The following is a 144,179-nucleotide window of genomic DNA, read 5'->3' as shown; positions in this document are numbered from 1 at the left end:
TACCTGAGCGATGCTTTCCAAGATCATCTTAGAAGTTGTGGGATTATCTCGCAACTTACTCCGCCCGGGACACCACAGCTTAATGGTGTGTCCGAAAGGAGGAACCGAACCCTAATGGATATGGTTCAATCTATGATGGCTAGAAGCTCGTTACCTCTATCATTCTGGGGTTATTGTCTATGCTCCGCGGCTCGTATTCTAAATATGGCCCCAACCAAGAAAGTGGAACGAACTCCTCATGAGATGTGGTTTGGAAAACCTCCATCTTTATCATACTTAAAGGTATGGGGATGTGAAGCTTATCCTAAGCGTTACGTCCCTAATAAGTTGAATGCTCGATCCACGAAGTGTATCTTCATAGGATATCCCAAGGATGATATAGGATACTATTTCTATGATCCAACCGAGCAAAATGTATTTGTTGCTCGAAAGGCTAAATTCCTTGAAACTAAGTTCCTAATGGAAGGAAATAGTGAAAGGAAGATAGATCTTGAAGAGGTTCAAGATCAAATAGATGATACACAATTGGTTGACACTAGCACTCAACATGAAAATGTTGAGAATGATCGAATGGATGATCAAAATACACAAGACGTTCGCAGATCTGGTAGGATTAGTAATCCTCCTGAGAGATATGGGTTTCTCATGGATGGTTGCTATGTGATTGATTTGGATGAACCCACAAACTACCAAGATGCTTTATCAAGGATTGATAAAGATAAATGGCAGGAAGCCATGAACGTTGAGATGCAATCCATGTATGACAACCAAGTTTGGGAACTGGTTGTACAACCTACTGGCTCAAGGCTAGTTGATTGTAAATGGCTTTTCAAAATGAAAACCAACATACATGGAAACTTGGATACATATAAAGCTAGACTTGTAGCAAAAGGTTTCACTCAAACTCAAGGGGTTGACTATGATGAAACTTTTTCGCCTGTGGCAATGCTAAAGTCTATTAGGATATTATTTGCCATTGCTGCTCATTATGATTATGAAATATGGCAAATGGATGTCAAGACCGCTTTCCTAAATGGATATCTTCTGGAAGATGTCTATATGGTTCAGCCTGAAGGTTTTGTTAATCCGAAATATCCTAAAAGGGTATGCAAGTTAAAAAAGTCAATCTACGGATTGAAACAAACATCTGGAATGTGGAATCATCATTTTAATGAGGAAGCCAAGAAATTTGGCTTCATTAAAAATAGTGATGAAGCTTGTGTATATAAGAAAGCTAGTGGGAGCACTATCATGTTCCTTGTACTATATGTGGATGATATATTGTTATTTGGAAATGATATTCCGGCAATGCAAGGAGTTAAAACTTGGCTAAGTAAATGATTCTCCATTAAGGATCTTGGAGAAGCACGATACATTTTGGGGATTGGGATCTACAGGAATAGATCCAAGAAACTGATAGGTTTGAAAAAAAGTGCATACATTGAAAAGATCTTGAAAAGGTTCAAGATGGACAACTCTAAGAAAGGTTTGGTACCTATTCAAAGAGGAACGCCTCTCAATTCATCTCAGTGTCCTACCACGAAAGATGAACAAGAGAGAATGAAGAAATTCCCGTACGCATCTACTATTAGGTCAATCATGTATGCAATGATATGCACTAGACCGGATGTGTCATGCACTCTTAGCCTGACAAGTAGATACCAGAATAACCCAGGTAACAGTCATTGGATTGCTGTTAAAAGTATATTGAAATACCTTAGGAGGACTAAGGATATGTTTCTTATATACGGGTCTGGTGAGGAGGAACTCGCTGTAAAAGGTTACGTGGACGCGAGTTTCCAAACTGATCGAGATGATTCTCGATCACAATCCGGTTATGTATTCACATTAAATGGAGGTGCAGTCTCTTGGAAGAGTTTAAAACAGGATGTTGTTGCTTTATCCACTACAGAGTCGGAGTACATTGCCGCATCATTGGCAGCTCAGGAAGCTGCATGGATGAAGAAATTCATCGATGACTTAGGAGTAGTCCCTTCCATTCAGGACCCTCTTGAGATCTTTTGTGACAACGAGGGTGAGATTGCTCAAATCAAGGAACCTCGTGCTCACCAAAAGACCCGTCACATTGAGCGGAGATTCAACTACATAAGGGATGAAGTTGAAAAAGGAAAGATATGTATTCGCAAAGTTCACACAGATCTTAATATAGCGGATCCTCTCACGAAGCTCTTACATGGATCAAAACATGCAGGACATGTTTGTGCATTAGGACTTCGATATTCTAGTGATTGGTCATGATCTGTTTTAAGTGTTGTAACTGAATGAAATTGTTCAAACTCATTAATATAATTATGGTATTAATTTATTTTGAGTCATGTTCCTATTTTGCATATTTTATCCATGAATAAGCTATTATTCTAAATTCCGTAGTCGATCACATTTGTGGGAGCAAGTGTGAGGTTTAGACTGTTATGAACTTGGATTGGTATACGTTCACGGGATGAATGTGGCGCAAGGTTGCAACCAAGGTTCATAGATATTTGTGGGATACAAATATTGGAAGACCCGCCCTCAAGATTTACTAAATGGAGGCTTTGTGGTTGATCACATGTAATCTTGAGTAAAGGCGAATAGCATTGTATCCTCTGACCTGAGATACATATTGGGTCCAGATATTTACCAAGTATTGTACCTTGATTCTTTCCTTCGCTATTCTGAAATATGGTAGTTCATAAGGAAGAGCTCAGGTATAATGCAAGGTATATATTTAGGACGTATGTAGTCAAGATGGAATTTGTCCCACTTATTCGTTGAGAGTCTGATGTTTAAGGCCTGATAAAGTTAAATCTAGAAGAGAGTGATCACTCTATGTCTCTTAGATTTAACATGACATCTAGGACAAAAGGATGTGATGTAAGATTCACCTATTCATATTCGAGATGGGAACTCGAAAGGTATGATGTTATTGAATGGCACAAAGTCATAACATATTAGGGGTGATGGACGGTCGTTAGGTGGTATCCATCACTTGCATTAATTTCTTATGTTTCTCGTGCAAGTGGGAGATTGAAGGTTTTTCGTATGCCCGAGAGACATATTTAATTAATGTGGCTAACATGTTATGATCCAAGTCGGGTCATACCCAATAACAAGCTTACCGACACCTTATATGCATTTATCTTAACAATTGGATCGTTAAATAAATACGCGACACTTAAACTTTAGAAAATCGGTTTTCTAAAATATTATCACTTGAGATAAATTATTTGGATAATTTATATTTAATTATTTATAGGCTTAAATAATTATGTTGTGTTATATTTTATAAATGGGTTTATAAAATGTAAGTAACTTAACAAATGCATGTGTTTTATTACATGTTTATTAATAACATGTTATTTAATAAAATTGATTAAATTTTTTTTAAAAAACCATGGTGGTGGATGTTTTTGTGAGTCCCCATGGCTACTCACATGCTAGCTTTTTGTTATTTTAAGATTACACAACAAACCATGAGCATGCTTGTCCATTTAACCATGCATTGACTCAAAAATTGATAAGTTAACTTGGAAAAACTCTCTACTTCTCCTCCTACATTCTGCTGGCCGAATTTTTGGTGTGAGAAGAGAGGTTTTTTTAGCTTACTAATTAAGTTCATAAGTGTCAAAATAAATCCTAACTAAACTTCAAGGTGTTGGTGATAAGTTTGGGGTATTATCTCTTGAGGTTTCATAGTTTTGGAGCTTGCTTTCATCATCATCTTATCAACTTGCAGCTGTCCAAATTCAGCACTAAATCCATCATTGAGGAGGTATAAACGCTCTTCTAATCTTGTTATATTTGTAAGTATATGATTCATGACTTGATATTAATGTGGAATTTAACAAAATGGCTTTACAATTACACTTGTTCTATTAATGCTTCCACTTGTATTAACTATCTTAAAATTGGTTTTATGATTGTGTAAACTATATGAACATGTTGTTTTGAAACTTGTTAAATTCCATCACCAGCTGGGGAAGTTCACATGTCTTTGTTTTTTAGTTTGCCGACGGTTTATTAAATAAATATAATATATAAATAATTTTAGTAATTATTTAAATATTATATTATATTATATTTATGTGCATAGTTGACTTGTAATTTTTAGTCCGTTGCGTCGAGCGTTGAGAGTTGACTTTGGTCCCTGTTCCGGATTTTCGAACGTCATTGCGTACAATTTAATATCTTGTATTTTGCGTTTCGGGTCTTGCGCTCTTGTAATTTTGAGACGTTTCTTATCAATAATTGGAACCACTTTGATTGTATTTCGTACTTTTGAGCTTTTTGGTCGTTTGCGTCTTCAATTCGTCGAATCTGTCTTTTGTCTTCACCTTTTATTATTTTAAACGAATATTACTTGTAAATAGAACAATTGCAACTAAAAGCTTGTCTTTCTTGAGGGATAATGCTATGAAATATATGTTCGTTTTTAGCATTATCACAGGCCATAAAAGCTTTGTAGGAACATCCTACCCGGTTGCCATTGTTTCCTCCACTGCTGGAACCCGATTGGTTATTGTTGTTCATTGCATTCACCACTGCATCCATATTTTCAGCGAAAGCTCGAAGTTCTTCTGTGTTCAATTGTTGTTGTCTAGTAGCTGGAGGAGCCATTTCCTTCAAAAATAGCCGACTGAGTTAATCATATAGAATTTTAGAAGTAGCCAAAAAGTATTTTGTAGCTTAATATGAACTTATTATTATAAAAGCCTTTTCTTCATATTAGCGTTTTATAACTATAATAATGTTCGTACTTAGCAGCTAACACACAAATTAACTACTAAAATTATAATATGAAAAACTATGGTAAGTTATTACGTTACTACGTAATAATAAGTTGTAATAATAATAATAAACCTTCCATGCTTATTCTTATTATTATACAATCATAAGGAAAATTACATTGCGGATTTTCTTACAAACTTAAACACACAATATAATACATATTATACAATGCATGGAATACAGGATAGCTGCTGATGGTTCAAGAACGGCGAGATTTCTTAGATGTTGACGTTGTTTCTTTCTCGGCCAAACGTTTGGATTTTCAATTGGATAGTTCTTTTTCATATTCCTCCCAATTGGTTCTTTCGGCTAATTGTTTGGGAGCAAAACCAACAGTCGTTATACGAGCGGTCATTTTATAAACTGGTCTCTTTGGTGGTTCAGGTGGATGATCACAAACATTTGGGTCATAATAGGTTCATCGGGTTTGGGATTGGGTATAACAGCCAAAGATTTTCCCAAATCACGTTGTGGTTCGGTAATTTCCACAACTTCTTCAGGATCCTCTTCTTTGGGTTCCTCTTCGGGATCTTCTTCTGGATCCTCTTCTGGAACCTCTACTGGCAATTGTGAATCTTCCCAATTTTCACAACAATTTTCCACTTTAATGGTAGCACCAAAAGTTAACTTTTCTGTTGGTTCATAAGTCGTATGCTTTGACTCAGCCTCCGAATCACTTGATAAGTAAATGAAATCTGAATCACTAGAGATGCTTATATGATCGGATGAAGTCATCTATCAAATAATAGCAGGCACGTTAAGAGAATGATATATCTTATAATATTTATATGTTAATAATCTTATGTTTCCAACAATTATATTAAGCAATCATTTTTAAAATAATTATGGTCGAAGTCCAGACTCACTGATGCATCAAAAATCAGTTAGACACACTAATGAAAAATTTCCTGATTCTCTAAGACTAACGCTCGGATACCAACTGAAATGCCCCGTTCATATTAATTATAAACGTTTCATATTAATTGGTTTCTTTGCGAGGTTTTGACCTCTATATGAGACATTTTTCAAATCTTGCATTCATTTTTAAAAACAACCATAACCTTTATTACTGAATAAAGGTCTTAATGACATAATTTAGATTGTCTAACAAAGACAATCTCCTCAAATAAATAAGTTTTTACACAACCCGTTACAATATGATTAAATATATTACAACAAATACTCCGAATGCAAGTTTAAACAATATAAACAATTATGCCGACTCCAAATCTTGACCTTGGGTTGGCATACGACAGCGGAAGCGTTTTTAATATTCACCTGAGAATAAAATGCTTAAAACGTCAACAAAAAAAATGTTGTTGAGTCATAGGTTTAATTTCTACATAATAATCATAACATTTAATAAGCCACAAGATTTCATTTAATTAAATGCGCAGGATCATTGCAACTGCAAAAATCATTCACATGATGAGTCACCTGGTAACCGACCTTAACATACAGCGCTTAAGATATCTGGCATCATACATTCCACTATTCAAATGTATGACAAGAACCCTTCGAAGTACTAAAGCATTTCCACTATTCGAAAATGGGGGTGGTTGGTGCCCGTAGATCTACCTTTAGGATTCGCGTTAATTAGTGTTTTTCACTAATTCTTAGGTTACCAAGCATAATAATAATAAGTACAGATATCTGGTATAACAAATCAATCGTAGAATGTAGTTCCATGAACTTGTGCTTATTTTGTAAAACATTTATAAATTTTGCATGTATTACATCCCAAAATAATTTAAATAGTAAAAATGGGACTATAACTCACTTGTGATGATTTTCGAATAGATGGTGATAAGACTTGGCCTTTTGACAAATTCACGAACCTAATAATAATATTCTTGTGTCAATATATATATATATATATATATATATATATATATATATATATATATATATATATATATATATATATATATATATATATATATATAAATATATATATATATATATAATTAATATTCCATACTTATGATACTTGTGATAATTTTAATTGTCCATTATTAGTAGTCCAACTTTCGTAGTCCAATAGTCCAATAGCCCAATAGTCCAACAGTATAAATATATATATAAGTTGTCATAACCCGACCTTAACCATAAGGACGAATACAATAACATATGATTTCATCGCGAGGTATTGACCTCTATATGCGACATTTTTCAAAAACTGCATTCGTTTTTACAATACAAACCATAGCTTTTATTACAAATACAAGGTTTAAACAACTTAATAATGATTATCGTTTAGCGATAATCTTAGACTTACAAACTTTACATGTGATAATAACAATACGAGCTCCAACATATTTTACATTACAAATCCTCCGATATGCAGTTTTATTTTTGACACAAATATGCATACTGAAGATCTTGCTTAAATTCAACATGTTGCAGCAGAAGCTTTTAGTTATCACCTGAGAATAAACATGCTTAAAACGTCAACATAAAGTTGGTGAGATATAGGTTTAATGCCGGCAGCGTTATAAATATAGACCACAAGATTTCATATATAAACGTTTTAATAAAAATATTCTAAGTTGTTGAGCACTTGATAACCATACTTAACATTTAATCAACGTCGCATATTCCCTTTATTATGAAATCTTACAACACCGTACCATGTGTAGTCACTGAAACGAAGTACTGTGCAACCGTTGAATACTGGTCGTCCAGTCCGGTTGGGGTTGTCAGGCCCGATAGATCTATCAACAGGATTCGCATTTACAATACCTCATGTAAATAATAGTTACCAAGTTACAGGGAAGTATGCCAGTGGTACAACTCAACGTAGAATATATATTTTTAATCACTTGTGTCCATAACGTAAATCATAAAATGCATGTATTCTCATCCCGAAATAGTTAGAGTTTAAACGTGGGACTATATACTCACTTTTGCCTTGAAGGTAATAAACACGACTTGGTCTCCAATTGATATCACAAACCTAACCATATATATAATATATCAACATATTTTCTTTTCAAGTAATCGTTACATATATATATATATATATATATATATATATATATATATATATATATATATATATATATATATATATATATATATATATATATATATATATATATATATATATATATATATATATATATATATATATATATATACTTTTAATATTTTCTTAGTCCGTAGTTAGCAGTCCGATGTTAGTGGTCCACAATTAGTTGCTTAAATAAAATAAATAAAGACCCCATCGTATTCGTATTGATCAGAATTAATCTCGACCCATGGTACCATGTTGTCAAGTGATGTGTTGCGTACATAAAGTACCGTGTTGTCAAATGACGTGTTGCGTACAATCATGAGGTCTTATGATTAATCTTCTCGTGTTGTTTACGAGTGGTCCTGAAATATATAAAATCAAATCATAAGTAAATATATATTAAATATTATGTTAATTAGCCAAGATATGATTAATCCGATTTTGTCATAATATGATATATTACAGGTCTTGAAATGTTTTTAAAAATCAAATTAGAAGGATCTATTTAGTTTGCGAACAAGTTTGAAATCACTCAAACTATGTTCTTGTTGTTAAAATTTTACAACACAAAATAAGATAGCTATATAAATATGAATCGAATAAGGTTATGAATAAGGTTACTACCTAAAGTTACTTGGACAAAGCTACTGGAAAAGGTAAGAAAAATCTTGGAATCAAAAGAGTGGTGGAGTGGGATTGAAAGATTGGAAGTAATCTCCTTGAAATCGGATGACTATATTGATACGTTCTTGAGTAGGTAAATGAAGAGAGATTAGGGAGTGAATTAACTTGAAAGAAAATTGGAAATGAAATTGTATGTGTGTGTGTGTGCAAAATAGCATGATTATGGGATGGATATATAGGAGATTTAGTTTGTTTTCTTGCACAAAAGTCACACATGAGGTTAAATGGCTGGTTCCCACATGTAACATCATGTCTAGTGGCTGATCATTGAAGTTTATTGTTGGTATATACCAATAGTAAATACGTATAGAAGCTGGGTATGATATGGTTACATATACCCTAGATATACTTGTAGAAATTTTGAGGAATCGGAACGAGAATTCAAATATGGACGGGTTTATAACTGTAAAAGAGGCTCAAAACTGGGCTTTTATTTTTTGGGTCAAACCGGGCCAAAATAAAATTTTAAGACATTTTTAATAAAGCAATGTTAGCCCAAAAAAAAAATTTGAGACATTTTTAGGTCAGCTCGACCCCAGCCAGGGGCTCTGCCCCTTGGACCCCGCCAGGGGTTACCACCCCTTGGACCCCGCTTATCGGGGGCGCTGCCCCCGAACCCCCGTCATAATCAAGATAAGTTCAAACAAGTGTGCACTCCACACTTCCCCAAACTTGTTCGATATTTATCAAGATTATTTTGGTTACAAATAAATCCCATTACACTTAAATCATAGATCACCAACACATTATAGATTGTAAGTATATATGTCAAAGAACGTTACATATAGTTATCGTTTTGAAAACTTAAGTTAGTGATCTCAAAGTATACTTATAACTCATTATTGTTAGTTCACAATGAAATGTTAAACCATCCTTAAATCATGTTAAATATGTATAGATATGTACATATACATAATTGTATAATTATCGTGTGTTATATAGTTCGTGATATCATCGGTCAAATTGGACGGTCAAACGTTGTGTGAAACTCTTTTCAAAAACATAAGTCTTAACAGTTTGGATTGCTTATCATGTTGGTAAGGTTTATTTTATGTTAATATTAATCTCATAAGTATAAAACGATCGGAAAAATCCGGGTCGTTACATTACCTACCCGTTAAATAAATTTCGTCCCGAAATTTTAAAGTTGTACCTATTTTGTGTTGTAGGGAAACAAATGTGGATACTTTTGTTTCATCTGATCCTCTCGTTCCCAAGTAAACTCGGGACCCCTTCGAGCAATCCAACGAACCTTGACGATTGGTATGTTGCTCTGCTTGAGTTGTTAACTTCACGGTCCATGATTTCGACTGGTTCTTCTATGAATTGTAGTTTCTCGTCGACTTGGATTTCTTCAAGAGGAATGGTGAGATCTTCCTTTACAAGACATTTCTTGAGGTTTGAGACGTGAAATGAATTATGTACCCCGGCGAGTTGTTGTGGTAACTCGAGTTGATAAGCTACCGGTCCGATGCGTTCGATGATCTTGAACGGGCCTACATACCTTGGGTTCAGTTTACCCCTTTTTCCAAAACGTATTACACCTTTCCAAGGTGACACCTTTAGCATAACCATGTCACCGATCTGAAACTCTAATGGTTTCCTTCGGACATCGGCGTAGCTCTTTTGGCGACTACGGGCTGTTTTCAATCTCTCCTTAATTTGCACTATCTTCTCAGTAGTTTCATGGATGATCTCGGGACCAGTTAATTGTCGATCTCCTTCTTTATTCCAACAGATAGGGGATCTACACTTCCTTCCATACAGTGCTTCGAATGGTGCAGCTTTAATGCTCGCATGATAACTATTATTATACGAGAATTCTGCTAATGGTAGATATTTATCCCATCCGTTTCCAAAATTGATCACACATGCCCTGAGCATGTCTTCAAGAGTCTGAATTATTCTTTCACTCTGCCCGTCAGTTTGCGGATGATATGCGGTGCTCATATCCAAACGGGTTCCCAGGGCCTCCTGTAGTGATTGCCAAAACTTTGATGTAAATCTACTATCACGATCGGATAAAATGGAAATAGGTATTCCATGCATTGAAACAATTTCCTTTATGTATAATCATAATAGTTTCTCCATTCTATCCGTTTCCTTTATAGGCAAGAAATGTGCAGATTTGGTGAGATGATCAACTATTACCCAAATGGTGTCATAACCCCAGGCAGTCTTAGGTAACTTTGTGATGAAATCCATGGTAATACCATCCCATTTCCATTCTGGGATTTTTGGTTGTTGAAGTAACCCTGACGGCTTCTGGTGTTCTGCTTTGACTTTGAAACAAGTTAAACATTCCCCAACATATGTTGCAACATCTGTCTTTAAATTAGGCCACCAATAATGCGTCTTAAGATCTTGATACATCTTTCCAACTCCAGGATGTATCGAGTATCTTGTCTTATGTGCCTCGTTCAATATCAACTTCCTTAATCCACCCAACTTCGGTACCCAAATACGGTTTGCGAAATATCGAATTCCGTCTTCCCGTATAATGAGTTGCTTCTCATACTTCTTCATTATTTCATTTCCTATGTTTTCTTTAGTAAGAGCTTCTCGTTGAGCCTCTTTGATTTGTGAGTTAAGATTCATGCGAATTTTTATGTTCATTGCTCGTACTCGAATTGGTTCCCGTTCCTTTCTGCTTAGAGCGTCGGCCACTACATTCGCTTTCCCGGGATGATAGCGAATCTCACAATCATAGTCGTTTATCAGCTCGACCCACCTACGTTGCCTCATGTTCAGCTATTTCTGATCAAAAATATGTTGAAGGCTTTTATGATCAGTAAACACAGTGCATTTAACCCCATATAAATAGTGTCTCCATATCTTCAATGCAAACACTACTGCTCCCAATTCTAAATCATGCGTCGTATAATTCCGCTCGTGAATCTTCAATTGTCGGGATGCGTATGCTATAACTTTCTTCTGTTGCATAAGGACGCAACCAAAACCTTGTCGCGAAGCGTCACAATATATCTTAAAATCATCGTTCCCTTCAGGTAACGATAAAATAGGTGTTGTAGTCAACTTCTTCTTCAGTAATTGAAATGCACTCTCTTGCTCAGAAGTCCATTCGTAATTCTTCCCTTTTTGCGTTAACGCTGTTAATGGTTTAGCTATTCGGGAAAAATCTTGAATAAACCTTCTATAATAACCAGCTAAACCCAAAAATTGGCGTATTTGCGTTGGTGTCTTAGGAGTCTCCCATTTTTCAATGGCCTCAATTTTAGCTTGATCAACCTGAATTCCTTTGCTACTAACAACGTGGCCAAGAAATTGCACTTCTTTCAACCAAAATGCACACTTAGAAAATTTGGTGTATAACTGTTCTTTTCTTAACAATTCTAATACCAACCTTAAATGCTGCTCATGCTCTTGCTCACTCTTGGAATAGATAAGAATATCGTCAATGAAAACGATAACAAACTTATCTAAATACGGACTACAAACTCGATTCATGAGGTCCATGAATACAGCTGGCGCATTAGTCAACCCAAACGGCATGACCAAAAATTCATAATGACCGTAGCATGTCCGAAAAGCAGTTTTTGGAATATCTTCTTCTTTGACGCGTAGTTGATGATAGCCCGACCTTAGGTCGATTTTAGAGTAAACACATGATCCTTGCAATTGATCAAATAAGTCATCAATTCTCAGTAGTGGATACCGATTCTTGATAGTTAACTTATTTAATTCACGATAATCTATACACATTCGGAAAGATCCATCTTTCTTCTTGATGAATAAAATCGGAGCTCCCCACGGTGAAGTGCTCGGTCGAATGAAACCACGGTCCAGTAATTCTTGTAACTGGCTTTGTAACTCTTTCATCTCAGATGGTGCAAGTCTATATGGAGCACGAGCCACTGGTGCAGCTCCTGGTACTAGATCTATTTGAAATTCTACAGATCTAAATGGAGGTAATCCCGGTAACTCTTCCGGAAATACTTCAGGAAAATCTCTTGCCACAGGCACGTCGTTGATGCTCTTCACTTTTTCCTTCATTTCGACTTTATTAACATGTGCTAGGATAGCATAGCACCCTTTATTCATGCACTTTTGAGCTTTCAAACAACTAATGAGTTTTAGCTTTGAGTTACCCTTCTCTCCATAAATCATTAATGGCGTTCTATCCTTACGAGGAATGCGAATTGCCTTCTTGGCGCACACAACTTCAGCTCCTATTTTGGACATCCAGTCCATGCCGACTATTACATCAAAACTTCCTAATTCTACGGGTATCAAATCAATCTTAAATGTTTCTCCGGCTAAATTTATTTTACAATCACGGCAAATTTTATCGGACTTAATTAGTTTACCATTAGCTAACTCAATCATGTACTTAGCATCTAGAGGTAATGATGAACAATTCAATTTAGCGTGAAAGTCTCTACACACGTAACTTCTATCGGCACCAGTATCAAATATAATAGATGCGAATAAGTTATTAATGGTAAACGTACCCGTAACAAGCTCTGGGTCTTCATACGCCTCTCTAGCATTAATAACAAATGCTCTTCCACGTGCAGATCCGTTATTCTTCTCTGGATTCGGGCACTGACTCTTATAATGACCCTGTTTCCCACACCCATAACAAGTAACAGTGGCCAAGGCAGTTCTATTTGCATTGGTGGCAGGAGTCTTGGTACCGTTTGTATTTGTAGCGGGAACCCTACAATCCTCAGCAAGATGACCTTTTCGATTACAATTGTTGCACACCACATTACAATAACCAGAGTGATGTTTGTGGCATCTGTTACATAAAGGATTTCATCCTTTGTAACCTGAGTTTGAACCGCTACCCGCACCTTGCGTGGTTTCTTGTTTCTTGTTGGATTGTTGATGATTACCTTCCCACTTTCTTTTATTTCCTGATGTCTTGACATCGGTGTTCTTCTCCAGAATAATCTGGTCCATCAACTCGTTCGCCATGGTGATAGCTTCATGAATAGTCTTGGGTTTGGATGCTGTAACATTTGCCTTGACCTTTTTAGGCAAACCGTCTTTGTACAGTTCAATCTTCCGTTCTTCGGTTGGTACCAATTCGGGACATAGCAAAGCTAATTCCATGAATTGCTGATTGTAGTTGGTGAGTTCAGTACCAACAACTTTTAGGCTTCGTAATTCAGCTTCCAACTTCCTAACCTCGTTCCTTGGACAATATTCGTTGATTAGCATTGTTTTGAATTCTTCCCAAGGAGTATCATAAGCTACATCTCCTCATACGGCCTTCACATAGTTTTTCCACCACGTGAGTGCACTATCTTGTAGGGTGCACGATGCATACTTGGTCATGTCCTTCTCAATACAACCACTGATTTTAAACACAGACTCAATCTTTTCGATCCACCGGGTTAAACCAACCGGTCCTTCTGTTCCACTGAATGATGAGGGCTTGCAACCTTGAAAAGTTTTGTAAGTGCACCCCACGCGAGGATTTGGGTTAACTGCAGCACCTCTTGCAGCCTCGACCCATAACATTCTGTCGTTCACTCGTTGATTGATGAGTTCCTGGATTTCTTGTTCCGTCATTCGGTTCAATCGCGCCATAATCTTCAACAAGAATGGAAAAATAATAATTATTCACATGGAATATTATAGATGTAGTATGTATTTACAGTACATCGTAGCTTATTAATAATATGAACCAGTTATTATTATAAAAGCATTTTCTTCTTATTAGCATTTTATAATTATATCTAGGGTAGTACCTACCCGTTAAAGTTCATACTTAATAGCTTAGTACGAAAATCAATTACTACCACCCAAATAATACTTAACCATGGAAAATTATTGCATTTCACACTTCACTATTTTACATATGCTTATCTTACATCAAACATTAAGCAAACCACACTAGTAATATTATACAAAACATTATATGATCCCATGGTTTAAAACAATAGCGCATCATTTAACCCAAAGCGTTTGTGTTCAAAGAAATCGCTTAAAGGTTATCCTGGTTGTCTCCCTGCATTTTGGCTGAGGAACCGAAGAACTGGATGTCGGGATAGAACTAATAGGAATAGCAGGAATAGGTGTGGAAGTATCTGGTGGAGTTGGTGCGACAACATTCTCTCTAGACTCGGGATTTGGATTTTCCATTTCAGTAGCCTTTCGTTTCTTTCCTCGTACGAACTTGTCTTTCGTAATTTCCTGTATTTCTTCCTCCTCAGGATCACTTTCTAGTTCCTCTTCAATTGATTCATCTGGAACTTGTGAGTCTTCCCCAAAGGTGTCGTTTTCATCATCGGATAGGTTAATGACTGGAACACCATCTGAAGATTCTGGTTCGGAGTCGCTGAATGTGATAATAAGTTCTAAGCCAGACATCTATCACATAACAACTAGCACGTTAATACCACATAATATTTACATATTAATTTTTAACCAACAAGGATAAGCAATAGTTTTCGAAATTAAACACGGTCAAAGTCCAGACTCACTAATGCATCCTAACAAACTCGATAAGACACACTAATGCAAATTTTCTGGTTCTCTAAGACCAACGCTCTGATACCACATGTCATAACCCGACCTTAACCATAAGGACGAATACAATAACATATGATTTCATCGCGAGGTATTGACCTCTATATGCGACATTTTTCAAAAACTGCATTCGTTTTTACAATACAAACCATAGCTTTTATTACAAATACAAGGTTTAAACAACTTAATAATGATTATCGTTTAGCGATAATCTTAGACTTACAAACTTTACATATGATAATAACAATACGACCTCCAACATATTTTACATTACAAATCCTCCGATATGCAGTTTTATTTTTGACACAAATATGCATACTGAAGATCTTGCTTAAATTCAACATGTTGCAGCGGAAGCTTTTAGTTATCACCTGAGAATAAACATGCTTAAAACATCAACATAAAGTTGGTGAGATATAGGTTTAATGCCGGCAGCGTTATAAATATAGACCACAAGATTTCATATATAAACGTTTTAATAAAAATATTCTAAGTTGTTGAGCACTTGATAACCATACTTAACATTTAAGCAACGTCGCATATTCCCTTTATTATGAAATCTTACTACACCGTACCAAGTGTAGTCACCGAAACGAAGTACTGTGCAACCGTTGAATACTGGTCGTCCAGTCCGGTTTGGGTTGTCATGCCCGATAGATCTATCAACAGGATTCGCGTTTACAATACCTCATGTAAATAATAGTTACCAAGTTACAGGGAAGTATGCCAGTGGTACAACTCAACGTAGAATATATATTTTTAATCACTTGTGTCCATAACGTAAATCATAAAATGCATGTATTCTCATCCCGAAATAGTTAGAGTTTAAAAGTGGGACTATATACTCACTTTTGCCTAGAAGGTAATAAACACGACTTGGTCTCCGATTGATATCACAAACCTAACCATATATATAATATATCAACATATTTTCTTTTCAAGTAATCGTTACATATATATATATGCTCCCATGGTTTAAAACAATAGCGCATCATTTAACCCAAAGCATTTGTGTTCAAAGAAATCGCTTAAAGGTTATCCTGGTTGTCTCCCTGCATTTTGGCTGAGGAACCGAAGAACTGGATGTCGGGATAGAACTAATAGGAATAGCGGGAATAGGTGTGGAAGTATCTGGTGGAGTTGGTGCGACAACATTCTCTCTAGACTCGGGATTTGGATTTTCCATTTCAGTAGCCTTTCGTTTCTTTCCTCGTTCGAACTTGTCTTTCGTAATTTCTTGTATTTCTTTCTCCTCAGGATCACTTTCTGGTTCCTCTTCAATTGATTCATCTGGAACTTGTGAGTCTTCCCCAAAGGTGTCATTTTCATCATCGGATAGGTTAATGACTGGAACACCATCTGAAGATTCTGGTTCGGAGTCGCTGAATGTGATAATAAGTTCTAAGCCAGACATCTATCACATAACAACTAGCACGTTAATACCACATAATATTTACATATTAATTTTTAACCAACAAGGATAAGCAATAGTTTTCGAAATTAAACACGGTCAAAGTCCAGACTCACTAATGCATCCTAACAAACTCGATAAGACACACTAATGCAAATTTTCTGGTTCTCTAAGACCAACGCTCTGATACCACATGTCATAACCAGACCTTAACCATAAGGACGAATACAATAACATATGATTTCATCGCGAGGTATTGACCTCTATATGCGACATTTTTAAAAAACTGCATTCATTTTTACAATACAAACCATAGCTTTTATTACAAATACAAGGTTTAAACAACTTAATAATGATTATCGTTTAGCGATAATCTTAGAGTTACAAACTTTACATATGATAATAACAATACGACCTCCAACATATTTTACATTACAAATCCTCCGATATGCAGTTTTATTTTTGACACAAATATGCATACTGAAGATCTTGCTTAAATTCAACATGTTGCAGCGGAAGCTTTTAGTTATCACCTGAGAATAAACATGCTTAAAACGTCAACATAAAGTTGGCGAGATATAGGTTTAATGCCGGCAGCGTTATAAATATAGACCACAAGATTGCATATATAAACGTTTTAATAAAAAATATTCTAAGTTGTTGAGCACTTGATAACCATACTTAACATTTAATCAACGTCGCATATTCCCTTTATTATGAAATCTTACTACACCGTACCAAGTGTAGTCACCGAAACGAAGTACTGTGCAACCGTTGAATACTGGTCGTCCAGTCCGGTTTGGGTTGTCATGCCCGATAGATCTATCAACAGGATTCGCGTTTACAATACCTCATGTAAATAATAGTTACCAAGTTACAGGGAAGTATGCCAGTGGTACAACTCAACGTAGAATATATATTTTTAATCACTTGTGTCCATAACGTAAATCATAAAATGCATGTATTCTCATCCCGAAATAGTTAGAGTTTAAAAGTGGGACTATATACTCACTTTTGCCTTGAAGGTAATAAACACGACTTGGTCTCTGATTGATATCACAAACCTAACCATATATATAATATATCAACATATTTTCTTTTCAAGTAATCGTTACATATATATATATATATATATATATATACTTTTAATACTTTTAATATTTTCTTAGTCCGTAGTTAGCAGTCCGATGTTAGTGGTCCACAATTAGTTGCTTAAATAAAATAAATAAAGACCCCATCGTATTCGTATTGATCAGAATTAATCTCAACCCATGGTACCATGTTGTCAAGTGACGTGTTGCGTACATAAAGTACCGTGTTGTCAAATGATATGTTGCGTACAATCATGAGGTCTTATGATTAATCTTCTCGTGTTGTTTACGGGTGGTCCTGAAATATATAAAATCAAATCATAAGTAAATATATATTAAATATTATGTTAATTAGCCAAGATATGATTAATCCGATTTTGTCATAATATGATATATTACAGGTCTTGAAGTGTTTTTAAAAATCAAATTAGAAGGATCTATTTAGTTTGCGAACAAGTTTGAAATCACTCAAACTATGTTCTTGTTGTTAAAATTTTACAACACAAAATAAGATAGCTATATAAATATGAATCGAATAAGGTTATGAATAAGGTTACTACCTAAAGTTACTTGGACAAAGCTACTGGAAAAGGTAAGAAAAATCTTGGAATCAAAAGAGTGGTGGAGTGGGATTGAAAGATTGGAAGTAATCTCCTTGAAATCGGATGACTATATTGATACGTTCTTGAGTAGGTAAATGAAGAGAGATTAGGGAGTGAATTAACTTGAAAGAAATTTGGAAATGAAATTGTATGTGTGTGTGTGCAAAATAGTATGATTATGGGATGGATATATAGGAGATTTAGTTTGTTTTCTTGCACAAAAGTCACACATGAGGTTAAATGGCTGGTTCCCACATGTAACATCATGTCTAGTGGCTGATCATTGAAGTTTATTGTTGGTATATACCAATAGTAAATACGTATAGAAGCTGGGTATGATACGGTTACATATACCCTAGATATACTTGTAGAAATTTTGAGGAATCGGAACGAGAATTCAAATATGGACGGGTTTATAACTGTAAAAGAGGCTCAAAACTGGGCTTTTATTTTTTGGGTCAAACCGGGCCAAAATAAAATTTTAAGACATTTTTAATAAAGCAATGTTAGCCCAAAAAAAAATTTTAAGACATTTTTGGGTCAGCTCGACCCCAGCCAGGGGCTCCGCCCCTTGGACCCCGCCAAGGGTTGCCACCCCTTGGACCCCGCTTATCGGGGGCGCTGCCCCCGAACCCCCGTCATAATCAAGATAAGTTCAAACAAGTGTGCACTCCACACTTCCCCAAACTTGTTCGATATTTATCAAGATTATTTTGGTTACAAATAAATCCCATTACACTTAAATCATAGATCACCAACACATTATAGATTGTAAGTATATATGTCAAAGAACGTTACATATAGTTATCGTTTTGAAAACTTAAGTTAGTGATCTCAAAGTATACTTATAACTCATTATTGTTAGTTCACAATGAAATGTTAAACCATCCTTAAATCATGTTAAATATGTATCGATATGTACATATACATAATCGTATAATTATCGTGTGTTATATAGTTCGTGATATCATCGGTCAAATTGGACGGTCAAACGTTGTGTGAAACTCTTTTCAAAAACATAAGTCTCAACAGTTTGGATTGCTTATCATGTTGGTAAGGTTTATTTTATGTAAATATTAATCTCATAAGTATAAAACGATCGGAAAAATCTGGGTCGTTACATAAGTATAAATGCGTATATTGTGTTAGAATTCACTAACACTATAATATATTGTCTTAATATAATAAGACACATAATATGTATATTGTCTGAAGCAATCCGCGACCCATTGTATACATGTCTCAGGCTCGATCACAACTCAAAGTATATAATATTTTGGAATCCACTTTGACCCACAGCTAACTCGAGATTACTGCCAATGGTGTCTAATAGTTTATTCCAATAATATATATAGAAGAAGTCAAAATGATATGTCAAAACTTTGTATACGAGTCCACAGTGATCAAGTCATATATATATATGGAGCCTTACGATCTTTATTAAGACTATAATATATTGTCGTAGAACTTAATCACGACTATTATAAATTGTATTTCCATAAGTTCGGGAACAAGACATGTATAAATACATGTAGGATACAAGGTAAGTTAGCTAGGATAAGGTTAACATCCATTTTTATAAATCATGTCCGTAGCTAAAAATTAAGAAAAATATCCAATTTTGTTTTACCCATAATTTCTTCGTTACAAATCCGTTTTGAGTGATTCGAGTTGCTATGGTTTCGTATCGAACTCAACATTATTAATCTTAATAGAAAAATTATAGGTTTATAGTCAAAAATACAGCTTAGGTGTTAAATAAGAGAAGATAGTCATATCCGTCGTAAGAACGACATCTTGATGACCCTTTTGAAAAACATACTTCCACTTTGAGTTTAACCATGGATTTTGGATATATTTCATATCCATATAAAATAAGATTTTTCACCAAAGTAAATCTTTTAATTCAAAGTTTAAGATAGGTTTTTAAAATTAAACCCAAAACTGCCCCCGTTCGACTAAGACGGCGTATATTCGATTTTAAGGTGTTCTTCGTGTTTACAAGTTTTATATCCTTATGTTAGCTTGACATACTGTCATAATACATGTGTTGAAGTGTTTTAAAATTCAAGTTAGAAGGATTAAGTTTATTTGCAAACAAGTTTAGAAATAATCTAAACTATGTTCTTGTTGTTATTAGTTATAACTCAAAATAAGATAGCTATATGAATACGAATCGAATAAGATTATGAATAAGGTTACTACCTCAAATCAAATGAGTAAAGTTGCTGGAGAAATAAGGAGAATATCTTGAGTTCAAAGATACCCTTGATGGCTTGGAATTCTTGAAGTGTTCTTGATCAAGCTTTGTTATGATGATTATAACTTGGATTATGAGACCAACACTTGCTGAATTGAATGGAGGTTTAAGAGAGTGTTTGAGTATGTGTTTAGAGAGTAAAATGATGTAGTTAATTGGAATGAAATGGATGGTTATTTATCCTACATGTTGGCATCAAAATGGGGACAACAACATGGCTCCATGGTTTGTAATTTTATGCATTTAGTCATACTAGTTTCCAAGCCATGGTTCCCACAAGTCTATATCATGTTTATACATGTCTCACAACTGATTGAGGGCTGCTAAGATCAATGATTTAGTGTGTATATACCCATAGTAAATACGTATAGAAGCTGGGTATTATACGGGTATAAATACCATATGAATACGAATAGGATACTTGATAAAATTGAATGAGAAAATGAGTATAGCTATCTTTATTAAGTATAAATATATTGATATATATTATTAAGTCTTTTAAAAGTGTATTAATACATTTTAATACAATAAATATACATACATTTTAATTTAGAAGTTATTACAACGTTAATCGTTATATATATGTATATAGTCTTGAAGTCTTTAAGTTAGTAATCTCATTTTATGTATATAACCAATTGTTATTATATATAATGAGATACTTAAATATCATTTTAACAAATCATAAGTATATATATATATATATATATATATATATATATATATATATATATATATATATATATATATATATATATATATATATATCCATATATATATATCCATATATACATCATTATATAATTCTTTTCAAATTATGATGTTCGTGAATCGTCAGATAGACTGGGTGGTCAAACATTTGCATAAAATCCATTCCAAATATATATATCTTGACAAGTTTGATTGCTTAACATGTTGGAAACATTTAATTATGTAAATATTAATCTTCAATATATTAGCGAAAAAATCCGGGTCGTTACACAAAGGGTATCACCAAATCCAGATGGCAAAGGAGGACGAAGAGAAGACCTCTTTCTATACCAGCAAAGGTATATTCTGCTACCAGAAAATGCCATTCGGGCTAAAAAATGCCGGAGCAACCTATCAAAGGTTAGTGGATAAAGCCTTCCATAAGCAGTTAGGCAGAAACCTAGAGGCTTATGTCGACAATATGGTGATCAAAAGCATCGTGGAAACTGACCTCTTAACCGACATAGTGGAGACATTTCAAACCCTAAGGTCAATTAACATGAAGCTAAAACCGAAGAAATGCTCTTTCGGGGTTAAAGAAGGAAGGTTACTTAGTTACTACATAACGAAGAAAGGAATCCAAGCCAATCTAGACAAAGTCAACCGAATCAAAGAGCTCAAAGTTCCAAGTACTCTGAAAGGAAATCCAAAGCTTGAACGGAAAATTGGCCTCGCTTAGCCATTCTATATCATGGGGAGCTGACAAATAACTACCATTTTTCAAAATCCTAAAGGATTGCTTGGGCAAAAAGAAGATTACTTGGACCACCGAAGCAGATCAGGCTTTTAAAGAAATGAAGGCATGCATCTCAGATCTCCCAGTGTTAACCTCTCCAGACAAATGGGAAACCCTGTATGTCTACTTAGCAACATCCAATGAAAGTACAGTGCTGTACTAATTACAGAAAGGGCACGAAGCCAAATTCCAATATACTGTGATGACCCGGAAATTTTGGATCAAATTTAAACCTAATCTTGATATGTTTCCGACACGATAAGCAAAGTCTGTAATGTTGAGTCTCGAAAATTTTGAAATTTATATTCATGTAATCAATTACCCTTTGACTGTGCTCAACGATTCACGAACATTTATGTGTATATAAATATGTATATATATATATATATATATATATATATATATATATATATATATATATATATATATAATATATATACTTATTAATTGAAAATATTAACAAAGTATTAGATATATAATACTTTACTTGAACATAAGTGTTTCAGTATATATTTAATATATTTATCGACGGAGTTGAAAGATAATATCATATGATTGATATATCAGATACATTGAATTATGATTACGAGTCTCTGTTATGAGGTCCACTTTGATTTGAGAAATCTGTCCTTTTTAATAGTATTCGCAATAAATGGTAAAGTGATTACAAGTAAGAACAAATGTGTCAATTAACGAAAATTAAACAAAAGTTAGTGGAGTTCCTGTTCGTTTTCCTATATAGGCGATTAACTAGTTAACTTTCATATTATTTAGAGAAGTTTAATTCGAACTTATATGATTTTAAAATAAACGGTGATCCGAAAATTAGTTCTATAAATTTTAGGCTTACTAAAAATGTATTTAGGATTTAGTAATTAAATTTTAACACTTTTTATATTTTACCCAGAATCGAGCGGGACAGTTGATGTAATTTTTATTTAATAAATTAGTGATTGAATTTTATACCATAATGACTGAAATAAATAAAGGAATTTGTGACGCCCCGTACTAAATCAACATGTACGGACCATCAATGACATGATCATTACAAGGTCAAACACTATATGCGTTTTCAAAACAAGTTTGCATTCATGATAAAAGGTGACGTCATAACTAACGTCAAATGTTTTATAACTAAAAGTATGCTTCTATGAATAGAATCAAGGGTAATAGTATGTGACCCTTAGGTCGTTACAAGTCATTGTTCAAAAGTATTAAATTTTGAATGCAAGATAATGTATTTCATGCGGTGACATCTCTAGAAAGCACAGCGGAAGTCTACAAGGCATGACTAGTACAACAGCGGAAGCAAGCAACCTTAAGCACCTGAGAAAAACATGCTTAAAAACGTCAACACAAAGGTTGGTGAGCTATAGTTTAAGTATAACAGTAATGTTAGGTAGGCCACGAGATTTCAGTGCTACAAATAGCGTATCAAAATAGTATGAAAAATATATGTTTAACCGTGGAAACTTGGTAACTAACTTAACATTTATAACCCCCTGAAAGTACACTTGGCGAGTGCGTATGTATTACAAAGTATTAAGCACTCGTTATATGCTAGCACGACTAGCCCGAATGGGGATGTCAAACCCTATGGATCCATATCTAAGATTCGCGTTCACCGGTTCAAAAACCAATGACTAAACGTTACCGAGCTAAAGGGAATGTTTATGCCATTGTATAACCCACACATATATAAAGTTTAAGAACTCGTGCCTAGTATGTAAAACATAAAATGCGCATGTATTCTCAGTTCCCAAAATAAGTTAAAGTAAAGAGGGAATGCTATAACTCACAGTGGTAAAGTAGTAGTAAAGTTGACACGGGAAAGGTAAGCAAGTATGTAGGTTCGAAAAGTCCTCAACCTAAGTCAAAAGTTAATAAGTCAGTAAATCGTCCCAATAGGTTTATAAGTATGTAAATTAGGTCTTAAGTATCATCATCATTCATCATTAAACAAAAAGTGTAAAGTAAGTCTCATTCAAAGAACAAGGTTTAAAATAAAGGCTGACTTCGATCAGTCGCCACGGCTTCTATACAAACTGAAATAAGGTGAGACCAGTGGCCATGGCTCTGTATGTGAGTCCCCTAGAGGCTGACCAATTTCCATAACCAAACTCGTCTTTGTTTGACCGTGGTGATGGTCTAAGTGCGAGTAGGTCAGAATTTTCAGCACAACGTTAAAAGGACATAGTGACATTCGGAGGGCCATAGATCCTAAACCGTAACTCGGATTAAGACGAGTCTTAAACGAAAAATTATCTAATCAAACAGAGCTAACTTAAAATCAACTTTGAAGTAGCCCAGGTGGTCGTGTCAGACCCAGAAAACAGTAAGATAAGTGTTCTGGTGGGTTCTTGGTGCTTGATGTTCATCACGGTTCTCATCCTTGATGCTTGTAGCTTCAAGTGTACAACTCGTTGATGGGTTCACATCATCTTTACCAAGTTTTGACCATCACAACACTAGTGAAAGTCTAAGATATGTAGCACAACTCAATTAAGTGTTGTAAGTAGTTTGATGAACCAAAGTTACATCAAGATCTTAGATCCGACACTTACAAGTGTTCTACTAGTAATATTAAACTACAAACTTGAATGTAAACTAAATAATCAAGATCTTAAGTTGTAGAACATAGTTATTAGTTAGATCTTGAAGATCATAGACCCAAAAGTCTAGATCTAAAGTTCTTAAGTTAGATCCCAACTTATAACACTTGAATCTTTACTTTAATGAAACCATAAGTTATGAAACTTAGATTTCCATCTTGTATCATGTATATAAGCTCATAAGCCTTTGTTTATAACAAAATAAGAAGACCATAAGCTATAGAAGCTTAGATCCGACATAAGTATATGAAGTTATAACTAGTAAGTTATACTTCCATGTTCTTGAACTTACAAAGTTTCAAGAATAATAAGATCACGATTAACTAGTAAATACTTGACCAAGAACATCCAATCACGAATTCAAAGTAAGTAAAAATGAAGAAAATAAACTAGATCTACAAGTATTATGTTTATATTTGTTTCATTCTTGAGAAGATTCAAACCAAAGTTTAGATCTTAAGAGTTCAAGTCTACAAAACATAAACATAAAGAAGATTATAAAACTTATGAACTTTTAGTCTTGAAAACACTTAAATGTAGAACTACAAACTAACAAGTTTAAGTTCTTGTTCTTGGTTCTTCATCAAACAAGAGAAGTAACCAAGATCCATGAAGATTCAAGCTAAGAAACTTGATCTTTACAACAAACAAGTAACAAACTACAAACTAACAAGTAAGTAAATGATGAAGATGATGTGTTAGAATTCGGTTTTCACAAGAAAAAAAAAGAAGAGAATTCATGTTGTTACTTACTAAGTTTTGAGAGAGAAATGAGAGAAAATGAAATGGAGTTTTGTGTGTGTGTGAAATGGAAATGAAATACTAGTAAGTAAGTAGCAAAGTTTGAAAAAAAAAAAAGAGCTCTCCTCCCATTCAATACAAGCCGACGGTTTGGGGTACCAAAGAAGGAAGTCAATGAGCAACTTTCTAGTGTTGGAGCGTGGTGTATGCTAGGCTAAGTAATAAGGTTAAATTCATGGAGAAAGATGCTAGCATGCTTGTAGTACTTTGTCTCTTAATTAGCTTAATAAATCCACACTTAACCTTAATGAATTACTAGTTAATATGTTGGGCTCACAAGTCTAATAAGAGTGTAGGGTGGGCTTAATAGTCCAAGAAATATAAGTCCAAGCCCATGTAACAAATAAATAAATAAATAACCCAAGTAATTAACCACTAACCTTAGTTAATTAAAAATGATTAATAATAAATAATCATGAATGTAAATAATATTCAAAAATATTATTCGTGAAAAGTACGCGTGTCACAAAGACTAGTCGGGCCAAGTAAAGTTAAATACGATAACAAGTAAATGTATAAAAATACATTTATTAAAGCACAAGTATTAATAATAATTATTATTAATTAAACGTTGGAAAATCCAGGGTCGTTACATTACCCACCTGTTAAAGAAAATTTCGTCCCAAAATTTTAAGCTGAGGGAGATGGAAGAGCTGGGAAAAGGTGAGGATACTTCTGCATCATTTGATCCTCTCGCTCCCACGTAAACTCGGGTCCTTGTTTGGCATTCCATCAGACTCGGATGATCGAAATCCTGTTGTGTTTCAAAACCTTGACCTCACGGTCCATAATTTCGACAGGCTCTTCCACAAAGTGGAGTTTGTCATGAATTGTAAGTTCTTCTAGTGGTATGATAAGTTCCGGTGGAGCAAGGCACTTCTTCAAATTTGATACATGAAAATTAGGATGAACTGAGCTCAATTGAGTTGGAAGATCCAGACGGTAAGCAACGGGTCCAACACGTTCCAAGATTTTGAAAGGACCAATGTATCGAGGGTTTAACTTTCTGCGCTTTCCAAAACGAATTACACCCTTCCAAGGTGCGAATTTCAACATAACACGGTCTCCCATGTTGAATTCAAAGTCCTTACATTTACGGTCTGCATAACTCTTTTGACGATCACGGGCCGTCTTAAGTCTCGCTTGAATTTGGGAAATCTTCTCTGATGTTTCGTGGACTATCTCGGGTTCGGTGATTTGCACTTCAACTAACTCGGCCCAACAAATTGGAGAACAGCACTTGCGGCCATACAACGCTTCAAAAGGTGCGGCATTAATACTCGAGTGATAACTGTTGTTGCACGAGAATTCGGCTAACAGCAAATGCCTTTCCCAAGCCTTTCCAAAATCAATGACATATGCACGCAACATGTCCTCCAAGGTCTGAATTGTTCGTTCACTCTGACCATCAGTCAGTGAGTGATACGCAGTACTCATGTCGAGACGAGTTCCCATAGCTTCTTGTAAAGAACACCAAAATCTGGAAGTAAAACAGGGATCGCGATCTGAGATGATCGATATAGGCACACCATGACGAGATATAACCTCTTTAATGTAAAGTTGAGCGAGTCTCTCCATTGTATCCATTTCCTTCATCGCTAAGAAGTGTGCAGATTTAGTAAGGCGATCAACAATAACCCAGATGGTATCATATCCGCCCACCGTCTTTGGCAGCTTCGTAATGAAGTCCATTGTTATCATTTCCCACTTCCATTGCAGGATTTCCGGTTGTTGAAGTAACCCAGAAGGCCTCTGATGTTCGGCCTTAACTTTCGAACAAGTCAAACACTTACAACATACATTGCTACGTCCTTCTTAAGATTCGGCCACCAGTACTGTTCCTTAAGATCGTGGTACATTTTACCTGCTCTGGGATGAATCGAATATCTTGACTTGTGGGCTTCATCGAGTAATAGACTCCGTAGATCTCCATAACGAGGCACCCAAATTCTTCCAACATAGCATTGGAGTCCAGACTCCCTAACCTTGAATTTAGAGATGAGAATGTTCAAGTATTCATAACGTAAGTTCTTCTCTTTGAGAGCCTCATCTTGGGCTGCTCGAATTTGGCTGTGAAGATTTGAATGAATGGTGATGTTCAGAGTCCGAACATGAAGAGGTGCCGATCTCTCCTTTATGCTTAATGCGTCAGCTACAACGTTGGCCTTACCCGGATGATAGCGAAGTTCACAATTATAGTCGTTTAGCGTCTCAATCCATCGTCGCTGTCTCATGTTCAGGTGTTTCTGATCGAATATGTGTTGGAGACTTTTATGATCGGTGAACATAGTGCTCTTTGTTCCATAAAGGTAGTGTCTCCATAGCTTTAATGCGAAGACAATGGCTCTGAGTTCGAGATCGTGAGTAGTGTAGTTTCGCTCGTAGATCTTCAGTTGACGGGAGGCATAAGCGATAACCTTTGTGCGTTGCATCAGTAGACAACCAAAGCCACTTTTCGAAGCATCACAATAAACGAAAAAATCGTCACTGCCTTCAGGAAGTGATAAGATAGGTGCGGTGGTTAACTTCTTTTTCAAGATTTGAAATGCAGATTCCTGTTCGGTTTCCCAAACGAACTTCTTTCCTTTGTGAGTCAGTGCGGTTAATGGACGTGAAATCAGAGAGAAACCTTCAATAAACCTTCGGTAGTAACCGGCGAGACCTAAAAATTGGCGAATGTGAGTTGGAGTAGTGGGAGTCTCCCACTTGCTGATAGCTTCAATCTTGGCGGGATCAACCTTGATACCCTGGTCGCTCACAACATGACCCAGGAATTGGACTTCCTTTAACCAAAATTCACACTTGGAGAATTTTGCATAAAGTTGCTCTCGTCTCAAAAGTTCAAGCACTAATCGAAGGTGTTGCTCATGTTCTTCTTCGCTCTTAGAGTAGATGAGGATATCATCTATGAAGACGATAACAAACTTATCCAGGTATGGCTTGCAAACACGATTCATGAGGTCCATGAACACGGCAGGTGTGTTGGTCAAACCGAATGGCATCACAAGAAACTCATAATGCCCATAGCGGGTTCTGAATGCGGTCTTCATCACATCACTTTCTTTCACCCTCAACTGGTGATAACCGGATCGCAAATCAATCTTTGAGTAAACGCTCGATCCCTGTAGCTGATCAAAAGGATCGTCAATTCGGGAAAGAGGATACCGATTCTTGATCGTCAATTTGTTGAGTTCACGGTAGTCGATACACATACAGAAGGATCCATCCTTCTTCTTTACAAATAAAATAGGTGCGCCCCAAGGCGAGAAACTCGGTTGGATAAATCCACGGTTAAGCAGTTCTTGTAGTTGGCTTTGTACTTCTTGCATCTCGGAAGGTGCGAGTCGGTAAGGTGCGTGAGCTACAGGTACAGCTTCTGGCACTAAATAGATTTGAAACTCGACTGCCCTCGAGGGCGGTAATCCAGGAAATTCCTCGGGGAAGACATCGGAAAACTCGTTCACAACGTACGTCGTTCACACTCTTCACTTCGGTTTCTACCACTTTCACGTGTGCTAGAATAATAAAACGTCCCTTCTTCATGATCTTCTGTGCTTTCATGAAACTAATGAGATTCAGCTGCGAGCTACATTTCTCTCCGTAAATAATCAGTGGCTCACCATCTCCTTTTTAACGCCCCGTCCTAATCCATCCGGACTAAGTCCATATTGATTATAAATGATTCATAATAGTTGATTACATCGCGAGGTACTTGACCTCTAAATGATACATTTTACAAACATTGCATTCGTTCTTAAAAGACAATCTTTCATTTCATCGAAAGTTGACAGGTATGCATACCATTTCATAATATCCAACTATAAATGACCTAATCCGTCATTTACTTAATAATAATCTCTAATGAACTTCAACGACTCGAATGCAACGTCTTTTGAAATATGTCATGAATGACTCCAAGTAATATCTATAAAATGAGCAAATGCACAGCGGAAGGTTTCTTCCATACCTGAGAATAAACATGCTTTAAAGTGTCAACCAAAAGGTTGGTGAGTTCATTAGTTTAACATAAATAATCATTTCATAATTTTAATAGACCACAAGATTTCATACTTCCATTTCTCATAATCATACGTCCAATGCATAGAGACAAAAATATCATTCATATGAATTGGACACCTGGTAACCGACATTCACAATATGTATATAAGAATATCCCCATCATTCCGGGATCCTCCTTCGGACATGATATAAATTTCGAAGCACTAAAGCATCCGGTACTTTGGATGGAGCTTGTTGGACCCGATAGATCTATCTTTAATATTCGCGTCAATTAGGGTGTCTGTTCCCTAATTCTTAGATTACCAGACTTAATAAAAAAAAGGCATATTCGATTAGATAATCCAACCATAGAATGTAGTTTCAATTACTTGTGTCTATTTCGTAAAACAGTTATAAAAACAGCGCATGTATTCTCAGTCCCAAAAATATATATTGCAAAAGCATTTAAAAAGGGATTAATGAAACTCACCATACTGTATTTTGTAGTAAAAATACATATAACAGCACTGAACAAGTATAGGGTTGGCCTCAGATTCACAAACCTATATCAATTGTATATCTATTAAAACATATAATGGAAATCACATAATTTCCTTTATTAATTATATATTATTTATGTGTTTGTAGTTTATATAATGTATATTAAATTCCATTTAAAAATATATACTTATATTATATCTTAAAGTATATGTTATATATATTTATTGTATATATATTTAAAATGATTAGAATCTATACATTTAGTTATATTAATATATCCATGTATATATTTAGTATTATATTAAAAATATCAAATTTGTTGTATGTCGGTATTTATATAAGAAATGTTAATATGTCTTGTATATAGTTATATAGATTATTAATATAGTTGTAGTATATATAATAAGTAGGTTTTATGTACCAAATATCTATTTGTTAAAAATGATAGTTTTGATATTAATGATTTTACTAATAATAGTCTACTAATAATAACTTTATTAATGATGATAATACTAATAATAAGAATGATAATGATAATAATGATAGTACATATGTTAATAATGATTCTAATAATACTAATAAGTACCTAATGATACTAATACTAATATTAATAACAATAATAATAGTTTGTGTTATTTTGATAATAATAACAATCCTAATCATTACAATAGTAATAATACATATATTAGTAATAATAATAATAATGATAAAAATTATAATTTTAGTAACAATAACATTAATAATAATAAAAATAATTTTGGTAATGAAATATACCTTCCAAAGCTTTTCAAAAAAAATATGTCCCGAACAGGGTTCTAACCCGAGACCTCTCGCTCACCCGCAAACACACTTAACCATTCTAATATTCTTGTTTTTCTGATTATACTACAACCCAAATATATATATCTAGTACTTGTTTCAACTAGTTCATCATCTTCTTCACCATAATTAAAATCAAACAGAGGCAATTTAACAACAACAAACGAAAGGGTTTTGAACTTAGGATTTATAAACAATCATGAAAAAAAAAAAGTGTTCTTGTAATTAAGAAAATTCAAAAAAAAACTGAAAACGAGCCTACTGCTGAAGCTGGTAGCTTCCAAAAAAAAAATGTTTTCAGTTTTGAGTTCGTTTTGGACAATCTTTACAACATGAAATATGTTTCAAATCATTCCTAAAAACTATTGGAATCGTCAATTGAACTTAAAACATCAAAATAAGCTCTAATTTCTCAATGAACAAATTAGTTGACTTTTGACAAAATAACTTTGACTCGCAAATTCGAATTCGTTATTAAGAATTGGAACTTGAGATTTTACAGAAAGTTTAAGTAAATGATTCCTAATAACTCTGCATTTTTAGTTTTTGAAATTTGTTTCGAGTTCAAGTTTTTGTATATCACTGTCAAGAACCCATGAACTCAAAAGTTGATTTTTAGATTAAGACTGTTATAGATTATGATTACAACATAAATTGTGTTGCAAATCATCCCTATAATCTTTATGGATCATCAAATTAACTGAAAACATCAAAACAAATTCGAATTTGATTCAAGAACACTCAGTTGACTTTTAAAACCAAAACTTTGACTCCAAAACTAGAATTCGATAGAAAAAATTGAGGATTGAAAACTTACAGATAGTTTAGATAGACGATTCCTAACAAGACTGTATTATTACATTTTGGAAATTTGTTCAAATTTGAAATATGGTAAAAATTACCAAGAACAGAGGTGTCGAGCTTATTTTGTGATTTTTGGTTTGTAATTCAATCCTTAACTTCAGTAGTTCATTTATAATGTAAAAATCTTTGTTTTTGAAGTTGACAGATAACAAAATGCAAACATAAAACAAAAATTTTAAAGCTTGATCGTGATATGTAACAAACTGGGAATCTATTTGTACTTATTATTTTTTTTATGTAATTATTATAAATATAATAATAATGGTACTTTAAATATAAAAATAATAATAATATAAATAACAAAAATAATGTTTTTTTATTAATCATAATAACCTTAATGATAATTATAACAAGTTTGTATCTTGAAAAATAACAATACTTATAATTATTTTAGTAATTTTAATAATAATAATAATAATGATATTAATAATATTAATATTGTTAGAAATACTAATATTAATATAACATATTATGCGTATTAAATTTAATATTACTGTTACTAATATTATTATTAGTATTAATATTAATAATGAAATTAATGATCATAATATAGCACTTATATTCAAATTTGTAATTACCTTTACTATACTAATATTACAATTTATTATTAATTAGGTAATTTTTAACATATCTTCTATATTTAATAATTATACATTTTTATATAGTACAATATACATAAACACGTTTTAAATACACGTTGCAAGTTATTTATATATATCTAACAACCACTATTCCAACTTAAGTTATTTAAACAAAGACATTTTAATAACAAGTTCTATTATAACGAAAAACGTTTTTGCACTTTTGAAAATAGATCAATCAAGTATTATGAAATTCAATTCTCCATTAACTTCTGTCTGACACTAGATAAGTGATTCTTTGTTCTCATTTGAAAATCACTTTACCATTTATTCCGAATACCGTTAAAAAGAAACAATTTCTCAAATTAACGTGGGCCTCGTAACAGAGACTCGTAATCATAATTCAATGTATCTGATAATTCAATCATATGATATTATCTTTTAATTCCATCAATAACTATATTGAACAAATATCGTAACAAACACATTTATGTAAAGTATTATACATCTAATACCTTAACGTTTTCAATTAATAAGTATATATTATATATACATATCTATATACACATAAATGTTCGTGAATCGTCAGACATGGTCAAAGGGTAATTGATTACATGAATATAGATTTCAAAACTTTCGAGACTCAACAATACAGATTTTGCTTATCGTGTCGGAAACATATAAAGATTAAAGTTTAAATTTGATCGGAAATTCCCGGGTCATCACAGTACCTACCCGTTAAAGAAATTTTGTCCCGAAATTTGATCGAGGTCGTCATGGCTAATTATAAAAAAATTTTCATGACGAATATGAGTCGATGGATCGAGTTTTATCATCATTGAGTAATATAGATAAAAAAAATTTGATTACGCGAAGAGTATAAATGAAACTATCATGAGAGAGGTCCTAACGGGCATCGTCCACCTTCGCCCAAAAACTTGCCCAAATTTTTAGCCGTTAGTAAAATAAAAAAAAATTCCAACGGCTATCTCAACGGTCACTTTTACACTATATAAACACCAACCATATACTTCATTTTATACACTCAAACGTATATTTCTTTTATATTTCCACCTTTCTCAAAATCAAAATCAAACACTCCCAAACTGCAAAATGTTACACTTCCCCCAATGATTGTTTCATTCGATGTTCATTACGGAGGCGATTTCTGTAATCAATTGAAGAAGTATAAGTGGGGCAACAGTATTTCGTTTGAAGATATCGACATTCGTGATGTTGGTTTACAAGACTTGCTATCCTTTCTGAAGGAAAAATTTCCGTGTGAATTCACGTATGTGTTCTTTTATAAAGACGATTATGATGCGGATTGTAGGGCAAGTTCTCTGTGTACCGATGATCAATGGTACTTTATAAAAGATACCATTGAAGATCGCGGTAAACGGATTTCTTTGTATGCGGTTCTTGAAGATGAAGAGACATTGGGTTATCGTTACCTCGATGAATCAGTTGAAACAGCAGTTGAAGCATCAAGAGAAATACCGATGTCTCCAGAGTACCTCACGGATGGTGAAATGACTGGTGAATGCTACTTTGCAGATGACAATTGACGACGGTGAGTAGTTTGATTGAAATCTTTTAAATTTTTAATTGACGTGATGTTTTAATTTTTAATTATTGTAATTACAGTGTTGTTGTCGAGTTTTATATCTTCCTTTATGTTTCGGAGCTCTTCGTCTTTTTAATCTCCTCTCGATCTTTAATAAAACGAGTAATGGACTAGAATTGGTAAGTATGGAGTTTCGAATGAATTTAATGTTATAATCAAGAAAGGACGTAATAGCACGATTTGATTCGTCAAATTACCAGAATCATTGAGAATAGAGATATCAAGAATATACTTTCTTGATATGTTCAGAAGTTAATTAGAATGAAAAAGTTATGTAACATGACACATGATGGTGGTATGATCTACTGTGAACCATCATGTCCCATTAGAAACTAAGCATGACTTACTGTAATATAATCACGTTGATCAAGTGTCATTATATTATACTAACTCATGCTTCAGTTCCCAACACTACTTCAAAACATTCATATTTTAAACTCGAAGGTTTCAAAATTTAGAAACTAAAATAGTTTCTTTTATGATGTAACACAGATAGCGCGAAGAGGTAATGATTTTAGATAAGAATGGTTATGGAATATCTTCAGCCATATGGAGGATATTTATAATGGAAGATATGATGATATCTTAGAATATTTAAGATAAGATGATGATGAAGAATATTGTCCGCAAAGGTTTTAGAGTAAGGAGTAAGGTATTCGTTAAAGACTTCATCAGAAACAGAATCATCAGGATTCTTTAAATACAGAGTTTGGTCCTTGTATTTGTCCTTGGTCTCCTTCATACTTTGCCCAATCCGTTTTCCAGTTCCAAACCTTCACTTTTTCTCAGCTTTACCACCATACCATTCTTTATCATCAAACTTTTGACTGTTAAAGTCGTTTACAGTTTTTGCTGCTTCATCAGCATTTTTTTTTTCTTTCCAATTTCAGAGAACTAGTTCATAGTTTGGGATGTTTTTCAGAGACTTCACATTCGAAGTATGTAAGTCTTGGAGGTAGACGTTATATGTATACATATAACTGTTGGTGTAGAATCGCTGCGAAATTCAAAATACTGATTGCTGATTCCCAGTAGTTGGTATGACAATTACCGTTATGGGATATAGGTAAGTACATGATGGGTTTTAATGAATAAGTATAGTGACTTTTCGGAGAGGCTTAAGTTGAAGGTTAATGAAGTTGTTGATAAGTTTACTGCTAATGTGGCGAGATCTAAAAGGGTCCCCAGTAATGATGGTGAAAGGGCAACGTATCTATCGTGATTATAATAAAATTAGTTTTACTAAAAAGTCAATGTTGACTTGCTGGAGCTGTGACAAAACTGGCTACTTTGAAAAGGATTCGTAAGGTTCTTTTTGCTAATAAATGATAAAGGATTCAACACGGTTATGTGTTAAACTATAACTTTGGGTTCGAGAGTTTTTCAGGTACAAGACTTCGGGTAATGTGTGGTTGGATCATCATCTCGATTGTTCACTATTTGAAGTGTCTTCCGAAATTTTGAAGTGTTTTAAATGCAGCTTGTCATTGTCAATATCCAAAGGATGAAATCGTCATGAATCTCGATTGATTCTCATATCCTTCTGAGTGTTATAAATAAAAGTGATGTTCTATCACAGTTATGAAGTCAAAGTATAGCTTTGAAAAATGTAAAGATCTAAGAGTGATGGGTTTGCTTATATCTCGAGTTGCATTCTGAGATTTGAAAATCAGAATATGTAATTGAATTTGAATGAGTATGGTTGCTTTGATTTCTTATAAAAGAAGGTATACTTTTGTGAAAATAAGGAGTATAGTTGATGATTTACTGAATTAGAATCGAAGAATGTAATATATTAATTGTGAATTTATATATTTCTCTGGTATTACCTACCCGTAAAAAAAAATTTCACAAATAATATTTTGAACAAGAATTTTTCATTACAGTCTTTATGAAAATATATGTATGTATATTTTCTTCAGATGTAATACAGATTTAATGAGTTAATATCATATTAATCTCATAGAACTCTTGCTAACTTTGCAAGATACGAATGTTGTTTTCCGGTAAGTTTCGAGTACATCGAAGATGAGAGTGTAAAATCAAACATGTTATTGAATGATACACTTGATTTATTATGAAACTCAATTCATTTAATTGAAACAGATATTGTAGTTAACGATGATTAGGTTGTTAACGAATGATGTACATCATAGCATATTAATAATATGAATTTAACCGAGTAGTATCTACTCTTTTTCAATTCATACTCAATAGCTTAGTACGAAAGATTCATTATAGTTTCAGAATTCATATATATAAAATATATATATAAATTCTTCCGAAAGAATGAGTTATTACTTCATAACTCGTTAATACAATATATTCGTTGTTGATCAGTGATGATGTCCACGACGATTCTTGAACTGGCAGAGCTTATGATGCTATAGGTGCTGCTAGTGCTGATGATACTGACAACACTAACGGTGCTGGTGATGCTGACGATATTGTTGGCACCGGTGATATTGCCGGTGACTGCTGATGATGCTTGTATAACAAGTCTAGCTTATAAATCGTGCACCATTCTTGTCAGGATTTCGATTCTTCTCTTTATCATCTATGTCCACTTATCTGATTTATGGTTAAGGCGGAAATTGATAATCTCTGAGACTTTAGAGATTACATAATCACCGCAGAATGTTTCTCCGATGAAGTTATGAATCAATACTTCATCGTTTGTTGTTGTTGGTACTCCTTGGTATCTATGATGCGTGCGATGTTGATATCCGAGGTACAGATTGTGATGATGAGGCGTGTGATGCGGATGTGATTATTGATGGTGGTAATGATACTGTTGGTGTTGATGATGGTGATACCGTTGATACCGGTGATGCTTCTGGTGCTTAGGATATTGAGGCTTGCGATGTTGATGTTACTGGCGGTACTGGTTATGCTGCTGGTGCTGCTGATGGTGTTTGTAATCCTTGCACCAGGTGTTCCAAAGCCACTACTCGAGCACGAAGCTCGTTAATTTCTGCTAGTACACCGGGATGATTGGCGGTTGGAATGAGTGGATGAATAAGATTCGTAATATGGGATAGTATATAATCGTGACGAGATACTCTAGCAATGAGTGAGAAAATGGTGTCTCAAACAGGTTCACCTGTAAGTGCTTCAGGTTCATCACTAAGAGGGCAATGTGGTGGATGGAAGGGATCGCCTTCTTCTTGTCTCCAATGATTGAGTAGACTACGAACCCATCCCCAATTCATCCATAATAGATGATGGGAAATTGGTTGATCCATTCCGGTCACGCTGCTTTCGGAGCTCGAGTGGAAATCCATATCGGCATAGCTGTCGAAATCTGAGGAATTCGAACTGGTTGAGGGATCCATCTCGTATGATCAGGGAGAGAATTTTTTTGGTATGAAATAGATTATAAGAGTTAGATTTGGTATTCTTTAATACATAATTTACATATGTATATATAATACCAAAATCCCATAAATTACGGAGAATCTTTGAAAAGATGTCAGTCAAAGTTCCCAGTAATAGATGTGCTAAGATAAGAATTCGTCTATACACTATTATGCAATAAATGCAGGAAAACGCGTCTAGACTTAAGTAATTTCCTAAGGATGGTAAGTAGATGATTTTCGACTAGAAATGATAAGCAAAACTTTTAACATGCAGATACGGTCGAAGTCCAGACTCACTAATGCATCTTAACAACTATCAGTTAGACACACTAATGCAAGACCTGGTTCGCTAAGACCACCGCTCTGATACCAACTTTAACGCCCCGTCCTAATCCATCCGGACGAAGTCCATATTGATTATAAATGATTCATAATAGTTGATTACATCGCGAGGTGCTTGACCTCTAAATGATACATTTTACAAACATTGCATTCGTTCTTAAAAGACAATCTTTCATTTCATCGAAAGTTGACAGGTATGCATACCATTTCATAATATCCAACTATAAATGACCTAATCCGTCATTTACTTAATAATAATCTCTAATGAACTTCAACGACTCGAATGCAATGTCTTTTGAAATATGTCATGAATGACTCCAAGTAATATCTATAAAATGAGCAAATGCACAGCGGAAGGTTTCTTCCATACCTGAGAATAAACATGCTTTAAAGTGTCAACCAAAAGGTTGGTGAGTTCATTAGTTTAACATAAATAATCATTTCATAATTTTAATAGACCACAAGATTTCATACTTCCATTTCTCATAATCATACGTCCCATGCATAGAGACAAAAATATCATTCATATGGATTGAACACCTGGTAACCGACATTCACAATATGTATATAAGAATATCCCCATCATTCCGGGATCCTCCTTCGGACATGATATAAATTTCGAAGCACTAAAGCATCTGGTACTTTGGATGGGGCTTGTTGGGCCCGATAGATCTATCTTTAGGATTCGCGTCAATTAGGGTGTCTGTTCCCTAATTCTTAGATTACCAGACTTAATAAAAAAGGGCATATTCGATTAGATAATCCAACCATAGAATGTAGTTTCAATTACTTGTGTCTATTTCGTAAAACAGTTATAAAAACAGCGCATGTATTCTCAGTCCCAAAAATATATATTGCAAAAGCATTTAAAAAGGGATTAATGAAACTCACCATACTGTATTTTGTAGTAAAAATACATATAACAGCACTGAACAAGTATAGGGTTGGCCTCAGATTCACAAACCTATATCAATTGTATATCTATTAAAACATATAATGGAAATCACATAATTTCCTTTATTAATTATATATTATTTATGTGTTTGTAGTTTATATAATGTATATTAAATTCCATTTAAAAATATATACTTATATTATATCTTAAAGTATATGTTATATATATTTATTGTATATATATTTAAAATGATTAGAATCTATACATTTAGTTATATTAATATATCCATGTATATATTTAGTATTATATTAAAAATATCAAATTTGTTGTATGTCGGTATTTATATAAGAAATGTTAATATGTCTTATATATAGTTATATAGATTATTAATATAGTTGTAGTATATATAATAAGTAGGTTTTATGTACCAAATATCTATTTGTTAAAAATGATAGTTTTGATATTAATGATTTTACTAATTATAGTCTACTAATAATAACTTTATTAATGATGATAATACTAATAATAAGAATGATAATGATAATAATGATAGTACATATGTTAATAATGATTCTAATAATACTAATAAGTACCTAATGATACTAATACTAATATTAATAACAATAATAATAGTTTGTGTTATTTTGATAATAATAACAATCCTAATCATTACAATAGTAATAATACATATATTAGTAATAATAATAATAATGATAAAAATTATAATTTTAGTAACAATAACATTAATAATAATAACAATAATTTTGGTAATGAAATATACCTTCCAAAGCTTTTCAAAAAAAATATGTCCCGAACAGGGTTCTAACCCGAGACCTCTCGCTCACCCGCAAACACACTTAACCATTCTACCATTCTTGTTTTTCTAATTATACTACAACCCAAATATATATATCTAGTACTTGTTTCAACTAGTTCATCATCTTCTTCACCATAATTAAAATCAAACAGAGGCAATTTAACAACAACAAACGAAAGGATTTTGAACTTAGGATTTATAAACAATCATGAAACAAAAAATAAAAGTGTTCTTGTAATTAAGAAAATTAAAAAAAAACTGAAAACGAGCCTACTGCTGAAGCTGGTAGCTTCCAAAAAAAAAAAATGTTTTCAGTTTTGAGTTCTTTTTGGACAATCTTTACAACATGAAATATGTTTCAAATCATTCCTAAAAACTATTGGAATCGTCAATTGAACTTAAAACATCAAAATAAGCTCTAATTTCTCGATGAACAAATTAGTTGACTTTTGACAAAATAACTTTGACTCGCAAATTCGAATTCGTTATTAAGAATTGGAACTTGAGATTTTATAGAAAGTTTAAGTAAATGATTCCTAATAACTCTGCATTTTTAGTTTTTGAAATTTGTTTCGAGTTCAAGTTTTTGTATATCACTGTCAAGAACCCATGAACTCAAAAGTTCATTTTTAGATTAAGACTGTTATAGATTATGATTACAACATAAATTGTGTTGCAAATCATCCCTATAATCTTTATGGATCATCAAATTAACTGAAAACATCAAAACAAATTCGAATTTGATTCAAGAACACTCAGTTGACTTTTAAAACCAAAACTTTGACTCCAAAATTAGAATTCGATAGAAAAAATTGAGGATTGAAAACTTACAGATAGTTTAGATAGACGATTCCTAACAAGACTGTATTATTACATTTTGGAAATTTGTTCAAATTTGAAATATGGTAAAAATTACCAAGAACAGAGGTGTCGAGCTTATTTTGTGATTTTTGGTTTGTAATTCAATCCTTAACTTCAGTAGTTCATTTATAATGTAAAAATCTTTGTTTTTGAAGTTGACAGATAACAAAATGCAAACATAAAACAAAAATTTTAAAGCTTGATCGTGATATGTAACAAACTGGGAATCTATTTGTACTTATTATTTTTTTTATATAATTATTATAAATATAATAATAATGGTACTTTAAATATAAAAATAATAATAATATAAATAACAAAAATAATGTTTTTTATTAATCATAATAACCTTAATGATAATTATAACAAGTTTGTATCTTGAAAAATAACAATACTTATAATTACTTTAGTAATTTTAATAATAATAATAATGATATTAATAATATTAATATTGTTAGAAATACTAATATTAATATAACATATTATGCGTATTAAATTTAATATTACTGTTACTAATATTATTATTAGTATTAATATTAATAATGAAATTAATGATCTTAATATAGCACTTATATTCAAATTTGTAATTACCTTTACTATACTAATATTACAATTTATTATTAATTAGGTAATTTTTAACATATCTTCTATATTTAATTATTATACATTTTTATATAGTACAATATACATAAACACGTTTTAAATACACGTTGCAAGTTATTTATATATCTAACAACCACTATTCCAACTTAAGTTATTTAAACAAAGACATTTTAATAACAAGTTCTATTATAACGAAAAACGTTTTTGCACTTTTGAAAATAGATCAATCAAGTATTATGAAATTCAATTCTCCATTAACTTCTGTCTGACACTAGATAAGTGATTCTTTGTTCTCATTTGAAAATCACTTTACCATTTATTCCAAATACCGTTAAAAAGAAACGATTTCTCAAATTAACGTGGGCCTCGTAACAGAGACTCGTAATCATAATTCAATGTATCTGATAATTCAATCATATGATATTATCTTTTAATTCCATCAATAACTATATTGAACAAAAATCGTAACAAACACATTTATGTAAAGTATTATACATCTAATACCTTAACGTTTTCAATTAATAAGTATATATTATATATACATATCTATATACACATAAATGTTCGTGAATCGTCAGACATGGTCAAAGGGTAATTGATTACATGAATATAGATTTCAAAACTTTCGAGACTCAACATTACAGATTTTGCTTATCGTGTCGGAAACATATAAAGATTAAAGTTTAAATTTGATCGAAAATTCCCGGGTCATCACATCCTTGTGGTATACGAAGAGCTTTATCTCCATAGATAATGTCGGCTCTTACTTTGGTCAACCAATCCATGCCGATAATCACGTCAAAGCTTCCCAACTTAATGGGTATCAAGTCTATCTCGAAATCCACACCGGCTATGTTGATAATAGCCCCTCGGCCTATACAGTCAACTTTTTCAAGTTTACCATTGGCTACTTCGACAAGCATACTCTCTTTTAAAGGAACTAACGACCAATTTATCTTGGAGAAAAAATTTCTACACACATAACTTCTATCGGCACCCGTATCAAACAGGATAGAAGCTAAAAGTTTGTTGATTGTGAATATACCTGTCACCAAGTCGGGGTTCTCACGTGCATCCCTTGCATTAACGTTAAATCTTGTCCACGCGGTGGCCCGCCGTCCTTTCTTTTGTTGGGACACGCATTTCTGAAGTGGCCCGTCTGTCCGCATTCATAACACTTCCTCGGCCCATTGGGGTTTGCCTTCACATTCAAAGTGGTGACCTTGCAGTCCTTACCAACATGTCCAGCCCGTTGGCACTTTTCACAAACAACATTACAATACCCAGTATGGTGCTTGTAGCACCTCTTGCATTGCGGTAGGGTACCCTTGTAGTTTGTGTTTGAGTTGGTGTTCGGATTGGGGTTCCCACCATTGTTGTTTCCTTTGAAACCCTCATGTCACTTTGCCGGGTTTTGGTCATAGGCTCTTCCCCTGTTGTTGTTGTTGTCCCACTTGCGCTTGTCACTACTACCCGCTTCAGACTTAGCCTTTTCTGGTTCATCGATGATAATTTGGTTCATTAAGGTATGCGGCATTCGCATAGCCTCCGGGACACTTGATGGCTTAGACAAGGTGACATTTCCCTTAATGGACTTAGGTAGTCCCCACAAGTACCTTTCCATACGCTTGAACTCCGGGTTAACCATGGTAGGACATATCAGGGCTAGTTCCAAATACCTACGATTGTAACCATCGAGATCATTACCCACAACCTTCAACTGCATAAACTCAATCTCCATCTTCTGGATCTCTATTCTCGGGCAATATTCCTCAATTAGGGCCCCTTTGAATTCCTCTCATGGAGTATCAAATGCCTCATCAATACCCTTTGCTTGAGCCATTGTGTTCCACCAAGTGAGGGCGCCATCCGCCAGTGTACAAGAGGCATACTTTCTTTTATTCGCCTCGGAGCAGTTACTAACTCAGAACACAGATTCTAGTTTTTCAAACCACCTAGTGAGACCAACTGGCCCCTCGGTTCTGCTAAAGTTATGGGGTTTGCAGCTTTGAAACTCTTTGTATGAGCACCCATTACGAACGGGCTGGATAACCGGTGGCGGTGGAGCTTGAGGGTTCATTTCCGCTAAGGCTACGGCAACACATTCATTGATCATTTCTTCAATTTGAGCAGTGGTGGGTGTTACTCTTCCGTTGGCCATGATGTTCTAAACAAAAATTTTGACTCAAGTCAAAATCCATCATTCAATATATATAATAATACATTATATAACAACCAACATGGAAACAGCACAACACATGTTAATTAAGTAGGGCAACTTGATACAGGTACCACAAAACCATCATACAGTAACGTAAATAGAATACTTGTGCCAAAAAGTAAACAACACAAAATTCCATTCATTAATAATAAGTTGCATACATCCGCATAGGTTCGTACAATACATAAGTAATACAAGAAACTACAAAAGAGATTACATAATGAAATCTACTACAAATGTCCTACGGTGATGGTGGGTGTAGGATGTCCAATACATGAGACATCTGGTCCTCGAGCTCAGCTACTCGAGCACGGAGGATCTCCACCTTCCTCGTCAATTCCTCGATAGTGGGAGATGGTGGGGCAGGCGGTGCAGGCAGTGCTAATGGTGCAGGTGGTGCCGGTGGAGCAGACGGTCCGGCTCCAGAAGTAGAGGCTGCAAAGCAGTAAGGCTTACGCACAAAAGGATCAGCAGGGTACGGCACAGGCCGCTTACGGGCGGTAACCCTACGATGCCGACCATATGCTTCAGTGAATGCTCGACCTCCGTTGATCCCCGGAATAATGGTGCCATCGAAACGGTACCACTTCTTCGACGGGGTGGAGGGTGGCTGTACAGGTGCATCATCAGGGTCCTCCTCGTCGGAGTCATCGTCACTAGAGTCGTCTGTGGATGAGTCATTGGATGAAGAATCAGCGGATGATGGGTCATCCGAATCATGTGGAGGTGGCAGCATGGGTAGCCCTCCTCGGGTGGCCATCATCTGTCGGTATCTAGCGGGTCCGATCGGCACGAGACGTCCATCAGGAGTGCGTCGGCACCAATGGCGATACTAATTACGGAATGGACCTTCCTCAAATTCCGCGGGAATCACAACACCACCGGAGCGAGGTTGTGGCTCTGAGGGTCCGGGGGCAAGTGGAGCTGGAATCTTCGGTGGGTCCTGGGCTCCGTCAGAGGTAACCACTGGGGTAGGTACATGACTACTAGCTCCGGAAGACGAAGCGCCTGAGTCACTAGAGGATGTCGCCGACGGGATTGGGGGATCGGCAACAGTGGCAGGTGAAGTGGCTGAAGAGTCTGAATCGATGCCGAAAATGATGACAGGTGGAGTATCCGACATCTGAACAAGGAAAAATAAATTTTGCCATGTCAGTAAGTCATAAAGTAAGCACGTATTAGGCAAATTAACTACAACAGTCTAAATCATGTATAACAGTAATTAGCATGGCAACAATAACGAATCGTACAGAAGTAGCATGCAATCGAAAGCAAATAGTAGCATGCAGTAGTGAAATCATGTAGTAGTATACGGCATATAACAGTAAAAGTAAGCAGCAGCATGCAGTAAGTTCCGCAGTAACAATTAAACTAGCAAGTTGTAGATTAGTCCTATTAGCGAATCCTACTCGGGTGGGTCTTAGACTCACTAATGCAAAGAAATTCCCTACAACCAATGCTCTGATACCAAATGTGACGCCCCGCACTAAATCAACATGTACGGACCATCAACGACAGGATCATTACAAGGTCAAACACTATATGCGTTTTCAAAACAAGTTTGCATTCATGATAAAAGGTGACGTCATAACTAATGTCAAATGTTTTACAACCAAAAGTATGCTTCTATGAATAGAAGCAGAGGTAATAGTGAAATGTCCTGTTCATATTAATTAGAAACGTTCCATATTAATTGATTTCGTCGCGAGGTTTTGACCTCTATATGAGACGTTTTTCAAAGACTGCATTCATTTTTAAAACAACCATAACCTTTATTTTATCTATAAAGGTTTAAAAAGCATTACGTAGATTATCAAATAATGGTAATCTAAAATATACCATGGTTTACAATAATAATATATTACATCAAAAATAAGTTTCTTGAATGCGGTTTTTACTTAATATCATACAAGCATGGACTCCAAATCTTGTCCTTATTTTAGTATGCAACAGCGGAAGCTCTTAATAATCACCTGAGAATAAACATGCTTAAAACGTCAACAAAAATGTTGGTGAGTTATAGGTTTAACCTATATATTATCAAATCATAATAATAGACCACAAGATTTCATATGTCAATATACATCCCATACATAGAGATAAAAATCATTCATATGGTGAACACCTGGTAACCGACATTAACAAGATGCATATAAAAATATCCCCTATCATTCCGGGAAATCCATCGGACATGATAAAAACAACATCGAAGTACTAAAGCATCCGGTACTTTGGATGGGGTTCGTTAGGCCCAATAGATCTATCTTTAGGATTCGCATCAATTAGTAGATCGGTTTACTAATTCTTAGGTTACCAAGAAAAAGGGGCATATTCGGCTTCGATCATTCACCCATATAATGTAGTTTCAATTACTTGTGTCTATTTCGTAAAACATTTATAAAACTGCATGTATTCTTATCCCAAAATATTAGATTTTAAAAGTGGGACTATAACTCACTTTCACATATTTTTACTTCGTCGGGAAGTAAGACTTGGCCACTGGTCGATTCACGAACCTATAACAAATATGTACATATATATCAAAGTATGTTCAAAATATATTTACAACATTTTTAATACGTTTTAATGTTTTAAGTTTATTAAGTCAGCTGTCCTCGTTAGTAACCTACAACTAGTTGTCCACAATTAGATGTACAGAAATAAATCGATATATTATCTTGAATCAATCCACAACCCAGTGTATACATGTCTCAGGCCAGATCACAACTCAAAGTATATATATTTTTAGAATCAACCTCAACCCTGTATAGCTAACTCCAACATTACTGCATATAGAGTATCTATGGTTGTTCCAAATAATATATATATACATGGGTCGATATGATATGTCAAAACATTTGCATACGTGTCTATGGTATCCCAAGATTACATAATATATTAGAATACATGTATAATATAATATAAGTTAGCTAGAATATGATTAATATAGATTTGTTACCAATTTTCACGTAGCTACAACAAGCAAAAATATACAATCTTATTTTACCCATAACTTATTCGTTTTAAATCCGTTTTGAGTGTTTCAAGTTGCTATGGTTTCATATTGAACTTAAGTTTATGAATATAAATAGAAAAAGTATAAGTTTATAGTCAGAAATACAGGTTACAGTTGTTTTTTTAAAGGTAGTCATTTCACTCGAAAGAACGACGTCTAGATGACCATTTTGGAAAACATACTTCCACTTTGAGTTTAACCATAATTTTTGGATATAGTTTCATGTTCATAAGAAAAATCATCATTTTCCCAGAAGAGCAACTTTTAAATCAAAGTTTATCATAGTTTTTAATTAACTAACCCAAAACAGCCCGCGGTGTTACTACGACGGCGTATATCCGGTTTTACGGTGTTTTTCGTGTTTTCCAGTTTTAAATCATTAAGTTAGCATATAATATAGATTTTGGACATGTGTTTAGTTGATTTTAAAATTCAAGTTAGAAAGATTAACTTTTGTTTGCGAACAAGTTTAGAATTAACTAAACTATGTTCTAGTGATTACATGTTCAAATCTTCGAATAAGATAGTTTTATATGTATGAATCGAATGATGTTATGAACATCATTACTATCTCAAGTTTAGTAGGTAAACCTACTAGAAGTAATAAGAAATGATCTAGCTTCAAAGGATCTTGGATAGCTTGAAAGTTCTTGAAGTAGAATCATGACACAAAACAAGTTCAAGTAAGATTATCACTGGAATTAAGATAGTTATAGTTATAGGAATTGAATCAAAGTTTGTATATGAGTATTACCTTGTATTAGAAATATATCTTACTGTAAATAAGAAAGATTTCTTAAGGTTAGATGATCACTTTACAAGATTGGAAGTAAGCTAGCAAACTTTGAAGTATTCTTGATTTTATGAAACTAGAACTTATAGAATTTATGAAGAACACTTAGAACTTGAAGATAGAACTTGAGAGAGATCAATTAGATGAAGAAAATTGAAGAATTAAAGTGTTTGTAGGTGTTTTTGGTCGTTGGTATATGGATTAGATATAAAGGATGTGTAATTTTGTTTACATGTAAATAAGTCATGAATGATTACTCATATTTTTGTAATTTTATGAGATATTTCATGCTAGTTGCCAAATGATGGTTCCCACATGTGTTAGGTGAATCACATGGGCTATTAAGAGCTGATCATTAGAGTGTATATACCAATAGTACATACATCTAAAAGCTATGTATTGTACGAGTATGAATACGGGTGCATACGAGTAGAATTGTTGATGAAACTGAACGAGGATGTAATTATAAGCATTTTTGTTAAGTAGAAGTATTTTGATAAGTGTTATGAAGTTTTTCAAAAGTGTATGAATACATATTAAAACACTACATGTAAATACATTTTAACTGAGTCGTTAAGTCATCGTTAGTCGTTACATGTATATGTTGTTTTGAAACCTTTAGATTAACGGTCTTGGTAAATGTTATTATCCCATTGTTTATTATATCTAAAGAGATGTTAAACTTTTACATTATCATGATATTATGATATATAATATATCTTAGTATGATATATATACAGTTAAATGTCGTTACAACGATAATCGTTACATATATGTCTCATTTCGAAATCATTAAGTTAGTAGTCTTATTTTTACATATGTTGTTCATTGTTTATACACTTAATGATATATTTACTTATCATTTAACATAATTAACCAAGTGTATCAATATCTTAATATGATTCATATGTATTTAGTAAGATGTTGTTATAACGATAATCGTTATATATATATCGTTTCGAGTGTCTTAATTCAATAGTCTCATTTTTATGTATATAACTCATTGTTAAAATACCTAATGAGATACTTACTTATCATAAAATCATGTTAACTATATATATAACCATATATATGTCATCATATAGTTTTTACAAGTTTTAACGTTCGTGAATCACCGGTCAACTTGGGTGGTCAAATGTCTACATAAAACCTATTTCAATTAATCAAGTCTTAACAAGTTTGATTGCTTAACATGTTGGAAACACTTAATCATGTAAATAACAATTTCATTTAATATATATAAACATGGAAAAGTTCAGGTCACTACAGTACCTACCCGTTAAATAAATTTCGTCCCGAAATTTTAAGCAGTTGGAGGTGTTGACGTATCTTCTGGAAATAAGTGCGGGTATTTCTTCTTCATCTGATCTTCTAGTTCCCAGGTGAACTCGGGTCTTCTACGAGCATTCCATCGAACCTTTACAATTGGTATCTTGTTTTGCTTAAGTCTTTTAACCTCACGATCCATTATTTTGACGGGTTCTTCAATGAATTGAAGTTTTTCGTTGATTTGAATTTTGTCTAATGGAATAGTGAGATCTTCTTTAGCAAAACATTTCTTCAAATTTGAGACGTGAAAAGTGTTATGTACAGCTGCTAGTTGTTGGGGTAACTCAAGTCGGTAAGCTACTGGTCCGACACGATCAATAATCTTGAATGGTCCAATATACCTTGGATTTAATTTCCCTCGTTTACCAAATCGAACAACACCTTTCCAAGGTGCAACTTTAAGCATGACCATCTCTCCAATTTCAAATTCTATATCTTTTCTTTTAATGTCAGCGTAGCTTATTTGTCGACTTTGGGCGGTTTTCAACCGTTGTTGAATTTGGATGAACTTCTAGGTAGTTTCTTGTATTATCTCCGGACCCGTAATCTGTCTATCCCCCACTTCACTCCAACAGAGCGAAGACCTGCACTTTCTACCATAAAGTGCTTCAAACGGTGCCATCTCAATGCTTGAATGGTAGCTGTTGTTGTAGGAAAATTCTGCTAACGGTAGATGTCGATCCCAACTGTTTCCGAAATCAATAACACATACTCGTAGCATGTCTTCAAGCGTTTGTATCATCCTTTCACTCTGCCTATCAGTTTGTGGATGATAGGCAGTACTCATGTCTAGACGAGTTCGTAATGCTTGCTGTAATGTCTGCCAGAATCTTGAAATAAATCTGCCATCCCTATCAGAGATAATAGAGATTGGTATTCCATGTCTGGAGACGACTTCCTTTAAATACAGTCGTGCTAACTTCTCCATCTTGTCATCTTCTCTTATTGCCAGGAAGTGTGCTGATTTGGTGAGACGATCAACTATTACCCAAATAGTATCAAAACCACTTGCAGTCCTTGGCAATTTAGTGATGAAATCCATGGTAATGTTTTTCCATTTCCATTCCAGGATTTCGGGTTATTGAAGTAGACCTAATGGTTTCTGATGCTCAGCTTTGACCTTAGAACACGTCAAACATGAAATGTCCCGTTCTTATTGATTAAAAACGTTCCATATTAATTGATTTCGTTGCGAGGTTTTGACCTCTATATGAGACGTTTTTCAAAGACTGCATTTATTTTAAAATAAACCATAACCTTTATTTCATCAATAAAGGTTTAAAAAGCTTTACTTAGATTATCAAATAATGATAATCTAAAATATCCTGTTTACACACGACCATTACATAATGTTTTACAATACAAATATGTTACAACAAAATAAGTTTCTTGGATGCAGTTTTTACACAATATCATACAAGCATGGACTCCAAATCTCGTCCTTATTTAAGTATGCGACAGCGGAAGCTCTTAATAATCACCTGAGAATAAACATGCTTAAAACGTCAACAAAAAATGTTGGTGAGTTATAGGTTTAACCTATATATATCAAATCATAGTAATAGACCACAAGATTTCATATTTCAATACACATCCCATACATAGAGATAAAAATCATTCATATGGTGAACACCTGGTAACCGACATTAACAAGATGCATATATAACAATATCCCCATCATTCCGGGACACCCTTCGGATATGATATAAATTTCGAAGTACTAAAGCATCCGGTACTTTGGATGGGGTTTGTTAGGCCCAATAGATCTATCTTTAGGATTCGCGTCAATTAGGGTGTCTGTTCCCTAATTCTTAGATTACCAGACTTAATAAAAAGGGGCATATTCGATTTCAATAATTCAACCATAGAATGTAGTTTCACGTACTTGTGTCTATTTTGTAAATCATTTATAAAACCTGCATGTATTCTCATCCCAAAAATATTAGATTTTAAAAGTGGGACTATAACTCACTTTCACAGATTTTTACTTCGTCGGGAAGTAAGACTTGGCCACTGGTTGATTCACGAACCTATAACAATATATACATATATATCAAAGTATGTTCAAAATATATTTACAACACTTTTAATATATTTTGATGTTTTAAGTTTATTAAGTCAGCTGTCCTCGTTAGTAACCTACAACTAGTTGTCCACAGTTAGATGTACAGAAATAAATTGATAAATATTATCTTGAATCAATCCACGACCCAGTGTATACGTATCTCAGTATTGATCACAACTCAAACTATATATATTTTGGAATCAACCTCAACCCTGTATAGCTAACTCCAACATTCACATATAGAGTGTCTATGGTTGTTCCGAAATATATATAGATGTGTCGACATGATAGGTCGAAACATTGTATACGTGTCTATGGTATCTCAAGATTACATAATATACAATACAAGTTGATTAAGTTATGGTTGGAATAGATTTGTTACCAATTTTCACGTAGCTAAAATGAGAAAAATTATCCAATCTTGTTTTACCCATAACTTCTTCATTTTAAATCCGTTTTGAGTGAATCAAATTGCTATGGTTTCATATTGAACTCTATTTTATGAATCTAAACAGAAAAAGTATAGGTTTATAGTCAGAAAAATAAGTTACAAGTCGTTTTTGTAAAGGTAGTCATTTCAGTCGAAAGAACGACGTCTAGATGACCATTTTAGAAAACATACTTCCACTTTGAGTTTAACCATAATTTTTGGATATAGTTTCATGTTCATAATAAAAATCATTTTCTCAGAATAACAACTTTTAAATCAAAGTTTATCATAGTTTTTAATTAACTAACCCAAAACAGCCCGCGGTGTTACTACGACGGCGTAAATCCGGTTTTACGGTGTTTTTCGTGTTTCCAGGTTTTAAATAATTAAGTTAGCATATCATATAGATATATAACATGTGTTTAGTTGATTTTAAAAGTCAAGTTAGAAGGATTAACTTTTGTTTGCGAACAAGTTTAGAATTAACTAAACTATGTTCTAGTGATTACAAGTTTAAACCTTCGAATAAGATAGCTTTATATGTATGAATCGAATGATGTTATGAACATCATTACTACCTTAAGTTCCTTGGATAAACCTACTAGAAAATAGAAAAATGGATCTAGCTTCAACGGATCCTTGGATGGCTCGAAGTTCTTGAAGCAGAATCATGACACGAAAACAAGTTCAAGTAAGATCATCACTTGAAATAAGATTGTTATAGTTATAGAAATTGAACCAAAGTTTGAATATGATTATTACCTTATATTAGAATGATAACCTACTGTAAGAAACAAAGATTTCTTGAGGTTGGATGATCACCTTACAAGATTGGAAGTGAGCTAGCAAACTTGAAAGTATTCTTGATTTTATGAAACTAGAACTTTTGGAATTTATGAAGAACACTTAGAACTTGAAGATAGAACTTGAGAGAGATCAATTAGATGAAGAAAATTGAAGAATGAAAGTGTTTTTAGGTGTTTTTGGTCGTTGGTGTATGGATTAGATATAAAGGATATGTAATTTTGTTTTCATGTAAAAAAGTCATGAATGATTACTCATATTTTTGTAATTTTATGAGATATTTCATGCTAGTTGCCAAATGATGGTTCCCACATGTGTTAGGTGACTCACATGGGCTGCTAAGAGCTGATCATTGGAGTGTATATACCAATAGTACATACATCTAAAAGCTATGTATTGTACGAGTACGAATACGGGTGCATACGAGTAGAATTGTTGATGAAACTGAACGAGGATGTAATTGTAAGCATTTTTGTTAAGTAGAAGTATTTTGATAAGTGTATTGAAGTCTTTCAAAAGTGTATAAATACATATTAAAACACTACATGTATATACATTTTAACTGAGTCGTTAAGTCATCGTTAGTCGTTACATGTAAGTGTTGTTTTGAAACCTTTAGGTTAACGATCTTGTTAAATGTTGTTAACCCAATGTTTATAATATCAAATGAGATTTTAAATTATTATATTATCATGATATTATCATGTATGAATATCTCTTAATATGATATATATACATTAAATGTCTTTACAACGATAATCGTTACATATATGTCTCGTTTAAAAATCATTAAGTTAGTAGTCTTGTTTTTACATATGTAGTTCATTGTTAATATACTTAATGATATGTTTACTTATCATAGTATCATGTTAACTATATATATATCCATATATATGTCATCATATAGTTTTTACAAGTTTTAACGTTCGTGAATCACCGGTCAACTTGGGTGGTCAATTGTCTATATGAAACGTATTTCAATTAATCAAGTATTAACAAGTCTGATTGCTTAACATGTTGGAAACATTTAATCATGTAAATATCAATCTCAATTAATATATATAAACATGGAAAAGTTCGGGTCACTACAGTACCTACCCGTTAAATAAATTTCGTCCCGAAATTTTAAGCTGTTGAAGGTGTTGACGAATCTTCTGGAAATAGATGCGGGTATTTCTTCTTCATCTGATCTTCACGCTCCCAGGTGAACTCGGGTCCTCTACGAGCATTCCATTGAACCTTAACAATTGGTATCTTGTTTTGCTTAAGTCTTTTAACCTCACGATCCATTATTTCGACGGGTTCTTCGATGAATTAATGTTTTTCGTTGATTTGGATTTCATCTAACGGAATAGTGAGATCTTCTTTAGCAAAACATTTCTTCAAATTCGAGACGTGGAAAGTGTTATGTACAGCCGCGAGTTGTTGAGGTAACTCAAGTCGGTAAGCTACTGGTCCGACATGATCAATAATCTTGAATGGTCCAATATACCTTGGATTTAATTTCCAAATCGAACAACGCCTTTCCAAGGTGCAACTTTAAGCATGACCATCTCTCCAATTTCAAATTCTATATCTTTTCTTTTAATGTCAGCGTAGCTCTTTTGTCGACTTTGGGCGGTTTTCAACCGTTGTTAAATTTGGATGATCTTCTCGGTAGTTTCTTGTATAATCTCCGGACCCGTAATCTGTCTATCCCCCACTTCACTCCAACAAATCGGAGACCTGCACTTTCTACCATAAAGTGCTTCAAACGGCGCCATCTCAATGCTTGAATGGTAGCTGTTGTTGTAGGAAAATTCTGCTAACGGTAGATGTCGATCCCAACTGTTTCCAAAATCAATAACACATGCTCGTAGCATGTCTTCAAGCGTTTCTATTGTCCTTTCGCTCTGCCCATCAGTTTGTGGATGATAGGTAGTACTCATGTCTAGACGAGTTCCTAATGCTTGCTGTAATGTCTGCCAGAATCTTGAAATAAATCTGCCATCCCTATCAGAGATAATAGAGATTGGTATTCCATGTCTGGAGACGACTTCCTTCAAATACAGTCGTGCTAACTTCTCCATCTTGTCATCTTCTCTTATTGCCAGGAAGTGTGCTGATTTGGTGAGACGATCAACTATTACCCAAATAGTATCAAAACCACTTGCAGTCCTTGGCAATTTAGTGATGAAATCCATGTAATGTTTTCCCATTTCCATTCCGGGATTTCGGGTTGTTGAAGTAGACCTGATGGTTTCTGATGCTCAGCTTTGAACTTAGAACACGTCAAACATTCTCCTACGTATTTAGCAACATCGGCTTTCATACCCGGCCACCAAAAATGTTTCTTGAGATCCTTGTACATCTTCCCCGTTCCAGGATGTATTGAGTATCTGGTTTTATGAGCTTCTCTAAGTACCATTTCTCTCATATCTCCAAATTTTGGTACCCAAATCCTTTCAGCCCTATACCGGGTTCCGTCTTCCCGAATATTAAGATGCTTCTCCGATCCTTTGCGTATTTCATCCTTTAAATTTCCCTCTTTTAAAACTCCTTGTTGCGCCTCCTTTATTTGAGTAGTAAGGTTATTATGAATCATTATATTCATAGATTTTACTCGAATGGGTTCTCTGTCCTTCCTGCTCAAGGCATCGGCTACCACATTTGCCTTCCCCGGGTGGTAACGAATCTCAAAGTCGTAATCATTCAACAATTCAATCCACCTACGCTGCCTCATATTCAGTTGTTTCTGATTAAATATGTGTTGAAGACTTTTGTGGTCGGTATATAAAATACTTTTGACCCCATATAAGTAGTGCCTCCAAGTCTTTAATGCAAAAACAACCGCGCCTAATTCCAAATCATGCGTCGTATAATTTTGTTCGTGAATCTTCAATTGTCTAGACGCATAAGCAATCACCTTCGTTCGTTGCATTAATACACAACCGAGACCTTGCATTGATGCGTCACAATAAATCACAAAATCATCATTCCCTTCAGGCAATGACAATATAGGTGTCGTAGTTAGCTTTTTCTTCAATAACTGAAACGCTTTCTCTTGTTCATCATTCCATTCAAATTTCTTCCCTTTATGCGTTAATGCAGTCAAGGGTTTTGCTATTCTGGAAAAGTCTTGGATGAACCTTCTGTAGTAACCAGCTAGTCCTAAAAACTGGCGTATGTGTTTCGGAGTTTTCGGGGTTTCCCACTTTTCAACAGTTTCTATCTTTGCCGGATCCACCTTAATACCTTCTTTGTTCACTATGTGACCGAGGAATTGAACTTCTTCCAACCAAAATGCACACTTTGAAAACTTCGCGTACAATTCTTCCTTCCTCAATACTTCTAACACCTTTCTCAAATGTTCACCGTGTTCTTGGTCATTCTTTGAGTAAATAAGTATGTCATCAATGAAAACAATGACAAACTTGTCAAGGTATGGTCCACACACTCGGTTCATAAGGTCCATGAACACAGCTGGTGCATTAGTTAAACCAAACGGCATGACCATAAACTCGTAATGACCGTAACGTGTTCTGAAAGCAGTATTTGGAATATCATCTTCTTTCACCCGCATTTGATGATACCCGGAACGTAAGTCAATCTTCGAATAAACAAACAAGCCTTGTAGTTGATCAAATAAGTCGTCGATTCTCGGTAGTGGGTAGCGGTTCTTGATGGTAAGTTTGTTCAACTCTCGGTAGTCGATACACAACCTGAATGTACCATCTTTCTTCTTGACAAACAAAACAGGAGCTCCCCACGGTGATGTGCTTGGTCGAATGAAACCACGCTCTAAAAGTTCTTGTAATTGGCTTTGCAGTTCTTTCATCTCGTTGGGTGCGATTCTGTAAGGAGCACGAGCTATTGGTGCAGCTCCTGGTACAAGATCTATTTGAAATTCAACGGATCGATGTGGGGGTAATCCCGGTAATTCTTTCGGAAATACATCGGGAAATTCTTTTGCGACGGGAACATCATTGATGCTCTTTTCTTCAGTTTGTACTTTCTCGACGTGTGCTAGAACAGCATAGCAACCTTTTCTTATTAGTTTTTGTGCCTTCAAATTACTAATAAGATGTAGCTTCGTGTTGCCCTTTTCTCCGTACACCATTAAGGGTTTTCCTTTTTCTCGTATAATGCGAATTGCATTTTTGTAACAAACGATCTCTGCTTTCACTTCTTTCAACCAGTCCATACCGATTATCACATCAAAACTCCCTAACTCTACTGGTATCAAATCAATCTTAAATGTTTCGTTAACCAGTTTAATTTCTCGATTCCGACATATATTATCTGCTGAAATTAATTTACCATTTGCTAATTCGAGTAAAAATTTACTATCCAAAGGCGTCAATGGACAACTTAATTTAGCATAAAAATCTCTACTCATATAGCTTCTATCCGCACCCGAATCAAATAAAACGTAAGCAGATTTATTGTCAATAAGAAACGTACCCGTAACAAGCTCCGGGTCTTCCTGTGCCTCTGCCGCATTAATATTGAAAACTCTTCCGCGGCCTTGTCCATTCGTGTTCTCCTGGTTCGGGCAATTTCTAATAATGTGGCCCGGTTTTCCACATTTATAACAAACTACATTGGCATAACTTGCTCCGACACTACTTGCTCCGCCATTACTCGTTCCGACACCATTTGTTCCTTTCGTTCTATTAACCCCTGGTCCGTAGACCTCACACTTCGCCGCGCTATGACCATTTCTTTTACACTTGTTGCAAAATTTGGTGCAGAACCCCGAGTGATACTTTTCACACCTTTGGCATAGCTGCTTCTGATTGTTGTTGTTGTTGCGGTTATTATTGTTGTTGGGATGATTGTTGTAGTTGCTGCTGCTGTTGTTGTTGTTGTTGTTGTTGTTGTTGTTGTTGTTGTTGTTGGGCCGTTTGTTGTAGTTGCGATTGATGTTGCGATTGTTGGGATAATTGTTGCGATTATTGTTGTAATTGCTGTTGTTGTTGTATTGGTGATTCTTATCACCGTTTTCCTCCCACTTTATTTTGACTTGCTTCACATTGGCCTCTTCAGTAGTCTGTTCTTTAATTCTTTCTTCAATCTGGTTCACTAGTTTGTGAGCCATTCTACATGCCTGTTGTATGGAGGCGGGCTCGTGTGAACTTATATCTTCTTGGATTCTTTCCGGTAATCCTTTCACAAACGCGTCGATCTTCTCTTCCTCATCTTCGAATGCACCCGGACACAATAGGCACAATTCTGTGAATCTTCTTTCGTACGTGGTAATATCAAATCCTTGGGTTCGTAACCCTCTAAGTTCTGTCTTGAGCTTATTGACCTCGGTTCTGGGACGGTACTTCTCGTTCATCAAGTGCTTGAATGCTGACCACGGTAGTGCGTAAGCATCATCTTGTCCCACTTGCTCTAGATAGGTATTCCACCATGTTAACGCAGAACCTGTGAAGGTATGCGTAGCGTACTTCACTTTGTCCTCTTCAGTAGACTTACTTATGGCAAACACCGATTCGACCTTCTCGGTCCACCGTTTCAACCCGATCGGTCCTTCGGTTCCATCAAATTCCAAAGGTTTGCAGGCAGTGAATTCTTTGTAGGTGCATCCTACACGATTTCCTGTACTGCTAGATCCAAGGTTATTGTTGGTATGTAGCGCAGCCTGTACTGCGGCTATGTTTGAAGCTAGAAAAGTACGGAATTCCTCTTCATTCATATTCACGGTGTGTCGAGTAGTCGGTGCCATTTCCTTCAAAATTATCAAATGGAACAAGTTAATCATACAGAATATTAAGAGTAGTTAATAGTATTTCGTAGCATAATATGAACTCATTTATAAAAGCTTTTTCTTCATATTAGCGTTTTATAAGTTTAAATTCGGGTAGTACCTACCCGTTAAGTTCATACTTAGTAGCTAATATACAATTCAACTACTACAATTCTATATGAAAAACTGATTATAATAATATTTCGCGTTCAAACTTTTATACAATATTTTACAAACTTACAATACCGCTTATTTTACATAAAGCATGAAATATAGCACACAATAACTTTGATACAAGATAGTTGTGAAGATAATTCTAGCTAGTACACAAGTCGTTCAGCAAATGCAATAAAGACACGTAATTCATACGTCCAGAAACAAGTCATGCATTCTGGTTTTACTAGGATTACTTCCCATCCTTGGTCTTGTGGAACATAACCGTTATGGCCGTTGATAAGACAGCGTGTTGTAACGTCGTCAAAGGGACGAGGGTTACGTAATGTCCAACAGTCCCATGATAATCTAAAAACCTCATTTCTTACCCCAATTACCGACTCCGTCACTTGTGGAAACGTTTTGTTTAATAGTTGTAGCCCGATGTTCTTGTTCTCACTTTGGTGAGAAGCGAACATTACTAATCAGTAAGCATAACATGCTTCTTTATGTTGCATGTTAGCCGCTTTTTCTAAATCACGAAGTCCAATATTCGGATATATTGAGTCAAAATAATTTCTTAACCCGTTGCGTAAAATAGCATTTGGGTTCCCCACAATATATGCGTCAAAGTAAACACATCGTAACTTATGGATTTCCCAATGTGATATCCCCCATCTTTCGAACGAAAGCCTTTTATAAACCAAGGCATTCTTGGAACGTTCTTCGAATGTCTTACAAACTGATCTCGCCTTAAATAGTTGTGCCGAGGAATTCTGGCCGACTCTAGACAAGATTTCATCAATCATGTCTCCGGGTAGGTCTCTTAAAATATTGGGTTGTCTATCTATTTTGTGTTTTTATACTGTAAAATAGACAAGAGTTAGATTCATAAAAAAAATACTTATTAATACAAGCAATTTTTACATATATCATAAAGCATAAGCACACTATATTACATATATTACACCATACGAATACAACTATCTTATTCCGACTCGCTTGTTTCTTCTTCTTCTTCGATTTTGGTTCGTTTTGCCAAGTTTCTAGGGATATATGATGTTCCCCTACTACTAGCTGTTATTTTCCACAACGGTTTAGAAAAACCTGGTGGTTTAGAGGTTCCTGGATCATTGTTACAACTTAAGGACTTCGGGGGTTGACGATACATATAAAGTTCATCGGGGTTGGAATTAGTTTTCTCTATTTTTATGCCCTTTCCCTTATTATTTTCTTTTGCCTTTTTAAATTCAGTTGGGGTAATTTCTATAACATCATCGGAATTCTCGTCGGAATCCGATTCATCGGAGAATTGGTAATCCTCCCAATATTTTGCTTCCTTGGCGGAAACATCATTGACCATAATTAACCTTGGTCGGTTGGTTGAGGATTTTCTTTTACTTAACCGTTTTATTATTTCCCCCACCGGTTCTATTTCCTCCTCCGGTTCCTCTTCTTCCGGTTCTTATTCTTCTTCCGATTCCGACTCTTCTTCCGGTTCCTCTTCGGGAACTTGTGAATCAGTCCACGAATCATTCCAATTTACATTTGACTCTTCATTATTATTAGGTGAGTCAATGGGACTTGTTCTAGAGGTATACATCTATCACATAATATCAAACACGTTAAGAGATTAATATATCACATAATATTCACATGTTAAAAATATATAGTTTCCAACAAAATTTGTTAAGCAATCATTTTTCAAGTAAACACGGTCGAAGTCCATACTCACTAATGCATCCTAACAAACTCGATAAGACACACTAATGCAAAATTCTGGTTCTCTAAGACCAACGCTCGGATACCAACTGAAATGTCCCGTTCTTATTGATTAAAAACGTTCCATATTAATTGATTTCGTTGCGAGGTTTTGACCTCTATATGAGACGTTTTTCAAAGACTGCATTTATTTTAAAACAAACCATAACCTTTATTTCATCAATAAAGGTTTAAAAAGCTTTACTTAGATTATCAAATAATGATAATCTAAAATATCCTGTTTACACACGACCATTACATAATGGTTTACAATACAAATATGTTACAACAAAATAAGTTTCTTGAATGCAGTTTTTACACAATATCATACAAGCATGGACTCCAAATCTCGTCCTTATTTAAGTATGCGACAGCGGAAGCTCTTAATAATCACCTGAGAATAAACATGCTTAAAACGTCAATAAAAAATGTTGGTGAGTTATAGGTTTAACCTATATATATCAAATCATAGTAATAGACCACAAGATTTCATATTTCAATACACATCCCATACATAGAGATAAAAATCATTCATATGGTGAACACCTGGTAACCGACATTAACAAGATGCATATATAACAATATCCCCATCATTCCGGGACACCCTTCGGATATGATATAAATTTCGAAGTACTAAAGCATAAGGTACTTTGGATGGGGTTTGTTAGGCCCAATAGATCTATCTTTAGGATTCGCGTCAATTAGGGTGTCTGTTCCCTAATTCTTAGATTACCAGACTTAATAAAAAGGGGCATATTCGATTTCAATAATTCAACCATAGAATGTAGTTTCACGTACTTGTGTCTATTTTGTAAATCATTTATAAAACCTGCATGTATTCTCATCCCAAAAATATTAGATTTTAAAAGTGGGACTATAACTCACTTTCACAGATTTTTACTTCGTCGGGAAGTAAGACTTGGCCACTGGTTGATTCACGAACCTATAACAATATATACATATATATCAAAGTATGTTCAAAATATATTTACAACACTTTTAATATATTTTGATGTTTTAAGTTTATTAAGTCAGCTGTCCTCGTTAGTAACCTACAACTAGTTGTCCACAGTTAGATGTATAGAAATAAATTGATAAATATTATCTTGAATCAATCCACGACCCAGTGTATACGTATCTCAGTATTGATCACAACTCAAACTATATATATTTTGGAATCAACCTCAACCCTGTATAGCTAACTCCAACATTCACATATAGAGTGTCTATGGTTGTTCCGAAATATATATAGATGTGTCGACATGATAGGTCGAAACATTGTATACGTGTCTATGGTATCTCAAGATTACATAATATACAATACAAGTTGATTAAGTTATGGTTGGAATAGATTTGTTACCAATTTTCACGTAGCTAAAATGAGAAAAATTATCCAATCTTGTTTTACCCATAACTTCTTCATTTTAAATCCGTTTTGAGTGAATCAAATTGCTATGGTTTCATATTGAACTCTATTTTATGAATCTAAACAGAAAAAGTATAGGTTTATAGTTAGAAAAATAAGTTACAAGTCGTTTTTGTAAAGGTAGTCATTTCAGTCGAAAGAACGACGTCTAGATGACCATTTTAGAAAACATACTTCCACTTTGAGTTTAACCATAATTTTTGGATATAGTTTCATGTTCATAATAAAAATCATTTTCTCAGAATAACAACTTTTAAATCAAAGTTTATCATAGTTTTTAATTAACTAACCCAAAACAGCCCGCGGTGTTACTACGACGGCGTAAATCCGGTTTTACGGTGTTTTTCGTGTTTCCAGGTTTTAAATAATTAAGTTAGCATATCATATAGATATATAACATGTGTTTAGTTGATTTTAAAAGTCAAGTTAGAAGGATTAACTTTTGTTTGCGAACAAGTTTAGAATTAACTAAACTATGTTCTAGTGATTACAAGTTTAAACCTTCGAATAAGATAGCTTTATATGTATGAATCGAATGATGTTATGAACATCATTACTACCTTAAGTTCCTTGGATAAACCTACTAGAAAAGAGAAAAATGGATCTAGCTTCAACGGATCCTTGGATGGCTCGAAGTTCTTGAAGCAGAATCATGACACGAAAACAAGTTCAAGTAAGATCATCACTTGAAATAAGATTGTTATAGTTATAGAAATTGAACCAAAGTTTGAATATGATTATTACCTTATATTAGAATGATAACCTACTGTAAGAAACAAAGATTTCTTGAGGTTGGATGATCACCTTACAAGATTGGAAGTGAGCTAGCAAACTTGAAAGTATTCTTGATTTTATGAAACTAGAACTTTTGGAATTTATGAAGAACACTTAGAACTTGAAGATAGAACTTGAGAGAGATCAATTAGATGAAGAAAATTGAAGAATGAAAGTGTTTTTAGGTGTTTTTGGTCGTTGGTGTATGGATTAGATATAAAGGATATGTAATTTTGTTTTCATGTAAAAAAGTCATGAATGATTACTCATATTTTTGTAATTTTATGAGATATTTCATGCTAGTTGCCAAATGATGGTTCCCACATGTGTTAGGTGACTCACATGGGCTGCTAAGAGCTGATCATTGGAGTGTATATACCAATAGTACATACATCTAAAAGCTGTGTATTGTACGAGTACGAATACGGGTGCATACGAGTAGAATTGTTGATGAAACTGAACGAGGATGTAATTGTAAGCATTTTTGTTAAGTAGAAGTATTTTGATAAGTGTATTGAAGTCTTTCAAAAGTGTATAAATACATATTAAAACACTACATGTATATACATTTTAACTGAGTCGTTAAGTCATCGTTAGTCGTTACATGTAAGTGTTGTTTTGAAACCTTTAGGTTAACGATCTTGTTAAATGTTGTTAACCCAATGTTTTTAATATCAAATGAGATTTTAAATTATTATATTATCATGATATTATCATGTATGAATATCTCTTAATATGATATATATACATTAAATGTCTTTACAACGATAATCGTTACATATATGTCTCGTTTAAAAATCATTAAGTTAGTAGTCTTGTTTTTACATATGTAGTTCATTGTTAATATACTTAATGATATGTTTACTTATCATAGTATCATGTTAACTATATATATATCCATATATATGTCATCATATAGTTTTTACAAGTTTTAACGTTCGTGAATCACCGGTCAACTTGGGTGGTCAATTGTCTATATGAAACGTATTTCAATTAATCAAGTCTTAACAAGTTTGATTGCTTAACATGTTGGAAACATTTAATCATGTAAATATCAATCTCAATTAATATATATAAACATGGAAAAGTTCGGGTCACTACAAAACATTCTCCTACGTATTTAGCAACATCGGCTTTCATACCCGGCCACCAAAAATGTTTCTTGAGATCCTTGTACATCTTCCCCATTCTAGGATGTATTGAGTATCTGGTTTTATGAGATTCTCTAAGTACCATTTCTCTCATATCTCCAAATTTTGGTACCCAAATCCTTTCAGCCCTATACCGGGTTCCGTCTTCCCGAATATTAAGATGCTTCTCCGATCCTATGGGTATTTCATCCTTTAAATTTCCCTCTTTTAAAAATCCTTGTTGCGCCTCCTTTATTTGAGTAGTAAGGTTATTGTGAATCATTATATTCATAGATTTTACTCGAATGGGTTCTCTGTCCTTTCTGCTCAAGGCGTCGGCTACCACATTTGCCTTCCCCGAGTGGTAACGAATCTCAAAGTCATAATCATTCAACAATTCAATCCACCTACGCTGCCTTATGTTCAGTTGTTTCTGATTAAATATGTGTTGAAGACTTTGGTGGTCGGTATATATAATACTTTTGACCCCATATAAGTAGTGCCTCCAAGTCTTTAAAGCAAAAATAACCGCGCCTAATTCTAAATCATGCGTCGTATAATTTTGCTCGTGAATCTTCAATTGTCTAGACGCATAAGCAATTACCTTCATTCGTTGCATTAATACACAACCGAGACCTTGCTTTGAGGCGTCACAATATATCACAAAATCATCATTCCCTTCAGGTAATGACAATATAGGTGTCGTAGTTAATTTTTTCTTCAACAATCGAAACGCTTTTTCTTGTTCATCCTTCCATTCAAATTTCCTCCCTTTATGCATTAATGCAGTCAAGGGTTTTGCTATTTTGGAAAATTCTTGGATGAATCTCATGTAGTAACCAGCTAGTCCTAAAAACTGGCGTATGTGTTTTGGAGTTTTCGGGGTTTCCCACTTTTCAACGGTTTCAATCTTTGCTGGATCCACCTGAATACCTTCTTTGTTCACTACGTGACCGAGGAATTGAACTTCTTCCAACCAAAATGCACACTTTGAAAACTTAGGCTACAGTTTTTCTTTTCTCAGCAACTCTAGCACTTTTCTCAAATGTTCTTCGTGCTCTTGATCATTCTTCGAGTAAATAAGTATGTCATCGATGTAAACAATGACAAACTTGTTAAGATATGGCCCACACATTCGGTTCATGAGGTCCATGAACACAGCTGGTACGTTAGTCAATCCAAACGGCATAACCATAAACTCGCAATGACCGTAACATGTCCTAAAAGCAGTCTTTGGAATATCATCCTCCTTCGCCCGCATTTGATGATATCCAGAATGTAAATCGATCTTCGAATAAACAGACGAGCCTTATAGTTGATCAAATAAGTCGTCGATTCTCGGTAGTGGGTAGCGGTTCTTGATGGTAAGTTTGTACAACTCTCGGTAGTCGATACACAACCTGAATGTACCATCTTTCTTCTTGACAACAAAACAGGAGCTCCCCATGGTGATGTGCTTGGTCGAATGAAACCATGCTCTAAAAGTTCCTGTAACTGACTTTGCAATTCTTTCATTTCGCTGGGTGCGAGTCTGTATGGAGCACGAGCTATTGGTGCAGCTCCTGGTACAAGGTCTATTTGAAATTCAACGGATCGATGTGGGGGAAATCCCGGTAATTCTTTCGGAAATACATCGGGAAATTCTTTTGTGACGGGAACATCACTGATCAGGTTTAACTTCCTCAATGTGTGATAGAATGACGTAACAACCTTTTATTATTAGTTTTTGCACCTTCAAACTACTAATAAGATTTAATTTCGCGTTGTTCTTTTCTCCATACACCATTAAAGGTTTTCCTTTTTCACGCATAATGCGAATCGCATTTTTGTAACAAACGACTTCTGCTCTCACCTTTTTCAACCAGTCCATGCCAATTATTACATCAAAACTCCCTAACTCGACTGGTATTAAATCAATTTTAAACGTTTCATCCCCCAGTTTAATTTCTCTCTCCCGACATATATTATCTGCTGAAATTAATTTACCGTTTGCTAATTCGAGTAAAAATTTACTATCCAAAGGCGTCAATGGGCAACTTAATTTAGCACAAAATTCTCTACTCATATAGCTTCTATCCGCACCTGAATCAAATAAAACATAAGCAGATTTATCGTCGATAAGAAACGTACCCGTAACAAGCTCTGGGTCTTCCTGTGCTTCTGCCGCATTAATATTGAAAACTCTTCCACGGCCCTGCCCATTAGTATTCCCCTGATTCGGGCAATTTCTAATAATGTGGCCCGGTTTTCCACATTTATAACAAACAACGTTGGTATTACTTGCTCCGACACTATTCGTTTCGGCATTACTTGTTCCAACATTATTTGTTCCTTTAGTTCAATTAAACTTTGGTCCGTAGACCTCACACTTTGTCACGCTATGACCATTTCTTTTACACCTGTTGCAAAATATCATGCAAAACCCCTGATGATTTTCTTCACACCTATGACATGGCTGTTTTTGGTTTTTGTTGCCGTTGTTGTTATTGAGGTTGTTGTTGGGATTGTTATTGTTGTTGAAACGGTTGTTGTAGTTTTTGTTGTTGTTGTTGGGATGTTTGTTGTAGTTATTGTTAGGATTGCGGTTATTGTTGGGATTGTTGTTGCGGTTGTTGGGATAGTTGTTGCGATTGTGGTTGTAATTGTTGTTGTTGTTGTTGTTGTACTGGTGACTCTTGTCACCGTTTTCCTCCCACTTCCACTTGAGTTGTTTCGTGTTGGCTTCTTCGGCCGCCTGCTCTTTAATTCTTCCCTCAATTTGATTTATGAGTTTATGAGCCACTCAACTTGCCTTCTGTATAGAAGCGGGCTCGTGTGAACTCACATCTTCTTGAATCCTTACTGGTAACCCTTTTACAAATGCGTTGATCTTCTCTTCTTCATCTTCGAATGCTCCCGGACACAATAGGCACAACTCTATGAATCGTCGTTCATATGTGGTAACGTCGAACCCTTGTGTTCGTAACTCTCTAAGTTCTGCCTTGAGTTTATTGACTTCGTTTCTAGGACGGTACTGCTCGTTCATCAATTGCTTGAATGCCGACCACGGTAGTGCGTAAGCAGCATTTTGTCCTACCTGTTCAAGATAGGTGTTCCACCACATTAACGCAGTACCTGTGAAGGTATACGTAGCGTACTTAACTTTGTCCTCTTCAGTACACTTACTTATGGCAAACACCGATTCGAATTTCTCGGTCCACCGTTTCAATCCAATTGGTCCTTCGGTTCCATCAAATTCCAAAGGTTTGCAGGCAGTGAATTCTTTGTAGGAGCATCCTACACGATTTCTTGCGCCGTTAGCTGCATTGCTAGATTCAGAGCTATTGTTGGTATGTAGCGCAGCGTGTACTGCGGCTATGTTTGCAGCAAGAAAGGTACGAAATTCCTCTTCGCTCATATTCATGGTGTGTCGAGTAGTCGGTGCCATTTCCTTCAAAATAGTCAACTGAATCGAGTTAATCATACAGAATATTAAGAGTAGTCAATAGTATTTCGTTGCATAATATGAACTCATTTATAAAAGATTTTTCTTCATATTAGCGTTTTATAAGTTTAAATTCGGGTGCTACCTACTCGTTAAGTTCATACTTAGTAGCTAATATACAATTCAACTAGTACAATTCCATATGAAAAACTGATTATAATAATATATCACATATAAATATTCTTCAAACTTACAACATCGCTATATTACATATAACATGAAATACAATACACTTTGATACAGGACAGTTTTGAAGATAAATCTAGTTAATACGCAAGTTGTTCAGCAAAGGAAATAAAGACACGTAATTCATAAGTCCAGAAACAAGTCATGCATTTTAGTTTTACTAAGACGACTTCCCATCCTTGGTCTTGTGGAAAATAACTGTTATGACCATTGGCTAGGCAGCATGTTGTAATGTCGTCAAATGGACGAGGGTTTCGTAATGTCCAACAGCCCCATAATAATCTAAAAACCTTGTTTCTCACCCCAACTACTGAATCCGTCACTTGTGGGAAGGTTTTATTTAAAAGTTGCAATCCGATGTTCTTTTTCTCATTTTGGTAAGAAGCGAACATCACTAACCCGTAAGCATAACATGCTTCTTTATGTTGCATGTTAGAAGCTCTTTCTAATTCACAAAATCCTATGTTGGGATATGTTGAGTCAAAATAGGTTCTTAACCTGTAGCGTAAAATTGCATTTGGGTTCCCCGCATTTAACGCTTTAAAGAAAACACGGCGTAACTTACGGTCTCCCCAATGTGATATACCCCACCTATCAAAGGAAAGCCTTTTATAAACTAAGGCATTTCTTGAAAGTCTTTCAAATGTTTGGCAAGTTAATTTCGCCATAACTAAATGTGCTGATGAATTTTGACCGACTCTAGACAAGATTTCCTCAAACATATCCTCTGGTAGATCTTCTAAAATATTCGGTTGACTACCCTTAACGACCATTTTGTTTTTATACTATAAAATAGACAAGGATTATATTCATAATAACAAACAATACAAGTAATTTTTACATAGAACATAAAAGTACAAGTACACTACAATACATATAATACACAACATGATTACAACCCTATAATTTGAATCACTGGTTTCTTCTTCTTCAGACTTGGTTCGTTTTCCTAATTTTCTAGGAATATATGGTGTTCCTCTAATACGAGCCGTCTTTTTCCATAATGGTTTAGAAAAACCTGGTGGTTTAGAGGTTCCCGGGTCATTGTTACATTTTAGGAAATACGGATGTTGTCGATACATATAAAGTTCATCGGGTTGGAATCGGGTTTCTCTATTTTTATACCTTTTCCCTTATTATTTTCTTTCGCTTTATTAAATTGGGTCGAGGTAATTTCTATAACATCATCAGAATCCTCATCGGGATCCGATTCATCGGAAAATTGGTAATCTTCCCAATATTTTGCTTCCTCGACGGAAACACCATTGACCATTATTAACTTTAGTCTGTTGGTTGAGGATTTTCTTTTATTTAATCGATTTACTATAGGTATCAATATTTTTTCCTTCGGAACCTCTTCTTCTTCTGGTTCCTCCTCTTCTGATTCATCCTCTTCTGGTTCCTCTTCTTCCGGTTCCTCCTCTTCCGGTTCCTCCTCTTCTGGTTCCTCTTCAGGAATTTGTGAATCTTCCCAAAATATATTCGACTCTTCATTATTATTAGGTGAATCAATGGGATTTGTACTGGAGGTAGACATCTATCACACAATATCAAACACGTTAAGAGATTAATATATCACATAATATTTACATGTTAATAATATATAGTTTCCAACAAAAGTGTTAAGCAATCGTTTTTAAAGAAAACACGGTCGAAGTCCAGACTCACTAATGTATCCTAACAAACTCGATAAGACACACTAATGCAAATTTCTGTTTCTCTAAGACCAACGCTCGGATACCAACTGAAATGTCCCATTCATATTGATTATAAACGTTCCATATTAATTGATTTTGTCGCGAGGTTTTGACCTCTATATGAGACATTTTTCAAAGACTGCATTCATTTTTAAAACAACCATAACCTTTATTTTATCTATAAAGGTTTAAAATGCATTACGTAGATTATCAAATAATGATAATCTAAAATATACCGTTTACACACGACCATTACATAATGGTTTACAATAATAATATATTACATCAAAAATAAGTTTCTTGAATGCAGTTTTTACATAATATCATACAAGCATGGACTCCAAATCTTGTCCTTATTATAGTATGCAACAGCGAAAGCTCTTAATAATCACCTGAGAATAAACATGCTTAAAACGTCAACAAAAATGTTGGTGAGTTATAGGTTTAACCTATATATTATCAAATCATAATAATAGACCACAAGATTTCATATTTCAATATACATCCCATACATAGAGATAAAAATTATTCATATGGTGAACACCTGGTAACCAGCATTAACAAGATGCATATAAGAATATCCCCAATCATTCTGAGAAATCCTTCGGACATGATAAAAACAACATCGAAGTACTAAAGCATCCGGTACTTTGGATGGGGTTCATTAGGCCCAGTAGATCTATCTTTAGGATTCACGTCAATTAGTAGATTGGTTTACTAATTCTTAGGTTACCAAGCAAAAGGGGCATATTCGGCTTCGATCATTCACACATATAATGTAGTTTCAATTACTTGTGTCTGTTTCGTAAAACATTTATAAAATTGCATGTATTCTCATCCCAAAATATTAGATTTTAAAAGTGGGACTATAACTCACTTTCACAGATTTTTACTTCGTCGGGAAGTAAGACTTGGCCACTGGTCGATTCATGAACCTATAACAAATATGTACATATATATCAAAGTATGTTCAAAATATATTTACAACATTTTTAATACGTTTTAATGTTTTAAGTTTATTAAGTCAGCTGTCCTCGTTAGTAACTTACAACTAGTTGTCCACAATTAGATGTACAGAAATAAATCGATATATTATCTTGAATCAATCCACGACCCAGTGTATACACGTCTCAGGCTAGATCATAACTCAAAGTATATATATTTTTGGAATCAACCTCAACCCTGTATAGCTAACTCCAATATTACTGCATATAGAGTGTCTATGGTTGTTCCAAATAATATATATACATGGGTCGATATGATATGTCAAAACATTTGCATACGTGTCTATGGTATCCCAAGATTACATAATATATTAGAATACATATATAATACAATATAAGTTATCTAGGATATGATTAATATAGATTTGTTACCAATTTTCACGTACCTACAACATGAAAAAATATCCAATCTTGTTTTACCCATAACTTATTCGTTTTAAATCCGTTTTGAGTGTTTCAAGTTGCTATGGTTTCATATTTAACTTAAGTTTTTGAATATAAATAGAAAAATTATAAGTTTATAGTCAGAAATATAGGTTACAAGTTGTTTTTGTAAAGGTAGTCATTTCAGTCGAAAGAACGACGTCTAGATGACCATTTTGGAAAACATACTTCCACTTTGAGTTTAACCATGATTTTTGGATATAGTTTCATGTTCATAAGAAAAATCATTTTCCCAGAAGAGAAACTTTTAAATCAAATTTTATCATAGTTTTTAATTAACTAACCCAAAACAGCCCGCGGTGTTACTACGACGGCGTATATCCGGTTTTACGGTGTTTTTCGTGTTTTCCGATTTTAAATCATTAAGTTAGCGTATCATATAGATTTAGGACATGTGTTTAGTTGATTTTAAAAGTCAAGTTAGAAGGATTAACTTTTGTTTGCGAACAAGTTTAGAATTAACTAAACTATGTTCTAGTGATTACATGTTCAAATCTTCGAATAAGATAGTTTTATATGTATGAATCAAATGATGTTATGAACATCATTACTACCTCAAGTTTAGTAGGTAAACCTACTGGAAGTGATAACAAATGATCTAGCTTCAAAGGATCTTGGATAGCTTGAAAATTCTTGAAGTAGAATCATGACACAAAACAAGTTCAAGTAAGATTATCACTCGAATTAAGATAGTCATAGTTATAGGAATTGAATCAAATTTTGTATATGAGTATTACCTTGTATTAGAAAGATATATTACTATAAATAAAAAAGATTTCTTGAGGTTGGATGATCACTTTACAAGATTGGAAGTAAGCTAGCAAACTTGGAAGTATTCTTGATTTTATGAAACTAGAACTTATAGAATTTATGAAGAACACTTAGAACTTGAAGATAGAACTTGAGAGAGATCAATTAGATGAAGAAAATTGAAGAATGAAAGTGTTTGTAGGTGTTTTTGGTCGTTGGTATATGGATTAGATATAAAGGATGTGTAATTTTGTTTACATGTAAATAAGTCATGAATGATTACTCATATTTTTTGTAATTTTATAAGATATTTCATGCTAGTTACCAAATGATGGTTCCCACATGTGTTAGGTGACTCACATGGGCTGCTAAGAGCTGATCATTGGAGTGTATATACCAATAGTACATACATCTAAAAGCTATGTATTGTACGAGTACGAATACGGGTGCATACGAGTAGAATTGTTGATGAAACTGAACGAGGATGTAATTGTAAGCATTTTTGTTAAGTAGAAGTATTTTGATAAGTGTCTTGAAGTTTTTCAAAAGTGTATGAATACATATTAAAACACTACATGTAAATACATTTTAATTGAGTCGTTAAGTCATCGTTAGTCGTTACATGTATATGTTGTTTTGAAACCTTTAGATTAACGGTCTTGTTAAATGTTATTAACCCATTGTTTATTATATCTAAAGAGATGTTAAATTGTTACATTATCATGATAGTATGATATATAATATATCTTAGTATGATATATATACAGTTAAATGTCGTTACAACGATAATCATTACATATATGTCTCGTTTCAAAATCATTAAGTTAGTAGTCTTATTTTTACATATGTAGTTCATTGTTAATACACTTAATGATATATTTACTTATCATTTAACATAATTAACCAAGTGTATCAATATCTTAATATGATTCATATGTATTTAGTAAGACGTTGTTATAACGATAATCGTTATACATATCGTTTCGAGTTTCTTAATTCAATAGTCTCATTTTTATGCATATAACTCATTGTTAAAATACCTAATGAAATACTTACTTATCATAAAATCATGTTAACTATATATATAACCATATATATGTCATCATATAGTTTTTACAAGTTTTAACGTTCGTGAATCACCGGTCAACTTAGGTGGTCAAATGTCTATATAAAACCTATTTCAATTAATCAAGTCTTAACAAGTTTGATTGCTTAACATGTTGGAAACACTTAATCATGTAAATAACAATTTCATTTAATATATATATATATATATATATATATATATATATATATATATATATATATATACATATATATATATATATATATAAACGTGGAAAAGTTCGGGTCACTACAAATAGTACGTGACCCTTAGGTCGTTACAAGTCATTGTTCAAAAGTATTAAAGTTTAAATGCAAGATAATGTATTTCATGCGGTGACATCTCTAGAAAACACAGCGGAAGTCTACAAGGCATGACTAGTGCAACAGCGGAAGCAAGCCAGCTTAAGCACCTGAGAAAAACATGCTTAAAAATGTCAACACAAAGGTTGGTGAGCTATAGTTTAAGTATAACAGTAATGTAAGGTAGGGCACGAGATTTCAGTGCTACAAATAGCGTATCAAAATAGTATGAAAAGTATATGTTTAACTGTGGGCACTTGGTAACTAACTTAACGTTTATAACCCCCTGAAAGTACACTTGGCGAGTGCGTATGTATTACGAAGTATTAAATACTCGTTAAATGCTAGCACGACTAGCCCGAGTGGGAATGTCAAACCCTATGGATCCATATCTAAGATTCGCGTTCACCGGTTCAAAAACCAATGACTAAACATTACCAAGCTAAAGGGAATGTTTATGCCGTTGTATAACCCACACATATATAAAGTTTAAGTACTCGTTCCTAGTATGTAAAACGTAAAATGCGCATGTATTCTCAGTTCCCAAAATAAGTTAAAGTAAAGAGGGAATGCTATAACTCACAGTGGTTAAGTAGTAGTAAAGTTGACACGGGAAAGGTAAGCAAGTATGTAGGTCCGGAAAGTCCTCAACCTAAGTCAAAAGTTACTAAGTCAGTAAAGCGTCCCAATAGGTTTATAAGTATGTAAATTAGGTCTTAAGTATCATCATCATTCATCATTAAACAAAAAGTGCAAAGTAAGTCTCATTCAAAGAACAAGGTTTAAAACAAAGGCTGACTTCGATCAGTCACGACGGCCTCTATACAAACTGAAATAAGGTGAGACCAATGGCCATGGCTCCGTATCTGAGTCCCCTAGAGGCTGACCAATTTTCATAACCAAACTCATCTTCGTTTGACTGTGGCGATGGTCTAAGTGCGAGTAGATCAGAATTTTCAGCACAACGTTAAAAGGACACAGTGACATTCGGAGGGCCATAGATCCTAAACCGTAACTCGGATTAAGACGAGTCTTAAACTAAAAATTATCTACTAGAACAGAGATAACTGAAAATAAACTTTACAGTAGCCCAGGTGGTCGGGTCAGACCCAGAAAACAGTAAGCTAAGTGTTCCGGTGGGTTCTTGGTGCTTGATGTTCATCACCGTTCTCATCCTTGATGCTTGTAGCTTCAAGTGTACAACTCGTTGATGGGTTCACATCATATTTACCAAGTTTTGACCATCACAACACTAGTTCAAGTCTAAGATATGTAGCACAACTCAATTAAGTGTTGTAAGTAGTTTGATGAACCAAAGTTACATCAAGATCTTAGATCCGACACTTACAAGTGTTCTACTAGTAATATTAAACTACAAACTTGAAAGTAAACTAAATAATCAAGATCTTAAGTTGTAGAACATAGTTCTTAGTTAGATCTTGAAGATCCTAGACCCAAAAGTCTAGATCTAAAGTTCTTAAGTTAGATCCCAAGTTATAACACTTGAATCTTTACTTTAATGAAACCATAAGTTATGAAACTTAGATTTTCATCTTGTATCATGTATATAAGCTCATAAGCCTTTGTTTATAACAAAATAAGAAGACCATAAGCTATAGAAGCTTAGATCCAACATAAGTATATGAAGTTATAACTAGTAAGTTATACTTCCATGTTCTTGAACTTACAAAGTTTCAAGAATAATAAGATCAAGATTAACTAGTAAATACTTGACCAAGAACATACAATCACGAATTCAAAGTAAGTAAAAATGAAGAAAATAAACTAGATATACAAGTATTATGTTTATATTTGTTTCATACTTGAGAAAATTCAAACCAAAGTTTAGATCTTAAGAGTTCAAGTCTACAAAATATAAACATAAAGAAGATTATAAAACTTATGAACTTTCAGTCTTGGAAACACTTAAATGTGAAGGTATTTCGTATGCCCGAGAGACATATAAAATTAATGTGGCTAATATGTCATGATCCAAGTCGGGTCATACCCAATAACAAACTTACCGACACCTTATTCGTATTTGATCTTAGCGATTGGATCATTGATCAAATACGCAACACTTGAATTTTATGAAAAGGTTTCTAAAATAATAACACTTGATATGTGAATATAAATTATGGGTAATTTATATTATATGGATTTAATTATTTATAGGCTAAATAATTAATAATGTTATGTTACAATTTTATAAATGTATTTTATAAATGATGTACACATACATTATAAATTAAATGCAAGTTTTATAAAATTTAATTTTATAAAATGAAACCATTTTATTTAAAAGACATAGAAGTGGCATTGGGAGGGTAATTCACATGCTAAAAGATTCCACCTTTTGGTCAATCCTTCCCATTTCCACAAGTATATGTCTAGCACTCTTGGAGACATTTATTCCATGCAAACATATCAAGTAAAAGAGCAAAAAAAACTGACCAAAAAAACTGCTCCTGCTGCTGATTCTGGCCGTGGGCTGTGGTAGCTCAAAAGGGGTTCAAATTTTGGTTTTTGCAAGTTCCTTTCAAGTGTCATAAATCCTAACCAAAGCTAGGGTGTTGGTGCATAAGTTTGGGGTATTACAACTTGAGGTTTCATACATTTTGGAGCTCCATTTTCCATCATCATCTTCTACATTCATTACCTAGCTTGGAGTAGGTATAATCTCTTTACTTGCTTGTAGTTTGTAAGCATGTTTCATAACTTGATCCTAATTGGTTTTAACTTTAATTGGTTAAAGATTTACAAGTTTAAAATGGTAATACTTACATGCTTCCACTTTAATTTGTTTCTTAAAATGTTTTAAGTATTATGAAACTTGTTAAAACCCAACAATGTTATCTAGAGCCGAAGTTGTTGAAATATGCTTCGAGATGATTTTTTAAACCCACTATATCTTTGCATTTTATGAACATGCATGCAAGTAAAATGCAAAAATTTAAGGGTTTGGGTGGGATTCATTTTTTGGCCGAATTTGTATGGACCAAAATGGGTTTTTGGTTGTTCCATTTTGTTCAAAATTGTTGTAAGTTAATGTTCACAATCAAGCCTTGACCTTGTGTTTGAATGGTTGCATGTTTGGTTGAATTAATTCATTCATTTGGTATGTAATATTAATTCATTCATGTGGTTGTAATATTCATGCAATTTGGTTTGTAATATTATTTTTTGGTTATGTAATTTATTTTATATTTGGTATGTAAAATAGATTAGGTTGTATTTTCATTTTTTAGAAAAATGCATTAGGATATTTTTTTTTGTAAAAATGAAGATGCAAGATGAAGACAAGGAAGATGCAAGGTTAAGTGGGAGATTTGAAATCTCCTACTTTGTGTTATTACCCATTACCGGTGGCATTTGTTTTCGGCTAAACAAATGTCTACCAAAATGGCTTGATTGTAAACATATTGTTTTGCATGCTTGGTTGTTTATTGTATGATTGTTGATTGTATGTTTGTATGCTACAAGTTAATCACACAAGTTAACAACAAACAAAACTAAAATTTAATTGGTTAAATTAGACGTTATTAAACACATGCAAAATGACAATTTAAATGGTTAAATTGAAATGGCAAAAGGACATTAATAAATGGTTATTAAAAACACCAAAAGGATTATGATAATTGGTTATTAAAACATAATAAAATGGTTTATTCCAAAGTAATAAAATTGGCTTTATTACATGACATGAAAAATGGATTTTCAAATAAACCATACACTAAATGCATGTTGGTGTATGGTACAATAGTTTTCTTAAACTAGAATTATTGAAAACTTAAAATCCCTTATTAACAAGGCAAACAAGTTAATCGCCATCCTTTTGTGTAACACTTAAAAATATTAGGGAACTCATAATGGGATAAAGGTCACCTAACCGTTATGAGCAAACTAATACGATTAAGGTAAATTTCGCACACTTGTGGGATAAAGGTCACCTAACCACTTGTATGTTGAATTTACACGTTTACACAAGTAGGACGACTTGATTTGGGAATCATGAACTTAGGGTCACCGAAGCATGAGGAACAAATAGGCGTTGATGGGATAAATATGTCATGCAAAAGGATTGCATGATCCCATAACTTAGAAGCTGTAAAAGGATTGCAATTGTCATATAATGACTACCTAGCTAAATCAAATTACGGGATAAAGGTCACCTAACCAAAATTTGGTTTACCGTTGGGTTCTAAAATTTAATAAATATCAATTGGATTTAAAGGGTATTGATTGTTAAATTAAAATTGATAATTAAACAACTTTGCTAAATTTTGTAGATGGCCGCCAATAACAACAACATTCCAAACGCACCAATAAACTTTAACAACCTATCGTTGAGGTCAATCCTCAAAAAGGAAAAACTCAACCATACGAACTTCATGGATTGGTTCCGCAATCTAAGAATTGTCCTCAAACTAGAGGACAGGGCGTATGTGTTGGAAGACCCCATTCCCGATCAACCAGACGAGGATGATACGGAAGGCATGGCTTATTGGGAGAAATATTGCACCGATTCGTTGCAAGTTTCTTGCCTCATGCTTGGGACTATGATACCTGAACTCCAAAAGGATTTTGAGCATCATAGTGCATATGACATGATCACACAGTTGAAGGAGATGTTCCTTCAACAAGCTCGTGTCGAGCGCTTCGAAACAGTTCGAGCGCTTCATGCATGTCGGATGGACGACTCACAATCCGTTTCATCTTATGTCCTTAAGATGAAAAGCCTAATTGATCGAGCGAACCGTCTGAACTGCAACGTGTCTAATGAATTAGCCACGGACCTTATCCTTAATTCCTTGTCAAAGAGGTTTGACACATTTGTAATGAATTACAACATGAATAGATGGGATAAGAGCATTGGCGAATTACACGCCATGCATAAGACGGCCGAAGCGAGCATGGGTAAAAGGGCTTCACCCATGTTTATGATCAATGAAGGCGGGTCCAAAAACAATAACACTTCTAAGCCGAAGGCGGCTAAGAGGAAAGGACCCACCTACCAAGGTAAGGGCAAGGGAAAGGGGAAGATGGTTACCCCAACCAACAACAACAAGAAGCAAAAGGTTGCCGGAAAGGCTAACCCCAAGGAAGTTCCGTGCTTTGGTTGCGGTGAAATGGGTCACTGGAAACGCAACTGCCCGGTCTACCTTAAGGAGTTGAAGGAAAAGAGGGATGCAGGGCAAACCTCAGGTAATGTATATATGGTATACATTGAGCTTAGTATTACTTCTTCTAATACATGGGTATTAGACACAGGATGTGGAACTCATATTTGTAATACTTTGCAGGGGTTCAAAAGAAGTGATCAAGATGCGGGAACAACAAGTCTCTTCATGGGTAATGGAGCTAAGGTGCACGTAGTAGCTCAAGGAGACTTTATTCTAAAGCTTCCAAGTGGTTTCGAACTTATTTTGAAAAATGTTTTGTATGCACCCAATTTATCTCGAAACATTATTTCTGTATCCCGTTTGAAACAATATGGTTTTAATCTTAATTTCATTAATGATGATATCCATGTTTCTTTAGATAATATGTTCTATTTTAAGGCTTCGCCTTCGAATGGTATTTATGAATTGGTTCATGATGACACATCATACAATAGCTCAATATTCCATGCAATCACCAAGAAACTCAAAAGGGATTTGAGTGATTCCTACTTATGGCATTGTCGCCTTGGTCACATAAACAAGAATCGAATGCATACACTTCAAAAGAATGGCCTTTTGAAATCAAATGAACTAGACTCGTTTGATGTATGTGAATCTTGTTTACAAGGTAAAATGACTAAAGCACCTTTCAAAGCGACCTATGAAAGGGCTAAGGACTTATTGGGATTAATACATTCGGATGTATGTGGACCCTTTAAGACCATAACTAGGAATGGTGAAAGATACTTCGTTACTTTCATTGATGACTTCAGTCGTTTCGGATATGTCTACCTGTTAAGACATAAGGACGAAAATTTTGAAGCATTCAAGGAATATCAAAACGAAGTACAAAATCAACTCAATAAGACAATCAAGGTACTTCGTACCGATAGAGGAGGTGAATACCTAAGCGATGCTTTCCAAGATCATCTTAAAAGTTGTGGGATTATCTCGCAACTTACTCCTCCTGGAACACCCCAACTTAATGGAGTATCCGAAAGGAGAAACCGAACCCTAATGGATATGGTTCGATCAATGATGGCTAGAAGCTCGTTACCTCTATCATTTTAGGGTTATTGTCTATGCTCCGCGGCTCGTATTTTAAATATGGCCCCAACCAAGAAAGTGGAACGAACTCCTCATGAGATGTGGTTTGGAAAACCTCCATCTCTATCATACTTAAAGGTATGGGGATGTGAAGCTTATCCTAAGCGTTATGTCCCTAATAAGTTGAATGCTCGATCCACGAAGTGTATATTCATAGGATATCCCAAGAATGATATGGGATACTATTTCTATGATCCAACTGAGCAAAATGTATTTGTTGCTCGGAAGGAGGAATTCTTTGAAACTAAGTTTCTAATGGAAGGAAATAGTGAAAGGAAGATAGATCTTGAAGAGGTTCAAGATCAAGTAGATGATACACAATTGGTTGACACTAGCACTCAACATGAAAATGTTGAGAGTGATCAAATGGATGATCAAAATACACAAGATGTTCGCAGATCTGGTAGGATTAGTAATCCTCCTGAGAGATATGGGTTTCTCATGGACGGTTGCTATGTGGTTGATTTGGATGAACCAACAAACTACCAAGATGCTTTATCAAGGATTGATAAAGATAAATGGCAGGAAGCCATGAACGCTGACATGCAATCCATGTATGACAACCAAGTTTGGGAACTTGTTGCGCAACCTGCTGGCTCAAGGCTAGTTGATTGTAAATGGCTTTTCAAAATGAAAACCGACATACATGGAAACTTGGATACATATAAAGCTAGACTTGTAGCAAAAGGTTTCACTCAAACTCAAGGGGTTGACTATGATGAAACTTTTTCGACTGTGGCAATGCTAAAGTCTATTAGGATATTACTTGCCATTGCTGCTCATTATGATTATGAAATATGGCAAATGGATGTCAAGACTGCTTTCCTGAATGGACATCTTGAGGAAGATGTCTATATGGTTCAGCCTGAAGGTTTTGTTGATCCAAAATATCCTAAAAAGGTATGCAAGTTAAAGAAGTCAATCTACGGATTGAAATAAACATCCAGAATGTGGAATCATCGTTTTAATGAGGAGGCCAAGAAATTTGGCTTCATTAAAAATGGTGATGAAGCTTGTGTATACAAGAAAGCTAGTGGGAGCACTATCATGTTCCTTGTACTATATGTGGATGATATATTGTTATTTGGAAATGATATTTCGGAAATGGAAGGTGTTAAAACTTGGCTAAGTAAATTGTAAGACCCGAATATTTTATTGTACTTATGTGTGTATAAGTTATTCAAGTTGTGGGGTTTAGGTCGTATTTAATTAAAAGGCAAAAGAAGCTGAACTGGGCATTTGGCGCCCCGCGCGGCCTTATGGCGCGCCGCGCCATTACGGGCTGACAGCTCACTTTGTTTTTAATTAGATATTTTGAGGGCAATTGGGTAAATTCACTTGAGGGCCGACCTTAAGGCCCTAGATCAGTTTTGGGGAGCCTCATAACTCCATTTTCATCTACTTCACTTCTTCCAATTTAGTTTCTAGAGAGAGAGAGATTCTTAGTGAGGGAAAGCTTGAATCAAGGAAGAAGGAGGCGATTTCGGATCAAAGTGCGGGTATTAAAGTTGTTCATCTTTCCTTTAGCTACGTTTTGATCATAGTGGTATGCTCTAATCTTGATTTCCTTGTTTAATTTGTGAAAGGGTTAGAGTTAGGGTTAATGATGAACTTAAAACCCATTTGTGGGTGAATGGGGTGTTTTTGGATGAATTTGGGTCATGAAGACTCAAAGATGACTAACTAGGGTTTTCAAGTGTTAGATTGATGATTATGAACTTAATTGGTTAGTTAAAGTACTAGAACACTTTAATGATATGTAAATGGGTGTTATTGGGTATGGATGACCCAAATGGGTGTGTTGACTTTGAAATGGGTCAAATGAGTCTTTAATGACCTAAGCGGCCTAGCAAGTATGAAAACGAGTTAGCCTTGTGACCTAAGTGTGTTTTAAACCCATCTTGACGAATGATTAGGGTTTTGGTGTGTGTTGACCCAATTTAGGGTTAAGGGTGCAAATGGGTTGAAATTACACCTTGGGTCAAAATGGCTTAGAATGGTGAAAGGGTTTGGTTGACTGACTTGAGTTTGCGTTTGATTATATGTATAATGTGATAGGTACGTTACTTTGAGGTTTTTCAAGCTCGGGTATCTTTTCATAAGACTTTGAGGTGAGTGGAATAATTATATGCGTATGTATATAATGTATCTACTTGTTGTAGCGTGAAATGTGTAGTGTCGAGGTGCTAAGACACCATGTTTCACGTGAAGAGTGTAGCATCGAGGTGTTAAGATGCCACTCGAGTGTAGCATCGAGGTGTTAAGATGCCACCTAGGAGTGTAGTGTCGAGGTGTTAAGACACCACTCCGTAAATTAATGAGTGATGCATCGAGGTGTTAAGATGCCACTCGGGGAGAGTTATATATACCTCCTTAAAACAAGTTTAAGGGCTGTTCAAATGCTTATAAGATGATGAACAAATGTGTAGAACTTCAAGCCTTTGATCCTCCAACACCACCCTTAAGTTTACTAGACTTTATAACCTCAACACCCTTGTTAATCTAGCTTGAAACCCCTTTTTTTGTACCCAAAATTTCTGGACAGCAGCCCTCAAGAAATGATGCTGAATGCAAGTTCCAAAAGCATGAAACCTCAAGTTGTTATACCCCAAACTTGTGACCAACACCTTGTACTTTGGTTAGGATTTTATCAACACTTGAGAATAAGCTTGTTAAAAGAAAATTGGTCACCTTATCTCCCTTGGAACCCCACGGCAGAAACAGCAAAAGGAGGGAGAAAGATGCAGTTTTTCTTGCTTATTTTATGTGTATTTGCATGTATTACTTGAGTCTCAAAAAGAGCAAGGCATGTGTGTATGGATATATGGAAAGAGTGGTCAAATGAACAAGTTCTTAACACTAGAACTCAAACTCCCATGCCACTTCCCTTTAGTTTAAAAAAAGATTAGTTTTATAAAAGTATTAGTTTTTATAAAACCATTCTTTTATAAACTTCCATAATTTGATATGTTTATAAATACATTTTATATAAAACCAATTATATATAAAATGTAACATAACATTATTAATTATTTAACCTATAAATAATTAAATCCATATTATATAAATTATTCCATAATTTATATATATATACACATCAAGTAATAATTAAGAAAACCATTTTTCTTAAAGTTCAAGTGTCGCGTATTTAATCAACGATCCATTCGCTAAGATCAAATACGAATAAGGTGTTGGTAAGCTTGTTATTGGGTATGACCCGACTTGGATAATAACATTTTAGCCACATTAATTTAATATGTCTCTCGAGCATATGAAATACCTTCAATCTCCCACTTGCACGAGAAACATAAGAAATTAATGCAAGTGATGGATACCACCTAACGACCGTCCATCACCCCCAATATGTTATGACTTTGTGCCATTCAATAACATCATCCCTTTCGAGTTCCCATCTCGAATATGAATAGGTGAATCTTTTCATTATATCCTTTCATCCTAGATGTCATGTTAAATCCAAGAGACACAGAGTGATCACTCTCTTCTAGATTTAACTTTATCAGGCCTTGGACATCTGACTCTCAACGAATAAGAGGGACAAATTCCATCTTGACTACATACGTCCTAAATATATATACCTTGTATTATACCTGAGCTCTTCCTTATGAACTACCATATTTCAGAATAGCGAAGGAATGAATCAAGGCACAATACTTGGTAAATATCCGAACCCAATATGTATCTCAGGTTAGAGGATACAATGATATTCGCCTTTACTCAAGACTACATGTGATCAACCACAAAGGCTCCATTTAGTAAATCTTGAGGGCGGGTCTTCCAATATTTGTATCCCACAAATATCTATGAACCTTGGTTGCAACCTTGCCCCACATTCAGTCCGTGAATGTATACCAATCCAAGTTCATAATAGTCTAAACCTCACGCTTGTTCCCACAAATGTGATCAACTACGGAATTTAGAATAATTGCTTATTCATGGATAAAATATGCAAAATAGGAACTTAACTCAAAATAAATTAAACCATAATTATATTAATGAGTTTGAACAATTTCGTTCCGTTACAATACTTAAAACAGATCATGACCAATCACTAGAATATCGAAGCCCTAATGCACAAACATGTCCAGCATGTTTTGATCCATGTAAGAGCTTCGTGAGAGGATCCGCTATGTTAAGATCTGTGTGAACTTTGCGAATACATATCTTTCCCTTTTAAACTTCATCCCTTATGTAGTTGAATCTCCGCTCAATGTGACGGGTCTTTTGGTGAGCACGAGGTTCTTTGATTTGAGCAATCACACCCTCGTTGTCACAAAAGATCTCAAGAGGGTCCTGAATGGATGGGACCACTCCTAAGTCGTCTATGAATTTCTTCATCCATGCAGCTTCCTGAGCTGCCAATGAGGTGGCAATGTACTCCGACTCTGTAGTGGATAATGCAACAACATCCTGTTTTGAACTCTTCCAAGAGACCGCACCACCATTTAATGTGAAGACATAACCGGATTGTGATCGAGAATCATCTCGATCAGTTTGAAAACTCGCATCCACGTAACCTTTTACAGCGAGTTCCTCCTCACCAGACCCATATATCAGAAACATATCCTTAGTCCTCCTAAGGTATTTCAATATACTTTTAACAGCAATCCAATGACCGTTTCCTGGGTTATTCTGGTATCTACTTGTCAGGCTAAGAGCGCATGACACATCCGGTCTAGTGCATATCATTGCATACATGATTGACCCAATGGCAGAAGCATATGGGACTTTCTTCATTCTCTCATGTTCATCTTTCGTGGTGGGGCACTGAGATGAACTGAGAAGTGTTCCCTTTTGAATAGGTACCAAACCTTTCTTAGAGTTCTCCATCTTGAACCTTTTCAAGATCTTTTCAATGTATGCACTTTGATTTAAACCTATCAGTTTCTTGGATCTATCCCTGTAGATCCCAATCCCCAAAACGTATTGTGCTTCTCCAAGATCCTTAATGGAGAAGCATTTGCTTAACCAAGTTTTAACACCTTGCATTGCCGGAATATCATTTCTAAATAACAATATATCATCCACATATAGTACAAGGAACATGATAGTGCTCCCACTAGCTTTCTTGTATACACAAGCTTCATCACCATTTTTAATGAAGCCAAATTTCTTGGCCTCCTCATTAAAACGATGATTCCACATTCTAGATGCTTGTTTCAATCCGTAGATTGACTTCTTTAACTTGCATACCTTTTTAGGATATTTCGGATCAACAAAACCCTCAGGCTGAACCATATAGACATCTTCCTCAAGATGTCCATTTAGGAAAGCGGTCTTGACATCCATTTGCCATATTTCATAATCATAATGAGCAGCAATGGCAAGTAATATCCTAATAGACTTTAGCATTGCCACATGCGAAAAAGTTTCATCATAGTCAACCCCTTGAGTTTGAGTTAAACCTTTTGCTACAAGTCTAGCTTTATATGTATCCAAGTTTCCATGTATGTCGGTTTTCATTTTGAAAAGCCATTTACAATCAACTAGCCTTGAGCCAGCAGGTTGTGTAACAAGTTCCCAAACTTGGTTGTCATACATGGATTGCATCTCAGCGTTCATGGCTTCCTGCCATTTATCTTTATCAATCCTTGATAAAGCATCTTGGTAGTTTATTGGTTCATCCAAATCAACCACATAGCAACCATCTATGAGAAACCCATATCTCTCAGGAGGATTACTAATCCTACCAGATCTGCGAACGTCTTGTGTATTTTGATCATCCATTTGATCATTCTCAACATTTTCATGTTGAGTGCTAGTGTCAACCAATTGTGTATCATCTACTTGATCTTGAACCTCCTCAAGATCTATCTTCCTTTCACTATTTCCTTCCATTAGGAACTTAGTTTCAAGGAATTCCGCCTTCCGAGCAACAAATACATTCTGCTCGGATGGATCATAGAAATAATATCCCATATCATTCTTGAGATATCCTATGAAGATACACTTCGTGGATCGAGCATTCAACTTATTAGGGACGTAACGCTTAGGGTAAGCTTCACATCCCCATACCTTTAAGTATGAAAGAGATGGAGGTTTTCCAAACCACATCTCATGAGGTGTTCGTTCCACTTTCTTGGTTGGGGCCATATTTAAAATACGAGCCGCGGAGCATAGACAATAACCCCAAAATGATAGAGGTAACGAGCTTCTAGCCATCATAGATCGAACCATATCCATTAGGGTTCGGTTCCTCCTTTCGGAAACTCCATTCAGTTGGGGTGTTCCAGGAGGAGTGAGTTGTGAGATAATCCCACAACTTCTAAGATGATTTTGGAAGGCATCGCTTAGGTATTCACCTCCTCTATCGGTACGCAGTACCTTGATTGTCTTGTTGAGTTGATTTTGTACTTCGTTTTGATATTCTTTGAATGCTTCAAAAGTTTCATCCTTATGCCTTAACAAGTAGACATATCCGAAATGACTGAAGTCATCAATGAATGTAACAAAGTATCTTTCACCATTCCTAGTCATGGGCTTAAAGGGTCCACACACATCCGAATGTATTAATCCCAATAAGTCTTTAGCCCTTTCATAGGTCCCTTTGAAAGGTGCTTTAGTCATTTTGCCTTGTAAACAAGATTCACATACATCAAACGAGTCCATCTCATTTGATTTTAAAAGTCCATTCTTTTGAAGTGTATGCATTCGGTTCTTGTTTATATGACCAAGGCGACAATGCCATAAGTAGGAATCACTCAAATCCCTTTTGAGTTTCTTGGTGCTTGTATGGTACATTGAGCTACTAGATGATGTGTCATCATGAACCAATTCATAAATTCCATTTGAAGGCGAAGCCTTGAAATAGAATACATTATCTAAACAAACATGGATATCATCATTAATAAAATTAACATTAAAACCATATTGTTTCAAACGGGAAACAGAAATAATGTTTCGACACAAGTCGGGTGCATACAAAACATTGTTCAAAATAAGTTCCAAACCACTTGGAAGCTTTAATACAAAGTCTCCTTGAGCCTTCACTTGCACTTTGGCTCCATTACCCATAAAGAGACTTGATGTTCCCGTTTGCTTGCTACTTCTTTTAAACCCATGCAAAGAATTGCAAATGTGAGTTCCACATCCAGTGTCTAATACCCATGTATTAGAAGAAGTAATACTAAGCTCTATATATACCATATATATGTTACCTGAGGATTGCCCCGCATCCCTCTTTTCCTTCAACTCCTTAAGGTAGACCGGGCAATTGCGTTTCCAGTGACCCATTTCACCGCAACCGAAGCACGGGTCTTCCTTGGGGTTTGCTTGTCCGGCAACCTTTTGCTTCTTGTTCTTGTTTTTGGTTGGGGTTGTAGTGACCCGAACTTTTCCATGTTTATATATATTAATTGAGATTGATGTTTACATGATTAAATGTTTCCAACATTTTAAGCAATCAAACTTGTTAAGACTTGATTAATTGAAATAGGTTTCATATAGACAATTGACCACCCAAGTTGACCGGTGATTCACGAACGTTAAAACTTGTAAAAAAAAACTATATGATGACATATATATGGTTATATATATAGTTAACATGATATTATGATAAGTAAACATATCATTAATTATATTAACAATGAACTACATATGTAAAAACAAGACTACTAACTTAATGATTTTGAAACGAGACATATATGTAACGTTTATCGTTGTAACGACATTTAATGTATATATATCATATTAAGAGATATTCGTACATCATAATATCATGATAATATAATAATTTAAAATCTCTTTTGATATTATAAACATTGGGTTAACAACATTTAACAAGATCATTAACCTAAAGGTTTCAAAACAACACTTACATGTAACGACTAACGATGACTTAACGACTCAGTTAAAATGTATATACATGTAGTGTTTTAATATGTATTTATACACTTTTGAAAGACTTCAATACACTTATCAAAATACTTCTACTTAACAAAAATGCTTACAATTACATTCTCGTTCAGTTTCATCAACAATTCTACTCGTATGCACCCGTATTCGTACTCGTACAATACACAGCTTTTAGATGTATGTACTATTGGTATATACACTCCAATGATCAGCTCTTAGCAGCCCATGTGAGTCACCTAACACATGTGGGAACCATCATTTGGCAACTAGCATGAAATATCTCATAAGATTACAAAAATATGAGTAATCATTCATGACTTATTTACATGAAAACAAAATTACATATCCTTTATATCTAATCCATACACCAACGACCAAAAACACCTACAAACACTTTCATTCTTCAATTTTCTTCATCTAATTGAACTCTCTCAAGTTCTATCTTCAAGTTCTAAGTGTTCTTCATAAATTCCAAAAGTTCTAGTTTCATAAAATCAAGAATACTTTCAAGTTTGCTAGCTCACTTCCAATCTTGTAAGGTGATCATCCAACCTCAAGAAATCTTTGTTTCTTACAGTAGGTTATCATTCTAATACAAGGTAATAATCATATTCAAACTTTGGTTCAATTTCTATAACTATAACAATCTTATTTCAAGTGATGATCTTACTTGAACTTGTTTTCGTGTCATGATTTTGCTTCAAGAACTTTGAGCCATCCAAGGATCCATTGAAGCTAGATCCATTTTTCTCTTTTTCAGTAGGTTCATCCAAGGAACTTAAGGTAGTAATGATGTTCATAACATCATTCGATTCATACATATAAAGCTATCTTATTCGAAGGTTTAAACTTGTAATCACTAGAACATAGTTTAGTTAATTCTAAACTTGTTCGCAAACAAAAGTTAATCCTTCTAACTTGACTTTTAAAATCAACTAAACACATGTTCTATATCTATATGATATGCTAACTTAATGATTTAAAACCTGGAAACACGAAAAACACCGTAAAACCGGATTTACGCCGTCGTAGTAACACCGCGGGCTGTTTTGGGTTAGTTAATTAAAAACTATGATAAACTTTGATTTAAAAGTTGTTATTCTGAGAAAATGATTTTTATTATGAACATGAAACTATATCCAAAAATTATGGTTAAACTCAAAGTGGAAGTATGTTTTCTAAAATGGTCATCTAGACGTCGTTCTTTCGACTGAAATGACTACCTTTACAAAAACGACTTGTAACTTATTTTTCCGACTAGAAACCTATACTTTTTTTGTTTAGATTCATAAAATAGAGTTTAATATGAAACCATAGCAATTTGATTCACTCAAAACGGATTTAAAATGAAGAAGTTATGGGTAAAACAAGATTGGATAATTTTTCTCATTTTAGCTACGTGAAAATTGGTAACAAATCTATTCCAACCATAACTTAATCGACTTGTATTATATATTATGTAATCTTGAGATACCATAGACACGTATACAATGTTTCGACCTATCATGTCGACACATCTATATATATTTCGGAACAACCATAGACACTCTATATGTGAATGTTGGAGTTAGCTATACAGGGTTGAGGTTGATTCCAAAATATATATAGTTTGAGTTGTGATCAATACTGAGATACGTATACACTGGGTCGTGGATTGATTCAAGATAATATTTATCGATTTATTTCTGTACATCTAACTGTGGACAACTAGTTGTAGGTTACTAACGAGGACAGCTGACTTAATAAACTTAAAACATTAAAATATATTAAAAGTGTTGTAAATATATTTTGAACATACTTTGATATATATGTATATATTGTTATAGGTTCGTGAATCAACCAGTGGCCAAGTCTTACTTCCCGACGAAGTAAAAATCTGTGAAAGTGAGTTATAGTCCCACTTTTAAAATCTAATATTTTTGGGATGAGAATACATGCAGGTTTTATAAATGATTTACAAAATAGACACAAGTACGTGAAACTACATTCTATGGTTGAATTATCGAAATCGAATATGCCCCTTTTTATTAAGTCTGGTAATCTAAGAATTAGGGAACAGACACCCTAATTGACGCGAATCCTAAAGATAGATCTATTGGGCCTAACAAACCCCATCCAAAGTACCGGATGCTTTAGTACTTCGAAATTTATATCATATCCGAAGGGTGTCCCGGAATGATGGGGATATTCTTATATATGCATCTTGTTATTGTCGGTTACCAGGTGTTCACCATATGAATGATTTTTATCTCTATGTATGGGATGTGTATTGAAATATGAAATCTTGTGGTCTATTGTTACGATTTGATATATATAGGTTAAACCTATAACTCACCAACATTTTTGTTGACGTTTTAAGCATGTTTATTCTCAGGTGATTATTAAGAGCTTCCGCTGTCGCATACTTAAATAAGGACAAGATTTGGAGTCCATGCTTGTATGATATTATGTAAAAACTGCATTCAAGAAACTTATTTTGTTGTAACATATTTGTATTGTAAACCATTATGTAATGGTCTTGTGTAAACAGGATATTTTAGATTATCATTATTTGATAATCTACATAAAGCTTTTTAAACCTTTATTGATGAAATAAAGGTTATGGTTTGTTTAAAAATGAATGCAGTCTTTGAAAAACGTCTCATATAGAGGTCAAAACCTCGCAACGAAATCAATTAATATGGAACGTTTTTAATCAATAAGAACGGGACATTTCAGTTGGTATCCGAGCGTTGGTCTTAGAGAACCAGAAAATTTGCATTAGTGTGTCTTATCGAGTTTGTTAGGATGCATTAGTGAGTCTGGACTTCGACCGTGTTTTCTTTAAAAATGATTGCTTAACATTTTTGTTGGAAACTATATATTTTTAACATATGAATATTATGTGATATATTAATCTCTTAACGTGTTTGATATTATGTGATAGATGTCTACCTCTAGAACAAGTCCCATTGACTCACCTAATAATAATGAAGAGTCAAATGTAAATTGGAATGATTTGTGGACTGATTCACAAGTTCCCGAAGAGGAACCGGAAGAAGAGTCGGAACCGGAAGAAGAATCGGAACCGGAAGAAGAATCGGAACCGGATGAAGAAATAGAACCAGTGGGGGAAATAATAAAACGGTTAAGTAAAAGAAAATCCTCAACCAACCGACCAAAGTTAATTATGGTCAATGGTGTTTCCGCCAAGGAAGCAAAATATTGGGAGGATTACCAATTCTCCGATGAATCGGATTCCGACGAGAATTCCGATGATGTTATAGAAATTACCCCAACTGAATTTAAAAAGGCAAAAGAAAATAATAAGGGAAAGGGCATAAAAATAGAGAAATCTAATTCCAACCCCGATGAACTTTATATGTATCGTCAACCCCCGAAGTCCTTAAGTTGTAACAATGACCCAGGAACCTCTAAACCACCAGGTTTTTCTAAACCAATGTGGATAACGACGGCTCATATTAGGGGAAAATCATATATCCCTAGAAACTTGGCAAAACGAACCAAAACCGAAGAAGAAGAAACAAGCGAGTCGGAATAAGATAGTTGTATTCATGTGGTGTAATATATGTAATATAGTGTGCTTATGCTTTATGATATATGTAAAAATTGCTTGTATTAATAAGTATTTTTTTATGAATCTAACTCTTGTCTATTTTACAGTATAAAAACGCAAAATGGATAAACAACCCAATATTTTAAGAGACCTACCCGGAGACATGATTGATGAAATCTTGTCTAGAGTCGGTCAGAATTCCTCGGCACAACTATTTAAGGCGAGATCAGTTTGTAAGACATTCGAAGAACGTTCCAAGAATGTCTTGGTTTATAAGAGACTTTCGTTTGAAAGATGGGGGATATCACATTGGGAAACCCATAAGTTACGATGTGTTTACTTTGACGCATATATTGCGGGGAACCCAAATGCTATTTTACGCAACGGGTTAAGAAATTATTTTGACTCAATATATCCGAATATTGGACTTCGTGATTTAGAAAAAGCGGCTAACATGCAACATAAAGAAGCATGTTATGCTTACGGATTAGTAATGTTCGCTTCTCACCAAAGTGAGAACAAGAACATCGGGCTACAACTATTAAACAAAACGTTTCCACAAGTGACGGAGTCGGTAATTGGGGTAAGAAATGAGGTTTTTAGATTATTACGGGACTGTTGGACATTACGTAACCCTCGTCCCTTTGATGACGTTACAACACGCTGTCTTATCAACGGCCATAACGGTTATGTTGCACAAGACCAAGGATGGGAAGTAGTCCTAGTAAAACCAGAATGCATGACTTGTTTCTGGACGTATGAATTACGTGTCTTTATTGCCTTTGCTGAACGACTTGTGTACTAGCTAGAATTGTCTTCACAACTATCTTGTATCAAAGTTATTGTGTGCTATATTTCATGCTTTATGTAAAATAAGCGGTATTGTAAGTTTGTAAAATATTGTATAAAAGTTTGAACGCGAAATATTATTATAATCAGTTTTTCATATAGAATTGTAGTAGTTGAATTGTATATTAGCTACTAAGTATGAACTTAACGGGTAGGTACTACCCGAATTTAAACTTATAAAACGCTAATATGAAGAAAAAGCTTTTATAAATGAGTTCATATTATGCTACGAAATACTATTAACTACTCTTAATATTCTGTATGATTAACTTGTTCCATTTGACTATTTTGAAGGAAATGGCACCGAATACTCGACACACAGTGAATATGAATGAAGAGGAATTCCGTACTTTTCTAGCTTCAAACATAGCCGCAGTACAGGCTGCGCTACATACCAACAATAACCTTGGATCTAGCAGTACAGGAAATCGTGTAGGATGCACCTACAAAGAATTCACTGCCTGCAAACCTTTGGAATTTGATGGAACCGAAGGACCGATCGGATTGAAACGGTGGACCGAGAAGGTCGAATCGGTGTTTGCCATAAGTAAGTGTACTGAAGAGGACAAAGTGAAGTACGCTACGCATACCTTCACAGGTTCTGCGTTAACATGGTGGAATACCTATCTAGAGCAAGTGGGACAAGATGATGCGTACGCACTACCGTGGTCAGCATTCAAGCACTTGATGAACGAGAAGTACCGTCCGAGAACCGAGGTCAATAAGCTCAAGACAGAACTTAGAGGGTTACGAACCCAAGGATTTAATATTACCACGTATGAAAGACGATTCACAGAATTGTGCCTATTGTGTCCGGGAGCATTCGAAGATGAGGAAGAGAAGATCGACGCGTTTGTGAAAGGATTACCCGAAAGAATCCAAGAAGATATAAGTTCACACGAGCCCGCCTCCATACAACAGGCATGTAGAATGGCTCACAAACTAGTGAACCAGATTGAAGAAAGAATTAAAGAACAGACTGCTGAAGAGGCCAATGTGAAGCAAGTCAAAAGAAAGTGGGAGGAAAATGGTGATAAGAATCACCAATACAACAACAACAACAATCGCAACATCAATCGCAACTACAACAAACGGCCCAACAACAACAACAACAACAACAACAACAACAACAACTACAACAATCATCCCAACAACAATAATAACCGCAACAACAACAACAACAATCAGAAGCAGCTATGCCAAAGGTGTGAAAAGTATCACTCGGGGTTCTGCACCAAATTTTGCAACAAGTGTAAAAGAAATGGTCATAGCGCGGCGAAGTGTGAGGTCTACGGACCAGGGGTTAATAGAACGAAAGGAACAAATGGTGTCGGAACGAGTAATGGCGGAGCAAGTAGTGTCGGAGCAAGCTATGCCAATGTAGTTTGTTATAAATGTGGAAAACCGGGCCACATTATTAGAAATTGCCCGAACCAGGAGAACACGAATGGACAAGGCCGCGGAAGAGTTTTCAATATTAATGCGGCAGAGGCACAGGAAGACCCGGAGCTTGTTACGGGTACGTTTCTTATTGACAATAAATCTGCTTACGTTTTATTTGATTCGGGTGCGGATAGAAGCTATATGAGTAGAGATTTTTGTGCTAAATTAAGTTGCCCATTGACGCCTTTGGATAGTAAATTTTTACTCGAATTAGCAAATGGTAAATTAGTTTCAGCAGATAATATATGTCGGAATCGAGAAATTAAACTGGTTAACGAAACATTTAAGATTGATTTAATACCAGTAGAGTTAGGGAGTTTTGATGTGATAATCGGTATGGACTGGTTGAAAGAAGTGAAAGCAGAGATCGTTTGTTACAAAAATGCAATTCGCATTATACGAGAAAAAGGAAAACCCTTAATGGTGTACGGAGAAAAGGGCAACACGAAGCTACATCTTATTAGTAATTTGAAGGCACAAAAACTAATAAGAAAAGGTTGCTATGCTGTTCTAGCACACGTCGAGAAAGTACAAACTGAAGAAAAGAGCATCAATGATGTTCCCATTGCAAAAGAATTTCCCGATGTATTTCCGAAAGAATTACCGGGATTACCCCCACATCGATCCGTTGAATTTCAAATAGATCTTGTACCAGGAGCTGCACCAATAGCTCGTGCTCCTTACAGACTCACACCCAGCGAGATGAAAGAACTGCAAAGCCAATTACAAGAACTTTTAGAGCGTGGTTTCATTCGACCAAGCACATCACCGTGGGGAGCTCCTGTTTTGTTTGTCAAGAAGAAAGATGGTACATTCAGGTTGTGTATCGACTACCGAGAGTTGAACAAACTTACCATCAAGAACCGCTACCCACTACCGAGAATCGACGACTTATTTGATCAACTACAAGGCTCGTCTGTTTATTCAAAGATTGACTTACGTTCCGGGTATCATCAAATGCGGGTGAAAGAAGATGATATTCCAAAGACTGCTTTCAGAACACGTTACGGTCATTACGAGTTTATGGTCATGCCGTTTGGTTTAACTAATGCACCAGCTGTGTTCATGGACCTTATGAACCGAGTGTGTGGACCATACCTTGACAAGTTTGTCATTGTTTTCATTGATGACATACTTATTTACTCAAAGAATGACCAAGAACACGGTGAACATTTGAGAAAGGTGTTAGAAGTATTGAGGAAGGAAGAATTGTACGCTAAGTTTTCAAAGTGTGCATTTTGGTTGGAAGAAGTTCAATTCCTCGGTCACATAGTGAACAAAGAAGGTATTAAGGTGGATCCGGCAAAGATAGAAACTGTTGAAAAGTGGGAAACCCCGAAAACTCCGAAACACATACGCCAGTTTTTAGGACTAGCTGGTTACTACAGAAGGTTCATCCAAGACTTTTCCAGAATAGCAAAACCCTTGACTGCATTAACGCATAAAGGGAAGAAATTTGAATGGAATGATGAACAAGAGAAAGCGTTTCAGTTATTGAAGAAAAAGCTAACTACGGCACCTATATTGTCATTGCCTGAAGGGAATGATGATTTTGTGATTTATTGTGACGCATCAAAGCAAGGTCTCGGTTGTGTATTAATGCAACGAACGAAGGTGATTGCTTATGCGTCTAGACAATTGAAGATTCACGAGCAAAATTATACGACGCATGATTTGGAATTAGGCGCGGTTATTTTTGCATTAAAGACTTGGAGGCACTACTTATATGGGGTCAAAAGTATTATATATACCGACCACAAAAGTCTTCAACACATATTTAATCAGAAACAACTGAATATGAGGCAGCGTAGGTGGATTGAATTATTGAATGATTACGATTTTGAGATTCGTTACCACCCGGGGAAGGCAAATGTGGTAGCCGATGCCTTGAGCAGGAAGGATAGAGAACCCATTCGAGTAAAATCTATGAATATAATGATTCATAATAACATTACTACTCAAATAAAGGAGGCGCAACAAGGAGTTTTAAAAGAGAGAAATTTAAAGGATGAAATACCCAAAGGATCGGAGAAGCATCTTAATATTCGGGAAGACGGAACCCGGTATAGGGCTGAAAGGATTTGGGTACCAAAATTTGGAGATATGAGAGAAATGGTACTTAGAGAAGCTCATAAAACCAGATACTCAATACATCCTGGAACGGGGAAGATGTACAAGGATCTCAAGAAACATTTTTGGTGGCCGGGTATGAAAGCCGATGTTGCTAAATACGTAGGAGAATGTTTGACGTGTTCTAAGGTCAAAGCTGAGCATCAGAAACCATCAGGTCTACTTCAACAACCCGAAATCCCGGAATGGAAATGGGAAAACATTACCATGGATTTCATCACTAAATTGCCAAGGACTGCAAGTGGTTTTGATACTATTTGGGTAATAGTTGATCGTCTCACCAAATCAGCACACTTCCTACCAATAAGAGAAGATGACAAGATGGAGAAGTTAGCACGACTGTATTTGAAGGAAGTCGTCTCCAGACATGGAATACCAATCTCTATTATCTCTGATAGGGATGGCAGATTTATTTCAAGATTCTGGCAGACATTACAGCAAGCATTAGGAACTCGTCTAGACATGAGTACTGCCTATCATCCACAAACTGATGGGCAGAGCGAAAGGACGATACAAACGCTTGAAGACATGCTACGAGCATGTGTTATTGATTTCGGAAACAGTTGGGATCGACATCTACCGTTAGCAGAATTTTCCTACAACAACAGCTACCATTCAAGCATTGAGATGGCGCCGTTTGAAGCACTTTATGGTAGAAAGTGCAGGTCTCCGATTTGTTGGAGTGAGGTGGGGGATAGACAGATTATGGGTCCGGAGATTATACAAGAAACTACCGAGAAGATCATCCAAATTCAACAACGGTTGAAAACCGCCCAAAGTCGACAAAAGAGCTACGCTGACATTAAAAGAAAAGATATAGAATTTGAAATTGGAGAGATGGTCATGCTTAAAGTTTCACCTTGGAAAGGCGTTGTTCGATTTGGTAAACGAGGGAAATTAAATCCAAGGTATATTGGACCATTCAAGATTATTGATCGTGTCGGACCAGTAGCTTACCGACTTGAGTTACCTCAACAACTCGCGGCTGTACATAACACTTTCCACGTCTCGAATTTGAAGAAATGTTTTGCTAAAGAAGATCTCACTATTCCGTTAGATGAAATCCAAATCAACGAAAAACTCCAATTCATCGAAGAACCCGTCGAAATAATGGATCGTGAGGTTAAAAGACTTAAGCAAAACAAGATACCAATTGTTAAGGTTCGATGGAATGCTCGTAGAGGACCCGAGTTCACCTGGGAGCGTGAAGATCAGATGAAGAAGAAATACCCGCATCTATTTCCAGAAGATTCGTCAACACCTTCAACAGCTTAAAATTTCGGGACGAAATTTATTTAACGGGTAGGTACTGTAGTGACCCGAACTTTTCCATGTTTATATATATTAATTGAGATTGATGTTTACATGATTAAATGTTTCCAACATTTTAAGCAATCAAACTTGTTAAGACTTGATTAATTGAAATAGGTTTCATATAGACAATTGACCACCCAAGTTGACCGGTGATTCACGAACGTTAAAACTTGTAAAAAAAAACTATATGATGACATATATATGGTTATATATATAGTTAACATGATATTATGATAAGTAAACATATCATTAATTATATTAACAATGAACTACATATGTAAAAACAAGACTACTAACTTAATGATTTTGAAACGAGACATATATGTAACGTTTATCGTTGTAACGACATTTAATGTATATATATCATATTAAGAGATATTCGTACATCATAATATCATGATAATATAATAATTTAAAATCTCTTTTGATATTATAAACATTGGGTTAACAACATTTAACAAGATCATTAACCTAAAGGTTTCAAAACAACACTTACATGTAACGACTAACGATGACTTAACGACTCAGTTAAAATGTATATACATGTAGTGTTTTAATATGTATTTATACACTTTTGAAAGACTTCAATACACTTATCAAAATACTTCTACTTAACAAAAATGCTTACAATTACATTCTCGTTCAGTTTCATCAACAATTCTACTCGTATGCACCCGTATTCGTACAATACACAGCTTTTAGATGTATGTACTATTGGTATATACACTCCAATGATCAGCTCTTAGCAGCCCATGTGAGTCACCTAACACATGTGGGAACCATCATTTGGCAACTAGCATGAAATATCTCATAAGATTACAAAAATATGAGTAATCATTCATGACTTATTTACATGAAAACAAAATTACATATCCTTTATATCTAATCCATACACCAACGACCAAAAACACCTACAAACACTTTCATTCTTCAATTTTCTTCATCTAATTGAACTCTCTCAAGTTCTATCTTCAAGTTCTAAGTGTTCTTCATAAATTCCAAAAGTTCTAGTTTCATAAAATCAAGAATACTTTCAAGTTTGCTAGCTCACTTCCAATCTTGTAAGGTGATCATCCAACCTCAAGAAATCTTTGTTTCTTACAGTAGGTTATCATTCTAATACAAGGTAATAATCATATTCAAACTTTGGTTCAATTTCTATAACTATAACAATCTTATTTCAAGTGATGATCTTACTTGAACTTGTTTTCGTGTCATGATTTTGCTTCAAGAACTTTGAGCCATCCAAGGATCCATTGAAGCTAGATCCATTTTTCTCTTTTCCAGTAGGTTCATCCAAGGAACTTAAGGTAGTAATGATGTTCATAACATCATTCGATTCATACATATAAAGCTATCTTATTCGAAGGTTTAAACTTGTAATCACTAGAACATAGTTTAGTTAATTCTAAACTTGTTCGCAAACAAAAGTTAATCCTTCTAACTTGACTTTTAAAATCAACTAAACACATGTTCTATATCTATATGATATGCTAACTTAATGATTTAAAACCTGGAAACACGAAAAACACCGTAAAACCGGATTTACGCCGTCGTAGTAACACCGCGGGCTGTTTTGGGTTAGTTAATTAAAAACTATGATAAACTTTGATTTAAAAGTTGTTATTCTGAGAAAATGATTTTTATTATGAACATGAAACTATATCCAAAAATTATGGTTAAACTCAAAGTGGAAGTATGTTTTCTAAAATGGTCATCTAGACGTCGTTCTTTCGACTGAAATGACTACCTTTACAAAAACGACTTGTAACTTATTTTTCCGACTAGAAACCTATACTTTTTTTGTTTAGATTCATAAAATAGAGTTTAATATGAAACCATAGCAATTTGATTCACTCAAAACGGATTTAAAATGAAGAAGTTATGGGTAAAACAAGATTGGATAATTTTTCTCATTTTAGCTACGTGAAAATTGGTAACAAATCTATTCCAACCATAACTTAATCAACTTGTATTATATATTATGTAATCTTGAGATACCATAGACACGTATACAATGTTTCGACCTATCATGTCGACACATCTATATATATTTCGGAACAACCATAGACACTCTATATGTGAATGTTGGAGTTAGCTATACAGGGTTGAGGTTGATTCCAAAATATATATAGTTTGAGTTGTGATCAATACTGAGATACGTATACACTGGGTCGTGGATTGATTCAAGATAATATTTATCGATTTATTTCTGTACATCTAACTGTGGACAACTAGTTGTAGGTTACTAACGAGGACAGCTGACTTAATAAACTTAAAACATTAAAATATATTAAAAGTGTTGTAAATATATTTTGAACATACTTTGATATATATGTATATATTGTTATAGGTTCGTGAATCAACCAGTGGCCAAGTCTTACTTCCCGACGAAGTAAAAATCTGTGAAAGTGAGTTATAGTCCCACTTTTAAAATCTAATATTTTTGGGATGAGAATACATGCAGGTTTTATAAATGATTTACAAAATAGACACAAGTACGTGAAACTACATTCTATGGTTGAATTATCGAAATCGAATATGCCCCTTTTTATTAAGTCTGGTAATCTAAGAATTAGGGAACAGACACCCTAATTGACGCGAATCCTAAAGATAGATCTATTGGGCCTAACAAACCCCATCCAAAGTACCGGATGCTTTAGTACTTCGAAATTTATATCATATCCGAAGGGTGTCCCGGAATGATGGGGATATTCTTATATATGCATCTTGTTATTGTCGGTTACCAGGTGTTCACCATATGAATGATTTTTATCTCTATGTATGGGATGTGTATTGAAATATGAAATCTTGTGGTCTATTGTTACGATTTGATATATATAGGTTAAACCTATAACTCACCAACATTTTTGTTGACGTTTTAAGCATGTTTATTCTCAGGTGATTATTAAGAGCTTCCGCTGTCGCATACTTAAATAAGGACAAGATTTGGAGTCCATGCTTGTATGATATTATGTAAAAACTGCATTCAAGAAACTTATTTTGTTGTAACATATTTGTATTGTAAACCATTATGTAATGGTCTTGTGTAAACAGGATATTTTAGATTATCATTATTTGATAATCTACATAAAGCTTTTTAAACCTTTATTGATGAAATAAAGGTTATGGTTTGTTTAAAAATGAATGCAGTCTTTGAAAAACGTCTCATATAGAGGTCAAAACCTCGCAACGAAATCAATTAATATGGAACGTTTTTAATCAATAAGAACGGGACATTTCAGGGGTAACCATCCTCCCCTTTCCTTTGCCTTGATGGGCGGGTCCTTTCCTCTTAGCCGCCTTTGGCTTAGAGGTGTTGTTACCTTTGGACCCACCATCATTGATCATTAGCACGGGTGAAGCCCTCTTACCCATGCTAGTTTCCGCCGTCCTTAACATGCCATGAAGTTCACCATTGGTCTTATCCATCCCATTCATATTGTAATTAATTACAAATTGGTCAAACCTCTTTGACAAGGAGTTTAGGATAAGATCGGTGGCTAGCTCATTGGAAATGTTGAGGTTAAGACGGTTTGCGCGATCAATGAGGCTTTTCATTTTGAGGACATAGGAGGAGATGGATTGGGTGTCATCCATACGACATGCATGTAGCGCTCGAACCGTTTCGAAGCGCTCGACACGTGCTTGTTGAAGGAACATCTCCTTCAATTGCGTTATCATGTCATATGCACTATGATGTTCGAAATCCTTTTGGAGTTCGGGTATCATAGTCCCAAGCATTAGGCAACCAACTTGCACCGAATCGGCACAATATTTGTCATAGTAAGCCATGCCCTCCGTATCATCCATGTCGGGTTGATCGGGAATGGGGTCCTCCAACACATACGCTTTATCCTCGAGTTTGAGGACAATCCTAAGATTACGGAACCAATCCATAAAGTTCGTATGGTTGAGTTTGTCTTTCTCGAGGAGAGACCTTAACGATAGGTTGTTTAGGTTAAGTGGTGCGTTTTGCATGTTGTTGTTGTTATTAGCGGCCATCTACAAAATTAACAAAGTTCATTTAAGTATTGATTTCAAATTTAATAAACAATACCCTTTTATATTATAATTGTCTTATTAAATATTAGAATCCAACGGTAAATCAAATTTCAGTTAGGTGACCTTTATACCGTTATTTGATTTAGCTAGGTAGTCATTTATATGACAATTGCAATCCTTTTGCAACTTCTAAATTATGGGATCGTGCAATCCTTTTGCATGGCATATTTATCCCATCAACGCCTATTTGTTCCTCATGCTTCGGTGACCCTAAGTTCATGATTCCCAAATCAAGTCGTCCTACTTGTGTAAACATGTAAAATTAACATGCAAGTGGTTAGGTGACCTTTATCCCACAAGCATGTGAATTAACATGCAAGTGGTTAGGTGACCTTTATCCCATTATGAGTTCACTACTATGTTCAAGTGTCCCACAATAGGATGGCGTTTAACTTGTTTTCCTTGTTTGTAAAAGGGATTTTAAGTTTTCATTAATACTAGTTTGAGAAAACTTTTATGCCATACACCAACATGCATTTAGTGTATGGTACTTATGAAAAACCATTTTCATGTCTTGTAATTTGCCAATTACTAGATATAAACCATTTTATATATATATGATCCTTTTCTTGTTCTTAATAACAATTTATTAAGGTCTTTAATTGCTTTTAATTTAACCAATTAAATTGTCATTTTGCATGTCATTAATACATCTAATTTAACCATTTAAATTGTCGTTTTGCTTGTTGTTATCTTGTGATTAATTGTATCAACCAAACATACAATACAATAAACAAACAAACAACCACACATGCAAAACAAGTATGTTCACAATCTAGCCATTTTGGTAGACATTTGTTTAGCCGAAAACAAATGTCACCAGGTTAAGGGGTAATAATACAAAGTAGGAGATTTCAAATCTCCCACTTAACCTTGCATCCATATGCTCCTTGTGTTCTTCAAGTCTTCATCATCTTGTATCTTCATTTTTACAAAATATGTATCCTAATACATTTTTATCTAGAAAATGAAAATACAACCTATTCTATTTTACATACCAAATGTAAAACAAATTACATAGCCAAATGAATGAATTATTACATGCCATATGAATGAATAATATTACAAACCAAATAACATTACAAATCAACCAAACACACATGCATGCAACACAAGGTCAAGGCTAAGATTGTGAACATTAACATGTAACCAAATATGAACCAAATGGAAGAGCCCAAACCCACTTTTGGACCCTTTTGAATTCGGCATTCATCATAAACCCACCCAAACCCATTTGTTTTTGCAATCTACATTCATGCATGTTCATAGATTGCAAATATAGTGGGTTTAAAACAACAATTCGAAGCATATTTCAACAACTTCGGCTCTAGATACCATTGTTGGGATTTAACAAGTTTGAAACTCTTAAAACCATTTAAGATTATAATCAAAACGGAAGCGTGTAATTATAAATTAAACTTGTTAATCTTTAAACCAATTTAAAGTTAAATCCCAATAGGATCAAGTTATGAAATCATGCTTACAAATTAACAAGAAAGGGAGAGTTATATATACCTCCTTAAAACAAGTTTAAGGGCTGTTCAAATGCTTATAAGATGATGAACAAATGTGTAGAACTTCAAGCCTTTGATCCTCCAACACCACCCTTAAGTTTACTAGACTTTATAACCTCAACACCCTTGTTAATCTAGCTTGAAACCCCTTTTTTTGTACCCAAAATTTCTGGATAGCAGCCCTCAAGAAATGATGCTGAATGCAAGTTCCAAAAGCATGAAACCTCAAGTTATTATACCCCAAACTTGTGACCAACACCTTGTACTTTGGTTAGGATTTTATCAACACTTGAGAATAAGCTTGTTAAAAGAAAATTGGCCACCTTATCTCCCTTGGAACCCCACGGCAGAAACAGCAAAAGGAGGGAGAAAGATGCAGTTTTTCTTGCTTATTTTATGTGTATTTGCATGTATTACTTGAGTCTCAAAAAGAGCAAGGCATGTGTGTATGGATATATGGAAAGAGTGGTCAAATGCACAAGTTCTTAACACTAGAACTCAAACTCCCATGCCACTTCCCTTTAGTTTAAAAAAAGATTAGTTTTATAAAAGTATTAGCTTTTATAAAACCATTCTTTTATAAACTTCCATAATTTGATATGTTTATAAATACATTTTATATAAAACCAATTATATATAAAATGTAACATAACATTATTAATTATTTAACCTATAAATAATTAAATCCATATTATATAAATTATTCCATAATTTATATATATATACACATCAAGTAATAATTAAGAAAACCAATTTTCTTAAAGTTCACGTGTCGCGTATTTAATCAACGATCCATTCGCTAAGATCAAATACGAATAAGGTGTTGGTAAGCTTGTTATTGGGTATGACCCGACTTGGATCATAACATGTTAGCCACATTAATTTAATATGTCTCTCGGGCATATGAAATACCTTCAGAAATACCTTAGGAGGACTAAGGATATGTTTCTAATATATGGGTCTGGTGAGGAGGAACTCGTAGTAAAAGGTTACGTGGACGCGAGTTTCCAAACTGATCGAGATGATTCTCGATCACAATTCGGTTACGTCTTCACGTTAAATGGAGGTGCGGTCTCTTGGAAGAGTTCAAAACAGGATGTTGTTGCATTATCCACTACAGAGTCGGAGTACATTGCCGCCTCATTGGCAGCTCAGGAAGCTGCATGGATGAAGAAATTCATCGATGACTTAGGAGTAGTCCCTTCCATTCAGGACCCTCTTGAGATCTTTTGTGACAACGAGGGTGCGATTGCTCAAATCAAGGAACCTCGTGCTCACCAAAAGACCCGTCACATTGAGCGGAGATTCAACTACATAAGGGATGAAGTTGAAAAGGGAAAGATATGTATTCACAAAGTTCACACAGATCTTAACATAGCGGATCCACTCACGAAGCTCTTACATGGATCAAAACATGCAGGACATGTTTGTGCTTTAGGGCTTCGATATTCTAGTGACTGGTCATGATCTGTTTTAAGTATTGTATCGGAATGAAATTGTTCAAACTCATTAATATAATTATGGTATTAATTTATCTTGAGTCAAGTTCCTATTTTGTATATTTTATCCATGAATAAGTAATTATTCTAAATTCCGTAGTCGATCGCATTTGTGGGAACAAGTGTGAGGTTTAGACTATTATGAACTTGGATTGGTATACATTCAGGTTGAATGTGGGGCAAGGTTGCAACCAACGTTCATAGATATTTGTGGGACACAAATATTGGAAGACCCGCTCTCAAGATTTACTGTATAGAGCCTTTGTGGCTGATCACATGTAATCTTGAGTAAAGGCGAATATCATTGTATCCTCTGATCTGAGATACATATTGGGTTCGGATATTTACCAAGTATTGTGCCTTGATTCTTTCCTTCGCTATTCTGAAATAGGTAGTTCATAAGGAAGAGCTCAGGTATAATGCAAAGTGTATATTTAGGACGTATGTAGTCAAGATGGAATTTGTCCCTCTTATTCGTTGAGAGTCAGATGTCTAAGGCCTGATAAAGTTAAATATAAAAGAGAGTGATCACTCTGTATCTCTTGGATTTAACATGACATCTATGATGAAAGGATAAATGAAAGATTCACCTATTCATATTCGAGATGGGAACTCGAAAGGGATGATGTTATTGAATGGCACAAAGTCATAACATATTGGGGGTGATGGACGGTCGTTAGGTGGTATCCGTCACTTGCATTAATTCCTTATGTTTCTCATACAAGTGGGAGATTGAAGGTATTTCATATGCCCGAGAGACATATTAAATTAATGTGGCTAATATGTCATGATCCACATCGGGTCATACCCAATAACAAATTTACCGACACCTTATTCGTATTTGATCTAAGCGATTGGATCATTGATCAAATACGCGACACTTGAATTTTATGAAAAGGTTTCTAAAATAATAACACTTGATATGTCAATATAAATTATGGGTAATTTATATTATATGGATTTAATTATTTATAGGCTAAATAATTAATAATGTTATATTACAATTTTATAAATGTATTTTATAAATGATGTACACATACATTATAAATAAAATGCAAGTTTTATAAAATTTAATTTTATAAAATGAAACCATTTTATTTAAAAGACATAGAAGTGGCATTGGGAGGGTAATTTACATGCTAAAAGATTCCACCTTTTGGTCAATCCTTCCCATTTCCACAAGTATATGTCTAGCACTCTTGGAGACATTTATTCCATGCAAACATATCAAGTAAAAGAGCAAAAAAAACTGACTAAAAAAACTGCTCCTGTTGCTGATTCTGGCCGTGGGCTGTGGTAGCTCAAAAGGGGTTCAAATTTTAGTTTTTGCAAGTTCCTTTCAAGTGTCATAAATCCTAACCAAAGCTAGGGTGTTGGTGCATAAGTTTGGGGTATTACAACTTGAGGTTTCATACATTTTGGAGCTCCATTTTCTATCATCATCTTCTACATTCATTACCTAGCTTGGAGTAGGTATAATATCTTTACTTGCTTGTAGTTTGTAAGCATGTTTCATAACTTGATCCTAATTGGGTTTTAACTTTAATTGGTTAAAGATTTACAAGTTTAAAATGGTAATACTTACATGCTTCCGCTTTAATTTGTTTCTTAAAATGTTTTAAGTATTATGAAACTTGTTAAAACCTAACAAAATGTAGAACTACAAACTAACAAGTTTGAGTTCTTGTTCTTGGTTCTTCATCAAACAAGAGAAGTAACCAAGATCCATGAAGATTCAAGCTAAGAAACTTGATCTTTACAACAAACAAGTAACAAACTACAAACTAACAAGTAAGTAAATGATGAAGATGATGTGTTAGAATTCGGTTTTCACAAGAAAAAAAAGAAGAGAATTCATGTTGTTACTTACTAAGTTTTGAGAGAGAAATGAGAGAAAATAAAATGGTGTTTTTTGTGTGTGTGAAATGGAAATGAAATACTAGTAAGTAAGTAGCAAAGTTTGAAAAAAAGAGCTCTCCTCCCTTGCAATACAAGCCGACAGTTTGGGGTACCAAAGAGGGAAGTCAATGAGCAACTTTCTAGTGTTGGAGCTTGGTGTATGCTAGGCTATGCAATAAGGTTAAATTCATGGAGAAAGATGCTAGCATGCTTGTAGTACTTTGTCTCTTAATTAGCTTAATAAATCCACACTTAACCTTAATGAATTACTAGTTAATATGTTGGGCTCACAAGTCCAATAAGAGTGTAGGGTGGGCTTACTAGTCCAAGAAATATAAGTCCAAGCCCATGTAACCAATAAATAAATAAAAAGCCCAAGTAATTAACCAATAACCTTAGTTAATTAAAAATGATTAATAATAAATAATCATGAATGTAAATAATATTCAAAAATATTATTCGTGAAAAGTACGCGTGTCACAAAGACTAGTCGGGCCAAGTAAAGTTAAATACGATAACAAGTAAATGTATAAAAATACATTTATTAAAGCAAAAGTATTAATAATAATTATCATTAATTAAACGTTGGAAAATCCAGGGTCTTTACAGAATTTAATTTAAAAATTTGAGATTTTTCTGAGAACTTTTAGTCCGCCACTGAGTAACCACAGAGTACGAAATAATAGTCCGTGAAAACTGTCGGTAGCTTACCAACAATTAAAATTCACGTGAACTTAAATTATGATGTTGTTTTTGTTCTTGCTTTCCACCATCCTATATTATATAATATATTTATATGATATCTATCCAGTTAATATATCAATATATACACTGCATTTAGCAAACCCACTTGTACCTTTCACTTAATCATCTAATTTATTCCCTGCTTCAATTCTTTCTTAGATAGGATTACATGCTATTGAACTCATACATAAATTAATTACTAAACCCACTTCATCAACACTAAACTATGTTCAACCGTCACCACCATAATCATCGAACCTCTTGCTCTTGTACGATAATCATCTTCAACAATCATCACGCATCACCATCATCATCTTCATCGATGATCACCATCACAAAACCCACTTGTTTAACTTGTTACAAACCCACCATATCACCAAAAATCATAAACCAAGAACCCACTTCTTACTTGTTGTTTCGATCACCACTCAAGCTTTACCACCATCAAATCTTCTACCACCGTGCTACCACCACTTCACCGGCCGGCCACCACTAACCCACTTCCGTTACACACATACACGAACCACCATCACCTTACAAACCTTCACGAACTCTTCATCTATATAGATACATACACACGTACACTACCTTGATCATCACCACAATGAGCTTCCATCAGCACCACCTTAAACCTTACCACAAACCATCACCAAGAACCGCACCTGTAAATTGCCACTACTGTAGCTATAAGTCTATTTCTGTTTTCTTTACTTTTTCCTTTTGTTGCAAATGTTTATCATCTGAACCGAAGCAAAACCATCACCATCTTTATTTTTCTTCTTTTTCCCTTTCTGTTCGGACGCCACACGAACAATCACCTTGATCACTTATGTTTATATTTTTTTTTCTCGCTGTTCAATCAGCCGGGAAAACCACACCCATACCACCTTCTTGCTACATATTCCTGTTCTTCTGTTTCACGATAAACAACCAAACAACCACTATCTATTTTACTGTTGTTGCTACTCTCATGTATCTGTTTTAATAAGATACAACAATGATGATTCATTGATAATATTACTGCGAGATTTGTTGCTGCAACCAGTGTTTCTGTTTCACTCTATAACCCAATAAATACATTAACAGATCACTTAGTAACTGTTATTCGACTTATTTTTTTTGGGCTTCAATATATTAAATGTTGGGCCGATTAATTTATTCAGTGTCAGGCTACTAGTGGGCTCTTGAGACAACCTAACGAATTGCAAACATATCCGTTTCTGTTTTCCTGTTCAACAACCTCAAACACACCCATTACTTAATACAACTACGATGATTATGATCATGATAGTATGATTATGATATTCACGAAGACGATATTGATGATAACAGTGAGATGAAAGATGACGTTATCGGGTGATGGATGGTGTTGATGAAATATGTATCATGATGCTCGATGATGATCATGGATTATGATTATAATTATAATATTAATCGTATTATGATTATGATTATGATTATTATTAAACTGTAAATTTGATTAAAATTGATGAAGAGGAAGATGATTAGAAACGGAAAGGAATGAGTTAATTATATATGGCTTAGGAGATATAACAGAAATAGAATGGCAGAGGAATGGTTTAGGGGTGTTGTGTTAAACCGAGAGGTCGCGGGTTCGAGCCCTAGCAGGGGTGTTTATTTTTCTTGAGCTTGTTTTGAAGGTAGCCTATTTTTACTTATTATTATTATTATTGTTATTATTATTATTATTATTATTATTATTATTACTATTATTATTATTATTATTATTATTATTATTATTATTATTATTATTATTACTAAATATCAATATTATTACCATTTAGTATAAATTATTATTATCACTATCATTATTATTTTTACTACTAAAATCATTAGTATCATTATATTACAACTATATTATTATAATTATTAGTATCATTAATATATCAAATAAAGATTTTCTATATAAAAATATATTTATTACCTAAAACATAACTATATTAATATTTTTGTAATAAATATTAATTATCTATTTAAAGTATATAAAAATAAATATAACTAATTAATTTATTAATGAAACATATAACATATTAAAAATAACGATTTTATCACTAATAATATGTAAATTGGTTCGATTACAATTATATGTGTTAATATATATATATATATATATATATATATATATATATATAAATGATATAGGTTCGTGAATCCGAGGCCAACCCTGCATTGTTCAATATCGTCGTATGAATATTTTTACTACAAAATATTGTATCGTGAGTTTCATTTGCTCCCTTTTTAAATGCTTTTGCAATATATATTTTTGGGACTGAGAATACATGTGCTTTTATAAATGTTTTACGAAATAGACACAAGTAATCGAAACTACATTCTATGATTGAATGATCGAAGCTGAATATGCCCCTTTTTGCTTGGTAGCCTAAGAATTATTAAACCGATCTACAAATTGACGCGAATCCTAAAGATAGATCTATTGGGCCTAACAAACCCCATTCAAAGTACAGGATGCTTTAGTACTTCGAAATTTATATCATGTTCGATGGATGTCCCGGAATGATGGGAATATTCTTATATGCATCTTGTTAATGTCGGTTACCAGGTGTTCAATCCATATGAATGATTTTTACATGCATGATATTTATGAGAAATGGAAATGAAATTCTTGTGGTCTATTAAAATTATGGAAATGATCGATTATGATAAACTAATGAACTCACCAACCTTTTGGTTGACACTTGTAAGCATGTTTATTCTCAGTTTTGAAAGAAATCTTCCGCTGTGCATTTGCTCATTATAAAGATATTACTTGGAGTCATTCATGACATATTTGAAAATACGTTGCATTCAAGTCGTTGAGTTCAATAAAGATTATTATGACATATTAGGTCATTTATAGTTTGGATATTATGAAATGGTATGCATGTCTGTCAACTTTCAATGTAATGAAAGTTTGTCTTTTAAAAACGAATGCAATGTTTGTAAAATGTATCATATAGAGGTCAGTACCTCGCAATGGGACCAATTGTAATGTATTCGTCCTTATAGATTAGGACGGGTCGTCTCATGTGGTATTAAAGCGGTGGTCTTAGCGAACCAGGTCTTGCATTAGTGTGTCTAACTGGTAGTTGTTAGGATGCATTAATGAGTCTGGACTTCGACCTAGTAGTTGTTAGGATACATTAATAAGTCTGGACTTGAACCTAGTCTGTATGTCAAAACGTTTTGCTTATCATTCCTTGTCGAAAATTACCTGCTTATCATTCTTAGACTAGACACATCTTACTGCATTGATTGCATGAATAGTGTATAGACAAAATTCATATCTTAGTGTATCTGCTAATTCACATCTTAGCGTATCTGTTACTGTAAACTTTGCATGTCATATTCTGTAAATGTCTCTGTAATCTACGAAATCGTTTGCTCTATATATATAGATATTCTATGTAATTAGAATACCATCCGATAACCGAAAATTATTTCATATCAAAAAAAATCCTCTATTCAATCATACGAAATGTAACTCGCCACTAGTTTAAGTCCCTCGGATTCCGATATGGAATTCCACTCATGCTCCGAAAGCAGTGTGACCGGAATGGATCAACCAATTAGCCATCATCTATTCTGGATGAATTGGGGATGGGTTCGTAGCCTCCTCAATCATTGGAGACAAGAAGAAGGTGATCCCTTCCATCCACCACATTGCCCTCTTGGCGAAGAACCTGAAGCACTTACCGGCAAACCTGTCCGAAACACCATTTTCTCTCTCATTTTTAGAGTATCTCGTCACGATTATATACTACATCAAATTCTAGATTTTATTTATCCGCTCGTTCGAACCGACAATTACCCCGGTGTAATAGAATAAGTCAATGACCTTCGCACTCTGGTAGTGGCTTTAGAGAATATGGTGCAAAGGTTACAAACACCAGCAGCAGCACCAGCAGCATAACCAGTACCACCATCATCAACACCAACAGTACCACCAACAACAACATCCGCATCCCAAGCCTCAATTTCACAATATGTCCCACGAACATCAACATCATACGCACCATAGATACCAAGGAGTACCAACAGCAATGAACGATGAAGTATTGATCCATAACTTCATTAATATTCTGCGAAGAATATGTGGATCCTAATAATTAACGATGAAGTATTGATCCATAACTTCATTAATATTTTGCGAAGAATATGCGGTTCCTAATAGTTTTAGAGATTACTTATTCTAGCTCAAACCGAAAATCAAATGAGTCTAATATCATATCGACTCATTAAAATCATGATTACATCTGAAGAAAATATATATGTATATATATATTTTTATAAAGATTGTGATTAAAAATTCTTTCGTACAAACTGTTAATGATAAAAATATTTTAACGGGTAGGTAATACCCGAGGAATATTTATGATTTCACATTAATAAGTTACACTGTACATTCTTCAAATCCGATTCAAACATCCATTTACTATCCTACATACAACCACAGATATACGTATTCGTTCACCAAGAATAACCATTTTCATCCCAATTCAATTTCATATACGAGTTTCTACCGATCAAAACCCAAGTCAAGATTTGACAAGTGGCATAATGGAGAAAATAAGGGATAAAAGAAAACTGATTAGTAACCAATTAATTAACTACGTAAAATTTCTTTATCACCTTCTAATCTTAAATATTTAAAATTCTAAGATTTTATATTGGACTATTGGACTACTAACATTGAACAATTGAAAAGTATTAAAAGAGTAGGAAATATAAATTATAACACATTTTGGTTTAAAAGATCATTAATAAGCTACACCTTCTACAACTAAACATTTCTTCAAGTTTCCATTTGATTTCATCTTAAACCTCATTTGTATATTGACGATTACAATCTGAGTTCAAACTTTTCGTAATTCTTGAAAACACCTCAATCGGGAGGATGAACCAACCGTACTTCATCTACGGAAGAAAAGATTGATGCGTATAGTTATGCACCTGAAAACTCTCGAAAACTGTGTAAACGTTTAATGCGTAGCTGTGCTAATTTCCTTTAGCGTTATTATTACCGAAAATAACTTTTCAATCTCTTTCCAAATTAGCCAATTTTGTCACAGCTACAGCAAGTCAACTTCGAATTTTCGTTCGAAACAACCTTATTATAACCTTGATATATATATGTGAAATGTCCCGTTCTTATTGATTAAAAACGTTCCATATTAAATGATTTCGTTGCGAGGTTTTGACCTCTATATGAGACGTTTTTCAAAGACTGCATTCATTTTTAAAACAAACCATAACCTTTATTTCATAGATAAAGGTTTTCAAAAGCTTTACATAGATTATCAAATAATGATAATCTAAAATATCCTGTTTACACACGACCATTACATAATGGTTTACAATACAAATATGTTACAACAAAATAAGTTTCTTGAATGCTGTTTTTACACAATATCATACAAGCATGGACTCCAAATCTCGTCCTTATTTAACTATGCGACAGCGGAAGCTCTTAATAATCACCTAAAAATAAACATGCTTAAAACGTCAACAAAAATGTTGGTGAGTTATAGGTTTAACCTATATATATCAAATCATAATAATAGACCACAAGATTTCATATTTCAATACACATCCCATACATAGAGATAAAAATCATTCATATGGTGAACACCTGGTAACCGACATTAACAAGATGCATATATAAGAATATCCCCATCATTCCGGGACACCCTTCGGATATGATATAAATTTCGAAGTACTAAAGCATCCGGTACTTTGGATGGGGCTTGTTGGGCCCGATAGATCTATCTTTAGGATTCGCGTCAATTAGGGTGTCTGTTCCCTAATTCTTAGATTACCAGACTTAATAAAAAGGGGCATATTCGATTTCGATAATTCAACCATAGAATGTAGTTTCACGTACTTGTGTCTATTTTGTAAATCATTTATAAAACCTGCATGTATTCTCATCCCAAAAATATTAGATTTTAAAAGTGGGACTATAACTCACTTTCACAGATTTTTACTTCGTCGGGAAGTAAGACTTGGCCACTGGTTGATTCACGAACCTATAACAATATATACATATATATCAAAGTATGTTCAAAATATATTTACAACACTTTTAATATATTTTGATGTTTTAAGTTTATTAAGTCAGCTGTCCTCGTTAGTAACCTACAACTAGTTGTCCACAGTTAGATGTACAGAAATAAATCGATAAATATTATCTTGAATCAATCCAAGACCCAGTGTATACGTATCTCAGTATTGATCACAACTCAAACTATATATATTTTGGAATCAACCTCAACCCTGTATACAATACAAGTTGATTAAGTTATGGTTGGAATAGATTTGTTACCAATTTTCACGTAGCTAAAATGAGAAAAATTATCCAATCTTCTTTTACCCATAACTTCTTCATTTTAAATCCGTTTTGAGTGAATCAAATTGCTATGTTTTCATATTGAACTCTATTTTATGAATCTAAACAGAAAAAGTATAGGTTTATAGTCGGAAAAATAAGTTACAAGTCGTTTTTGTAAAGGTAGTCATTTCAGTCGAAAGAACGACGTCTAGATGACCATTTTAGAAAACATACTTCCACTTTGAGTTTAACCATAATTTTTGGATATAGTTTCATGTTCATAATAAAAATCATTTTCTCATAATAACAACTTTTAAATCAAAGTTTATCATAGTTTTTAATTAACTAACCCAAAACAGCCCGCGGTGTTACTACGACGGCGTAAATCCGGTTTTATGGTGTTTTTCGTGTTTCCAGGTTTTAAATCATTAAGTTAGCATATCATATAGATATAGAACATGTGTTTAGTTGATTTTAAAAGTCAAGTTAGAAGGATTAACTTTTGTTTGCGAACAAGTTTAGAATTAACTAAACTATGTTCTAGTGATTACAAGTTTAAACCTTCGAATAAGATAGCTTTATATGTATGAATCGAATGATGTTATGAACATCATTACTACCTTAAGTTCCTTGGATAAACCTACTGGAAAAGAGAAAAATGGATCTAGCTTCAATGGATCCTTGGATGGCTCGAAGTTCTTGAAGCAGAATCATGACACGAAAACAAGTTCAAGTAAGATCATCACTTGAAATAAGATTGTTATAGTTATAGAAATTGAACCAAAGTTTGAATATGATTATTAACTTGTATTAGAATGATAACCTACTGTAAGAAACAAAGATTTCTTGAGATTGGATGATCACCTTACAAGATTGGAAGTGAGCTAGCAAACTTGAAAGTATTCTTGATTTTTTGAAACTAGAACTTTTGGAATTTATGAAGAACACTTAGAACTTGAAGATAGAACTTGAGAGAGATCAATTAGATGAAGAAAATTGAAGAATGAAAGTGTTTGTAGGTGTTTTTGGTCGTTGGTGTATGGATTAGATATAAAGGATATGTTATTTTGTTTTCATGTAAATAAGTCATGAATGATTACTCATATTTTTGTAATTTTATGAGATATTTCATGCTAGTTGCCAAATGATGGTTCCCACATGTGTTAGGTGACTCACATGGGCTGCTAAGAGCTGATCATTGGAGTGTATATACCAATAGTACATACATCTAAAAGCTGTGTATTGTACGAGTACGAATACGGGTGCATACGAGTAGAATTGTTGATGAAACTGAACGAGGATGTAATTGTAAGCATTTTTGTTAAGTAGAAGTATTTTGATAAGTGTCTTGAAGTCTTTCAAAAGTGTATGAATACATATTAAAACACTACATGTATATACATTTTAACTGAGTCGTTAAGTCATCGTTAGTCGTTACATGTAAATGTTGTTTTGAAACCTTTAGGTTAACGATCTTGTTAAATGTTGTTAACCCAATGTTTATAATATCAAAAGAGATTTTAAATTATTATATTATCATGATATTATGATGTACTAATATCTCTTAATATGATATATATACATTAAATTTCGTTACAACGATAATCGTTACATATATGTCTCGTTTCAAAATCATTAAGTTAGTAGTCTTGTTTTTACATATGTAGTTCATTGTTAATATAATTAATGATATGTTTACTTATCATAATATCATGTTAACTATATATATAACCATATATATGTCATCATATAGTTTTTACAAGTTTTGACGTTCGTGAATCACCGGTCAACTTGGGTGGTCAATTGTCTATATGAAACCTATTTCAATTAATCAAGTCTTAACAAGTTTGATTGCTTAACATGTTGGAAACATTTAATCATGTAAATATCAATCTCAATTAATATATATAAACATGGAAAAGTTCGGGTCACTACAGTACCTACCCGTTAAATAAATTTCGTCCCGAAATTTTAAGCTGTTGAAGGTGTTGACGAATCTTCTGGAAATAGATGCCGGTATTTCTTCTTCATCTGATCTTCACGCTCCCAGGTGAACTCGGGTCCTCTACGAGCATTCCATCGAACCTTAACAATTGGTAACTTGTTTTGCTTAAGTCTTTTAACCTCACGATCCATTATTTCGACGGGTTCTTCGATGAATTGAAGTTTTTCGTTGATTTGGATTTCATCTAACGGAATAGTGAGATCTTCTTTAGCAAAACATTTCTTCAAATTCGAGACGTGGAAAGTGTTATGTACAGCCGCGACTTGTTGAGGTAACTCAAGTCGGTAAGCTACTGGTCCGACACGATCAATAATCTTGAATGGTCCAATATACCTTGGATTTAATTTCCCTCGTTTACCAAATCGAACAACGCCTTTCCAAGGTGCAACTTTAAGCATGACCATCTCTCTAATTTCAAATTCTATATCTTTTCTTTTAATGTCAGCGTAGCTCTTTTTTCGACTTTGGGCGGCTTTCAACCGTTGTTGAATTTGGATGATCTTCTCGGTAGTTTCTTGTATAATCTCCGGACCCGTAATCTGTCTATCCCCCACTTCACTCCAACAAATCGGAGACCTGCACTTTCTACCATAAAGTTCTTCAAACGGCGCCATCTCAATGCTTGAATGGTAGCTGTTGTTGTACGAAAATTCTACTAACGGTAGATGTCGATCCGAACTGTTTCCGAAATCAATAACACATGCTCGTAGCATGTCTTCAAGCGTTTGTATCGTCCTTTCGCTCTGCCCATCAGTTTGTGGATGATAGGCAGTACTCATGTCTAGACGAGTTCCTAATGCTTGCTGTAATGTCTGCCAGAATCTTGAAATAAATCTGCCATCCCTATCAGAGATAATAGAGATTGGTATTCCATGTCTGGAGATGACTTCCTTCAAATACAGTCGTGCTAACTTCTCCATCTTGTCATCTTCTCTTATTGGCAGGAAGTGTGCTGATTTGGTGAGACGATCAACTATTACCCAAATAGTATCAAAACCACTTGCAGTCCTTGGCAATTTAGTGATGAAATCCATGGTAATGTTTTCCCATTTCCATTCCGAGATTTCGGGTTGTTGAAGTAGACCTGATGGTTTCTGATGCTCAGCTTTGACCTTAGAACACGTCAAACATTCTCCTACGTATTTAGCAACATCGGCTTTCATACCCGGCCACCAAAAATGTTTCTTGAGATCCTTGTACATCATCCCCATTCCAGGATGTATTGAGTATCACGTTTTATGAGCTTCTCTAAGTACCATTTCTCTCATATCTCCAAATTTTGGTACCCAAATCCTTTCAGCCCTATACCGGGTTCCGTCTTCTCGAATATTAAGATGCTTCTCCGATCCTTTGGGTATTTCATCCTTTAAATTTACCTCTTTTAAAACTCCTTGTTGCGCCTCCTTTATTTGAGTAGTAAGGTAATTATGAATCATTATATTCATAGATTTTACTCGAATGGGTTCTCTGTCCTTCCTGCTCAAGGCAACGGCTACCACATTTGCCTTCCCCGGGTGGTAACGAATCTCAAAGTCGTAATCATTCAATAATTCAATCCACCTACGCTGCCTCATATTCAGTTGTTTCTGGTTAAATATGTGTTGAAGACTTTTGTGGTCGGTATATATAATACTTTTGACCCCATATAAGTAGTGCCTCCAAGTATTTAATGCAAAAACAACCGCGCCTAATTCCAAATCATGCGTCGTATAATTTTGTTCGTGAATCTTTAATTGTCTAGACGCATAAGCAATCACCTTCGTTTGTTGCATTAATACACAACCGAGACCTTGCTTTGATGCATCACAATAAATCACAAAATCATCATTCCCTTCAGGCAATGACAATATAGGTGCCGTAGTTAGCTTTTTCTTCAATAACTGAAATGCTTTCTCTTGTTCATCATTCCATTCAAATTTCTTCCCTTTATGCGTTAATGCAGTCAAGGGTTTTGCTATTCTGGAAAAGTCTTGGATGAACCTTCTGTAGTAACCAGCTAGTCCTAAAAACTGGCGTATGTGTTTCGAAGTTTTCGGGGTTTCCCACTTTTCAACAGTTTCTATCTTTGCCGGATCCACCTTAATACCTTCTTTGTTCACTATGTGACCGAGGAATTGAACTTCTTCCAACCAAAATGCACACTTTGAAAACTTAGCGTACAATTCTTCCTTCCTCAATACTTCTAACACCTTTCTCAAATGTTCACCATGTTCTTGGTCATTCTTTGAGTAAATAAGTATGTCATCAATGAAAACAATGACAAACTTGTCAAGGTATGGTCCACACACTCGGTTCATAAGGTCCATGAACACAGCTGGTGCATTAGTTAAACCAAACGGCATGACCACAAACTCGTAATGACCGTAACGTGTTCGGAAAGCAGTCTTTGGAATATCATCTTCTTTCACCCGCATTTGATGATACCCGGAACGTAAGTCAATCTTTGAATAAACAGACGAGCCTTGTAGTTGATCAAATAAGTCGTCGATTCTCGGTAGTGGGTAGCGGTTCTTGATGGTAAGTTTGTTCAACTCTCGGTAGTCGATACACAACCTGAATGTACCATCTTTCTTCTTGACAAACAAAACAGGAGCTCCCCACGGTGATGTGCTTGGTCGAATGAAACCACGCTCTAAAAGTTCTTGTAATTGGCTTTGCAGTTCTTTCATCTCGCTGGGTGGGAGTCTGTAAGGAGCACGAGCTATTGGTGCAGCTCCTGGTACAAGATCTATTTGAAATTCAATGGATCGATGTGGGGGTAATCCCGGTAATTCTTTCGGAAATACATCGGGAAATTCTTTTGCAATGGGAACATCATTGATGCTCTTTTCTTCAGTTTGTACTTTCTCGACGTGTGCTAGAACAGCATAGCAACCTTTTCTTATTAGTTTTTGTGCCTTCAAATTACTAATAAGATGTAGCTTCGTGTTGCCCTTTTCTCCGTACACCATTAAGGGTTTTCCTTTTTCTCGTATAATGCGAATTGCATTTTTGTAACAAACGATCTCTGCTTTTACTTCTTTCAACCAGTCCATACCGATTATCACATCAAAACTCCCTAACTCTACTGGTATCAAATCAATCTTAAATGTTTCGCTAACCAGTTTAATTTCTCGATTCCGACATATATTATCTGCTGAAATTAATTTACCATTTGCTAATTCGAGTAAAATTTACTATCCAAAGGCGTCAATGGACAACTTAATTTAGCACAAAAATCTCTACTCATATAGCTTCTATCCGCACCCGAATCAAATAAAACGTAAGCAGATTTATTGTCAATAAGAAACGTACCCGTAACAAGCTCCGGGTCTTCCTGTGCCTCTGCCGCATTAATATTGAAAACTCTTCCGCGGCCTTGTCCATTCGTGTTCTCCTGGTTCGGGCAATTTCTAATAATGTGGCCCGGTTTTCCACATTTATAACAAACTACATTGGCATAACTTGCTCCGACACTACTTGCTCCGCCATTACTCGTTCCGACACCATTTGTTCCTTTCATTCTGTTAACCCCTGGTCCGTAAACCTCACACTTCGCCGCGCTATGACCATTTCTTTTACACTTGTTGCAAAATTTGGTGCAGAACCCCGAGTGATACTTTTCACACCTTTGACATAGATGCTTCTGATTGTTGTTGTTGTTGTGGTTATTATTGTTGTTGGGATGATTGTTGTAGTTGCTGTTGTAGTTGTTGTTGTTGTTGTTGTTGGGCCATTTGTTGTAGTTGCGATTGATGTTGCGATTGTTGGGATAATTGTTGCGATTATTGTTGTAATTGCTGTTGTTGTTGTATTGGTGATTCTTATCACCGTTTTCCTCCCACTTTCTTTTGACTTGCTTCACATTGGCCTCTTCAGCAGTCTGTTCTTTAATTCTTTCTTCAATCTGGTTCACTAGTTTGTGAGCCATTCTACATGCCTGTTGTATGGAGGCGGGCTCGTGTGAACTTATATCTTCTTGGATTCTTTCCGGTAATCCTTTCACAAATGCGTCGATCTTCTCTTCCTCATCTTCGAACGCTTCTGGACACAATAGGCACAATTCTGTGAATCGTCTTTCGTACGTGGTAATATCAAATCCTTGGGTTCGTAACCCTCTAAGTTCTATCTTGAGCTTATTGACCTCGGTTCTGGGACGGTACTTCTCGTTCATCAAGTGCTTGAATGCTGACCACGGTAGTGCGTATGCATCGTCTTGTCCCACTTGCTCTAGATAGGTATTCCACCATGTTAACGCAGAACCTGTGAAGGTATGCGTAGCGTACTTTACTTTGTCCTCTTCAGTACACTTACTTATGGCAAACACCGATTCGACCTTCTCAGTCCACCATTTCAATCCGATCGGTCCTTCAGTTCTATCAAATTCCAAAGGTTTGCAGGCAGTGAATTCTTTGTAGGTGCATCCTACACGATTTCCTGTACTGCTAGATCCAAGGTTATTGTTGGTAAGTAGCGCAGCCTGTACTGCGGCTATGTTTGAAGCTAGAAAAGTACGGAATTCCTCTTCATTCATATTCACGGTGTGTCGAGTAGTCGGTGCCATTTCCTTCAAAATAGTCAAATGGAACAAGTTAATCATACATAATATTAAGAGTAGTTAATAGTATTTCGTAGCATAATATGAACTCATTTATAAAAGCTTTTTCTTCATATTAGCGTTTTATAAGTTTAAATTCAGGTAGTACCTACCCGTTAAGTTCATACTTAGTAGCTAATATACAATTCAACTACTACAATTCTATATGAAAAACTGATTATAATAATATTTCGCGTTCAAACTTTTACACAATATTTTACAAACTTACAATACCGCTTATTTTACATATAGCATGAAATATAGCACACAATAAATTTGATACAAGATGGTTGTGAAGATAATTCTAGCTAGTACACAAGTCGTTCAGCAAAGGCAATAAAGACACGTAATTCATACGTCCAGAAACAAGTCATGCATTCTGGTTTTACTAGGATTACTTCCCATCCTTGGTCTTGTGGAACATAACCGTTATGGCCGTTGATAAGACAGCGTGTTGTAACGTCGTCAAAGGGGCGAGGGTTACGTAATGTCCAACAGTCCCGTAACAATCTAAAAACCTCATTTCTTACCCCAATTACCGACTCCGTCACTTGTGGGAACGTTTTGTTTAATAGTTGTAGCCCGATGTTCTTGTTCTCACTTTGGTGAGAAGTGAACATTACTAATCCGTAAGCATAACATGCTTCTTTATGTTGCATGTTAGCCGCTTTTTCTAAATCACGAAGTCCAATATTCGGATATATTGAGTCAAAATAATTTCTTAACCCATTGCGTAAAATAGCATTTGGGTTCCCCGCAATATATGCGTCAAAGTAAACACATCGTAACTTATGGATTTCCCAATGTGATATCCCCCATCTTTCGAACGAAAGCCTTTTATAAACCAAGGCATTCTTGGAACGTTCTTCAAATGTCTTACAAACTGATCTCGCCTTTAATAGTTGTGCCGAAGAATTCTGACCGACTCTAGACAAGATTTCATCAATCATGTCTCCGGGTAGGTCTCTTAAAATATTGGGTTGTCTATCCATTTTGTGTTTTTATACTGTAAAATAGACAAGAGTTAGATTCATAAAAAAAATACTTATTAATACAAGCAATTTTTACATATATCATAAAGCATAAGCACACTATAATACATATATTACACCACACGAATACAACTATCTTATTCCGACTCGCTTGTTTCTTCTTCTTCGGTTTTGGTTCGTTTTGCCAAGTTTCTAGGGATATATGATGTTCCCCTAATACGAGCCGTCGTAATCCACTTTGGTTTAGAAAAACCTGGTGGTTTAGAGGTTCCCGGGTCATTGTTACAACTTAAGGACTTCGGGGGTTGACGATACATATAAAGTTCATCGGGGTTGGAATTAGATTTCTCTATTTTTATGCCCTTTCCCTTATTATTTTCTTTTGCCTTTTTAAATTCAGTTGGGGTAATTTCTATAACATCATCGGAATTCTCGTCGGAATCCGATTCATCGGAGAATTGGTAATCCTCCCAATATTTTGCTTCCTTGGCGGAAACACCATTGACCATAATTAACCTTGGTCGGTTGGTTGAGGATTTTCTTTTACTTAACCGTTTTATTATTTCCCCCACCGGTTCTATTTCTTCATCCGGTTCCGATTCTTCTTCCGGTTCCGATTCTTCTTCCGATTCCGACTCTTCTTCCGGTTCCTCTTCGGGAACTTGTGAATCAGTCCACGAATCATTCCAATTTACATTTGACTCTTCATTATTATTAGGTGAGTCAATGGGACTTGTTCTAGAGGTAGACATCTATCACATAATATCAAACGTGTTAAGAGATTAATATATCACATAATATTCACATGTTAAAAATATATAGTTTCCAACAAAATTTGTTAAGCAATCATTTTTCAAGTAAACACGGTCGAAGTCCAGACTCACTAATGCATCCTAACAAACTCGATAAGACACACTAATGCAAAATTCTGGTTCTCTAATACCAACGCTCTGATACCAACTGAAATGTCCCGTTCTTATTGACTAAAAACGTTCCATATTAATTGATTTCGTTGCGAGGTTTTGACCTCTATATGAGACGTTTTTCAAAGACTGCATTCATTTTTAAAACAAACCATAACCTTTATTTCATAGATAAAGGTTTTAAAAAGCTTTACATAGATTATCAAATAATGATAATCTAAAATATCCTGTTTACACACGACCATTACATAATGGTTTACAATACAAATATGTTACAACAAAATAAGTTTCTTGAATGCAGTTTTTACACAATATCATACAAGCATGGACTCCAAATCTCGTCCTTATTTAACTATGCGACAGCGGAAGCTCTTAATAATCACCTGAAAATAAACATGCTTAAAACGTCAACAAAAATGTTGGTGAGTTATAGGTTTAACCTATATATATCAAATCATAATAATAGACCACAAGATTTCATATTTCAATACACATCCCATACATAGAGATAAAAATCATTCATATGGTGAACACCTGGTAACCGACATTAACAAGATGCATATATAAGAATATCCCCATCATTCCGGGACACCCTTCGGATATGATATAAATTTCGAAGTACTAAAGCATCCGGTACTTTGGATGGGGCTTGTTGGGCCCGATAGATCTATCTTTAGGATTCGCGTCAATTAGGGTGTCTGTTCCCTAATTCTTAGATTACCAGACTTAATAAAAAGGGGCATATTCGATTTCGATAATTCAACCATAGAATGTAGTTTCACGTACTTGTGTCTATTTTGTAAATCATTTATAAAACCTGCATGTATTCTCATCCCAAAAATATTAGATTTTAAAAGTGGGACTATAACTCACTTTCACAGATTTTTTACTTCGTCGGGAAGTAAGACTTGGCCACTGATTGATTCACGAACCTATAACAATATATACATATATATCAAAGTATGTTCAAAATATATTTACAACACTTTTAATATATTTTGATTTTTTAAGTTTATTAAGTCAGTTGTCCTCGTTAGTAACCTACAACTAGTTGTCCACAGTTAGATGTACAGAAATAAATCGATAAATATTATCTTGAATCAATCCACGACCCAGTGTATACGTATCTCAGTATTGATCACAACTCAAACTATATATATTTTGGAATCAACCTCAACCCTGTATAGCTAACTCCAACATTCACATATAGAGTGTCTATGGTTGTTCCGAAATATATATAGATGTGTCGACATGATAGGTCGAAACATTGTATACGTGTCTATGGTATCTCAAGATTACATAATATACAATACAAGTTGATTAAGTTATGGTTGGAATAGATTTGTTACCAATTTTCACGTAGCTAAAATGAGAAAAATTATCCAATCTTGTTTTACCCATAACTTCTTCATTTTAAATCCGTTTTGAGTGAATCAAATTGCTATGTTTTCATATTGAACTCTATTTTATGAATCTAAACAGAAAAAGTATAGGTTTATAGTCGGAAAAATAAGTTACAAGTCGTTTTTGTAAAGGTAGTCATTTCAGTCGAAAGAACGACGTTTAGATTACCATTTTAGAAAACATACTTCCACTTTGAGTTTAACCATAATTTTTGGATATAGTTTCATGTTCATAATAAAAATCATTTTCTCATAATAACAACTTTTAAATCAAAGTTTATCATAGTTTTTAATTAACTAACCCAAAACAGCCCGCGGTGTTACTACGACGGCGTAAATCCGGTTTTACGGTGTTTTTCGTGTTTCCAGGTTTTAAATCATTAAGTTAGCATATCATATAGATATAGAACATGTGTTTAGTTGATTTTAAAAGTCAAGTTAGAAGGATTAACTTTTGTTTGCGAACAAGTTTAGAATTAACTAAACTATGTTCTAGTGATTACAAGTTTAAACCTTCGAATAAGATAGCTTTATATGTATGAATCGAATGATGTTATGAACATCATTACTACCTTAAGTTCCTTGGATAAACCTACTGGAAAAGAGAAAAATGGATCTAGCTTCAATGGATCCTTGGATGGCTCGAAGTTCTTGAAGCAGAATCATGACACGAAAACAAGTTCAAGTAAGATCATCACTTGAAATAAGATTGTTATAGTTATAGAAATTGAACCAAAGTTTGAATATGATTATTACCTTGTATTAGAATGATAACCTACTATAAGAAACAAAGATTTCTTGAGGTTGGATGATCACCTTACAAGATTGGAAGTGAGCTAGCAAACTTGAAAGTATTCTTGATTTTATGAAACTAGAACTTTTGGAATTTATGAAGAACACTTAGAACTTGAAGATAGAACTTGAGAGAGATCAATTAGATGAAGAAAATTGAAGAATGAAAGTGTTTGTAGGTGTTTTTGGTCGTTGGTGTATGGATTAGATATAAGGGATATGTTATTTTGTTTTCATGTAAATAAGTCATGAATGATTACTCATATTTTTGTAATTTTATGAGATATTTCATGCTAGTTGCCAAATGATGGTTCCCACATGTGTTAGGTGACTCACATGGGCTGCTAAGAGCTGATCATTGGAGTGTATATACCAATAGTACATACATCTAAAAGCTGTGTATTGTACGAGTACGAATACGGGTGCATACGAGTAGAATTGTTGATGAAACTGAACGAGGATGTAATTGTAAGCATTTTTGTTAAGTAGAAGTATTTTGATAAGTGTCTTGAAGTCTTTCAAAAGTGTATGAATACATATTAAAACACTACATGTATATACATTTTAACTGAGTCGTTAAGTCATCGTTAGTCATTACATGTAAATGTTGTTTTGAAACCTTTAGGTTAACGATCTTGTTAAATGTTGTTAACCCAATGTTTATAATATCAAAAGAGATTTTAAATTATTATATTATCATGATATTATGATGTACGAATATCTCTTAATATGATATATATACATTAAATGTCGTTACAACGATGATCGTTACATATATGTCTCGTTTCAAAATCATTAAGTTAGTAGTCTTGTTTTTACATATGTAGTTCATTGTTAATATAATTAATGATATGTTTACTTATCATAATATCATGTTAACTATATATATAACCATATATATGTCATCATATAGTTTTTATAAGTTTTGACGTTCGTGAATCACCGGTCAACTTGGGTGGTCAATTGTCTATATGAAACCTATTTCAATTAATCAAGTCTTAACAAGTTTGATTGCTTAACATGTTGGAAACATTTAATCATGTAAATATCAATCTCAATTAATATATATAAACATGGAAAAGTTCGGGTCACTACAATATGCACTTCTATTGCTATCGGATAACCTTTTATATTCCACTATATTATCAGCAGATGTACCAGCAACTTCGGCTTTAGTCTCTCTAAAAAATATCTATATTACTCATGAAACCACATCATGTACTCACCTACATCCTGCAACAATAATTGCCATACCAAAAAGCTTGAATCATTATTCTCGAATTTCGCAGCGATTCTACGCCAACAGTTATTCATATACATATAACGTTTATCTCGTAGACTTACATACTTCGAATGTGAAGTTTCTGAAAATCATCCCAAACGATGAAATTGGAAAAATACTGATGAAGCAGCAAAAACTGTAAACGACCTTAACAGTAAAAAGTGTGATGATAAAGAATAGAGTGTTGGCAAAGCTAAGAAAAGGGGAAGATTTTGTAATGAGAAACGGATTGAGCAAACTATGAAGGAGGCTGTGGACAAATCACAAGGACGAAATCTACCTTCAAAGAATCCAAATGATTCAGTGTCTGCTGAAATCATTAGCAAATACCTTGCTCCTTACCTTAAAACCTTTGCGGACAATATTTTTCATCATCATCTTATCTTAAATATTCTCAGATATGTTCGTATCTCCCATTATAAATATCCTCCATATTTCTGAAGATATTTTCATAACCATTCTTATCCGAAATCATTACCTCTTCACGCTATCTGTGCTACATCATAAAAGAAACTATTTTAGTTTCTAAATCCTGAAACCTTCGAGTTTAAAATATGAATGTTTTTGAAGTAGTGTTGGGAACTGAAGCATGAGTTAGTATAATATAATGACACTTGATCAACGTGATTATATTACAGTAAGTTATGCTGAGTTTCTAAATGGAACGTGATGATTCACAGATCATACCGTCATCATGTGCCATGTTACATGACTCTTATATTCTACCCAATCTCCAAACATATTAAGAACATATATTCTTGATAGTTCTATCTTTCCAAATATTCTGGTAATTTGACAAATCAAGATCGTGTCATTACGATTTCCTTCTTAGAACATTAAATATGTTCATTTCAAAATTCATACCTACGAATTCTGGACCATTATTCGCTTGACTTGAAGTCGAGAAGAGGAGACAAAAGTATGGAACTCTTGAATATAAAAGAAAAGATAAAGCTCGACAACAGCACATAGATTACAAACCGTGCATATCAATACGTATTGCCACGTAAAGGCACGGGAGAATTAAAAACACTATAACCCCAAGGTAATAGTAAAAGTAAATAAAATCCTCCGGTGGTAGATGAAAAAGAAGAATGACAGATATGAAAGTTAAGAGTATATCAAGAATCAGTACTGGATGGAGCATATTAACGAATGTATAAAGTATGAATCGAGGGAGAAAGAATAAATGGTGTGAGTTGTGGAAAATAAGGAAACGAAGGGGGTAGATTTATAGTGAAATATCCGACAAAGCAATCAAAACAGATTATCGCAGTTAATCAAAGAAGATCCTGATTTCCTTAATCGCCGAAGAACCAAATCTTATTACGAAGATTTTCTTTAAATCCCATGAATTCCGGAAATCAATCGTAACTACGTCATCGGATAAAACGAATATACATTTACTCATTTCACTCTCTTGTAGTAGCTTCACTTATACTCTTCGCGTAATCAAATTGTTTTGTCTATATTACTTAATGATGATAAAACTCTATTTATCAACTCATATTCGTCATGAAAACATTTTTATGGTTAGCCATGATGACCTCGATCAAATTTTGGGACAAAATTTCTTTAACGGGTAGGTACTGTGATGACCCGGAAATTTTCGATCAAATTTAAACCTAATCTTGATATGTTTCCGACACGATAAGCAAAGTCTGTAATGTTGAGTCTCGAAAATTTTGAAATTTATATTCATGTAATCAATTACCCTTTGACTGTGCTCAACGATTCATGAACATTTATGTGTATATAAATATGTATATATATAATATATACTTATTAATTGAAAACGTTAACAAAGTATTAGATATATAATACTTTACTTGAACATAAGTGTTTCAGTATATATTTAATATATTTATCGACGGATTTGAAAGATAATATCATATGATTGATATATCAGATACATTGAATTATGATTACGAGTCTCTGTTATGAGGTCCACTTTGATTTGAGAAATCTGTCCTTTTTAACGGTATTCGAAATAAATGGTAAAGTGATTACAAGTAAGAACAAATGTGTCAATTAACGAAAATTAGACAAAAGTTAGTGGAGTTCCTGTTCGTCTTCCTATATAGGTGATTAACTAGTTAACTTTCATATTATTTAGAGAAGTTTAATTCGAACTTATATGATTTTAAAATAAACGGTGATCCGAAAATGAGTTCTATAAATTTTAGACTTACTAAAAATGTATTTAGGATTTAGTTATTAAATTTTACACTTTTTATATTTTACCCAAAATCGAACGGGACAGTTGATGTAATTTTTATTTAATAAATTAGTGATCGAATTTTATACCATAATGACTGAAATAAATAAAGGAATTTAATTTAAAAATTTGAGATTTTTCTGAGAACTTTTAGTCCGCCACTGAGTAACCACGGAGTACAAAATAATAGTCCGTGAAAACTGTTGGTAGCTTACCAATAATTAAAATTCACGTGAACTTAAATTATGATGTTGTTTTCTGTTCTTGCTTTCCACCATCCTATATTATATAATATATTTATATGATATCTGTCCAGTTAATATATCAATATATACATACACTACATTTAACAAACCCACTTGTACCTTTCACTTAATCATCTAATTTATTCCCTGCTTCAATTCTTTCTTAGACTAGGATTACATGCTATTGAACTCATACATAAATTAATTACTAAACCCACTTCATTAACACTAAATATGTTCAACTGTCACTACCATAATCATCGAACCTCTTGCTCTTATACGATAATCATCTTCAACAATCATCACGCATCACCATCATCATCTTCATCGATGATCACCATCACAAAACCCACTTATTTAACTTGCATATTACAAACCCACCATATCACCAAAAATCATAAACCAAGAACCCACTTCTTACTTGTTGTTTCGATCACCACTCAAGCTTTACCACCATCAAACCTTCAACCATCGTGCTACCACCACTTCACAGACCGGCCACCACTAACCCACTTCCGTTACACACATACACGAACCACCATCACCTTGCAAACCTTCACGAACTCTTCATCTATATAGATACATACACACGTACACCACCATGATCATCACCACCATGAGCTTCCACTGGCACCACCTTAAACCTTACCACAAACCATCACCAAGAACCGCACCTGTAAATTGCTACTACTGTAGCTATAAATCTATTTTTGTTTTCTTTACTTTTTCCTTTTGTTGCAAATGTTTATCATCTGAACCGAAGCAAAACCATCACCATCTTTATTTTTTTTCTTCCCTTTCTGTTCGGACACCACACGAACAATCACCTTGATCACTTGTGTTTATATTTTTTTTTCTCGCTGTTCAATCAGCCTGGAAAACCACACCCATACCACCTTCTTGCTACATATTCCTGTTTTTCGGTTTCACGATAAACGACCACACAACCACTATCTATTTTACTGTTGTTGCTACTCTCATGTATATGTTTTAATAAGATACAACAATGATGATTCGTTGATAATATTACTGCGAGATTTGTTGCTGTAACCAGTGTTTCTGTTTCACTCTATAACCCAACAAATACATTAACATATCACTTAGTAATTGTTATTGGACTAATTTTTTTTGGGCTTCTATATATTAAATGTTGGGCCGATTAATTTATTCTGTGTCAGGCTACTAGTGGGCTCTTGAGACAACCTAAGCCACGAATTGCAAACATATCCGTTTATGTTTTCCTATTCGACAACCTCAAACACACCCATTACTTAATACAACGACGATGATTATGATCATGATAGTATGATTATGATATTCACGAAGACGATATTGATGATAACAATGAGATGAAAGATGATGTTATCGGGTGATGGATGGTGTCGATGAAATATGTATCATGATGCTCGATGATGATCATGGATTATGATTATGATTATAATATTAATCGTATTATGATTATGATTATGATTATGATTAAACTGTAAATACGATTAAAATTGATGAAGAGGAAGATGATTAGAAACAGAAAGGAACGAGTTAATTATATATGGGTTAGGAGATATAACAGAAATAGAATGGCAGAGGAATGGTTTAGGGGTGTTGTGTTAAACCAAGAGGTCGCGGGTTCGAGCCCTAGCAGGGGTGTTTATTTTTCTTGAGCTTGTTTTGAAGGTAGCCTATTTTTACTTATTATTATTATTATTATTATTATTATTATTATTATTATTATTATTATTATTATTATTATTATTATTATTATTATTATTACTAAATATCAATATTATTACCATTATTAGTAGAAATTATTATTATCACTATCATTATTATTTTTACTACTAAAATCATTATTATCATTATATTACAACTATATTATTATTATTATTATTATTATTATTATTATTATTATTATTATTATTATTATTATTATTATTATTATTATTAGTATCATTAATATATCAAATAAAGTTTTTTCTATATAAAAATATATTTATTACCTAAAACATAACTATATTAATATTTTTGTAATAAATATTAATTATCTATTTAAAGTATATAAAAATAAATATAACTAATTAATTTATTAATAAAACATATAATATATTAAAATAACAATTTTATCACTAATAATATGTAAATTGGTTCAATTACAATTATATGTGTTAATATATATATAAATGATATAGGTTCGTGAATCCCAGGCCAACTCTGCATTGTTCAGTATCGTTGTATGAATATTTTTACTACAAAATATTGTATCGTGAGTTTCATTTGCTTCCTTTTTAAATGCTGTTGCAATATATATTTTTGGGACTGAGAATACATGCGCTTTTATAAATGTTTTACGAAATAGACATGTAACAACCTAACCCGTATTAAAAACCGGCCCATAAAAATTTTTCCTTTTAATACGCGTCAAATAATACTTTAGGTCCCATTAATGTTTCCAAAACATCTTTATCACAATAATAAGTTCCATAAGCTTTTAAAACATTTAATACTTAGTTTAAATATCCGAACGGGTAAACATGACCCGACTATTTAATTCTAAACAAAACGAGCATGGTGATTGAGGATACGGTACCAATCCTAAATTGAGTACAAAAGCAAGATCTTCTAAAGCAGCCTAGCCAAGATCTCAAATCCCCAAGCTTACCCGAGCCGCAAAGCATGCAACCTATAAAAAGGTAAACAACGAGAGGGTAAGCTAATGCTTAGTGAGTGAGAATATACTACATACATATATATACATAAAATGGACACGCCACAATAATAATCAAATAGCGCATACCGAAGCATCCAAGTATAAGGCAAGCTAAACCTAGCATACCGTACGTTTACTAAGCACAAGCTAACAACACCAACAATATAGTAAGTTCGCAAACAACGTTGCGTATAATGCCAATAAGCTACAACCAGAAGGTTAGCTACATCACGTCAATACAAAATTATACGTATACAATATATATATAACAATGCGTAAAACTCCCAAGGTTAACCATAACACTATGGTGCTACCGGCTCGTGGTTCACACCATACGCAATTGAGTCATACTCTTTTATAGTGCTACCCGCTCGTGGTTCACATTCGATGCTACCGGCACGTGGTTCACATCAATTATTTTATAGTGCTACCGGCTCGTAGTTCACACTCGATGCTACCGGCACGTGGTTCACATCAATTATTTTATAGTGCTACCGGCTCGTGGTTCACACTCGATGCTACCGGCACGTGGTTCACATCCTATCACACACACACATTATGGCACTACCGGCTCAATGGTTCATACCATAACATTCACAAATAAATACGCCATATACACATACGTATAATTATTCCACTCACAATACTACCCTTCGCCATTGGGGTTATATCTAAGTCCGCATCACAATATTAACCCTTCGCCATTGGGGTTTTATAATCCACATCATACCACGTGTGATAATGTACACACAAATTGTGTACCCCGCCAAAGGTGGCCAACCAAAACGCACAATCGTGCCAATTGGACCTATACACAAGTCCATCAAATCCACCTATATGTGAAGTGAGCTCTATAACCAAGAAACACTTCACCCCGACCCGCACCCATCCTACACATACATATGCACATAGGATATTAACACTCACCTTGAAGTCTTGAAGAATGCTTCCAAGAAATCCGCAACTCGTCAATAGAAAGTACATATTCCATTATCACAAATTCAACAACACACTTAGATTGGATTTACAAACCAACCCAATTCGACACTTAGTGCAAATTCGACCCAAATGCACTTCCAAGTACAAACCGCGCCCAAATTAACCAATAATCACAAACACGAGTGACAATGGTCCTAATATGCCAATTAAACCCAAGCATAGGTGTTAAACACCAATCTTGCCCAAATTGACACCTAAACCCTAATTTTGACCCATTTCAAAATTAGTCAATCCAAGTACACCCAAAGTGGTCCAACACTTCTATAATCACTAACACTAGTGATTATACACCACTTACAAGCCTTAAACATGGTTAAATCACTAACCAACCCAAAACACGCCAAATATCAAAATAACAAGTTTCCATAAACCCTCTTCATCATCTAAATGGGTTTTACAACTAACAATCTCAAAACTCTAACTTTGAATCTCAAATCAAACAATGAAACTCGGAGTTAGAACTTACCAATACCGCCAAAAAGATGTCGTTGATGAGTAGAACAACTTTAATACTTGAGGTTTGACCCGAAACACCCTTCTTCTTCTCCAATTGGAGCTCTCTCTCTCTAAATCTCTCATCTCTCTCTAGGGTTTGAAGATGAGAGTGTTGATGAGTGAAAATGAGGATAAGATAAGCCTTGAATCAGCCTTATGGCTCTAAAACCGGCCATATGTGAATTTACCAAAACACCCTTAAAAGATTCCATTAAAATGGGTTAAAAATGACATTACAGTGACATTTGTCGCGTTTCGCGACACCATGTCGCGTTTCGTGACACCAGGACGCGACAAGACCTACTAGAACGCGATATACTGATCAGGTCTTAAATAAATTAGCCGTCGCGTTTTGATCATGTTTGTCGCGGATCGCGACAACCCGAAACGCGATACACTTGCTTGAAACGCGATAATACCAGCTTTTAGAAGTTCAGGGACTGAAATTGATAGATTCTGATTCTGATGTAAATTCTGAAAATGCATAAGTGTTAGGATGACTTTTAGTGGCGCTTTCTAGTGCACACATTTACTGACACTTTCAGGAACATTTTCTGATGCATTAAAAACTCGGGGTGTTACAACTCTTCCCCACTTAGATTCGATCACGTCCTCGTGATCCTAATCACTTAACCAATCCAAACCTACACGACACGGTTCTCAACAAATGTTTCAATCCGACTTCAATCACATTACTCATTAACCCAAGGGCTAATCCATTAACTAAGATACACAATTGCAAGCATTCTGAGCCGTGCAATACACGCAACAACCAAAGTCTATAACAATCACTTAGAATACGCAAAATCGCCACGTATTCTTCCAACTCCTCTAGGCAATTCTTCTCAAAGAGTTACCCTTAACAACTAAATCGTCACCCGTGATTTATCAAATTTCACAATTCCGAGCACTAACACTAACTCAATCCCTCACATCGGGAAAACTCAACAAATCTCGTACCGAGATATCAACTCCTAGCGTACCATACCAAGTACATCGCTAGTAACAATCGCACATCGAAATGAAGTCGGCCGTCTAAATCGACGAAGACTGAAAAGAAGTGAATCCTTACGGATAATATTACTACTAAACATCCCTTGTAGTGCGCAATACGACCCATACGCAACTACCGTAACATCATAACCCAACGGCTAAAACCGATAGCGCCCAAAACGACTATGGTAACGCTAATCCCAAGGTGTACAACATCAACTCTCATCACACCCGTAACAACACGTGAGCGAAACACAGCTATCGCATTACTAATCATACAACATGGTCCTCACGACCCCACCATCGGTGTATCAAACAACCGATAGATCAACCAATACGGTCCTTACGACCCCACCATCGGTGTATAAAACAACCGATAGATCACTCAACATCGGATGAAGTCAGCGGACCCCGTCAATGGTCATGCTTCACCGATATGTCACTACTCCCATGATGAAGTCAACGGACCCCGAAGGTCATGCTTCAACAATCAACAATACCATGATGAAGTCAGCTGACCTCGAAGGTCATGCTTCACCAATCAACACCCTTTTTGGCCTCGAACAACGAATAGTGAAATGTCCCGTTCTTATTGATTAAAAACATTCCATATTAATTGATTTCGTTGCGAGGTTTTGACCTCTATATGAGACGTTTTTCAAAGACTGCATTCATTTTTAAAACAAACCATAACCTTTATTTCATAAATAAAGGTTTAAAAAGCTTTACGTAGATTATCAAATAATGATAATCTAAAATATCATGTTTACACACGACCATTACATAATGGTTTACAATACAAATATGTTACATCGAAATCAGTTTCTTGAATGCAGTTTTTACACAATATCATACAAACATGGACTCCAAATCTTGTCCTTATTTTAGTATGCAACAGCGGAAGCTCTTAGTATTCACCTGAGAATAAACATGCTTTAAACGTCAACAAAAAATGTTGGTGAGTTATAGGTTTAACCTATATATATATCAAATCGTAACAATAGACCACAAGATTTCATATTTCAATACACACCCCATACATAGAGATAAAAATCATTCATATGGTGAACACCTGGTAACCAACATTAACAAGATGCATATATAAGAATATCCCCATCATTCCGGGACACCCTTCAGATATGATATAAATTTCGAAGTACTAAAGCATCCGGTACTTTGGATGGGGTTTGTTAGGCCCAATAGATCTATCTTTAGGATTCGCGTCAATTAGGGTGTCTATTCCCTAATTCTTAGATTACCAGACTTAATAAAAAGGGGCATATTCGATTTCGATAATTCAACCATAGAATGTAGTTTCACGTACTTGTGTCTATTTTGTAAATCATTTATAAAACCTGCATGTATTCTCATTCCAAAAATATTAGATTTTAAAAGTGGGACTATAACTCACTTTCACAGATTTTTACTTCGTCGGGAAGTAAGACTTGGCCACTGGTTGATTTACGAACCTATAACAATATATACATATATATCAAAGTATGTTCAAAATATATTTACAACATTTTTAATATATTTTGATGTTTTAAGTTTATTAAGTCAGCTGTCCTCGTTAGTAACCTACAACTAGTTGTCCACAGTTAGATGTACAGAAATAAATCGATAAATATTATCTTGAATCAATCCACGACCCAGTGTATACGTATCTCAGTATTGATCACAACTCAAACTATATATATTTTGGAATCAACCTCAACCCTGTATAGCTAACTCCAACATTCACATATAGAGTGTCTATGGTTGTTCCGAAATATATATAGATGTGTTGACATGATAGGTCGAAACATTGTATACGTGTCTATGGTATCTCAAGATTACATAATATACAATACAAGTTGATTAAGTTATGGTTGGAATAGATTTATTACGAATTTTCACGTAGCTAAAATGAGAAAAATTATCCAATCTTGTTTTACCCATAACTTCTTCATTTTAAATCCGTTTTGAGTGAATAAAATTGCTATGGTTTCATATTGAACTCTATTTTATGAATCTAAACAGAAAAAGTATAGGTTTATAGTTAGAAAAATAAGTTACAAGTCATTTTTGTAAAGGTAGTCATTTCAGTCGAAAGAACGACGTCTAGATGACCATTTTAGAAAACATACTTCCACTTTGAGTTTAACCATAATTTTTGGATATAGTTTCATGTTCATAATAAAAATCATTTTCTCAGAATAACAACTTTTAAATCAAAGTTTATCATAGTTTTTAATTAACTAACCCAAAACAGCTCGCGGTGTTACTACGACGGCGTAAATCCAGTTTTACGGTGTTTTTCGTGTTTCCAGGTTTTAAATCATTAAGGTAGCATATCATATAGATATAGAACATGTGTTTAGTTTATTTTAAAAGTCAAGTTAGAAGGATTAACTTTTGTTTGCGAACAAGTTTAGAATTAACTAAACTATGTTCTAGTGATTACAAGTTTAAACCTTCGAATAAGATAGCTTTATATGTATGAATCGAATGATGTTATGAACATCATTACTACCTTAAGTTCCTTGGATAAAACTACTGGAAAAGATAAAAATGGATCTAGCTTCAACGGATCCTTGGATGGCTCGAAGTTCTTGAAGCAGAATCATGACACGAAAACAAGTTCAAGTAAGATCATCACTTGAAATAAGATTGTTATAGTTATAGAAATTGAACCAAAGTTTGAATATGATTATTACCTTATATTAGAATGATAACCTACTGTAAGAAACAAAGATTTCTTGAGGTTGGATGATCACCTTACAAGATTGGAAGTGAGCTAGCAAACTTGAAAGTATTCTTGATTTTATGTAACTAGAACTTGTAGAATATATGAAGAACACTTAGAACTTGAAGATAGAACTTGAGAGAGATCAAATAGATGAAGAAAATTGAAGAATGAAAGTGTTTGTAGGTGTTTTTGGTCATTGGTGTATGGATTAGATATAAAGGATATGTAATTTTGTTTTCATGTAAATAAGTCATGAATGATTACTCATATTTTTGTAATTTTATGAGATATTTCATGCTAGTTGCCAAATTATGGTTCCCACATGGTTTAGGTGACTCACATGGGCTGCTAAGAGCTAATCATTTGAGTGTATATACCAATAGTACATACATCTAAAAGTTGTGTGTTGTACGAGTACGAATACGGGTGCATACGAGTAGAATTGTTGATGAAACTGAACGAGGATGTAATTGTAAGCATTTTTGTTAAGTAGAAGTATTTTGATAAGTGTATTGAAGTCTTTCAAAAGTATATAAATACATATTAAAACACTACATGTATATACATTTTAACTGAGTCGTTAAGTCATCGTTAGTCGTTACATGTAAGTGTTGTTTTGAAACCTTTAGGTTAACGATCTTGTTAAATGTTGTTAACCCAATGTTTATAATATCAAATGAGATTTTAAATTATTATATTATCATGATATTATCATGTATGAATATCTCTTAATATGATATATATACATTAAATGTCTTTACAACGATAATCGTTACGTATATGTCTCGTTTAAAAATCATTAAGTTAGTAGTCTTGTTTTTACATATGTAGTTCATTGTTAATATACTTAATGATATGTTTACTTATCATAGTATCATGTTAACTATATATATCCATATATATGTCATCATATAGTTTTTACAAGTTTTAACGTTCGTGAATCACCGGTCAACTTGGGTGGTCAATTGTCTATATGAAACATATTTCAATTAATCAAGTCTTAACAAGTTTGATTGCTTAACATGTTAGAAAAATTTAATCATGTAAATATCAATCTCAATTAATATATATAAACATGGAAAAGTTCGGGTCACTACAGTACCTACCCGTTAAATAAATTTCGTCCCGAAATTTTAAGCTGTTGAAGGTGTTGACGAATCTTCTGGAAATAGATGCGGGTATTTCTTCTTCATCTGATCTTCACGCTCCCAGGTGAACTCGGGTCCTCTACGAGCATTCCATCAAACCTTAACAATTGGTATCTTTTTTTGCTTAAGTCTTTTAACCTCACGATCCATTATTTCGGCGGGTTCTTCGATGAATTGAAGTTTTTCGTTGATTTGGATTTCATCTAACGGAATAGTGAGATCTTCTTTAACAAAACATTTCTTCAAATTCGAGACGTGGAAAGTGTTATGTACAGCTGCGAGTTGTTGAGGTAACTCAAGTCGGTAAGCTACTAGTCCGACACGATCAATAATCTTGAATGGTCCAATATACCTTGGATTTAATTTCCCTCGTTTACCAAATCAAAAAACGCTTTTGTGCAACTTTAAGCATGACCATCTCTCCAATTTCAAATTCTATATCTTTTCTTTTAATGTCAGCGTAGCTCTTTTGTCGACTTTGGGCGGTTTTCAACCGTTGTTGAATTTGGATGATCTTCTCGGTAGTTTCTTGTATAATCTCCGGACCCGTAATCTGTCTATCCCCCACTTCACTCCAACAAATCGGAGACCTGCACTTTCTACCATAAAGTGCTTCAAACGGAGCCATCTCAATGCTTGAATGGTAGCTGTTGTTGTAGGAAAATTCTGCTAACGGTAGATGTCGATCCCAACTGTTTCCGAAATCAATAACACATGCTCGTAGCATGTCTTCAAGCATTTGTATCGTCCTTTCGCTCTGCCCATCAGTTTGTGGATGATAGGCAATACTCATGTCTAGACGAGTTCCTAATGCTTGCTGTAATGTCTGCCAGAATCTTGAAATAAATCTGCCATCCCTATCAGAGATAATAGAGATTGGTATTCCATGTCTGGAGATGACTTCCTTCAAATACAGTCGTGCTAACTTCTCCATCTTGTCATCTTCTCTTATTGGCAGGAAGTGTGCTGATTTGGTGAGACGATCAACTATTACCCAAATAGTATCAAAACCACTTGCAGTCCTTGGCAATTTAGTGATGAAATCCATGGTAATGTTTTCCCATTTCCATTCCGGGATTTCGGGTTGTTAAAGTAGACCTGATGGTTTCTGATGCTCAGCTTTGACCTTAGAACACGTCAAACATTCTCCTACGTATTTAGCAACATCGGCTTTCATACCCGACCACTAAAAATGTTTCTTGAGATCCTTGTACATCTTCCCCGTTCCAGGATGTATTGAGTATCACGTTTTATGAGCTTCTCTAAGTACCATTTCTCTCATATCTCCAAATTTTGGAACCCAAATCCTTTCAGCCCTATACCGGGTTCCGTCTTCTCGAATATTAAGATGCTTCTCCGATCCTTTGGGTATTTCATCCTTTAAATTTCCCTCTTTTAAAACTCCTTGTTGCGCCTCCTTTATTTGAGTAGTAAGGTTATTATGAATCATTATATTCATAGATTTTACTCGAATGGGTTCTTTGTCCTTCCTGCTCAAGGCATCGGCTACCACATTTGCCTTCCCCGGGTGGTAACAAATCTCAAAGTTGTAATCATTCAATAATTCAATCTACCTACGCTGCCTCATATTCAGTTGTTTCTGATTAAATATGTGTTGAAGACTTTTGTGGTCGGTATATATAATACTTTTGACCCCATATAAGTAGTGCCTCCAAGTCTTTAATGCAAAAACAACCGCGCCTAATTCCAAATCATGCGTCGTATAATTTTGTTCGTGAATCTTCAATTGTCTAGACGCATAAGCAATCACCTTCGTTCGTTGCATTAATACACAACCGAGACCTTGCTTTGATGCGTCACAATAAATCACAAAATCATCATTCCCTTCAGGCAATGACAATATAGGTGCCGTAGTTAGCTTTTTCTTCAATAACTGAAACGCTTTCTCTTGTTCATCATTCCATTCAAATTTCTTCCCTTTATGCGTTAATGCAGTCAAGAGTTTTGCTATTTTGGAGAAATCTTGGATGAATCTTCTGTAGTAACCAGCCAATCCTAAAAATTGACGTATATGCTTCGGAGTTTTTGGGGTTTCCCACTTTTCAACGGTTTCAATCTTTGCCGGGTCCACCTGGATACCTTCTTTGTTCACTATGTGACCGAGGAATTGAACTTCTTCCAACCAAAATGCACACTTTGAAAACTTGGCGTACAGTTTTTCTTTCCTCAATACTTCTAGCACTTTTCTCAAATGTTCTTCGTGCTCTTGATCATTCTTTGAGTAAATAAGTATGTCATCGATGAAAAACAATGACAAACTTATCAAGATATGGCCCACACACTCGGTTCATAAGGTCCATGAACACAGCTGGTGCATTAGTTAAACCAAACGGCATGACCATAAACTCGTAATGACCGTAACGTGTTCTGAAAGCAGTCTTTGAAATATCATATTCTTTCACCCGCATTTGATGATACCCGGAACGTAAGTCAATCTTTGAATAAACAGACGAGCCTTGTAGTTGATCAAATAAGTCGTCGATTCTCGGTAGTGGGTAGTGGTTCTTGATGGTAAGTTTGTTCAACTCTCGGTAGTCGATACACAACCTGAATGTACCATCTTTCTTCTTGACAAACAAAACAGGAGCTCCCCACGGTGATGTGCTTGGTCGAATGAAACCACGCTCTAAAAGTTCTTGTAATTGGCTTTGCAGTTCTTTCATCTCGCTGGGTGCGAGTCTGTAAGGAGCACGAGCTATTGGTGCAGCTCCTGGTATAAGATCTATTTGAAATTCAATGGATTGATGTGGGGGTAATCCCGGTAATTCTTTCAGAAATACATCGGGAAATTCTTTTGCAATGGGAACATCAATGATGCTCTTTTCTTCAGTTTGTACTTTCTCGACGTGTGCTAGAACAGCATAGCAACCTTTTCTTATTAGTTTTTGTGCCTTCAAATTACTAATAAGATGTAGCTTCGTGTTGCCCTTTTCTCCGTACACCATTAAGGGTTTTCCTTTTTCTCGTATAATGCGAATTGCATTTTTGTAACAAACGATCTCTGCTTTCACTTCTTTCAACCAGTCCATACCGATTATCACATCAAAACTCCCTAACTCTACTGGTATCAAATCAATCTTAAATGTTTCGCTAACCAGTTTAATTTCTCGATTCCGACATATATTATCTGCTGAAATTAATTTACCATTTGCTAATTCGAGTAAAAATTTACTATCCAAAGACGTCAATGGACAACTTAATTTAGCACAAAAATCTTTACTCATATAGCTTCTATCCGCACCCGAATCAAATAAAACGTAAGCATATTTATTGTCAATAAGAAACGTACCCGTAACAAGCTCCGGGTCTTCCTGTGCCTCTGCCGTATTAATATTGAAAACTCTTCCGCGGCCTTGTCCATTCGTGTTCTCCTGGTTCGGGCAATTTCTAATAATGTGGCCCGGTTTTCCACATTTATAACAAACTACATTGGCATAACTTGCTCCGACACTACTCGTTCCGACACCATTTGTTCCTTTCGTTGTATTAACCCCTGGTCCGTAGACCTCACACTTCGCCGCGCTATGACCATTTCTTTTACACTTGTTGCAAAAATTGGTGCAGAACCCCGAGTCATACTTTTCACACCTATGGCATAGCTGCTTCTAATTGTTGTTGTTGTTGCGGTTATTATTATTGTTGGGATGATTGTTGTAGTTGCTGCTGCTGCTGCTGCTGTTGTTGTTGTTGTTGTTGTTGTTGTTGTTGTTGTTGGGCCGTTTGTTGTAGTTGCGATTGATGTTGCGATTGTTGGGATAATTGTTGCGATTATTGTTGTAATTGCTGTTGTTGTTGTATTGGTGATTCTTATCACCGTTTTCCTCCCACTTTCTTTTGACTTGCTTCACATTGGCCTCTTCAGCAGTCTGTTCTTTAATTCTTTCTTCAATCTGGTTCACTAGTTTGTGAGCCATTCTACATGCCTGTTGTATGGAGGCGGGCTCGTGTGAACTTATATCTTCTTGGATTCTTTCCGGAAATCCTTTCACAAACGCGTCGATCTTCTCTTCCTCATCTTCGAATGCTCCCGGACACAATAGGCACAATTCTGTGAATCGTCTTTCGTACGTGGTAATATCAAATCCTTGGGTTCGTAACCCTCTAAGTTCTGTCTTGAGCTTATTGACCTCGGTTCTGGGACGGTACTTCTCGTTCATCAAGTGCTTGAATGCTGACCACGGTAGTACGTACGCATTGTTTTGTCCCACTTGCTCTAGATAGGTATTCCACCATGTTAACGCAGAACCTGTGAAGGTATGCGTAGCGTACTTCACTTTGTCCTCTTCAGTACACTTACTTATGGCAAACACCGATTCGACCTCCTCGGTCCACCGTTTCAATCCGATCGGTCCTTCGGTTCCATCAAATTCCAAAGGTTTGCAGGCAGTGAATTCTTTGTAGGTGCATCCTACACGATTTCCTGTACTGCTAGATCCAAGGTTATTGTTGGTATGTAGCGCAGCCTGTAAAGCGGCTATGTTTGAAGCTAGAAAAGTACGGAATTCCTCTTCATTCATATTCACGGTGTGTCGAGTAGTCGGTGTCATTTCCTTCAAAATAGTCAAATGGAACAAGTTAATCATACAGAATATTAAGAGTAGTTAATAGTATTTCGTAGCATAATATGAACTCATTTATAAAAGCTTTTTCTTCATATTAGCGTTTTATAAGTTTAAATTCGGGTAGTACCTACCCTTTAAGTTCATACTTAGTAGCTAATATACAATTCAACTACTACAATTCTATATGAAAAACTTATTATAATAATATTTCGCGTTTAAACTTTTACACAATATTTTACAAACTTACAATACCGCTTATTTTACATATAGCATGAAATATAGCACACAATAAATTTGATACAAGATGGTTGTGAAGATAATTCTAGCTAGTACACAAGTCGTTCAGCAAAGGCAATAAAGATACGTAATTCATACGTCCAGAAACAAGTCATGCATTCTGGTTTTACTAGGATTACTTCCCATCCTTGGTCTTGTGGAACATAACCGTTATGGCTGTTGATAAGACAGCGTGTTGTAACGTCGTCAAAGGGACGAGGGTTACGTAATGTCCAACAGTCCCGTAACAATCTAAAAACCTCATTTCTTACCCCAATTACCGACTCCGTCACTTGTGGGAACGTTTTGTTTAATAGATGTAGCCCGATGTTCTTGTTCTCACTTTGGTGAGAAGCGAACATTATTAATCCGTAAGCATAACATACTTCTTTATGTTGCATGATAGCCGCTTTTTCTAAATCACGAAGTCCAATATTCGGATATATTGAGTCAAAATAATTTCTTAACCCATTGCGTAAAATAGCATTTGGGTTCCCCGCAATATATGCGTCAAAGTAAACACATCGTAACTTATGGATTTTCCAATGTGATATCCCCCATCTTTCGAAAGAAAGCCTTTTATAAACCAAGGTATTCTTGGAACGTTCTTCGAATGTCTTACAAACTGATCTCGCCTTAAATAGTTGTGCCGAAGAATTCTGACCGACTCTAGACAAGATTTCATCAATCACGTCTCCGGGTAGGTCTCTTAAAATATTGGGTTGTCTATCCATTTTGTGTTTTTATACTGTAAAATAGACAAGAGTTTGATTCATAAAAAAAAATACTTATTAATACAAGCAATTTTTACATATATCATAAAGCATAAGCACACTATATTACATATATTACACCACACGAATACAACTATCTTATTCCGACTCGCTTGTTTCTTCTTCTTCGGTTTTGGTTCGTTTTGCCAAGTTTCTAGGGATATATGATGTTCCCCTAATACGAACCGTCGTTTTCCACATTGGTTTAGAAAAACCTGGTGGTTTAGAGGTTCCCGGGTCATTGTTACAACTTAAGGACTTCGGGGGTTGACGATACATATAAAGTTCATCGGGGTTGGAATTAGATTTCTCTATTTTTATGCCCTTTCCCTTATTATTTTCTTTTACCTTTTTAAATTCAGTTGGGGTAATTTCTATAACATCATCGGAATTCTCGTCGAATCCGATTCATCGGAGAATTGGTAATCCTCCCAATATTTTGCTTCCTTGGCGGAAACACCATTGACCATAATTAACCTTGGTCGGTTGGTTGAGGATTTTCTTTTACTTAACCGTTTTATTATTTCCCCCACCGGTTCTATTTCTTCATCCGGTTCCGATTCTTCTTCCGGTTCTGATTCTTCTTCCGGTTCCGACTCTTCTTCCGGTTCCTCTTCGGGAACTTGTGAATCAGTCCACGAATCATTCTAATTTACATTTGACTCTTCATTATTATTAGGTGAGTCAATGGGACTTGTTCTAGAGGTAGACATCTATCACATAATATCAAACGCGTTAAGAGATTAATATATCACATAATATTCACATGTTAAAAATATATAGTTTCCAACAAAATTTGTTAAGCAATCATTTTTCAAGTAAACACGGTCGAAGTCCAGACTCACTAATGCATCCTAACAAACTCGATAAGACACACTAATATAAAATTCTGGTTCTCTAAGACCAACGCTCTGATACCAACTGAAATGTCCCGTTCTTATTGATTAAAAACGTTCCATATTAATTGATTTTGTTGCGAGGTTTTGACCTCTATATGAGACGTTTTTCAAAGACTGCATTCATTTTTAAAACAAACTATAACCTTTATTTCATAACTAAAGGTTTAAAAAGCTTTACGTAGATTATCAAATAATGATAATCTAAAATATCCTGTTTACACACGACCATTACATAATGGTTTACAATACAAATATGTTACATCGAAATCAGTTTCTTGAATGCAGTTTTTACACAATATCATACAAACATGGACTCCAAATCTTGTCCTTATTTTAGTATGCAACGGCGGAAGCTCTTAGTATTCACCTGAGAATAAACATGCTTTAAACGTCAACAAAAAATGTTGGTGAGTTATAGGTTTAACCTATATATATCAAATCGTAACAATAGACCACAAGATTTCATATTTCAATAAACATCCCATACATAGAGATAAAAATCATTCATATGGTGAACACCTGGTAACCGACATTAACAAGATGTATATATAAGAATATCCCCATCATTCCGGGACACCCTTCGGATATGATATAAATTTCGAAGTACTAAAGCATCCGGTACTTTGGATGGGGTTTGTTAGGCCCAATAGATCTATCTTTAGGATTCGCTTCAATTAGGGTGTCTGTTCCCTAATTCTTAGATTACCAGACTTAATAAAAAGGGGCATATTCGATTTCGATAATTCAATCATAGAATGTAGTTTCACGTACTTGTGTCTATTTTGTAAATCATTTATAAAACCTGCATGTATTCTCATCCCAAAAATATTAGATTTTAAAAGTGGGACTATAACTCACTTTTACAGATTTTTACTTCGTCGGGAAGTAAGACTTGGCCACTGGTTGATTTACGAACCAATAACAATATATACATATATATCAAAGTATGTTCAAAATATATTTACAACACTTTTAATATATTTTGATGTTTTAAGTTTATTAAGTCAGTTGTCCTCGTTAGTAACCTACAACTAGTTGTTCACAGTTAGATGTACATAAATAAATCGATAAATATTATCTTGAATCAATCCACGACCCAGTGTATACGTATCTCAGTATTGATCACAACTCAAACTATATATATATTTTGGAATCAACCTCAACCCTGTATAGCTAACTCCAACATTCACATATAGAGTGTCTATGGTTGTTCCGAAATATATATAGATGTGTCGACATGATAGGTCGAAACATTGTATACGTGTCTATGGTATCTCAAGATTACATAATATACAATACAAGTTGATTAAGTTATGGTTGGAATAGATTTGTTACCAATTTTCACGTAGCTAAAATGAGAAAAATTATCCAATCTTGTTTTACCCATAACTTCTTCATTTTAAATCCGTTTTGAGTGAATCAAATTTCTATGGTTTCATATTGAACTCTATTTTATGAATCTAAACAGAAAAAGTATAGGTTTTTAGTCGGAAAAATAAGTTACAAGTCATTTTTGTAAAGGTAGTCATTTTAGTCGAAAGAACGACGTCTAGATGACCATTTTAGAAAACATACTTCCACTTTGAGTTTAACCATAATTTTTGGATATAGTTTCATGTTCATAATTAAAATCATTTTCTCAAAATAACAACTTTTAAATCAAAGTTTATCATAGTTTTTAATTAACTAACCCAAAACAGCCCGCGGTGTTACTACGACGGCGTAAATCCGGTTTTACGGTGTTTTTCGTGTTTCCAGGTTTTAAATCATTAAGTTAGCATATCATATAGATATAGAACATGTGTTTAGTTGATTTTAAAAGTCAAGTTAGAAGGATTAACTTTTGTTTGCGAACAAGTTTAGAATTAACTAAACTATGTTCTAGTGATTACAAGTTTAAACCTTCGAATAAGATAGCTTTATATGTATGAATCGAACGATGTTATGAACATCATTACTACCTTAAGTTCCTTGGATAAACCTACTAGAAAAGAGAAAAATGGATCTAGCTTCAACGGATCCTTGGATGGCTAGAAGTTCTTGAAGCAGAATCATGACACGAAAACAAGTTCAAGTAAGATCATCACTTGAAATAAGATTGTTATAGTTATAGAAATTGAACCAAAGTTTGAATATGGTTATTACCTTGTATTAGAATGATAACCTACTGTAAGAAACAAAGATTTCTTGAGGTTGGATGATCACCTTACAAGATTGAAAGTGAGCTAGCAAACTTGAAAGTATTCTTGATTTTATGTAACTAGAACTTGTAGAATATATGAAGAACACTTAGAACTTGAAGATAGAACTTGAGAGAGATCAATTAGATGAAGAAAATTGAAGAATGAAAGTGTTTGTAGGTGTTTTTGGTCATTGGTATATGGATTAGATATAAAGGATATGTAATTTTGTTTTCATGTAAATAAGTCATGAATGATTACTCATATTTTTATAATTTTATGAGATATTTCATGCTAGTTGCCAAATGATGGTTCCCAAATGTGTTAGGTGACTCACATGGGCTGCTAAGAGCTGATCATTTGAGTGTATATACCAATAGTACATACATCTAAAAGCTGTGTATTGTACGAGTACGAATACGGGTGCATACGAGTAGAATTGTTGATGAAACTGAACGAGGATGTAATTGTAAGCATTTTTGTTAAGTAGAAGTATTTTGATAAGTGTATTGAAGTCTTTCAAAAGTGTATAAATGCATATTAAAACACTACATGTATATACATTTTAACTGAGTCGTTAAGTCATCGTTAGTCGTTACATGTAAGTGTTGTTTTGAAACCTTTAGGTTAACGATCTTGTTAAATGTTATTAACCCAATGTTTATAATATCAAATGAGATTTTAAATTATTATATTATCATGATATTATTATGTATGAATATCTCTTAATATGATATATATACATTAAATGTCTTTACAACGATAATCGTTACATATATGTCTCGTTTAAAAATCATTTGTGACGACCCGAAAATTTCCGACCAAATTTAAACTTTAATCTTTATATTATTCAGACACGATAAGCAAAGTTTGTTAAGTTAAATCTCAAGAATTTTAAACTGTGTTCATACATTCATTATAACCTCTACCAAATTCCAACGATTCACGAACCATTATATATAAATAGATATGTATATGTATATATATATTATAACTTGAGAATATTAATAAAGTATTAAACGTATAATACTTTACACGAACGTATTTGTTTCAATATGATTTTCGACGAAAAAAAATATATTAAATGATTGAATTATCAGAAACATTGAATTATGATTACAAGTCTCTGTTGAGAGGTCCACTATGATTTGAGAAAATGTATTCCTCTTAACGATATTCAGAATAATTTGTAAAGCTATTTATAAATAAAAACAAAAAGTGTCATTTACGAAAGTTAGACAAAAGTTAGTGGAGATTGGTTTCCATAATATTCTATTAATCTATTTTCAAACGTACAAAGACGTTTTCAGTTTAAAAAAAACTTTATTATTAAA

The sequence above is a fragment of the Rutidosis leptorrhynchoides genome, chromosome 11 (genome assembly GCF_046630445.1).
Source record: "Rutidosis leptorrhynchoides isolate AG116_Rl617_1_P2 chromosome 11, CSIRO_AGI_Rlap_v1, whole genome shotgun sequence".
Classification (NCBI taxonomy): domain Eukaryota; kingdom Viridiplantae; phylum Streptophyta; class Magnoliopsida; order Asterales; family Asteraceae; genus Rutidosis; species Rutidosis leptorrhynchoides.
Note: the sequence above shows the minus strand (reverse complement) of the source record.